General features: G+C 41.3%; 2 protein-coding genes and 2 pseudogenes across 5 annotated transcripts; 1 reads left to right on the top strand and 3 right to left on the bottom strand.

The window, feature by feature from the left end:
* The first annotated feature begins 7705 nt into the window (after positions 1-7705).
* Positions 7706-35265, top strand: MDM2 (MDM2 proto-oncogene). 4 transcript variants are annotated; one of them, XM_044228859.1, is made up of 12 exons: positions 7706-8025; positions 8544-8615; positions 8769-8853; positions 12056-12130; positions 14388-14521; positions 16416-16465; positions 20056-20123; positions 20249-20345; positions 25640-25800; positions 30657-30812; positions 31537-31614; positions 34208-35265. In XM_044228859.1, the coding sequence occupies exons 3-12, from the start codon at positions 8773-8775 to the stop codon at positions 34769-34771; spliced, it is 1464 nt and encodes a 487-aa protein (XP_044084794.1). In that variant the 5' UTR covers positions 7706-8025; positions 8544-8615; positions 8769-8772; the 3' UTR covers positions 34772-35265. The 4 variants fall into 4 exon arrangements, with proteins under 4 accessions (XP_044084794.1, XP_044084793.1, XP_044084792.1 ...); XM_044228858.1 differs by having other exon boundaries at positions 8513-8615; XM_044228857.1 differs by lacking the exon at positions 8544-8615.
* A 2091-nt stretch (positions 35266-37356) lies between these two features.
* Positions 37357-38771, bottom strand: LOC122892024 (annotated as a pseudogene).
* A 3856-nt stretch (positions 38772-42627) lies between these two features.
* Positions 42628-117191, bottom strand: CPM (carboxypeptidase M). Its single transcript, XM_044227578.1, has 9 exons — positions 117141-117191; positions 116694-116856; positions 72090-72187; positions 62586-62758; positions 60851-61035; positions 60017-60187; positions 57178-57330; positions 48604-48752; positions 42628-46290 (listed from the first exon to the last, which is right to left on the bottom strand). The coding sequence occupies exons 2-9, from the start codon at positions 116851-116853 to the stop codon at positions 46048-46050; spliced, it is 1332 nt and encodes a 443-aa protein (XP_044083513.1). The 5' UTR covers positions 116854-116856; positions 117141-117191; the 3' UTR covers positions 42628-46047.
* Positions 117192-129504: 12313 nt separating this feature from the next.
* LOC122892701 lies at positions 129505-129634 on the bottom strand (annotated as a pseudogene).
* Between the last annotated feature and the right edge of the window lie 14545 nt (positions 129635-144179).

Genomic DNA, 144179 nt, shown 5'->3' with positions numbered 1-144179 from the left:
GAGTTTTCCTATTAAAATCCAGGGATAGGGCGCCTGGGTGGCTCAGTGGGTTAAGCCGCTGCCTTCGGCTCAGGTCATGATCTCAGGGTCCTGGGATCGAGGCCCGCATCGGGCTCTCTGCTCAGCAGGGAGCCTGCTTCCTCCTCTCTCTCTGCCTGCCTCTCTGCCTGCTTGTGATCTCTCTCTGTCAAATAAATAAATAAAAAATCTTTAAAAAAAAAATAAATAAAATCCAGGGATAGCCTCAGCAATAATTGTAAGTAAAATTAAAACTTTTTTTTTTTTTTTTGACTGTCTGAGTTGTAGTGAGTTAAATGGGCCACTGCTCTACTTAATAAAAATCCATTACAATATGTATTGTTGATAGGTCTGTTTCCCTCCATGGTTTCAGTGCCTGTTTGTTCCAGCCAGGGAGTAAGTTCACTATGCTGCCAGGACTCCCATCAATGAGAGTATCCTGAGCTATTTTTGGTTGAGCAGGTACTACAAGGCCAGTCATTTGTACTTCTTTTTCTTAACTTTCTGTTCTTTATTTTGGGTTCTGTGGAACAGTTTGACCCCAAAAGTCTGACATAGTCTGTGTAAGTGATAGTGTTGGCTCACAATGAAGAAACAGACTATCATGACTTTAAAACCAAAACCAAGTGTTATGGTTACCTGAATTACAAGACTGACAAAGAGAAATTGGCTGTCCCTTTCTAGATCTAGCCATGTGAGAAAAAATGTGAAGACCCCCTAGGTCGATGAGGCCGCTACTCATCATGGAGGAGGCAGTGTCTTTTTTTTTTTTTAATTTTTATTTATTTTTAAAATTTCTTTTCAGTGCTCCAGAAGAAGCCTTTGTCTTTTTTAACCACTTTGAAGATCAGTAGCAGAAATATCCAGATCCAGTTGCAATTGTTAGTTTCAAACAACTCAGAGACCAGCAACAGCATAAAACTGAGTGTTCAGGTAGAGAACCTTGACCTCCAGGGCAGGAATTCTCTGACCCGCTCCAAGCATCCACTGAGGATAGCAACCACCACCCAACTTGCCTTGGGAGAAAAGCTTTAATGCCACCAAAGGTTGCTCTCCAAAGGTACACTCCTCTAGACAATACTTCTTTTGTGAGATTGTAATTTGAAGCTCATGCCAACATATCATTCAAAGACCCCACCTCTGCCTAAGCTGTCAGATTTGCCAGTTCTGGGTTATACCACAGTTATTTGCTCAATACAAATTTCTATCAGTCATGAGCTTGAAATGCACAATTTTTTTTAAAGAGTTTATTTATTTATTTGACAGAGAAAGAGAGCACAAGTAGGGGGAGCGGCAGGCAGAGGGAGAGGGGGGAAACAGGCTGAGCTGAAGGCAGACATTTAATTAACTGAGCCACCCATGTGCCCGAGAAATGCATAATTTTCTAGGAAATTTTATTTCCTAGAACAAAACTGACTTCAGGAGAAATGAGAAATCTAAACAGGAAAAAAAAAAAAGAAATTAAACAGTACTCATTAAAGAAATTGAAATTTCTTTAGTAGTCAAAAAATTTCCAATACCAAAAGACATCTCCAAGCCTTAATCATTTCATAGACCAGTTTTACTGAGCCTTTAATAAACAGGTAATTCCAGTCTTATATACAAGATGTTTCAGAGAATAGAAAAAACAACTCAACTCATAAAACCATTAAACCTTATATAAAAATAAGAATATATAAGGAAAGAAGAAAGACCTATCTCAAAAACCTGGACAAAAAAATCCCAAATTTAAAATATCAGTATAGGGGCACTTGGGTGACTCAGTTGTTTTTCGGCTCAGGTTATGATCCTGGGGTCCTGGGATCGAGCCCCAAGTTGGGCTCCCTGCTCAGTGGGGAGTCTGCTTCTCCCTCTTCCTCTGCCTCTCCCTTTGCTTGTGCGCTCTCACTTTCATGTTCTCTCTCTCTCAAAATAAATAAAATCTTGAAAAAAAAAAACGAGTTTCTTATGGGAGTTTCGCAGCAATCAAGTGTGTTTTGCTGAATGCACTATGTAATCCCTGTTTTTACTGGGAGGCAGTTTCCCTCAATGACATCTCAATCCAACTTCATCATTACTGAGTTCTTTTAGTTTATAAAACAGTCTCATTTCGGTTATTAAGGCTGACTTCTTCACTTTGAAACTTCAATTCATATTCGGTTGAAAGCTTTCCTTCCTCATGTCCCAGAGCAGGCTGAATTTGTGGCTCTGGTGACCTAGAATTGGAAATGCGACTGTGGGGCATGGCTCTGTCACATCCCACATCCTCTTTCCTGTTCTTACCCCTGGTTTGCAGAATTCCAGAATAGACCCTCATTGGTCCTCACCCTTTATAATCCTCTCCCCTTTGAGTCTGCATAAAGCCTGGCAAATGTAATGAGATATTATGCCCATGATTATGCTATATTACACAGCACAAAGGAGTTTATCTGAGTTGGTCAGTTCTAACCACAAGAGACTTTAAACTCAGAGTTTTCTTAGGCTGGTGGCAGAGGAGTAAGTCAGAGATTTGAAGTGTCGGGGGGAACCAACACACTATTGCTGGCTTGAAGATTAAGGGGCGCATGTGTTAAGGGATGTAGGTAGACTTTAGGAGCTGAGGGGGGTGCCCCTATTGACAGCAAGGAAATGGGGATCACAGTTCTACAACTACCAGGAACTGAAGGTGGACAACAATCTGAATGAGGTAGAAAGCAGGTTTTTCTCTCGAGCCTCCAGATAAGAACCCAGTTGGCCAATCTTCATTTTGACCTTATGAGAACTGGAGCAGAGAAACCCAGGCGAGCTTACTTGGACTTCTGACACACAGAGTTATGAGCCAATATATTTGTATTGCTTTAAGCCACTACGTTTATGGTAATTCATTACACAGCAATAGAAAACTATTACAAGACTCCTTTGGCATTGATGGGGGAAAAGAGGAGGAGGGGGAAGTGATCTTTCCTTGCACAATTGGCCTTACAATTTGTGGTACTTTTATTAGTTGGAAGTACTCATGTTTTCTTTACATGAAAAATACCAGCTAGATGATGGAGATGTTTCTGTCCCCTTTCTGTTGGTTGTCTTGTCCTCTCTGTTTAATGTAAATTGGTATCGGTTGCCTCCAGGTGGCAGTTATCTAAAAGCTAGTTCTCCAAAGGGGCTTAAGGCATGGTCCTGGCAGGAATTTGGGGTGTGTGTGTGGAAGCGTGGGTGGGGAGGGCTTCTGAATAAAGCTCAACTTTTTTTGCTCCAACTCAGCACATTCCACCAGTGGACATCGTATAGTGTTTCTTGCTGCCAGGGTTCTCTTACCATCGCAGTGGCCATCCTGAGAGCTACCAGCAAAACTCCTTATACCCCACCATCTTCTTCAGGGACCACTGACTTGTGAGAAACTCCAGAAACCCTTCCACACCAAAGCAGGGGGCGCTACACAACCTCATTACGTCTCTTCTGCTAGTTGAGTGGCTCAGCAACGTTCAGACGGGATGTAGTCACAAGTCTCAGAGAGGACCTGGGGGCCAGGTAGGGGAGTTATAACTCTTCATTCCTCCAGAAGGTAACCTGTTTTTCTCCTGGTCCGTCCTTAAAACTGTCAATGATAAAAGTCATCAAACTGGTTGAGCCTGTATTGCTCGGTGGGAACCAGAATCTCAGGTCAAGAACTACACCTTATCTGAACTTAGCCTTGGAAAATTGAGTAACTGTTCTCAACAGGACAGTATTTCCACTCAAATCCCTGAGATATGTGGTAACCTCTGAGGACAGGATAAGCTATCAGTTATGCTCCATATCATCCTGCTACACTATTCCTGTTGCAAACTCAGTCCATCAGTGTCCTTAAAAAAAAAAAAAAAAAAAAGACCCAGTATAACTAAGTAGAGTCTATACAAGGTTGGCTCAATATTAGAAAATCTATCACTGCAGTCTTAACGTATTAACAGATTAAGGAGAAAGGCCACATGATCATCTCCAGATACATAAAGAGGTATTATATGAAATTGAACACTCATTCATATTTTTAAAAAATTTCCAAAACATGAATGGAAGGAAACTTTTATAATGTATTAAAGGGCACCTACCTAAAACTTACAACAGACCTCAAACTTTAAAAGCATTTTTATTAAAGTCAGAAATAATATGCAGATGTCCACTTTTTTTTTTCAAGATTTTATTTATTTATTTGACAGAGAGAGATCACAAGTAGGCAGAGAGGAAAGCAGGGGGCGGGAGAAGCAGGCTCCCTGCTGAGCAGAGAGGCAGATGCAGGACTTGATCCCAGGACCCTGAGATCATACCTGAGCTGAAGGCAGAGGCTTAACCCACTGAGCCACCCAGGTGCCCCAGATGTCCACTATCTTTGCTACTATTCCATAAAAGAATACTTGTTCTAATGGTTATAAGACAAGAAAAGTAGATATAAGAAAGGAGGAGACAAATTGATGATTTTTCAGGTGATACTACTGTTTTCATAAAAAATTCAAGAGCATCTACTGAGAAACTAACAGTATTTATAAAACAGAATACAGCAGTTTTCTTTCTTTTTTTTTTTTTTTAAAGAATTTGTTTATTTGACAGACAGAGATAACAAACAGGCAGAGAGGCAGACAGAAGCAGGTTCCCCGCCGAGCAGAGAGCCCGACGGGGGGCTCTATCCCAGGACCCCGAGACCATGACCTGAGCCAAAGGCAGAGGCTCAACCCACTGAGCCACCCAGGCACCCCCAGAATACAGCAGTTTTAATGGCTATCAGATCAAAACACAAAAATCAATCATCACTGTCCTAAAGAGAAAATGATAAAACATTATTAAAGGATGTAAAGGGAGACCTGAAAAAAAGTGTCATATTCTTTAGGACAATGAAGAATCCAGACTGAAAAGACATCAAACTAATCTATTGATCCAAAGCACTTTGAATCAAAATTCCAATAGGATTCTTTTTTATGATTTAGACTAATTCTAAAAGTGACATCCAAGAACAGCCAAAACAATACTGAAAAAGATAATACAGCTTTTCTTGTTAGATTTCAAAACTCAGCATAAGGCTTACTACCCTATGGCACAGTAATTTCTTTTATATGTATGCATATACATACATATACAGTACTTCCTGTTTGCAGATTCATAAATTTATAGTCAGTGTTATAAAAACATGGACTCAATAGGTGTACACCAAGTTGATAGTTACAGAAGAATGGGAATGGGATCAAGAATAAAAATTGGTGAATTTCAACTTTTTTTAATATTCCATTTTTTAATACATCTGAAGCAGGAATGACAAATGTGAATTCTAGGCAGTGGTTACATTAGATATTAATTGTTCTGAGGATGGTTTCGGCATATTTTAACCTGACAAGTTCAAACAAACAAAAAAGTCAATTACTTCCCAAAATAGAAACAAAAATCTCACCATTTGGTGGGATTTTGCTTTTTAAATAACACTATTCATCTCCAGACATTTCCAGACATCAGAATTTGAACTACTTCTGTACTTTTAGACAGCCAAGTAAATATTAAGCTTTCAGCATTCTAAACATTCTGCACACCATTTCTGAGGTAAATCTTGTTTATTTTTCCTCATTCTTTAAGGATTAACCAGTTGTCATTAACAAATGCCAGTATGAAGTGGTCTGGGACCAGGACAAAAGTCTATTGTGAATGTGCTTGCAAAGTTTAGGTTCCAAAGAATTATTAAGATGCTCAAAGTGTCTCCATCTCTTGGAACAAAGGAGGGTATCAAGAGCAATGCTACTAAAAATTAAGCACATGTCTGCTCCTAGAAAAGTCTGGAGTAAGTATAAGGGCAGAATGACATAGGATAATAGTGGAATGCAGGGACAAAGCAGCAGCTAGTCTGCATTTTTTTAAAAGATTTATTTATTTGAAAGAGAGAGAGAGAAAAAAGTGAGTTGGTGGGGAGAGGGAGAGGGAGAAGGAGAAAATCTCAAGCAGACTCCCCCAAAAGTGTGGAGCCCAACTCAGGGCTCCCTCCCCTGACCCAAGTTCATGACCCAAGCCCAAACCAAGAGTAAGTTGCTCAACCTACTGAGCCACCCAGACGCCCTTGCTTTTTTTTTTTTTTTTTTTTTTTCTTAATGGTAAAGTCACAAACAATAGGAACAGATTTTCCAAGTGAGAAGATTCAGTGTGATTTCCCATTCCTCATTTCTTTGACTCCTGCAGTATTTGATATCATTACTTGACTTACCATTTTGGGACACCATTTCTGCGACACCATTATATGGTCTGTGTTTCTGGTCATTCCTCTCGTTCCTTTCTGTTTCTACCCCTGCTGCCTTATCCCAGTCTAATGTTTCCTTTGAAGAACTTACCATTTCTTACATGTTGAGCCAGTCATCCCCTCAAAAGCTCCATCTGTAGCCTGGGCTTCAGTTCCACATTTTCTACCACTGAACTCTTTGTTCTGTGGTGCATCATTCAAAACCCAACAATCAGCCAACTTTTCACTTCCTCCAGACTTTTTGTCAGTGGTATCCTCATTCACTTTGGGCGGAAATTCAGTCAGTTGGGTAAGTTCTGTGACAGCTGGGGTATGACTATCTTGTTCACTACCTGTGGCCTTGGGTAGTGCTTGTTACACATGGTAAGTTTTTAATACCAATTCCTTGAAAGATAGAATCCTTGCCTCTTCCACCTCTCTCCCCAACACCTTAAGTCCTATCACTTCTTCCCTCATTTCTGTTCTTCTCTTGTATTTTCTCCATCTCTTGAGATTTTCTTTTATCCTGTGTCAAGCACAGTTTCACAACTAGAAACCTCACTGTATTTGATACGATAAAGATGAGATTTTTAAATTTTAAAGCCAAACCAAATCCCTGAAGATAATAATGTTAACAATTAACTCAGCTGAGTAACCAGTATGTTTAAGACAGAGTCCTTTCTATAGGCTAGGGAGTGGGAGAAGGGAAAGTTATAACTTTATTAAAAAAAAAAAGTCCCTATAAAAAAGGAACTAATTGCTTGCTGGCCAAAGAACCGTGTTTTCTTTGTTGTTGTTGTTTGTTTCTTTTTACACAATGACTTTTTACAATGTTTTTGGGTTGAGCCATCTGATTCTTACAACCTTATTCATTTTTAAAATTGCCACGCCTATGTGCCAAAAGGGCAAGGCGAGTCTTTCAGTAGATTCCCTGATATATAAATATATATTCTCAATGAGAACGAATGTTATTTAAACAAACCCAAAGATTCTAAAAGTATAAAATATATAGTAACCGCTGTTCTTTGTCTCCCCCTGCTCCCCCCGTCACCGGAGCCACAAGTCTTCTGCTTCTCTAACTAGAACATTCGTATGCATCGTGTTACAAGTCTATATTGTAGTAGTTTTAATCATACTTTTTAAAAAGAAGTCTTGAAATAACTCATTTGTATAGAACTCCAGTAGCTGGCGGTGGGGGCTTAATATATCGCACAGCTGTTAATTTTGGTTTCGTTTCTGGTGCGGCACTTACATATGCCTGGTGCCTGCCGTTTCCACCACGGCCGGGAGTTGTAAACACATGACAGACAGAAATAGCACAACGGCTGAAGTCCCTAGGGTCGCGCGCCAAACGAGGCGCGGCGGGCTGGGCCGAACCCCACCCCAGCAGCACTGGCGGCCGACGCCGGGCTGTAGCGCGGGGGCTCCGTCGCCTGGGCGCGCGCGTAAACGCCCGGATGAGCCGCGGCTTCCGGCGCGCTCCCTTCGGGCAGTAGGGGGCGCGCATCGGGCGTATCTCGGCTGGCTCGGCTCCTTCTGGGGCCTCTGTGGCCCTGTGTGGCTGGAAGGAAAATGGAGCAAGAGCCACAGCCTCGGAGGCAGCCCTGCTCCCCGGACTGAGGTCCTGCCGCTTTCGCTGCCAGGGGCCTCCTTCTCTGGACCTGGTGCGAGGGAGCGCCCCGGGGGCCTGGGCCCCGCGAGTGGAATGGTCGCTGAGGCCCAGGGCGTCGGGCTTCTGCGCGCCCAGTGAAGGGAACTTGGGAGTCTCGAGGGTCTCCGCCACCCCCCTACTCCAGGCGCGGACAACGCCGCTTGGTGAAGAGCAGGTACCGGCCGGGAAGCGCGTGAGCAGTTCTGGGTTTGTTTTGTGACTTGGGTCTCCCTGCGCGCAGTCGTTTGCAGCCTCTATCCCGCTCGCAGCCTTTGTGCGTTTGGTGGTGGTGGTGGGGGGGGCGCGGGGCACGTGGGTTTGGGGAGGTTTTTGTTGGTAGGACGCGAGGTTGTCGCCGCCGGGGAGGAGGGCGGGGTTTGGGGCCCCGGGGCGGGCGGGCGGGGGCCCGGGGGCTCCGCGGGTGGTCGGGGTAAAGGTCACGTGGGCGGGGGGTGTGCTGCGCCGTGGTCTGCAGTCTCCCGGCTCCCGGTCCGGATAATGACAGGTGCCTGTTCGGTAACCTGCGTGAACCGGGAGCGGTGTCTGGGCGAGTTTGGGCCGGTTCTGTGGGCACGTTGACTCAGCGTTTCCCTTTGGGCTGGTCAAGTTCGGACACGTTCCTAAGACGCAGTCAAAGGAGCTAAGCCCTGACTTGTCTCCAGCTGGGGCTATTTAAACCAGGCTTTTCCCCAGCTGTGTTCGCCGGCGACTGCAGATAGGTACCCGGGGTCAGCGACGTAGAGCACTTACTCTACACTGATCCAGGTAAGGACCCGCTTGCTACTACTACTGGCTTTAGTTTTCATAAGTGCAATACTTAAGGGCATTATTTATATCCTTTCTGTAGGACTCTGGTTTTTTTCCACAGACGTTTCATTATTTCAAGTTTTTATCTTGTGTTCTTTTTCCCACTTGTAGGCAAATGTGCAATACCAACATGTCTGTGTCTACTGATGGTGCTGTAAGCACCTCACAGATTCCAGCTTCGGAACAAGAGACCCTGGTTGGTATCTTTGTCTCAAGTGTAACTTTTCAGAATATTTTATGAGGTCATCTACTAAATTCCATAGACCCCATTTACAGTATTGTCCTCTAAGGGATACTGTGTACACAGCTTAAATTCTGCCATTTATGCCGGGGACAAATGTAAAAGCTGATTTTGTAAGAATCGGTATTTATTTTCTTCGTCCTTTATTACCCTGGATTTAGAATTGAGTTCATTCAGCATGGATGCTGAAGTTATGTTTGTTACTGACTGATTTTTTTTTTTTCCTGTTTTGACTTGTCAGCATTTAACTTATTAGATGTCTAAAAGTCATAAAAGCAGTTCATGCTTGTAAAGATTTTAGGCATTACAGAAATGTAAAATGTGAAAGCTTTTGAAAATTCTAGTCTTTTTTTTTTTTTTTAAACCATGTCTTCTTTCAGATTTTTCCTGTGTCTCTATGTAAGGGCAAATTTTAATCTGTTATTGTCATGTTTTGTTAAGACAGGTGTGGTGCATATTCCATCCATGTCAATGAATCTATAGAATTCTGTTTAATGGCTCCCTAGTGTTCCAAAGCATTAGTGTACCTTTCTAAATATTTATGCCTCTGCTATAGGTTTTTTCAGATAGGTTTTTTTAAAAATTGCCTTTAGTTTTTGAGTATTACAAATAGTCCTACTTTGTATGTGTATCCTATGTTACGTGACTCCTGTAAGATTTTGTATACAGAAGTAAACTCCTGGGTCCTAAACTGTGCATATATTTGATTGCTATTCATAACTTGCTAACAAAAGATTGTGAAAGTTTACACCACTGCCAACACTGAATATTACCAGTTTTTAAATATTATCAATTTTTATTATTATTTTGCTGTTTTTGTGGTAAAAGATTCTATATCATTGTTTATATTTGTATTTCCCTGATCTCTCTTGAGATTGGGCATATTGTCATTTGTTAAATCATTTATTTCTTCTGGGATTTGCTTGGTCTTCTCCGTCCACTTTTCCTTTAGGTTTATTGTGTTTTTCTTAATTTCTAGTAGTTCTGTGTGTTTCAAATATTTGTAACTTTATTTTTTAAAGAAATTCATATTCAGACTTCTTTTATATTATTTTATTTTTAAAGATTTTATTTATTTTTTTGAGAGAGAGAATTGAGAGAGAGAGAGGGGAGGGTCAGAGGGAGAGGATGATTCCCCACTGAGCAGGGAGCCTGATGCGGTACTCGATCCTGGGACTCTAGGATCATGACCTGAGCTGAAGGCATTCGATTAACCAACTGAGCCACCCAGGCACCCAAATATATGTAACTTTTATCATTTAAAAAGGTTGCATTTAATTTTGTTGTGTTTTTCCTATTGAGAATGTTTTTATGAAGTTAAATTTATTGACTTGTTGGTTTTTGCGTTTCATATCAAGCTTTGGAAGACGTCTCCCATCCCAGGATTATACAGCTATAGTCCTGTATTTTCTGGTAGTATTTTTGATTTTCACATCTAGATCTTCATCTGGAATATATCTTTTTGTTGTTACATGTAAGATTAAGAATGGTATTTTCTTTTATGGTTTTCTTATTGCATGTCTTTTAGGTCTTAATAAAAAACTGATGGCTTTCCATTGCAGATTTTTACTTTGAGTTTTTCTGTGAAGTTTGAACTTAATATAACATACATAAAATTTTAAGAGGGGAAAAAAAGTAATTTTTTATCTCTCAAGTAAAGTGTATGTGTAAGGATACCCACAAAAAGGTGTGATCAGAACACGTTTGTAGTTAATGATTGAATACTGCACTTACTGTGTATTTTAAGATTTTTGGTTATTATTATTATTTTTAAAGATTTTATTTGTTTGAGAGAGAGAGAAAGTGAGTGTGAGCAGGAGAAGGGTGCTGAGGGAGAGGGAGAAGCAGTCTTCACCCTGAGCAGGGAGCTGGATTGGGACTGGATCTTAGGACCCCGGGATTATGACCTGAGCTGAAGGCAGATGACTGAGCTACCCACGTGCCCAGTTTTTTGGTTATTAAATAATAGTCTGTTAATTAGTTGGAAATAGGCAATTTTCTTAAATCTGGTTTTGAGAGTTAGATTCCAAACCGAGATGCTGTTAGATTTTAAAGTTAGGCAAAGGACAGGAGTATCTTGAAGAGAGGTACAAAGGCACCAGTCTGTGTGGTGGTGGCAAGCTATAAAGACACTTGAGCTTTAAAGATTTTGATGCAGCAACGGGGAGAAAGAATATCTTATATTCCTGCCTCCTTGACAGTTACTTTCTCAATACCACTTGCAAAACCTCTAGGGTCAGGCACACTATAGCCTGTGGGCCATATTTGGCCTTCCACCTATTTTTGTAAATACAGTTTTATTGAAATGTAGTCATGGCCTTTGGTTTACATATCTGTACTTCTGAGTTAGACCATCTGGGAGGAAAAGCTTAAAACTTACTATTTTGCTCTTTATAGAAAAAAATTGGCCCTTGATCTAGTTGGTAGGTTCCTTGAATACAACTCCTGTTGTATTTATCATCCCCCGCCTCCCCCCGCTTGATACCTAGCACTGTCTGGTGCATGGTAAAAGTTCAATAAGTGTTTGTCAGTAGATCTTTGGAAAAGTAGACCCACTAAGAGGCAGCATGATGTGGTAGGAAGAAAATGCTGGTTTGTAGTTGAGGGTTGTGAGTTGCAGCCTCAGATCTGCTCTTAATTATCCTTGTTAGTTATTTAAATCCTCCAGCTTTCAGGAGCCTGATGTGTGGAAAGAAAAGATTGGGAAACAGATTTACCCTGAAGACTTACCCTTTTCTCTTGGATTTTGCAGTTTAGTTTATGGTAATCTCATTGGAGAATTCCATTTATAGTTAAGTTTGTAAGGTATTAAGCAGATAATAGAAATGGCTGGAGGAAAGAGAATTAATTTTCATTGCCTTGGCATGCATACTGTGTTTGATTGCAACTAATGATACTTGAGGATTCTGTGATTATTTGCATAGTAATGAAATCTCAGCATTTTTTTTCCGAATTGCCTTGACAGTCTATGATACTCAGTTTCTGTAGACTGTTACATTTAGTGAAAACATTATGACTTAGATTTTGAGTTCTAACCTTGTGAGATGTTAAATATAACTCCTACTTTTACTGAAAATCTTCATGGAAATGCTTGCTGTGGGGCTTACAGTTGTGGAATAATTTTGGAAGTATAATAGCAGCTTTTTGTTCTTTGTAGGTTAGACCAAAGCCTTTGCTTTTGAAGTTGTTAAAGTCTGTTGGTGCACAAAAAGACACTTATACTATGAAAGAGGTAAGCTAAATTAAGAGTTAACAAGATAACTAATATCTTGCTAATAACATGTAGTCATGGGGAGAAGTTGGCTATATTGAGGGATTTTTTAGTAAGCAGAAATACGAAGTATTGTCATTTGGACTATAATTTAAAGCTGAAATTCTAATTATACTTGAATATCATTTCTCACTAGGAACTGTGAGACAGAGGGAGGCTCTGTAGGGGTTCTTAGCATTTTTGTGCTATGGACCCACTTGGCAGACTGGTAGAGTCTTCTCAGAATCCTGTTTCTAAATGCATGAACCAAAATGTATAGGATTACAAAGGAAACAAATTATGTAAAAGAGTTATCAAAATAGTAGACAATTTTGTGATATATATGCTCTTTTGAGTGTGTTTTTTTAATTAACACATTAAATAAAAAGATTTAGCAGCAGATATAATAAATGTAATTTCAAAGTAGTGAGGAGTATAGTTAGTATTTTCAGATGTTTACAGCAAGCATAGTATGTGAAAGCACTTGTGATTTGTATTGGTGACAGAAATCACAGGTATTACCAATACTTTGTGGTTTGTTGCCTATATTCATAATAGGAAAAGCTAAATTTCAGTTAAAAGTTAGTGAAAATATCGATAGAAATTTTTTTTCCATCCAAATTAATGGACCCCTTGAATTCTATCCAAGGACTTCTTGGGCATCCATGGATCCCAGGTTAAGAACTTCTGCACTAGAGATACATGATTACAGTATACTGATCTTTCTGGGATAGAGGTGAGCTGATTCATGAACATATGTTCTATTTAATGGATACATTTCAATGTAATGTTCTCTAGCTTTAAATTTGTGCACAGAAGCATGATTTTCAGTGAGAGATTGGGCCATCTTAGGCAAAATTTCATTGTGAATGAAATGTGCCTTTCCCCCCATCTCTCCCACTTAGTTTATGGGGCCCAGATTGCTTAAAACACTGAAGTAACTTACCTACATCAGGATAGTGGGTCAGGAAGAGACTCTGCACCATTTTCCTTTTCAGCCACACTTTTTGTGAAATTCCTTAAGGGATGTTTGGTAGGTCTGTAGGTTCTCTTCTTCCTTTCCCACTTATCAACTTATCTTCAATCCATAGTCACCAGGGAATATTCCTTTAAGTTTGAGGCCTGCTTAACCAGTTAAATCTACAGGTGGTAGGGGAGCTTGCAGGGAAGTGTCGAGATTAGGATATTTTCAAGGTTAAGGATGCATTTAGGGCTGATAACTTGGGTTTGACCTCATTATCATCATGTGATTAATTGGTTAAGGAAACAAAAGGCATGCATATAATAGTAGAAAGGAGGAGAAAATTGATTGGGCCATTATAAAGGTGTAGAATGCTTATGCAAAACCATCTAATAGTAATATATACATATTGTCTGAGTTTTCAGTTGCAGGATCTTTGTTCTGGGGCATATTGAAGAGTGATGACAGCTAGTATGGGTTAGTAGAAAAAAAACTGGACTAGTAGTCAGGAGACTGGGTCCCATTTCCTTATCTCTAATACAGTGAAAACAATTCTATGAAATATCAGAAGAATGAAACAGTACTTGTAGAAGTACGTCTAAACCGTAAAAAAAAAAAAAATTTGCATATTTAGGTGGTTAATAGGTTTGTATGTGGATGTCTTAAGATGTATCACTTCTTTGTCTTAGTGGAGCATACAGAATCTAACTGGATACGCATGATTCAGGGTTGTTATTTTGAATATTATTCCTAGATTATATTGACATCTTCAAGAGTGTATTTTATTCACAGAATTCTTCCAAACTGTTGTGTAGATATAATTGGTCACTTTTCTGTCGTTCTCATCCGCAATGACCTCAGAGGCTGTTGAGATGTATGGTGTTTGGGACTGTTTACTATTTGCTAAATGACTCCAGGTCACTGCTCTATTTTAGTTGATGTTTTGATTTTGCAGCTTTTTATTGCTCTCACTGGTTTTGCATTTTGCTGCCTTTTCCCTTCTTCCTGGTATGTACTACCTAGGTTTCTAGGCAGAGTTAAAGTCTATCATACACACACACTTGATTTAAGTGAGTTGGAGAAACAGTGTCTACTCCCATCAGATTAAAAGGAGAAGATTTAAGAGCTTTTTTAAGAGTACAAGAATGGTTATTATTTCAGACATTTATGGGTCTGGTTGCAGGTTGTTTAACCATTTTTAGATAAATGAGATACTGAATGTATTTGAAACTAACATTTAATTTTCTTTAATGCTCAGAAATCCCATTTCTATTTCAGGTTATATTTTATCTTGGCCAGTATATTATGTCTAAACGATTATATGATGAGAAGCAACAGCATATTGTGTATTGTTCCAATGATCTTCTAGGGGATTTGTTTGGAGTGCCAAGCTTCTCTGTGAAAGAGCACAGGTAAATTCTTCAGCTTAGTGCATTGTAAAAAGCCAGCTGGGCAAATATTTCAGTTTACCTCCATCTTCACTGCCTTTTGTCAGAGAAAAATTGTTGCTGTTTATATAAAAGGTGCTAAAATTTAATTTAGTAATATAGCATATTGCTTTAGAATCTCAGTTGTGGAATCTTATAAACCCAGGTTTGAGACCTAGCTCTCATTTACTAGCTGTGTCTAGGTAAACTGGTAACTCTCTCAAGCCGCAGTTTACCCTGCTTGTAGACATAATACAAATACCTCATGTCGAGGTTATAGAGAGACAATGTGTGTGTTTGACACATAGGAATCATTTAAATATTAGTCTCAGGGACATCTAGGTGACTCAGTTAAGTGTTTCACTTTGGCTCAGGTCATGATCTCAGGGTCCTGGGGTTGAGCCCTTAGTCAGGTTCCCTGCTTAGCAGGGAGCATGCTTCTTACTCTCCCTCTCCCCTGGCTCATGCATGCTCTCTCTCATATAAATAAATAAATAAAATCTTTTTTTTTTTTTTTTTAAGATTTTATATATTCACTTGACAGACAGAGATCACAAGTAGGCAGAGAGGCAGGCAGAGAGAAGAGGAAGCAGGCTTCCCGCTGAGCAGAGAGCCCGATGTGGGGGGCTTGATCCCAGACAGAGGCTTAACCCACTGAGCCACCCAGGCACTCCATAAATAAATAAAATCTTAAAAAAAAGAAATTGGGACGCCTTGGTGGCTCATGGTTGGTTAAGCATCTGCCTTTGGCTCAGGTCTTGATCCCAGGGTCCTGGAATTGGTCCCTCATCAGGCTCCTCGCTCATGGGGGAGCCTGGTTCTCCCTCTGCCTGCTGCTACCCACCCCCCACCCAGCTTGTGTGCACATGCGCACTCTCTGACAAGTAAATAAATAAAATCTTTAAAAGTAAATGTTAGTCACAGTTACTGTGTGTTAAAGAATATTATTATTGCAGTTACTGTCAAAAGACAGTCTTTAGACTACACTGTGGTAAAGGCTTAAGTTTGAGCCTTACTCTAGAGATTTTTTCATATAGCATTATAGCACTTAATCAGCTGAATTTAACCCAGATAACATTTCTAGAATTACTCTACTGGGAAATGAAGACTTTTTGCAGTCTTTCTTGCCTTACATTTGGAATTCCTTTTCCCATTTGGTTTAGTACGATCTGTGTGGAGCCTTAGCATGCATGTATATCTTAATAAATGGGATGAATACTTTTCACCTGAAACAATTTTATTCCTTTTTTCCCATTTCTAGAACAGTGGTTCATAGTAGCTTTTCAGTCTGTATTTATTAAATGAATGAAGGAAGCTTCATCTTTTAATAGATTTTAAGATCAGAAAAGAAAATCCATTAGGTGATTGGTCCATGGTTAATAGAAGTCAAAATCAAGTTCCCCTATAGTGGGTTTTGTGTGATGCACTGCCTTTTTAGGCAGTTTGCTTCTAAGCTTTAAGCACAGGGCTAAAAACTTTCTGTTTGAAAATACATGTGTCAACCTGCTTTCTGCATTCACACCCATTCCCTTGGGTCTTTTGGTAAAGTCCAAATAAGGCACATTTCAGGAAATGGAGATACTAAGTCTTTTCAGCTGGAGACACCTTCGTGATTAGTAAGAGTAAGTGTATATAATCGTTGTGCAGCTAATTATCATGAAAATGCTTCCAAGGGAATAACAAAGAGTATTTAATTATGACCTTTATCAATCATGATAATTAGCTAGAAGCTTGCCAGTGATATAGTTTGTATACAGTGATTTAAAATTTAGTTTGTGTACAGTATAGTTCATACTAATATGTATTTAAAAGTCTGGTCAAGTCCAGTTTAGTACATTTTTATTTTAAAATGTATATTTTTTCTTTTCCTCCCTACAAGGAAAATATATACAATGATCTACAGAAACTTGGTAGTAGTCAATCAACATGGTAAGTTAATTTTGAATACCATAAAAGTATTTTGAACACATCCTGTGTATGTGGAGTCATTTAACAGGAAGAAATGAACTACATGAACTAAAACAGCGTAATACTAAGGTTCTAAGGCATATTTGCGATATGTAAAGTTAAATACCTTATTCCATCAATTTAAGCCTTGGGATATCAGTATTAGAATTTGTTTTGAAAGATAATTTCTGTTTGGTTTTTCTGGCGGTGGGGGGAGGTTTCACAAATAAACACTTTATTTTTAAATTATATTTTTATTTTAATTTCAGTATAGTTACTATACTGTGTTACATTAGTTTCAGCTTTGCAATGCGGTGATTCAGCAATTCCGTATACATTAGCAGTTGCTTATCATGACAAGTGCTCTCCTTAATCCCCATCACCTGTTTAACCCATTCCCCTACACACCTACCGTCTGGTAACCATCATTTGTTCTCTATGGTTATGAATCTGGTTTTTGGTTTGTCTCTTTTTTCTTGGTTTTGTTTCTTAAATTTCATATATGAGTGAAATCATGTGATATTTGTCTTTCTCTGACTGATTTCACTTAACGTTGTTTTCTCTAGGTCCATCCATAATGTTGCAAATGGCAGGCTTTCTTTCTTTTTTTTTTTATGGCTGAATACTATTCTATTGTGTATTTTTATACCACATCTTTATCCATTTATTTATTGATGGACGGTTATGCTGCTTCCATAATTTGGCTATTGTAAATGATGCTGCATATATCTTTTCAAATTGGTGTTTTTGTATTCTTTGGGTAAATACTCAGTAGTGGAATTACCAGATCCTTGATGATTCTGTTTTTAATTTCTGAGAAACCTCCGTACTGTTTTTCACAGTGATTGTACCAGTTTGCATTCCCTCCAACAGTGCATGAGGGTTCCTTTTTCTCCATATCCTCACCAACATTTATTGTTTCTGAAAGATAATTTCAAGGCCATGCTTACTCAACGTATGATCAAACCTTGAAACACGTTTTGAAAGGCTTGGGAAGTAATACAGATACCTAAGTAGGACAGTTTGAATGGATGAGCCCTTTTTTGTTTGTTTTTTATAATAGACAAAACTTGTATCAATTTATTCCAGTAAGTGGCATTTAAGTTCCCTACCTGTAGACTTGCAGTTCTTAACTGGTTATTTTTGGGTTACATACTCCTTGGATACTCTGATGAAAGCATTGGATTCTTATTTCAGAGAGATAAACATATACATATACAGTGATATGCTGATAAATGTTTAGCAACCCACTTTTCAGGGGGAAAAGTCCTGATTTTTGGTGTTTGCTGAGTTCCATGGTGTAAGTAACTCCCACCTTGGCCATTTTCAGGCTATATATATGGAGTTGGTAAGAAAGGTACACGGTCTGCTTTGAGTAGCAGTAGGAGCTGGCTCCCAACACGCCATAGATCTTTTAAAGCCCAGTCTTGAATTACAATTAAAAACTGTTCTCAGAAGCTTGTTTACTTCCTGCAGTGAACTGGCCACTGTTTTGTCCTTCCATTAGTTTGTATTGAGACTTTATTGTTATGTTGTTTTATTGTACTTGTTTGTATTTCTTTTTCTTGTATCCTAATCAGGTTTGTATTATGCATCAGCACTACAGTATTTTATTAATAGGATGTTTAATAAATGTGTTGAGTTGAATCCTCTTCCACAGTTAGGACTTAAGACCCAGAAAAGGGCATCACTGTCTTATCCTAGAGTAAAAGTGATTGTTAGACTGGTGATATGTTTTAATGTTTTACAAAGCTCTTTATGAAATCAAATGAAGGCAAATAAGACAAACAACTATATTATTATAGTAGTATTTTCAGTTTTCTTAAATATTATCCCTGATGTGTTCATTCATTCACATAAAGAAACCTTGTTAGATTACTAGGAAAATTATATTAGTGAGATGGTAACCTGTAGATTACTTAGGTTATTTCCATTCTGGGTTTGTTTCAGGTTTTAGTTAGAAGAATTAACTTTAGAACTCCTGTAACTGTTCTCAACCCGTCACACCTAGTACTTCCTTTTTATTACATCTGAATTGTAACAGGTCTTCTATTAAAACAAAATATAACCTGTCTATATGTACAACTTAAAATCAGTATAATACATAACCCATAATGTAAAGAAACTATTATGATAATGTGAATAATTCCAAAATACTAATGCGTGGGCCTGACATACCTTTTAAAATGAAAATGCTTCCAAGGGAATAACAAAGAGTATTTAATTATGACCTTTGGCAACTGCATATTTCCTATCTGAAATTTTGTCTTGGGAGCTCTAGGTCTGTACATCCATCTATGAATTAAACCCATCTACCTGAATGAGTTTCATCCACTTAATTCATTATCTTTCCTTCTTAATCTGTTTACCTTCTGAAGTTTCTCTCTTGGTGAATGGTACCACCCATTTATCCATCCAGGGCAGAATCTTGGGAGTCCTTGACACCTTTCTCCCTTGCCTTTTATATCAGACACCAGGCCTTGTTGGTTTTAACCTTTTTAACTTCTCTGGAATTGATTTTTTTTCCATGCATTAGTTTAGGCTTTAATAATTTGACATTTGTATTACTGCTGTAACTGTTTAGTACTGGCTTCCCTGCTTCTGCTCTCTTTTTCTTCTATTTTGCCAAAGTAATTTGTTGCTCCTCTGCTTAAAATGACCAGTTAGGGGTTCCTTATTGTTCCCTGGATAAAAAATTTGCTGTGAGCTACCAAATCGGTTTTATCTATTGGATTAAACCTTTTTAATGGTGAGTGGCTGCAGCAGTGCCACAGGGCAGCTTCTGAAGTGTTGCTGGGAGGAATGCGATGATGCAGGCTTGAGGGCATGGGTGCAGCTTTGTTGCTGTCCTTGTGCAGTTTCACAAGACACACAGGGTCCTTTGTCATCCTGCTTGTATACCAGGAATAATTGACTCCCTGTAATTCCCCACAACAAAGCATTGGTAATTCACTTCTGGGTGCTTTTTTCACAGGGTGTTCCTCAGTCTGGAATAGCCTTTTTTAGTCCTGTTTCTTCAAATTCTACTATGTGAAACTTTCTGATTCTTTTTTCCTCAGACCCGGCCCTGTCCCTACCAAATAATCATTGCTCTGTGTTCTTCACTGATTTACCTTATAATACTTCTTTTATCCTGTTTATTATACTTTTGTTACTCTTAATGAAAACTACTCTGTATTAAAATTGAATTATCTTAGGACACCTGGGTGGCTCAGTGGGTTAAAGCCTCTGCCCGTAGCTTGGGTCATGGTCCTGGGGTCCTGGGATGGAGCCCGGCATCGGGCCCTCTGCTCAGCGGGGAGCCTGCTTCCCTTCCTTCCTCTCTGTCTCTCTGTCTACTTGTGATCTCTGTCAAATAGATGAATAAGGTCTTTAAAAAAATAAAATAAAATTGAATTATCTTATATACATCTCCAGTATCTAGCATGGGTTTGGCTCCTGGGAGATACACATTTACTGTTTGTTGAAAGGTTAAATTGTGTAAGGAGTTTGTCTTGGACTGACAGACTAATTTTTTTTTTCCTATTTTGTGATTCTCTGTTGTTATGTTGTTTATTCCCCCCCCCCATCAGAATCATCAGATTCAGGCACATCTGTGAGTGAAAATAGGTGTCACCTTGAAGGTGGGAGTGATCAAAAGGTAATCTTTGAAATGAACACATTTTTGTTTAATGTTTCTTGAAAGTTAGGTTATTTTTAATTATTTTTAGCTTCCTGGTGTTAAAAGTTCGTTTTTGTTTGTTTTTCCCCCTCTTGGATGCTTAGGACCCTGTGCAAGAGTTGCAGGAAGAGAAACCTTCATCTTCAGATTTGGTTTCTAGACCATCTACCTCATCTAGAAGGAGAACAATTAGTGAGACAGGTATATATGATTATTTAACACTTTAAAACAGCTTTTTACTCTTTATTCTCTAATAAAATTAATGCATTTAGACTTAATGAAATTGTGCTTTTTTTTTTTTTTGCTTTAGGTGAATTTCTGAGTTTCATTCTTAATTTTATGTGATTTATTTGGTTTAAAAATTGCTTTCTTAGCAACATTTTTCTGATTGACTATAGTAGGCACAATTTCCTGGGCTCCACTGGAATTCATAGTTAGCCAGCAGCCTCTTATTCAAGGTAATAGAGAACAAGTGTATAAACTCTTATTTTAGTCCTTAGTTACTTTACCAGTTAAAGTATTCGTTGTTTCTCATAAGTGACAAAACACACCACTGAGTTTAAAATAAGCAAAATGAGTAACCTTTAGATCTGAAGATGAGATAAAATAGCTAAAACATTTTTACAGAGAAAAGGTAGTGGAGGAGGCTGTTGCCTGGTCAAAAGTCATACTGACTAAAACTGTATGATTCAGATGAAAGAAGAGTTCAGCAGATCAGTGAGATAGAATAGACAAACCTGGACTAGAGTGTACATGAGGGCACAGGGCGGTAAGGACAGAGGATATTTTGTTAACTCCATGGGACTGGAACAAATGGTTAGTTATCTGGGGAAGAAAAAACAAGTTCTGTCTGTACCGTATGCCAAAATGAATTCCAAATAAGTTTTAAAGAGAAGTGAGATAATTATAATGTATTTGAAGGATATTCACCTTAAACTTGACAGTGCTATACCCTTATTACATAAAAAGTTCCCCCATGGGGCACCTGGGTGGCTCAGTGGGTTAAAGCCTCTGCCTTCGGTTCAGGTCATGATCCCAGGGTCCTGGAATCGAGCCCCGCATCGGGCTCTCTGCTCAGCAGGGAGCCTGCTTCCTCCTCTCTCTCTGTCTCCTTGTGATCTCTGTCTGTCAAATAAATAAATAAAATCTTTAAAAAAAAAAAAATCTACCTTTAACCTGGTTTTTGGCCTTTTCCCCCTACGTTTATTGTTTCCACTGTACTAATTAGTTGGTTCCTCAAGTCAAAAATTCTTCCTTCTTGGGACGCCTGGGTGGCTCAGTGGGTTAAGCCGCTGCCTTCGGCTCAGGTCATGATCTCAGGGTCCTGGGATCGAGTCCCGCATCGGGCTCTCTGCTCGGCAGGGAGCCTGCTTCCCTCTCTCTTTCTCTGCCTGCCTCTCCATCTGCTTGTGATTTATGTCAAATAAATAAATAAAATCTTTAAAAAAAAAAAAAATTCTTCCTTCTTTAAGGATGTTTGCAGACAGATTTTTTTTTTTCTGCCAGCAGTTCTTCCTGTCTCTGCTTATATGATCAGCTCCTCATTTTTCTGTTTTTGCTTAAGAGTGACCTTCTCAGAGAGGCTGTCTCTAACCAGCTGGAAAGGCTATTCTCTCTTCCTTTCCTTAGCTCCCTGCTAAGAAATAATTATGTTTCAGTTGCCTTGATATTTGAAATTAAACTGGTGGCAGGGATGATGGCTGGCTTCACTTTTGTATACCCATGGCCTAGCACTGTGCCAGACAGTAAGCAGGTGCTTTGTAGACTAAATTGTTGAATTACAATGAACAGTATAGGGGCATGTGAGTAGTTCAGATGGTTAAGCATCTGCCTTTGGCTCAGGTCATGATCTCCAGGTCCTAGGATCCAGCCCTGTGTCAGGCTTCTTGCACATTGGGGGTCTGCTTCTCCCTCTCCCTCTCCCTCCTGCTCATGCTCTATCAAATGAATAAATAAAATCTTTTTAAAAAAACAATAAGTTGTGTATGAACCTGTGTCACAGACACCATCTTCTGCAGCCATTAAAAGTAATGTAAAAGAAGATTTCAGAGACAGCCACTCCCAAATTGTACATTTTAGTGTGGTTCAGATACGTTTTTAAAAGGAAATTTTAAAAACTGGAAAATTATTACAGTAAAATTTTAATGGTAATCTCAGTGGTAGCACTACAGTTGATATACATTTAAAAATTTTCTATTTTTTTAAGATCTCTATAATGAGTAATACTTTAATAGTCACAAAAAAAGCCCCAAATGTTATTTATGGAGGTAAAAATTATGAATCAGCATGGTTTAGGCTTCAACCAAGATCACCTTTTGCACGGAATACAAACATGACTAAGAACTTTTATTAAGAACTTGTGATCTAGGGGTGCCTGGGTGGCTTAGTGGGTTAAAGCCTCTGCCTTCAGCTCAGGTCAGAATCCCAGGATTCTCCGATTGAGCCTCACATCGGGCTCTCTGCTCAGTGGGGAGCCTGCTTCCCTGCCTACTTGTGATCTCTGTCTGTCAAATAAATAAATAAAATCTTTAAAAAAAAAAAAAAACTTTTGATCTATTTATGGAGATCAACACAGAATTACTTAAAATATAGGATATAACAGTGGGGAATTGAGGAAAAAGAGGTCTTCTGGCTAGGAAGGTCAAGAGAAGGAAATGGAGTGAGCAGAGGTGTGTGAGTTGTACCCATTTCAGGCATATGGATTATAGTTTATTTAATCCCATAACCCTGTTTGGTACTTACGTACAAGGCTGCAGTGAACACCTTGCCACATACATCCTTGTGGTTATGCAGGTATTTCTCTTTCAATCTCTAGGATAGAGGTTGCCCACAAAATGTATTATTTTATATTTCTGCCAACAGTGTATAAAAATGTCCTCTCAAATCTTTTGAAACTCTCCCTCATTTTAACTTTCATAATTCTTATGGGTGAAAAATGGTATCTTGTTTTAATTTGCATGTCCTTGGTCAGTAAGAGATAGGAGATTTTTTCATATGTTTATTAGTTCTTTGTATTCTGTGAATTGCCTTTTCATATCTTAGATATATATTTTTTAATATTCATTTGAGACAGAGAGCATGTGTGAGTAGGGGGTGCAGAAGGATAGGGAGAAGCAGGTTCCTGCTTAGCAGAGAGCCCTGTAGGGGATCCCCAGGATCATGACCTGAGTCAAAGTAGACACTTAACTGACTGAGCCACCCAGTCTTCCCTTGACTTTTTATTTTTTAAATCAGGTTTTGTTTTTCTTAATTGGTGGGAGAACTTATATATAATGGATAGTAGCTGTTTTATGTATGTTGCAGATATTTTCTCACAGTTTGACATTTGCTTTTTAAGTTTTATTTTGCTGTGTAAACCTTAATCAACATAGTCTAATCTTGGTAAACTTTTTCTTGAGAGCTATACTTTCTTGAGTGTTATACTTCCTTACTCTGGTATTATAAGAAAATTGTCTTACAAGTATTTGGATGGTTTTATTCTTTGTGTTTGGCTCTTTAATTCACTTGGAAATTATTTTTATATTCAATATACTACATGGTAAGACTCATTTATGTTCCTGACAGATTTGGTAACATTCTAAGTCAGAGATAATTCATTATTTAAAATAAAAGAAACCATCACTGGTTTTGATTCCTATTGAAAATACAGGGTACTGAGGAAATTGTGGAATGTTAAGTATACCTTCTAAATAGGGGGTGCCAAGGTGGCTCAGTCAGTTGGGCATCTGACTTGTTTCAGCTCAGGTCATGGTCTTGGGGTCATGGGATTCAGCCCTGCTTCGGGCTCTGTGCTGAGGATGGAATCTGCTTAAGATTCTCTCCCTCTGTCCTTCCCATTCATGCTTGCTCAATCTCTCTCTAAAATAGGTGGATCATTAAAAAAAAAAAAAAACCATCTAAGTAAATTAAACATTTTTCGTTCTTTTCAGAAACAAATCTTAAATCCTACAGTATGCTTTTTAAAAAAAATTTTTGTTTTTTAAATTAACATATAATGTATTATTAGCCCCAGGTGTACAGGTCTGTGAATTGCCAGGTTTACACACTTCATAGCACTCCCCATAGCACATACCTTCCCCAGAGTCCATAACCCAACCACCCTCTCCCTACCCGCCCCCCAACCCCACCACAGCCCTCAGTTTGTTTTGTGAGATTAAGAGTCTCTTATGGTTTGTCTCCCTCCTGATCCCATCTTGTTTCACTTATTCCTTTCCTACCCCCCAAACCCCCCACGTTGCCTCTCAACTTCCTCATATCAGGGAGATCATACGATAATTGTCTTTCTCTGATTGACTTATTTTGCTAAGCGTAATACTACAGTATGCTTTTTTTTTTTTAAGATTTTATTTATTTATTTGTCAGGGATAGAGGGAGAGAGAACAAGCAAGCACAGGCAGACAGAGAGGCAGGCAGAGGCAGAGGGAGAAGCAGGCTCCCTGCTGAGCAAGGAGCCTGATGTGGGACTCGATCCCAGGACGCTGGGATCATGACCCAAGCCGAAGGCAGCTGCTTAACCAACTGAGCCACCCAGGTGTCCCTACAGTATGCTTTTAACAGAAATTTAGATTGGTTCATGAAAGCTCTACATGTGTTAAATTAGTTGTGATATGGGTGCCTGGGTGGCTCAGTGGGTTAGGCCTGTGCCTTCGGCTCAGGTCATGACCTCAGGGTCCTGGATGGAGCCCTGCATCAGGCTTTCTGCTCAGCAGGGAGCCTGCTTCCCCCCAACCCCTCGCCTGCCTCTCTGCCTACTTGTGATCTCTGTCAAATAAATGAAAAATCTTTGAAAAAAAGTGAATAAGTTGTGACGTAATGGAGATGACATTCTGAAAGAAGCTTAAAAAGTTTTTTTTTTTAAGTTTATTTACATATGTACATAGGTTATCTCTACACACAATGTGGGGCACAAACTCATGACCTCGAGATCAAGAGTCACATGTTCCTCCTACTGAGCTGGCCACATACCTCACAAGCTTGAAAAGATTTTTTAAAATGTAGTGTTCTGGGGGTACCTGGCTGGCTTAGTAGAGCATGTGATTCTTGATCTTGGGTCCGTGAGTTGAAGCCCCACATTTGGTGTAGTGCTTACTTAAAAAAAAAATACAGCATTCTTTTTTTTTTTTTTTTTTAAAGATTTTATTCATTTACTTGACAAACAAGAGATCTCAAGTAGGCAGAGAGAGAGAAAGAGAAGCAGGCTTCCCGCTGAGCAGGGAGCCCGATGCTGGGCTTGATCCTAGAACCCTGGGATCATGACCTGAGCCGAAGGCAGAGGCTTTAACCCACTGAGCCACTCAGGTGCCCCCCAAATACAGCATTCTGTCATAGCTCTTAGTTGGACAGAACCAGTAAAGCTGTTCGCCTTTGAAATAGTAGTAATTGACTCTTTCTGTTTAATTTCATTGTTTTGGTACAAGTAGGTACTTACGGTAGCTCATTTGCTAAATGAATCACATATAGGGTTTTAATTAACTTCTCTGTCTTTATGTATCCAGAAGAACATTCAGATGAATTACCTGGAGAATGGCAGAGAAAGCGCCACAAGTCTGATAGTATTTCCCTTTCCTTTGATGAAAGCCTTGCTCTGTGTGTAATAAGGGAGATATGTTGTGAAAGAAGCAGTAGCAGTGAATCAACAGGGACGCCATCAAATCCGGTAATCTTTTCATTTTAAATAAAACAAGACTCTTGAGGCACCTAGGTGGCTCAGTCAGTTAAATGTCTGCTTTCCGCTAGGGTTGTAGTCCTGGGGTCTTAGGATTGAGGCCTGCGTGGGGTTCCCTGCTCTGTGGGGTGCGTGCTTCTCCCTCCCTCTGCCTGCTGCTCCCCCCTGCTTGTGCTGTCAAATGAATAAATAAAATCTTTAAAGAAAAAAAAAATAAGACTCTTGTTTTTAAAATCTAGTTTTAGCAGTCCTAATAAGTGTTTGGATAAAATGCACATATATGCTATGCAATTGCTGTCATACACAGTGCTCAATTTTTCTGTCCCATAAAACTACTAGGGCTGGGGCACCTGGGTGGCTCAGTGGGTTAAAGCCTCTGCCTTCAGCTCAGGTCATGATCCCAGGATCCTGGGATCGAGGCCCGAATTGGACTCTGCTTGGCGTGGAGCCTGCTTCACTTCCTCTCTCTCTGCCTGCCTCTCTGCCTACTTGTGATCTCTGTCAAATAAATTAAAAAAAAAAAAAAATCTTAAAAAAAAAACCTACTAGGGCTGCCTGGGTGGCTCGATTGGTTTAAGTGGCTGTCTTCAACTCCGGTCATGATCCCTGGGTCCTTCGATCCCCTGCTCCCTGGGGAGCCTGCTTCTCACTCTGCTTGTGAATGCGTGCTTGTGCGCGCTCGCGCTCTCTCTTTCTCAAATAAATAAATAAATATTTAAAAATAAAACTACTGTATAGATCATCTCTACTCCCAACCCCAGGTTTGAGAGAAGGGTGGGAGATAGTTGTGGGTGTGTTGGTAAGATTAGTACTGATATTAATGTTGTTAATGTCATTCCAAATATTGGAGAATGTTTGTGAGCCACTGCATCAATAGTAAATTCAAATAAATTGGAGTATAGGGTAGTCTGAGGATTTGTTGTTTTACTTTTTAAAAAACAAGGGAACAAAAACAAATTTGATTCAGTTAGCTGTCTTAGAATTCTAAGGCAGGTTTGTTTCGAAGATTTAGAGTAACAGTATCTTTATTATTGTAACTACCAACAAATTAGTCACCATAGTCTAAGGTACACATTTGCCATACAAAGGCCTAGATATCAGGAAAGGTCTGTTTACTAAGGCTGTGGAATGTAGGTATGTTACTGCATGGATGGTGGGAGAGTTTTAGCACTTTCTGATTATTGATAACAAAATCCCAAAGCATTAGGAGTAATCTTCAGAGATGTTATTGAAAAAGTTTGGTTAAAAAATCTTTTTTGGGGGGCGCCTGGGTGGCTCAGTGGTTTAAGCCTCTGCCTTCAGCTCAGGTCAGCATCTCAGGGTCCTGGGATCGAGCCCCACATCGGGCTCTCTGCTCAGCAGGGAGCCTGCTTCCCCCTCTCTCTCTGCCTGCCTCTCTGCCTACTTGTGATCTCTCTCTGTCTATCAAATAAATAAATAAAAGTCTTTTAAAAAAAAATCTTTTTTTTTTTTTGCTAACAAGAATTCCTGACAAATGGAATATTATTTTTCTTGTCAGTAAACATTTGTCTTTACAATATGAAAAATGGAACTTTTATTTTTAATCTGGCAGTACTTCAGTGTCATTATTTTGGATATTCGTGATCCATTTTATAGTTCCTAGAAGGTGTAGGGGACTGAATCAGTTGTGATAGTAACCTTATTCTTACTTTTTCTGTATTGTTACTTTTTACACATATTATGTTACATTTTTCTCTTCCAAGCAATGATTTTAATGGATACAGGTGGAACCTCCAGAGTTGAGATTTACTAGAGCTGTTACTTCTGTAGGCCAGTAGATGTCACAGAGAGCAAGTTCTTCAGTCAGTGGGTCTGCCAGTGTTTTCTGTGCTAGGTTCTGTCTGGCGCTGGGGTGGAGTGGTAGTCAAGGTAGACACGGTCCTTACCCTCATCGGGAGACACATCATCAACAATGAAACAGGTAATTGAGACATTCAATAAATGTTATGGAAAAAAAAAAAAATACAGGATCTTGAGGGCAAACATGCCAGTCTGAAAATTGAATCCAATTAAAGAAAACTTTACATGTACACAAACCCCATGTTTGGATAATTCTTTTCCTTAGAAATGATTTAAATAGGACTCCTGTGCCCTGTTAAACTTACAGTCTTTATTAAAGTTGTTTCGGAATTCTAGTTAAATGATATTTAAAGTCCTTGTTTTTGCTTTTTACCTGGGACACTGCCTTGTTACCAAAGAAACAGAGGGTATTTCTTTTTCTCTTAGTCCCTCCTATATTGTCTTCTAAAAATTCTATTAAAAACTAAGTTTTTAGTTTTTCAGGCTTAGTTTCTAGTTGTGAAAGCTTTTGGTAGGGCAGGGTTTTTCCCCTTAATTTTGGTTTATCCGATATGAAAATGTTAGCTTCCTCATTTGGTGGTGGTGTTTGTCAGTTTGTGAAGGGGGTTAAAGAAAAGTACATTTGTCTTCCGTCTTTCTTACGGTTTTAGTAAATTGATTAAAATATAACTATATTCTAGGCTCTGTACTAGGCAGTTTATATATTTCAGTAGCCTCAAATTCCATTTACAAATGGGAAAGATAAACTTGAGGGTTTTAAATAACTTAAGATCCCATAACTGGGCGCCTGGGTGGCTCAGTGGGTTAAGCCGCTGCCTTCGGCTCAGGTCATGATCTCAGGGTCCTAGGATCGAGGCCCACATCGGGCTCTCTGCTCAGCAGGGAGCCTGCTTCCTCCTCTCTCTCTCTGCCTGCCTCTCTGCCTGCTTGTGATCTCTCTCTGTCAAATAAATAAATAAAATCTTTAAAAAAAAAAAAAAAAAAAAAGATCCCATAACTGCCACAGTTGAAATTGGGGCAAAAACCAGGGACTTCTGACTTCAAAAGTTAAGGTCTTTCTGATGCTTTTTACATGTACAATACTTTAAAGGTTTCTGGGTCATTCTGTTTTGAACATTAGCCAAAATGTTAAAAAACAGCTTTTAATTTACTTTCTTCATAGCACCCTAGAACAAGAGTTGGCAAATTTTCCTGTAAAGGACCAGCTAGAAACTTTTGGGCTTTGTGGGCCAGTGGTCTTTGTTGCAGCTACTCAGTGTGCTGTCAGGCTTAGAGCAGTTGTAGACAACAGGAAATGGCTGGGCTCAGTAAAACTGGATTTATAGAAGTAGATGGGCTGTCGGCTGTACTTTTGCCAACTTGTACCTCAGAAGATAATTGCTGAGACTTCAGTCTGTCTTGTGATTTATCCCCATATTCTAAACTTAGTGCACTAAATTCTAGTTAATTGACATATTCAATTTGTTAGGTTACTTTATTAGAGGTTGTATCCTAGCTTGGTGTATAATTTTAACCTGTTAATAGAATCTTTGTTAAGAATTAGAAATGCAGGGGTACCTGGGTGGCTCAGTAGGTTAAAGCCTCTGCCTTCGGCTCGGGTCATGATCCCAGGCACCTGGGATCGAGCCCCACATTGGGCTCTCCTCTCAGCAAGGAGCCTGCTTCCCCTCCTTCTCTCTCTGCCTGCCTCTCTGTCTGCTTGTGATCTCTGTCTGTCAAATAAATAAATAAAATCTTAAAAAAAAAAAAGAATTAGAAATGCAGCTTGTCATTTTTACTTTTACTACTGCTTTCCTAACTTCACTATAAAAAAGTCTTTTAACCTCAGTGTTTATAAGATATTTCATTTTTATAGATAATAGAAATATTAAAGATCATTTAATTTAAACTCCTCTCAGAGATGAAGTAGCTGTGGTCTTTACAGGTTAAATATGTCCAAGGTTAAATAGCTCCTTAGTGGCAAATCTAGAAGAATGTTTGTATCTTGATTCTTAGACCTTTCCGCTTTATATTCCTCTTTTTTTAGTTCTAGCTTTGAGCTTTGTATATGTTCCTCTTGTCAGTGACCGCAAATATTACGGGATTGATGGTCTTACTAGGGTTCTTAAACTATGAAATGAGGAACCACATGAGCTGATGCAGAATTTTAAAAATCTAAAAAAATTATGTCTGAAAGCTCTTCCAAAGAGATTATTCTCAAAGTTCATTATAAAATAAATCTCATGGGGTGCCTGGATGGCTCAGTCAGTTAAGCATCTGCCTTCAGGTTAGGCTCCCTGCTCAGTGAGGAGTCTGTTTCTCCCTGTGCCTCTGCCTTTCCCCCTTCTTCTCTCGCTTGCTTGCTCACTCTCTCAAATCATTAAAAAAATAAATCCCATAATTACTATGTGGATTGTAGCTACTAGCATTCTACCAATCTGAAGATATAGATTAAGACGTGTTTTTAACTCTTAAGGTGTGTATAACTCTGATATCTAAGACTCATGCAAGCAAAATTATGCATAATTTATGTTTAAAATTATAATTATGTATATAAATATATTTGATATGTAAATAGTAAAGATAATTAAAAGGAGAAGTGCTCTTTTAATTGTGGTATTGACAGAAGCTTTAGCAAAAAAGGATGAGTGGGACTTAAAAACTATTAAGTTACTCCAGTGAGAGAGGTAAAGTGTGCAAGTCGAAGTGCCAAGTTTGGTTGAGGGAAAAAAAAATGTAGATCTGGCTGATTGCTCATATTTGGGGGATTTGCAGGGGAGGGAGTGTCTGGTTGGAGAGAAGATGAAAATGTTAATATGGTCGTGTGTGAACCTTGACTGTCAAAGGGATTTAGCCTTTTGAACGGAGATTTTGAATGGGGAAGAAAATACTGATGTAATAGTAACCCAGAATCTTAATCTAGTGTCATTGTGCAGGGGGATCTACGGAGGAAATGGGACTGCAGGGATGAGCTAGGAAGCTAAGAGGCCAAGAGATAATGTACTTTAAGTAACTTTTTTTTTCCTCCCCCCCGCACCCGATTTTAGGATCTTGATGCTGGTGTAAGTGAACAATCAGGTGATTGGTTGGAGCAGGATTCGGTTTCAGATCAATTCAGTGTAGAATTTGAAGTTGAGTCTCTCGATTCAGAAGATTATAGTCTTAGTGAAGAAGGACAAGAACTCTCAGATGAAGATGATGAGGTAGTTTTATTTCTCTAATTATGTCTAAAGTCCTTCAATATTTTCTGTATTCATTGATAGTTGAAATAATAATGTACTCTGATTTCACTTAACTTTTGACTTTTGATTTGTTCAAACTAGAATATTTTGTCACTTGAAGCTTTTGTAGTTCCATGTTGTCTGATTTATATTCTTGTAACTATAAATGGCATAAAGTCAATGAACATTTTTGTAATAGTCTTATTTTAAGAAAAATTCCCCTCTTTGGGCCACCTAGCTGGCTCAGTAGGTGGAGCATGTTCTTGATCCTGGGGTCATGAGTTCAAGCCCCATATTGTGGAGTGGAGTTTATTTAAAAAAATAAATTTAAAAAATACCCTCTTTTAATATTAATTTCCTTTAAAAAATATTAATTTACTTTTTATAAGAGTGTGCACACGGTTAAAGTCACTGGAGGTGATTACCTTCAACATTGCTAGCTATTTCACAGTTACTTAATATCTCCATATTTATAAAATAAAAATGCTTATATTGAATTTTTTGCCTTACTCATTTTAAACATCCTATCTGTTGCCTATATGTTAACCATAGTGAGTCAGGATTTCATGGTTCTCCACTTTTCCACCCTTACACTTATTCCATTTGACCTCTGTCTCAGAATTTCTCATATATAGTAATACGTGCTTTTCATTCCTGGTTAAGGAAAAAAGATGATGAGTTGGTGCTAATAGATTTGTTTTATTAGGTATATCGAGTAACTGTGTATCAGGCAGAGGAGAGTGATACAGATTCATTTGAAGAAGATCCTGAAATTTCCTTAGCTGTAAGTATACATCTGCCTTTTTAAGAAATTAAGAAAACATAGAGGTTAAGGTTAGAAAAATATGCCTAGTCTGCTTCCTGACATGAGGTAATTTCTATAAAATTAAAATGTTTTCAGAAAGTTGTAAAGCGTTTTGTTCTTTCATTTGTTGTGTCGGAATCTGTTACTGAATTTTTTTTTTTTCTTAAGATTTTATTTATTTACAGGGGCACCTGGGTGGCTCAGTGGGTTAAAGCGTCTGCCTTCAGCTCAGGTCATGATCACAGGATCCTGGGATCGAGCCCTGCATTGGGTTCTCTGCTTAGCAGCGAGCCTGCTTCCTCCTCTCTCTCTGCCTGCCTCTCTGCCTACTTGTGATCTCTGTCTGTCAAATAAATAAATAAAATCTTAAAAAAAAAAAGATTTTATTTATTTGCAGAGAGGGAGCACAAGCAGGGGCAGCTGCAGGCAGAGGGAGAGGGAGAAGACTGCTCCCTGCTGAGCAGGGACCCTGATATGGGGCTCGATCCCAGGACCCTGAGATTATGATCTGAGCTGACCAGGCACCCATTACTGAATTTTTACGGTTTGTGTTGGGGGGCAGGGGACAGGCATTTGAATTTTGGAAAAAAAAATTTTTTTAAAGATTTGTTTATTTGACAGCAGAAGTAGGGGCCGGGGTCAGTTGGAGAGAGTGGGAAAAGCAGGCTCCACACTGAGCAGAAAGCCCAATGTGGGGCTCAAATCCCAGGACTCTGGGATCATGACCTGAGCTGAAGGCAGATGCTTAACCAACTGAGCCACCCAGGTGCCCCTGAACTTCGAAGTTTTTTAATCTAAAATTTCAAGTATATATGGCCTAGAGAGTAGGATTATGTATCTCTAGTGTATTTATCACCCAGTTTTAATAGTTATCAACATTTTGCCAATCTTGTTGATTTGTACTAGGCAATGTGGTAGGTAGGATTTGCTATTTAAGAGTTCAGGACGGGTGCCCCGAGGGCTCAGTCAGCTGAGTGTCCTGACTCTTGATTTTGGCTTAGGTCCATGACCTCAGGGTTATGAGATTGAGCCCTGCACCCGGCTCAGCGCTCAGGGCGGATTCTGCTTGTCCCTCTCCCTCTGCTCCCCGCCCCCCCCCCACATGCATGTGTGCCCTCTCTTTCACATAAATAGATAAAAATCTTAAAACAAAACAAAAAACCCAGGACCAAGGGGCGCCTGGGGGGCTCAGTCAGTTGTTGTCCAACTCTTGATGTTGGCTCAGGTCATGACCTCAGGGTTGTTGACGTGGATCCTTGCATTGACCCTGTGCCTACCATGAGCCTGCTTAAGTTTCTCTCTCTCCCTCTCTAAAAACAAAAGTAATAATAAAAGAATTCAGGACTTAAAAACATTTACATTATATGCTTCTTGGGGTTTCTGAGGTAAGTTGTGTTTTTTTAATTCAATATTAATGCTTTAATTTTTGCTCTTAATATTACCTTTAATTACATTTGAATGGGAAATCTCTTTTTTGGCTGAGTTGAAAAGTTATTATCAAAATGCAAAAAAGATGAAATTGTAAGAGTTTTGAAAAAAAATTTTTGCTGTGTTAGAAAATAATTCAAGTGACTGGTTGATTCATTTGATGTCAAACATAGATTCTAAAATTTATTAGACTCTTTGAAGCATTCTCTCTCCCATATCACAAAACTTTTGTCTTTGGTTTTATCAGTTAGGTAGCAACCTAGTTTGAAAACTTGAAAGAACTAATGTGGGAGAATGAAGTCATCTCCATCCTTGCTGCTAATTTGTGAGGCAATTTAGAAATGGTTGATCATGGCACGTTTTACATGGAAATTCTCCTTAGGCAAGAACCATGTTGTAGTTAAGAGAAGGGATAGGGATATGTTTGTTAAAGAGTCTGGGGATGGTAAGGGAGTTTATTATCCACATTGTGTGATGGTAGAAAGGTTTGGGAAGTAAGCTGAGGTATGGGAGAAGCAGTTAGCACTTACAGAGATGAGTACACAGGAAGTATAGATAAATAAGGGACATACATTTTGGGTAATGACAAGGATGACAGATTTTAGCTGACAGTGATTGCTAAAAAAAAGTTTTGTGTTTCCTTTGTGGATGAAGTTAGGGAACACTCAGTTGAGCCCAGGTTTTAGGGCACTTCTGAGGCAGTCTTTTTCACTGGCACATTGGGCAGTAGCTTCATCTAGATTGATTGGGTGGACGTTGGCTACAGTATCCAGGGTTTAGCCTTTAATTAAGGGAGTGAAGTGAGTACAGACCTCATTTCAGAATAAAAGACTACATCACACTTTTAGTAAAATGAACCAACTGTATCTGTGTCCTTAAACAGAAAACTTTATTGGGATGTGGCTAAGATCATGGTGAATACATTTTTTGTTTTAGGATTCTTTGGCATGGTTTGGTTAAAAAATTATGTACTTTATAATCTCATGCTTGAGGAAAAATTGCTACATGTCAGATGTTTTATGTAAGACATGAAGTGCTGAAAATTGAACTCTGTGCTAGATTGTACTTCAGACATATTGCAGTTGCTAGTGTTGGCTGTGACTAGTTGTTAAAGGGTTACAGAAACTGTCTTTTTTCATTGAAGGACTATTGGAAGTGTACTTCGTGCAGCGAAATGAATCCTCCTCTTCCACCTCATTGCAACAGATGTTGGGCCCTTCGTGAGAATTGGCTTCCTGAAGAAAAAGGGAAAATGCCTGAGAAAGCCAAACTAGAAAACTCAACACAAGTAGAAGAGGGCTTTGATGTCCCTGATTGTAAAAAATCTTCAGTGAGTGATTCCAGAGAACCGTGTGCTGAGGAAAATGATGATAAAATCACACAAGCCTCCCAATCCCAAGAAAGTGAGGACTTTTCTCAGCCATCAACTTCTAATAGCATCATTTATAGCAGCCAAGAAGATGTCAAAGAGTTTGAGAGGGAAGAAACACAAGACAAAGAAGAAGTTGTGGAATCTAGTTTTCCCCTTAATGCCATTGAACCTTGTGTGATTTGCCAAGGTCGACCTAAAAACGGTTGCATTGTTCATGGCAAAACAGGACATCTTATGGCATGCTTTACATGTGCAAAGAAGCTAAAGAAAAGGAATAAGCCCTGTCCAGTATGTAGACAACCAATTCAAATGATTGTGCTAACTTATTTCCCTTAATGGACATGCCTATAAAAGTAGAGCCTTATATTTCTAACTATATAACCCTAAAAATTTAGACAACATAAAATTATTTTTTTACACATAACCAATGGAAGAAATTATCTGTACATGTAGATTTCTTCTCTGTAGTGTAATTTACCTACTTTGGGAGGGGCAGTAGTAAGTACTTCTTTTAGAAAAATTTCACTTTTGTTTATATTTGGGTTTTAATGTAATTAAAATTGGACATATAGCTCATCCTTAACCCTTACTCTTCATATCTTAAATGATTTCCACTCCCTTAAAATTTAGAGAAGTACTTGATTTTAAAAAATACGACATTTGAATATAAGTTATGTACATTCAGGTTATGGTATGCAGTGATTATGCTACTTACAAAACATTCAAATCTGCAGATAGTTTCATTCACCATGCTTTGCATTAAATTGTCTAAATTTTTAGGTGTAGTATACATATTTATTGCCTTACAAATAAAAATATTAAATGATTAAGAATTGTTTCAAGAATGTGATTTTTGGGTGGCTCAGTGGGTTAAGCCGCTGCCTTCAGCTTGGGTCATGATCCCAGAGTTCTGGGATTGAGTCCTGCATCGGGCTCCTTGCTCAGCAGGGAGCCTGCTTCTCTCTCTGCCTCTGCCTGCCTCTCTGCCTGCTTGTGTGCTCACTCACTCTCTCTGACAAATAAATAAATAAAATCTTAAAAAAAAAAAAAAAATCAGGCAAGTAAAAATGGCCTGGAAAAAAAATGTGATTTTTGGATCTTACAAACTTTTTTTTGTAGTAATGAGTTTTGTTAAAATAGAAACTATACTTGAATATCATCTGCTTGGGTAATTAAAGGTAAGCCTGAATGTGTTTCTGTTTTTGGAATGCCTAAGACTGCCCAGTGTGGCAGTACACATACTAACGGACAGTTTGATGCAGTTGGGAGCCTCCAAGGCATTGAATAAGACTCAACTTGAGAGAATGATGTTTAAAAAGTTTAATACAGCTATGAAATGCTGTTTTCTCCCTCTCATTCACTTGTGTTTTCACATGGTAGGTTGGCTTAATTGGTTTTTCAACAAGTGATGGTGAATGTTTTGGAAGGAATGTAGGCAGGGAGGAAAGCTAGGAATAACCACCCTGCTAACTGTCAGCATGAAAAGCCCTGTTGTAATTTTCTGTAATTTCTCTGCATCATCTCTGAAGCTAAATTCATGAGGCCATGAACTTCTTGATTGTGACACTGATATATAGGTGATCAGTAAGAATTTCCTGAGTGAATCTCAAAGCATTGGGACATGTCTCAAAGCTGACTTCAAAGCAGGAGTCTGTGGGCTCCAAACTCAGACCGGGGTTAGCTATTTGCATCATTTTGTTCACCTTCATTTTTAATGAAGGTTTTATAAATTTTTTTTTTTAATTTTATTTATTTGAGAGAGAGAGACAGTGAGAGAGAGCATGAGCGAGGAGAAGGTCAGAGGGAGAAGCAGACTCCCCATGGAGCTGGGAGCCTGATGTGGGACTCGATCCCGGGACTCCAGGATCACGCCCTGAGCCGGAGGCAGTCGTTTAACCAACTGCGCCACCCAGGCGTCCCTAATGAAGGTTTTAAAGATACTGATTAGTGTGTAGTGTGTAGACATCTGTTGGTTTAGGGTGGTAACTGCAAGTTGTCATGGCATCGTGGAAAGTTCGTGGTTGTACTTGCTCGCTGTTTGGATTTTGTACTGGGGTTTGAGTTCATCTTTACAGAAAAGCGTTTCTTTATCTTAAGTCTGTGGCCATATTGCCTATCATACAGAGCCAGCTTTCACTTACATATGGTAGGGAGTTTTGGATATTTACAAGTACTGCTTTAAAAAGATAAATATATTAAAGCAGTAGCACATAAGGTGTTCAAAGTGTTCAATTACAAAATGGACTGTTAATAGGAACTAATAAAAAGCAACAGAACATAGAACAAGAGTAGTTTCAAGTGTAAGCAGATGGGGGATTCACATGTTCAGTAATTTATTATAGGTAATACATTTGAAATGATGTATTAAAATTGTTAAAATAATATTTTGGATAAGAAGACCGTAATTGGTTATTTTTAGGAGAGAGATGATCCTAAAACTAATTTTTATTCTTTTTTTTTTTTTGGGGAAATAATGCAAAACATTTATTTTCTATATCAGACAAGAACACAGCTAAGTAATCCAAGTCTACTGCAGCATTATAAAAGTCATCCCTTCACCACAGTGTAAGATTTAAATGCATCTGCACAAGGGTGTACACTATATAAAAGGAGTAAGGTTGTTGCTGCCCTGCCAAGCACTTCTGGTCCCTACCCAGGTCCGACTGCAATACTGGTGGTCCCAATGGTTCTATCAAAATAAATTGTGTTTAAAAAATAAAGTACTTAAAAAGACAAGTCAAAATGCCTCAGAAACTGTATCTCCAACTCAAACTTCATCTATTTTAATGTATTATTTGCCTCCCACTAATAAACCTTTATTTCACTTGTTATAACTGAGCAATGAATCTTCCACACTGAAATATCTTCCTTGCCCAATTAATCCAAAGGAAAAAAACTGAAATGATTAGTAAAGAAAAATGTAGGGACTAACACACCCTTTTAATATGTTTTTAAATATTTTTAAGGTTTAAAAAGTGTTTAAAGTTTGTAGTTCCTAGTAGGAAAACATTATCTGAATGAATACCCTAATGGCAAACCATTGTAGAATGTTTCAGTTGCATGGGGAGCAGAGGGGTAGGGACTCTCTTCACAGCACCCCAGCTTTCTTCATGAGAAGGTCGGAGGTACACTGGTTTGTATTATTGCGACATCCATTAGGTGATCGAAGTTGCTTTTCCTTCAGCAAGGGCTTTCTTTGTCAGAAGGGCATTATGCTTGACCTCCAAATTTGGCTGACAATTTACTGATGAGATTCATAACCTTTGGGTTGCTCTGATATTTTGACATATTCGCTGGGTTCTGGGCCACATCCTGGAAGGCCACCATAACTTCTGGATCCTGCATGGCTGCAAGAACTTCTGGATCACTAAGAATTTCATTGAGCCCAGGCATTCCTGCCATTCCAGGCATCCCCCCTGCCATTCCAGGCATTCCTCCCGGAAAATTACCAGGCATTCCCCCAGGAAAGCCACCTGGGAAAGAGCCATACTGAGCTCCTGATTGTCGTCTGGCTTCTTCCTCCCTCTGGGCTCTCTCGTGTTCTTCCCGAGCCTTCTTAACCCTTTCTGTTCTTTCTTTGATCTCTCGCTCTTCACATTTTCGCTCATATTTTCTCCAATGTTCAGCAATTTTCTGGGCCCTCGGCTGAACTTCTTTCAGCATCGCACTAGCATCTTCATCATAATCCAGTTTGCAAGCAAGGGCAAGATCATGCGCCGCTTCTTCCCAATGGCCCAGAAGTCTATGTGCTTTCCCGCGCCACTTATAAGGCTGAGCTGAATCAGGATTTATTTCAATAGCTCTGTCACAGTCTCGAATGGCAGCATTTGGCTTCTGTAATTTGATGAAGACACTGGCTCTCTTGGCATACAGAATGGCCAAGCGAGGATTTAGTTTGATGGCATCTGTGAACAAGTCAATGGCTTTCTGTAGTTCACCATCATTTAGGGCATCAATGGCAGCCACTTTTTTATCGTTTGCCTGATCCATCATTTCCTCGGTTATCTCTGCATTTTCATCTCCCATTTCTTGAGGGGCATCGGTATCTGGTTCAATCACACCTTCATTGTCAATTTCTAGATCACTCTCCTCACTTGATGGTTCATCTGTCTTTATGTTTTCCTCCGCTTTCTTACTATCTGGTTTTTCTTCCTTGATACTGTCTTCTGATTTAGTTTTATGAGTGGCAGGTGGTATTTTACCCCCCCATGCTCTCCACCCACTCCCGCAGGAAACGCATTTCCTTGGTGTGCAGAACGCTCGGATCCTGCTTACACATTTTCATGAAAGCCCGAAGCTCGCTCACTTTGCGGGGGTCCATGGTCGAGAGGCAGTGGCAGGCGGAAGGCGCGGCCAGGGTTGCGACCCAATTCCAGGCGCGGGTACTAGCTCAGCGTGATCGTGTAGAAGGGGGCGGCTCTTTTTATTCTCTTTTAAAGCTCTTCTTTAGGGGCGCCTGGGTGGCTCAGTGGGTTAAGCCGCTGCCTTCGGCTCAGGTCATGATCTCAGGGTCCTGGGATCGGGTCCCGGGATCGGGTCCCGCATCGGGCTCTCTGCTCTGCAGGGAGCCTGCTTCCTCCTCTCTCTCTCTCTGCCTGCCTCTCTGCCTACTTGTAATCTCTCTCTGTCAAATAAATAAATAAAATCTTTAAAAAAAAATAAAGCTCTTCTTTAAAGATGCATGTTTTTAAAAATTATGGACATTGGAGCACCTGGTGGCTCAGTTGGTTGGTTAAGCGGCTGTCTTTGGTTCAGGTCATGATCTGAGCCTCGGCCATCAAGCCCCATATAGAGTTCCCTGCTTGATGGGGAGTCTGCTTCTCCCTTGTCTCTGCTCCCTCCCCCGACTTGCTCATGCTCTCTCAATTCTTAAAAAAATTTTAAAAAAGACATTTTCCTCTCATCCTGTTTCAGTCCAACAGATCTACCTTGAAAATATAATTTAGATATCCTACTAACAAAGTCAACTTACTATGGTAACATCTTTCACATTCCAAATTGCAAAATTTGTCTTTTTCCCCCATTTTTGTTACTGTCATGTTAGATGAATTCCGTTTAAACATTTCTGTTAAGTTTTAGCACTTTTATGTGTTAATTTTCATACACCTTTCCAGGTTACACCCTGTATTAGGCCTTCTTCCAAGATCCCAGTAAAACCTACCTGAATTGACCTTACTGCCTTTGGTCTCTCCCATTTTTGGTTCATTTATAGGTAGTTTACATATAGCTTCATGTGGGTCCCCTGATTTAAATACAGAAAAAAACTTAAGTAATTCTATTTCTTGTTTAATATTATCGCAAATGTTCTGGGGTTCATTTTAGACCTGTAGACTTCTCTATGAAACAGCTACTTTTGTTTCACCACTGTACTCTTAAACCCTTTTACTGCAACAAAATTCATTTGCATTCTCTCTCATGAGTCATTTTCATCTTAAAGGAGTGGGAAGGGCTAAATTCAAAGAGCAGATCTGGTACTTGCTTTGAGACCTTAGAATTAGAGACAAATCTATAGAGCCTACAATAGGGTCTGGTAGATAGTAAAGACTTAAAAATAGTAGCTTTCAATTACTTTTCTTGTATCCATTTATAACCATTACCACTCCAAAACCCAGCTGGATTAGCCTTGAATTAATCCTATCTTTTCCCCTTCTACATTGTCTCAACTCTTAGGTACTTTGTTCACACTTAAATGTACTGATATGTTGCTTTGTATCTTCACTCCAAAAGCAGGTTGTAACATCTGTTTGTAACTCCCCCCTCCCCCAACACCCCCCTCCCCCCAGTACAATGCATTGTGTGCACAGGAGGCGTTCAGTAAAGCATGATTGTCAAGGAAAACAGTTGGGTGGTTTTCTCAAATTTATAAGAGGAAAAGACAATTTTTAAAAATACCCAGAAAAAAGTTTGCAGTGTTGCAATAATTGCAGTATAAATTACTTTAAAGGCAAAAGAGAAACAGTCTAACAAAACAGTGGTTTTCCAAAGTTGATACGGTATCAGAATTTAATAGAATTGGTAAGGCTTTGCTTAAAACATCCCTCTGTATTTTTTCCACCTTTTCTCACGTTTATTTTGTTCTTTTTTAAGAGGCAAGTGAGAAGACCAAATCTCTTTAATTAAACACTTTTTTGACCACAAGGTGGAAGCACTACTCTGGGAAGGCATCCTTTGATGGTAGGTAGACCCCTAAGGGGATAGAACACTCGGGACAACTTGCTGGGCTAGAGAGCAAAAACGTGGTGGAGTTCTGCTCTTGCTTGTTAAAATACAAACTTCCCACCCTGGTCCTTGAAATCCTTTGGTATTCATCCTTCAGAACTTCATGTCCGTAGTAAATAAGGGAAAATAATTTTTAAATTAACTTAGACTTAAGTAAGTGCTATTTCAGCATAAGCTCTGGAAATGTTTAATGAATGTGTTAAGAAGATGTAGCAATTACCTGTGTAAACTGGTGTCCCAAACTTTGAGGCTGCAGTCATTAAATCATTTGCTTTTCTTTCATTATAAAAAAAAGAAAAAAATTGTAAATAATAGAAAATTTCAAAAATGAAGTTGGAAAAACAAAAGCACATAATTCTGCTTATGAAACTGGATTAATCATTTGTTATACTTCTTTGCCCTATTCTAATGTTTTAAAATTAAGTCCATTTAAAAATTGCATCTTGCTTTCTGTGGGAGTGGGGAGTAATGGACCTTCTAAAGAACTGTAAATATTGAAGTCTAGCTAAAATGTTCCAGGGAACTTCCGCCAAAGGGGTTTCTATATATAATGAATTCTCTTGAAAAGAGAAAACCTTTTTTCCCCATTTAATAAGTTGAGGTATTCGTCATTTTTTAGAAATTGGTACCTCTAAATTAGCCATTTTGTACTCAGCCATGTCTCATTTAAACTGTTATACACGTTTCAGAGGGCAAACTTGTCTGTCCTTGGCCAGAAATTTGACATCAGGGGTTACAGTGAAGAGGGTTGGGGGCTGTTAATTTTCCAATTTCAAGTCTTTTTTAACTATACCCTGTGTTTCAAAAGCACTTTGAAATCAACAAAATTTATTACTTGGGACAAAGTCTTCTCCCTAGATCAGCATTTCTCAATATGTTTGGTAATCAAGGAATATAAGTTCAGAGGGATGGTACTAGGCTAAACTATTTAAGGAAATGGTTCTTTTGCTCAAGTATGTTTGGCAAATCCATTTCTTTTCTGCATGATTTCTTGGTGACTTTAATACATTAATGAGCATTCTGAAGTTTGCATTTTTTTTTATAAGAAGGCACATTTTTTCATCCATCATTTGCCCCATGGTACAAAATTTAGATTTAGAATATAACATATATAACAGGATGAGTGTTTTTATCATAACTGTCCTGGAGTGACTGGATTTTGAAGAGTTGTTGCATTATTACTGCCTAATAAAAAGATCATAAATTTGGTCTTGTTCAGGCTTAATTTGGTGGTCATCAGTTATGTCTAGTATGTGGGCTTCGTTACATTTGCAAATTTGTTTTTAAGGTAATGGTAATGGAAGGACACCATATTCATTGCTTATGTGAATATTCTTTATTAAGAATCAGGAGGGTCACCTGGGCAGCTCAGCTGGTTAATCGTCTGCCTTTAGCTCAGGTCATGATCTGGGGGTCCTGGGACTGAGCCCTGCATCAGGCTCCCTGCTGAGCAAGGAGCCTGCTTTCCCTCTCCATTTACTCCCCACCTCCACCCTGCTCATGTGCTTGCTCTCTCTCAAATAAATAAATAACATCTTAAAAAAAAGTAATATTCTGAATTTACTAATTTCAGAGGTAGTGATGGTCCCTTCCCAATAAACTTTCAGACAGTTTGTGCAAGTTCTTATAGTACAGAAAAAAGTGACTGAGAAAACTTATAAATCAGCTGTGAAGCATCTATAAAAGGCTGTGGAGTAGTTCATATGCTAAGGCAGGATAAGATGTTTTGTGGTGAGCAGATACTCTGCTCATTAGTGATAGAAGGTAAAGTCTCTAATGAAGTTAAACTCTTCCCCTAACCTTCTGTTTTAGGTATTGTGATGTGGTTTGTTTTTGTTGTTGTTGATTTTTTTTTTTTTTTGGTTCTTCAGTAATCATTTTCTCCTGCCTTCCCACATCTGAAGTCATGAGGAAGTTATAAGGGATCTGTCATAAAATAGACAACTGTATTGTCACTGTAGAATAAAAAGCAAACTTCTTAATAAGTAGTTTACCCTGTTGCAATGAGATAGTATCCTGTGCTCATTTTTTTGGATGCCCTAGGAAAAGGTATTTCCAATCCAGTATCAGATATTTTTACTTTCTAAAGCTGGAGGTAACTTCTTTTAACAGTTTTAAAAACATTACAAATGCAAATTCACTTCTGGAACAAAACACAACATTCATTTCTTAGACTTTCAAAAATGCTAAGAGGCTTTTAAAAATATTTCTGCTCTGGACGTGATAATTGAGCACCAAAATCAAAATGACACCTGTGGGGACTTAACATTTCTCCAAAATACTCCCTAGATATATGATAGTATCTCCTGTTAGTTCAGGAGATTCCTTAGCTATTATTAAGTGCTCATTCCAGCTAGTCAGTGTTTCAGTTTTTAGGTCAATTCTGATTGTATCTGAAACAAAAGACCTGGTCTTTAATGCCTTCAAAATATTTATGCCACCTAGTGTTAATTACCCTTTCTCTTCCTGGGCAAGTACCAGAAAGGACATCAGAATATGGCATCTTAAATGACAGCTTTTGATAGTCACAGAATCCATCAAACAGGGGCTTTCATTTAACAGGTAAGAAAACTGAATGCAGGGTGGGTTTGAACTCCGGGTCCTTGCCTTCTAATTAGAATTTTATTCTCATTCCATCTATATTCTCTATTTTATAAACATTTACCATGTTGTTTCCTCCATAAAAGGAATTGCACCTGAACTTACAACCTGAGGATCATAATAACCTCCAGTCTAAGAGGGTAAGAGGATAGTAGGAAAATGTCATGTGGGGAGATTTGGGGCTCTGGTCTGAGTGTAGTTGGAATTGCATGGTGGTTTCTCCCCTTGGACACTTGGTTAGTGGAGGTCCAATCATACTAGACCCTCACCACAAAGTTTACTTCTGAGCACTTTGCTGCAAAATAGGTGCCCTGAACATGCTCTGTATTAAGTTCAGGTTTGGTTTAGATTTGGTTTGGAGTTTGTTTTACTTGTCTCTAAATGATTTTGATAGAACTTCTGATTTTAAAAACATTATTTCCTTAAGGAATTTACATGAAGGCTTGTAAACCAGTTCAGGTTTTGGTTCATGTCCCTTTGAAAATTGGGATCTTAGAAAAGTTAGAACTCAGAATGTCTGACTGAAAAATAAGGCTTGATGGGAAATCGAGTTCTGTGTGCATTGTAGCATATCAAAATCATTTCTGTAATATTAATACATACTTTCAAGTATATAATAAATTAGTTTATTTAAATAAAAATTATCCAGATATTCAAATTATTACCAGATTTTATAAGAGATAAAAGGACTACAAATGCTGATTAGATAAACAAGTATGATTTTGTGCATGTGGATTAAGCTTGGCACAGGAATAGTTCCTACATGCCCGGGTGGCTTCCATTCATTTGTGGTTCTCACGCATTCATCATGTAGCAAGTGTAGTATAGTTTCATTTTCAGATCCTAGGGAACATTCAGTTTAGTATATGTGCTGCCGAAGCGAGCACGGAACATTCAGTTTAAAGAACCAAGGCAACTCACATTTCATGAGCAATACACAGCATTTTAAAATCTGCTTAGGAGTTGCTATTTTTTGGTTTGATGTTTCCCCCCTTAATTCTTACATAAAATATTTTAAGGTTAACTCCCCTGATAGTGGAGAATAGTTGCTTCAGTTGAGTACTGATGGTAAAAATTTTGTTTTTCAATATAAAAGTAGCTTATGTTTTTAACTGGTAACATAATAAATTTACTATGAACCTTAGGATAACTGCAAAGCATACTAAAAACACCATATTTGAATTTATTTGTTGATACATATTTGAAAACTCTTCTGTCAGTTGTTACTGAGCGGGAGATTGCCAAAGCATAGGACCTTGTCTGACAAAATGACTCAAAGCCCAACACGGTTTCTGGGAGAGACTGGGTATAGGTTCATGGAACTCTTTGTTCACTCATTCATTCAGTTTCTACTATGTACTGGGCTCTGAAGATAGAAAAATGAATTTTTCAAACTAATTGAACAGACAGACCCTCAAAGCTCACATTCTGTTAGGGAAAATCACAAATGAGAATAGATCATAATACAGTTGTAAATTCATAATAGAGGTAACCCATTTAATTTGAGCACCAAAGAGGAAAGGTCCCCAGACTGACTGGGAGGAAGTGGAAAGGATTGGGAGGGATCATGGTCAGCAAGGGCTTCCTGGAGGAGTTGACACCTGCACTGAGTTATAAAGGAGTGGGAAAGGAGCGGTGGTAGGTCAGAATGGTGCTAACACGCAGGACACAAACTGTTAGTTAATTGTTTTTTGTTTTGAGTAGACCTTCTTCCCCAGTGCTATGTGGAAGACAAATTTGAAGAGAAGGCTAGGCACAAGAGAGCAGTAAATTTGTTGAAATGGTACCAGTGAATCACGATGGCCTAAACTTGCCGTTGCCAGCCATGAGAGGAGAATAAACCAACATTTTATAATTCACATCAGTCTTTCGTGACTGACTGACTCTGGGCTGAGGGAAGAGGAGGAAATATCAAGGATGATACTCAGGTTTCAAGTTCAGTGATACCAGAGACAAGTACAGGGTCTAAGAGCAGCTCCAGGGAGAAAAATATGTTCAGTTTCAACATCATTGAGTATGAGGTACCTGTGGGTCAAACTCAGGTGGATATGTACAGTGGGAAGTTGGGACTTGAGTTTGAAGCTCAGGCAAGATGCTAGAATTACACATCTGGAGGTCATCAGCATGACAGAACTGTGGCATCTGAGTGCAGAATGGAGGGACTTAATTGAACTGTTGGTTTGGGGCTCTGTAGATAGAACCTTGTCATCCCATCAGGCCCATGGTTTTTCTCGAGCCACTGAGACATGGTTGCCTCTTTCCACTATTTCCTTAGAACATTTGTGAAATGAAATATGTCCCAGTCCTATCATCATTTCTCCCTGTGCTGAGAAGTAATTATATATGGCACGTAACTGTATCTTCCCATACAGCACTCATGGCCAGGTTCCGTGGATAGTTCATCTACTCCATGTAGACGTTCATCTTCATTGCTTATATTCACCTGGCTCTCTGTGTACAAAATTTGCTTTTTTTTTTTTTTTTCCTTTTTCTTGCAGGAACTTCTTTCTTGATTCTCAAGTTTTTCTTATAAATTCCTAAGACAACTTCAAGATTAAGTGTAAGTGACAGTACTTGAAAGGTGTCTTCCATTCGTCAAGGTTAAATCATTCCTTTTGTTATCACCACACATTGTTCGTTGTGGTTTGAAAACAACCATTTCTCTCCTTAGGGAAGGACCATGGTGTTTCTTCAGTCAAGGTCCCACAGAAGGAGTTCAAAGAGTTGCAGCAACCTGGCGTGAGTAATCCCTGATTCCAGGTAGTGATGGGGGTTGTGTTTCACATTTTGCTTTATTTGACAAACATGTGAAAGACGGTCACTAAAAATAAGAACAGACCAGGCTTTGTTGCAGCTGAGTGGCTTGGCAAATCACTATACAGAGGAATCTTAGGACATGAAGGATTTGATACTGGGATAGAATCCAGCTGTCCTCTGAAGGGAAGTAAAATATCCTTTTTAAGAGCACTGAAGTTCTGGGATTTTTCTGGAATAACCACCTTTGTGAGGTATGGATTGTGTCCAGGGACTGTAACCTGAGAGGAAACAAAAAACCAATCATCTGAGTGATTACAGATGTTTCGTGGTGCCAACACTAAAAACACTGACATCCACCACTAAAATGCAGCCTTTATGAAGTACACATAACCAGCTGCCAGGCCCCCCAGGCTAGGAACAGCTAGCTTCAGGCCGACTCACTGAATGATCTGTCCAGGGCCTGCTCCCTGGAGTTAGGAAGTGAAATAACGCAACCGGTCTTTTATCTGGAAATGTAAGCTAGGAGGGAGAAGGAAGCCACAGACTGTGCTCTCCCCATCATTTTTATGGAGAGCAAAGGTAAAGATTTGACTGTTACCCTTTGTTCCAACTCTGTACGTAATATCCTGATTGGGTATAGAGATTACTTATAAGTGGAATTCTGTTCTCAATTTATTCCACTTTCCTTGCAGCTGATCTAAGTGTACAAGTTTATTGCTTCCTCAAAAGGCTATGATTTTACCTGGCTTTCTCCCTGAGTCTGAATCTTCAGCTAGATTGATTGATTGATTTCAGTGGAGCAAATCAGGAAAAATAGGACAAATGCTAAACTAAATAGAGATGATATCTACTGAGAAAGACCTTTTTTAAGAGAGGCTTTATTTATGTATTTGACAGAGAGGAGGAGAGGGAGCAAGAGAGACCAAGGGAGTCAGCAGGTTGCGAGCCCCCCATTTGGGGTGGGGGGAGTGAGAGGGAGAAGAAGACTCTCCATGCAGTAGAGAGCCTGACTGGGGGCTCAATCCCAGGACCCTGGGATTATGACCTGAGCTGAAGGCAGACCCTTAACCTACTGGGCCACCCAGGTGCCCCTGAGAAATACTTTTATTATATATGGAGAAGGAAAAGAATGGGGGAAATCATTTACATAAGCACCAACTGGTATATATTTTAGTCATTCATTTCAGCTTCCAAAGTCTTGCCTTCTAGCCTTGTCCTAGAACTAGCAGCTAAAGCCAACAGGTACTACATTAGTCTAAAAGGAAATGAACAACTCATAACTTTATAAAGGTGTGACTTATTTTTGGGATTACATAAAAGTAACTTAGATTCATTATAAGGACCCCCCCCCCCACACACACACTTTTTTCATGGAATGGAAATGTCACTGTAACAGGAAAAGGCCTTTTTAGGCATAATTTATAGTGAATTGAGGTCTTTCCAGTTCTAGGAGAAATTCTTAGGATTAACAGCTGATGGGCCCCACTGGTGGGCTCTGTAGGAATAACCTGTGAAACAGAGAAGCTCTGAATCCTACAGTTTTATGAACTGCAAAACATGTCTTTCATTATTTCACCTTTAGGACATAACAAAATACAAAACCAGTTTTTACTACCAAGTAGATGACCACCTCTTCCCAGGAGCCACTCTGCACAGAGTAACTGCTTGTAGCTCACAACAGATCCACTAGGCAAAGCAGAAGAATCTTGAGAGTCTTAGAGAAAGTCATGTAAAGACGGAAGAGGCACAATCTGGCCTTATTAAATCAGGTATTTATTCATTTAGTGCTTTCACATACATCTAATTTGGGCTCAGCCTAGTCCCAGCCTCCCTCTAGGAATAAATGACTCAAACATCTTCATAGAACTAAACCTGGAACTTGCATTGATTAGGACTCACCATCATTTGCTTATGAAAGGGCTGCAAAATATGTCTGTCACTTGCTTTATATAGCGGTAAAATTTATGGATCAAAATTTTTTAATAATGAATTTTAGGAAACTTGTGTCTCAATCCCTTTTTTTAAAAAAGATTTTATTTATTTATTTGACAGAGATCACAAGTAGACAGAGGCAGGCAGAGGGGTGGGGGGAAGCAGGCTCCCTGCTGAGCAGAGAGCCCGACTGGGGGCTCGATCCCACGACCCTGGGATCATGACCTGAGCCGAAGGCAGAAGCTTTAACTCACTGAGCCACCCAAGTGCCGCCCCCATCCAATTTTAATAGCACAAATTATGTTTCATGAAATGGCATTGAAATGGTATTCTATGAAATTTGGAAGTACTTTGGCTACATTGTTTAATTATTCTTACTAATAATAAGGTTCATTCCATCTTTTATCATAGAACATATCCAATAGGTTTTTGGCTTCTATTTAAAATACTGCCAGTTGGGAAAAAACATGATTTGTTTTGTATGTTCCTATTATTCCCACCTCTCCCAGTCCCTGCCAAAGGCAAGTCTAATGACGTCCTTTCCTTCTGTCCTGATGTATCTACTTTTGGGACTTCCCAGACTTATTTCAGATTCCTTCTAGGCAAGTACTACAATTTCTGAAATGCTTTAGTAACAATAGTAAGGATTGTATACTTACATTTATTACATAGGACCCAGGCAAGAGAAGAAGATAATACTCTCCAAATTTGTTGGTTCTGTAAGGGCAGATATGTTTTCTGTCTTGGACTTCTACAATTACATTGGGTAATGGATTTCCATTCTGATCAAAAACTTGACCCTTTACACCTGCAAGATAAAAACAACATTAAATGTTAACACTACATTTACAACCTGTGAAAAAATATTCTTGTAGTTATTTAAGAGAAATACACCCAATATTTATTAAGCTGCTTGGATAATAAGTATTTAAGGCAAACGTTTCCAAAAAATTGAGATATAATTGTCATAAAACATTAGTGTCAGATGTACAACATAATGATTTGACATATGTATATTTGTGAAAAGATCATAATGTATCTAGTTAATATACTTCAATATTTTTTGTTTTGTTTTTATAAATGAATGCTAAATTTTGTTAAATTTTTTTTTCTGCATCTATTGGGATGATCATACTATTTTTATCTTTCATTTTGTTAATGCGGTATATCATGCTGATTGATTTTGCACATGTCAAGTCCTCCTTGCATCTCTGGAATAAATTCCACTTGATCAAGGTCTTTTTAATGTATTGCTGAAGTTGGTTTGCTAATACTTTGTTGGAGGATTTTTGCATCTATGTTCATCAGGGATATTGGCTTCTAATTTTGTTGTAGTGTCACTGGGTTTGCTACCAGGGTAATGCTGGTCTTGGAAAATGAGTTTGAGAGCACTCTCCTTTTTTTTCCCCCAAGAGTTTGAGGATTGATATTAAATCATCTTTAAATGGTGGACTTCACCAATGAAGCCATCTAGTCTTGGGTTTTTGTTTGAATTAGTAATAAAAAACATGCCAAAAATCTCCTTACTAGTAAAGGATCTGTTGAAATTTTCTATTTTTTCCTGATTCAGTCTTGGTAGGTACTTGCTTCTTTGGATTTCATTATCATCTACGTTGTCCAGTTTGGGGGTATATAACTGTTTAGTCTTTTATGATCCTTTTCATTTCTGGGGTATCAGTTGCAACATCTCTTTCATTTCTGATTTTGAGTTCTTGCTCTCTTTCTTGGTGAGTCTAAGCTAAAGATTTATCTTTTCAAAAAACCAGCTCTTAGTTTTATTGATTTTATTCTATTGTCTTTTTAGTTTCTATTTCATTTAATTCTGTTCGGGTCTTTGTTTCTTCATTCTCCTTTGAGCTTTTTTTCTTTCTTTTTTTAGTTCGTTGAGGTGTAAAGTTAGGTTGAGAATTTAAAAAATTTTTAAATCCAGTATAGTTAACATACAGTGTTATATTAGATTCAGGTGTACAATACAGTGATTCAGCAATTCTGTGAGATTTCTGTTTCTTAATGCAGGCATTTATCTTTCTGAACTCTCTTAGAACTGCTTTTGCTGCATCCCTTAAGTTTCGGTATGTTGTATTTTCATTTCATTCATTTCAAGATTTTTTTGTTAAAGATTTTATTTATTTATTTGACAGAGGGAGAGAGATTACAAGTAGGCAGAGAGAGAAGGGGAAGCAGGCTCCCCGCTGAGCAGAGAGCCCGACGTGGGGCTCGAACCCAGGACCCTGAGATCATGACCTGAGCTGAAGGCAGAGGCTTTAACCCACTGAGCCACCCAGGTGACCCTCATTTCAAGATTTTGATTTCTTTTTTGACCTACTGGTTGTGTGGTGGCACGATGTTTCATCTCTGGATATTTGTGAATTTTCCAGTTTTCTTCTAGAAATCGACTTCTAATTTTATATCACCGGGGTTGGAAAACATAGTTGATATGATTTCAGTCTTTGTAAATTTTTTTAAAAGATTTTATTTGAAAGAGAGCAAGAGTGAGAAAAGGCACCAGCAGGGAGAAGGGCAGAGGGACAGGGAAGAGTGCTCCCCACTGAGCGGAGAGCCTGATGCGGGGCTCTATCCAGGACCCTGGGATCATGACCTGAGCCAAAGGCAGATGCTTAACTAACTGAGCCACCCAGGTGCCCCAGTCTTTGCAAATTAAGACTTATTTTGTGGCAGGACATGAGATTAATTCTAGAGAATGTTCCATGTGCACTTAAAGAAAATGTGTATTCTGCTGCTGTTGGATGGAACGCTCTGTATATGTTAAGTATCATTTTCTGTCTGGATGACGTATCCACTGATGGAAAGTGGGATATTAAAGGCCTTGCTGTTACTATATTGCTGTCTATTTTATCCTTTAGGTCTGTTTTTTTTTTTTTTTAAAGATTTTATTTATTTATTTGACAGAGATCACAAGTAGGCAGAGAGAGAGGAGGAAGAGGGCTCCCCACTGAGCAGAGAGCCCGGTACGGGACTCGGTCCCAGGACTCTGGGATCATGACCTGAGCCGAAGGCAAAGGCTTTAATCCACTGAGCCACCCAGGTGCCCTCCTTTAGGTCTGTTAATGTTTGCTTTATATAGTTAAGTACTCCTATGTTATATCATTTTGTTGGATTGACTCCTTTAAAATTCTATAATAACCTTGTTTCTTATTGGTTTCTTAAAGTCTGTTTTGTCTGATATAAGTATAGCTATCCCAGCTTTCTTTTGGTTTCCATTTGTATGGAGTATCTTTTCCACCCCTTCACTTTGAGTCTACTGTGTCGTTATATCTGAGGTGAGTCTCCTATAAGCAACATATATAGATGGGTCTTATGGTTTTTTATTTTTTTAAATCTATCCAGTCCCTCTTTTGGTTGGAGAATTTTTTAAAAAGACTTCTTTAGGGACACCTGGGTGGCTCAGTGGGTTAAAGCCTCTGCCTTTGGCTCAGGTCATGATCCCAGGGTCCTGGGATCGAGCCCCATATCGGGCTCTCTGCTCCACGGGAAGCCTGCTTTCTCCTCTCTCTCTGCCTGCTTGTGATCTCTGTCTGTCAAATAAATGAATGAAATCTTAAAAAAAAAAAATCTATATACCTTTTAAAAAATAAATAAATAAAAGACTTTTTTATTTGACAGAGAAATCACAAGCAGGCATGGCAGAGAGGCAGGCAGAGAGAGAGGGGGAAGCAGGTTCCCCACTGAGCAGAGAGCCTGATGTGGGTGTCAATCCCAAAACCCTGAGATCATGATCTGAACCTAAGGCAGAGACCCAACTCTGGGGTCCTAAGGCCTGAGCCACCCAGGCACCCCTTGATTGGAGAATTTAGTCCTTAAAGCAATTACTGATAATTATGTACTTATTACCATTTGATCATTGTTTTCTGGCTGTTTTGTAATTCCTTTGCTCTTGTTCTCTTTCTTTGCAATCTGTTGGTTTTCTGTAGTGGTATGCTTAGATTCCTTCATCTTTTTTTACAAGTAGGTTTTAGCTTTGGTTACCTTGCCTTGACACTTACGTAAAACTGTAACAGTCTATTTTTAAGTTAATAATAACATGATTGCATTCTAAACCTTTCTATCTTTACTCCCTCCTGCCTACATTTTACATCTCATTACCTTATATATCCATTAACAAACTATTTTAGTTATTTTTCCTACTATGTCTTTTTAACCTTCATAGTAGTTTTATAAGTGATTAACCACTACATTTACAACATTAGATTGTTCTGAATTTTATTAAAGATTTACCTTTACCAGTGAGTTTTTGTGTTACTAATTAGTACCCTTCCATTTCAGCCTAAGAAAGTTTCCTTAACCTTTCTTGTAAGCCTGGTCTAGCGACGATGAACTCCTTAACTTTTGCTTGTCTAGAAAATCCTTTCTCTCTCCTTCAATTCTGAAGGACAGCTTTGCCAGATATTCTTGGTTGGCAGTTATTTTCTTTTAGTACTTTGAATATATTGTGACACTCCATTTTGGCTTGCAAAGCTTCTGCTGAGGGAAAAAACAAACAAACAAAAAAACCTTTCATAACATTATGGGGATTCCCTTGTATGTAACAAGCTGTTTTTCTCTTGCCACTTTTCAGATTTTCTAGCTTTAACATCTGATGCTTTGATTATAACATGTCTTGGTGTGGGTCTGAGTTCATCTTATTGGGAACTCTCCGGCTATCCTGGATCTGGAGGTCTGTTTCCTTCCCTAGGTTAGGAAACTCTTCAGCCATTCACACAAGTTTTCTGTCCCTTTCTCTCATTCTTCTCTTTCTGGGACCCCTGTAATGCAGATGTTGGTATGCTCGATGTTGTCTCATAAGTCCCTTAAGCTATCTCGACTCTATTTCCTTCTTCTCTTTTTGCTACTCTGACTGGATTAGTTCCATTGCCCTGTCTTCAAGTTCACTGATTTTTCCTTATCTAGTCTGATGTTGAATCTGTTGTACTCTTCACCTTTGTGACTTCTATTTGGTGGTGCCTTATAGTACCTCTTTGTTGAAATTCTCATTTCATTCATTAACTATTCTGAGTTCAATGAGCATATCTATGGTCCTTATTGGAACTTTAAAAAAATATATATATTTTTTATTTGACAGAAAAGGAGAGAAAGAGTGCATGCACATGAACAGGGGCAGAGGGAGAAGCAGGCTCCCTGCTGAGCAAGGAGCCTGATATGGGACTTGATCCCAGAATCCTGGATCATGACCCAAGCTGAAGGCAGCAGCTTAACCAGCTGAGCCACCCAGGGATCCCTATTGGAACTCTTTATCAGGTAAGTCACTTATCACCATTTCAGTAAGGTCTTTTTTTGAGACTTTATCTTGTTTTTTTTTGTTTGTTTGTTTGTTTGGAATATGGTCTTCCAGTCCTGGAGGAGTGGTCTTTTGTAGATGAACCTCCTCATTCAACTCTGTGCTAGTTCTTAGTTGTTTCTCAAACCTTTGTGATTGTCTTTATGCTTAGTAGTTCCCAGTAGTTGAGGTTGTGCCCAGACCTATCAGTACCTAGAGTCAGGCAGATTGTATGCCAGACCCTCAGACAGCTTTCGAAGTATGCAGATGAACCTCTTCCAGGGGAAGACAGGGATGGATGTGCCTCCGGTTCCCTTTACACCAAGCCCTGGGGTGAGAGCCAGTTAAGAACTGTTTGCTAGTGTCCTGTTGGAGCCATGAACACAAACACTGAACACCTGAACAGTGGCTACCAGAGCTACTGAGAGATATCCCCTGGGAGGTAACCCCAAAAGCTGGGGCACCAGATTCACGCACAGACTTCCTTCTGGGAGTGACTGGTGACCTGGATGGAGGGAGAGTGCAAACACGGTGTTTGCCGGCCTCCATCTTTGGAGACTATTTCAGTAGAGCCCTAGAAGTGTGTTAAATTGGATGCCTGCCCCTCAGGTCAAAGCTTTAAGACCAGCAAACAGGCCTTTTCCACAGAAAAGCCCTGGGCATCTTTCAGTTGGCTGGCTCTGCACTGGGCTCTGGCAGGCAGCCAGGTGCACCTTTGGGGCCCCTTTAAGAACTATTTCCCAGTTCGCTCTAGTCTTGAGGGTCTTGTGGATGCAAGCCCTGTGACTTTCAAAGATAGGGGTTTACAGGGATTGTTTGGGTGTGGCTTTTAAATCCGGCACAAAGGGGCTCAAACCTTTTGCTGCTTGGAGTTGTGAGCTCCTTCTACTTGGTTGCTGCAGCAGGGATGGGGCATACGGCAGACTGTGTCTCAGCCTCTCCTACCCATTGCAGTATAAATTTATGCTCATTTGCCCAGCCTGTAGGAATGGCTTAGGTAGTTTCTGGGTTTCTTTCAGAAGAAACTGTCCTATATGTAGCTATGGAGTGTGTCTGTGGGAGGAGATGAATTCAGGATCCTCCTACGTTGCCATCTTGAGCCAGAACTTGGTAAACTTATTTCTGAGGTAATTGAAAATACAGTCAAGCTAACAATCAGATTTATAGGCTAAATTTGTTTGTTGTCAAATATTCCATTTATAGAATGTGCTGAAAACCTAAATCCATGCCTGTCCTTTCCAAGTTGCTTACTCAGTCACCAAACTACTACAACATTGCCCTTGGTAGATTCCGCTAAATCCTAAATTAAAAATTGCCGGTGTATTTACAACAAATTGGGGAGGTGGTGGTTCCTGGCTGGCTCAGTCAGTGGATTATGTGATTCTTAATCTTGGGGTCCTGAATTTGACCCACATTGGCTGTAGAGATTACTTTAAAAAAAATGGCAGTGTAGTAACTTACAATAAGATACTTACCTATGTGGGACTCAGTAGTTTTGTCCCATGGTCAAACTATATGGGAAACAATTATAATCACAAGATTGCTTGGAAACATGGAATTGATTAATGGTGACTTATTACTAATAACAGGAGTGAACATTTATCGTTAGTGTATTTTAGGCTGTATGGAAAATGCTTAACATGCATGCTCTCATTGAATCCTCACATTAATTCTAGGATGTAGGCAATATCACACTTTCACAGATGAGGAAACTAAGGCTTTGGATTATTAAATAAACTTAAGCTCCCAGAGCCTAACTGTAAATCCACACTACTCTCCAGAGTCTGTACTGAACCCGACACCATACCCCTCACCTCAAAATTTCAGGAGTACAGCCAATAAAAGATCATTTTAAATGTTTTAACAGTTCACCTTCCACTGTGTTCACTTAGTGACATATCATCTTAATGACATGAGAAGAAGCCACAAGGAAAAAAATGACCCTGAACTAACCCCCAGACCAATTATTTACTGCAGCAGAAAAACATGAAGCATATATTAGTTTCCTTCAGAAAAGTTTAAAATGTTAAAGTTTTGACAGCAACAAAATCTTTGCCGTGAACAGCAAGCAAACTTCTGGTTGACCCCAAGCTGCCTTTTACTTTCCTAAATTCTTGACTCTTCATTCCTTCCATCTTAAACCACAAGGGGGCAGGGTTGATGTGCTTATATATTTTTTAATATATTAAAAATATATATATATTATATTATATATATTATAATATATATATAAGCATATACATAATATATGCTTATATGTTTTTAAGTTGGTTACAGGGACAGGCAGATAAATATTCTTTATAAAACCTCGTGTAAATGGACTTGTAAGCCCTCCAAATTAATGACAGTCATGCTACAACGTGCATGTTACTTCACCGTTTACAAAGCTCCTTCAGTGGCATTATTATGTCAGCACAATACTTTAGAGCCCACCTTAATTCAGTGCTTGGAAAATAACACTTATAGCTAGACTGAAATTCCAGAAAGACTAGTGAGGTTATGTGGAGCATATTTTTTGTTCAGCTGCACTCCCACGTCGATATTGATAAAGGAGAAATTTTAGAATAGGCAGAGGAACACCAAATAAGGGAATATAATATAAAGGCTAAATTACTATGTGCTCATGATGAAAATCTAGTAGCAAAATACCGGAATATTGATCAAGAGAGGACCCAGTAATCTTAATAAATGCTAAGAGGATGTTGATGAAAAATTACTTTTTAACAGCCCTTATCACAGGGTATCAGCCTACTTCATACATGTCTCACCCCTCTGAATTCACCAATAATCTTTGTGTACCTGTGCTGTGGGGGTGCTGGAGGCTAGGGAGAGAAAAGGAGGGTGGGGCATGTATGGGCCAAGGGACCTTCTTAATTATCCTTGCACTCAGCCCTGGACCCCGTGTGCTTCTGACTCTTCCCTCCATCTCTCCAGCAGGTAGAACGCTTTGCGGTGAAGCATGCAGATGGTTCTAGGTGTCGTGTGGTTATGCAACCCTCCTTGACTCAAACCCACACCCACTTTAGCCCTGCAGAGTAGCCTAACTACATGCCAATTTCTGAAGCCATTCTGAACGGAATAAAAGCACTTGCACCCTGGCCATGCAGAGATGCAGCCTGGCTAAAGAAGCTCAAACCGTACGACTCTACCACCATCACAAGCACTGTGTTTCTCTGGTGAGTGGTTTCCAAAGCGTAGTCCCTGGACCCACAGCACCAGCATGTCCTTGGGAAAGGTGCGCCATTCAAGACGCACTAAATCAAACTCCAGGGCTGGGCCTGGCAATCTGTGTTTTCACAAACCCTCCAGGGAGTCTGCTGTACAGGGCTGAGAACTACCACTCTTGCCCCGGTTGGTCTGTCCCCCATGATAAAAGCTAGACAGTTGTCACAGGACCAGGCTGGGAAGACGGCCAGCACCAGCTGGGTCATTGGGCAGTTCTAGGGTGTGAGCGCTTTGCAGCTAATGGTGCGAAGTCAGCACCCCGGTACTAGAAAAGGTAAAATGGCACGTCTAGTGTTCTCCGGATCTGCGATACTGTGTGACAAATGACAGGCAAACTGGGAATTTTCTAGATGGGTGATGACATAACAGAGTAATAACCTGTTTTCCTCGAGCTTTTGCGAGATTTCCCGGTCATTCAATGTGAAAAAATTTGAAGTACTCTGGATTTTTCACCCCCATATTAAAAGCCACACATCATGCTTTCTCTTCTATGAGCTGACGGGCATTGCATTTCTCACACGCTATAGATATTCATGCAGAGAAAATTCTTAATCATTAGTTCTGGTACTCAAATGAGGCTATACCAGGAAAACAAACAGGGGCTTGCATTTCCTCAACCCAAAGGTTTTTAGTATATGTGCTGCCGAAGCGAGCACTCCTCAACCCAAAGGTTTTGCCAGATGCTATGTCTTGTGTTAACAGGAATTAAAAAAAAAAAAAAAATCTTACAAACCTAGGTGCACCTGTTTTATATATTCAATCAGTGAGGCCTTGTTTTTATTCCAGAAGAATGGAAGCTTCTCCTCATGAGGATATTTACAGCATGACAGCTCCAACGTAATTTCAAAACACTGGGCCCAGATGTAGTTGTAATCTTGCATTCCACCTAAACACAAACATATTTAATTTTTTAAGGTCTAAAATTGGAATGTAGTCAAGTATCCTGTACCTTGGGCACAAGTGAATCAGACAGTTCCAAGGAAAGTACATGTGAACAGGAAAAGATGAATCTGACATATTCGCATGTAAACTCAGGACTTGACATTTTATTAGCCAGGCACGAACAGGCAATCCTAAATACTCCTATACGGGTAACTGGATCAGAGCTGACCCAAGTTCAACCATGTACCCACAGAGGGGGAGGGGGAGGGTCATATCTTTTTTGTCGATCACACAATACAAAAAGGATTCATCAGCATACATTTCTTCGTAAATTACATTCTAAAACACACATAGAATGATACTTTTTAAAAATTATTCACAAACCATTCATAAATACACTAGGTAAACTAAGTACACTCATCTGGAGAATAATGGTTAACATTTAGTGAGCATTCACTAGGCCTGGGTACCATCTGAAAAGTTTGTCATGGCAGTGACTCCCCATGTCTTAGAGACGAGAAGACAGTCCCTGAGGGTGAGTGACATGCCAGTGAGTACAGAGCCCAGCACAGGCCGCCATGCTCCAGGCCCTGTGCTCCTGCCCAGGACTCAGAGCTACTTCGGGGATAAAAGGAAGGGGGCCCGGCTGGCTCTCAGGAGAGAAGAAACGCATGCCCCCCTCCCAGTTCTCATCTCTGGAGACACTATTTTCAGAGGGTTATAAACTTATTTCATATTTCCCAGATGCAAAACTTTTCACATTTTAAAATCTGAATTATCGATCTTAAACTTGATGACTGAAAAACACCATTGTCATTAGATTGTCCAGAAACATTTTCTTTCCTTCCTTAGTGGTACAGTGTATTTTATAATCTGTGGCATCTTGGATTTGATGAAATATGGTAACTTTGAAGGAAGTTACTTTCTGCCAGATTTTAACTTGTTAAACTCGATATCTACCTAATATGTATTCTCAACTCCATCGAGAAGTAGTGAGTTGGGGAAAACAACCTCATGTTAAGAAAATAGTCAAAATATTGTATCAGAATTTTATATTAAGTAATATCTATGTAGGTCTAAATTCTAGCAGGAAGAATTCCTCTGTCCTTTGTATTTACTTACCTTCTAAGTTTTGTATTTCTGACCTTGTTTTCACCAAGAAACAAGAGAGAAAAGGAAGAAAGAAAGAAAACCGAAGTCCTTGGCTGGATGCTTCTCAGGTAGAAAGAATGTAAACAGCGGAATAGGTGTCCAAAGAGCGCAGGGGTGGGGCTGCTAAGTGTGGAGTGTGCACGGCTCTGGATAAAGGGGGTCAGGCTTGGGGTACAAAACCTCCAGACCCAGCCGGAATGCTCTAAGCTCCTCACAGTGACTGGCTCTGCCTGCTTTTCTTCTCTGGGTACACCGTGTCTACTCAGGTCCACTTGGGAACAGTTCCCGACAGCAACATTAGGTTCCTGGACAGCAACGTTAGGTTCCTGGCTCATTTCCCACACCTCTGGAGCTGCCCCAAGGGTTGTAGACTGCCCCCAAGGGACAGCTCTTTGGCTCTGCCCCGGGTGGGAGGGAGCCCTCTGCTGCCTGTAAAGAGTAAGGAGCAGGGACCAGGCCTGTGGCAGGAGACAGCAGTGTTTCAGGGACAGCAGGGAGAAGCATGGGCTGCTGCAGGGTCTCACTGGCCCCACTGCTTACACGGAGGTCTCTGCTAACTTACATTGCCTGGTGGAAGGCTGGCAGAGACATGAAAGTACCAGCTCGGGCAACGAAACAGCATTGCTGGCGCCTCCACAGTGACACCAGGAAAGGGGTCTGTGCGCCAGGACGCAGCCCACAGTGTGCTTCAGACAGGGACCCCTGACCCAGTTTCTAAGGGGGCATCGTCCACTGCGGCCATAGCCATGAGACCTGGTCCCCGCCTGCCCTCTCCCAGGCCCCTAACTAGCCCCAGTTCTCCTACACCCCTGGGCTCGCTTGCACGATTCTTTTCACAAGAACATCCTCCTCCCCGGCCCTCATCCCGTGATCCCTACATGGCAGACTCCTTATTCCCTCCCTCATGGGCCAGGCAGAAAACTAGAGCCCCCCTAACCCACCTCGTATCCAGCTGGAGAAGCATTTTTGTTCAGTTTCCAAAGTGGCTTTAAAAATCATGATAGCTCATGTACAAGTTCAGCTTATTTTACAAACCAGACGGCCTGGTAATATTTGGATCCCACTGGCGCGTGGTCATAGTAGCTGGATTAGCAGCTGCCCCTGGTTGATGTGACAGAGTGTTACACTTCTCCAGGGTCTCTCTATTCCTGATTGTATCCTGGCCTTCCACCTCCTTGGCACACTGTACCTTTTCTATAAATCTCTCCTTTTTATTCTAATTATACTGCCACCACAATTACTTAGTTGCACGCTGCTCTTTCCTATTAAGCCTGAGGGTAGGGGCTGCGTCCTGGCAACTTTCCTGGCGTAGTTCCCTGCTCACATAGGTAAACACTGAGCAAGTATCTGAGCAGCTCTTGGGCAGTCACCGTACCCCCCCCCATTCCCCTCCTTCTGCGATATTAGCTAACAGAGACATGACAGAAGGGACAGCATCATGTGTAACAAACTTTGACAACTGCTGGGGTCTACAAGAGCCAGCTGGCATCTCTGGAGGCAGGTGAGAAGGAGAATGCTAGAAGGGAAGAGACACTTACCTTTGAGTGGATACCAAGAGTAGCCATTTGTGATTCCATTAGGAAAGTTCATTTTGTTCTTACACCGGTCTCCTTTCTTCATGGTGGGATTTCTAGAAGCGTAGGTATGTGCAAGGTATTGGAAAACATCGTCATCAGGGGTTAGGCTACGGGAGTGTGATGTCCCTGTCGCTGTGTGTGAAAGACAAAGCAAGACTTTTCTGTTGGCATCAGAGTATGAGCACTTGGAAACGCATGGGGCGCCGTGTCAGCAAACACGCCATGGCTTCACCTGCAGAAACCCTGCTTTCCCTGAGGGCCCTCTACCACTCCCGAGTGCTCCTCGTGTGTCACGAACACAGAGTGGTACCACACAAAATAAACCAGATGCGTATTCCAACTCCTCCTGTATCAGCTTCCAAGTTACACATCCTCTCAGTCCCTCTCGCTAATTCCTCAAGGCTGGTGAACTCTCCTTGCATACTGTAGTGGTTAAATAAAGGCACTGCTCTCATTTTAAGTCCTCATCCCAGAGTTTTAAAAGGAGTCAAATGACTGCTCCTAGAATTAGCAAAGAAGGGTACGTTCTGGTTTTATTTTGTTTCTGGCCTTTTGCCTACGTGGGGTATTCCAACCCAATTTTACTATCTTCCCGGTGACCCCCCAGTAACCCTGTGGGTCGTCAGGTCGGCCACACTGCCCACCTGTGGTTTATAAACGGTAGGACGGGTGGCTCAGAGGTGAGCAAACGCCACCCCTGGCAGTGAAGACAAGAAGGCACACTCCTCCCCTCCAGAGGTCGGCTTTGCAGCCCACTTGGAACTCAGGAGGCCAGGCCGGCCATTGTCTGCTCACCTGGAACACCATTGTCAAACGGGTAGCTGGCCACCAGGGCACCGCCGTGGAGGTTTGCAGAGAGGACAAACGTTTCTGTCTTCAGCCACTCCATGATGGCCACAGTTTCAGGCTGCCTTGATACATTGTTAAATTCAAAAGCATCGGGGAAATTTCTGTTCAGGTCATAGAAGTTAGTATTCTCCCTTTAAAAGAAAGAATATTTTAGGGTTTCCTGATGGTATGTGAGGGAGTGGATTTGTGCCGCGTGTATCACTTTGGTTTGTGCCCCAAGTGTTCTTCCAGATGTGAACACAGGGAAGGTGGACACTGTCCCAGGAGCCTTGGGTGGGCCACACTTGGCATTCACGCACTCCGCAGCCCCTCTGTGTGACCTGCTTTCGCCAATGGGATAGTAGCCCCTGTGCGGTAAGCAGGGCTATGATAAGTGTTTGCATTTGGGGGCTTTTGCTCTTGAACACTCTCTTCGGGAAGCCTGAGCCTCTGGGCTAGCCCTGTGGAGAGTCTGCCTGGGGAAATGAGGAACCCAGGTGACAGCCAGAATTGAGACTCCAGCCATGTGCCAGGACCCAGCTGAGGCTCCAGACAGGATGGTACAGAGATTGGCCAGCCTTGCTCTGGCTTGTCTAAATTCCTAACTTACAGAATTGAGAGTAAATAAAAAGGATTTAATTCCCTCAATTTAGGGATGTTTTGTTGCATGGCAACTGGTGACAGAAACATGCTACTTTATACAAATGTATTTCTGGAAAATGGGCTGGCCATGTTTAAATACATTAGAAAAACCTAAAGTTGAAGGGAATCAAGTGGTGAGATTTTATATTTTTTTATAAAAGCAAACAAATGTTTGGACAAATATAAATGTATACTAGACATTTGAGAAATTCTAAACTTCCTGAGGCAGATTGCAACAACATAAACTGTTTAAATCAGAAACATTATAAGACTCCCTGTTCTTTTTCTAAAGACTTATTTACTTATTTTAGAGAGAGAGCGAGCATAAACAGGGGGAAGGGCAGAGAGAGAGAGAGAAACAGACTCCCCACTGAGCACAGAGCCCAACAGAGAGTTCGCAGAGCTCGATCTCACGACCCCGAGATCATGACCTGAACCAAAATCGAGTCAGGCACTTCACCGAATGAGCCAGCCAGGCGCCCTGATTCCCTCCTCCTTTTTCGGTTAGTTCTTGTACTGGCTTAACAAACCAACTGGTAATTACTGAGGGCTTAGCTAGGCGCTGGAGATTTCACAGTGAGCAACAGGAGCAACAGAATTCCTGCCCCCAGGTAGCGAACAGATTCATGTGGAGAGAGACATTGAACAAGAAATCAGACCTTAAAATTTGTGCTACGAGGGTGAAGTGGCAGGTGCTATGAACCAAGGGCCCAATATAGGACAGGTCAGGGAGGGAGTCTTTGAGCAAACACTGTTTAGCAGTGAAGGGGTGAGGAGTGGGAAAGGAGGTCGCGCCTGAGACGAGAAAGAACCAGGTCGGTCCAGGAGATGAAGGAGACTCCAAGCGGCCAGGGAGTGGTGAGCGAGGGCAAGCAGCAGGGTGGGCCCAGGAGTACAGCGTCTTCTTGGGGATTTTACTTTTCATCTTCAAAGCAGTGGCAGCCTGAAGTGTTTTCAGCATGGCAATGACATGACCCAGGCTGAGCTGGTTCACTGTCGAGGCCATGGGGTGCTGTCTGGCAGGGGCCTTGTTGTTCTAAATGGACCAGCCCAGCCTTACCTTCCATTACTGTAAAAACAGTCGGGCTTTATGACCGCTTCAAAGCCGTCTGGGTTCATGGAAGGCATGAAGTGTATCCGGGTGCTGTTGATTAAATTTGTGATTTCCAAGTCTTTTCCATCCTTGGTTACAAGATGTTCAATTAAATGGAGTAGCAGCTCCCGCCCCACGGTCTGTATGTGTTAAAGACAAAATGGGATAGTATTAGGTCAGAGGAAAATAGTCCCTAAAGCCCAAATTCCCCAGTGAGGGATTCTACTACAGTTTGGTATTTGAAACCAAGTCCAGCTGTGATACCATGTGGCGGCTCTGCAAGTGGCAGTTAGTCACAGGGGGTGCTAAAAACTGTTAGCAAATTAAAAAAAAAATAAAATAAAAAAAATATGTACCTGTCTGTAAAGAATTTACTTTTTACAAAATGAATTAGGTGGGATAAAGGTTATGCTTACTACGTTTCCAATTTGTTTCCCTTCCAAAACACTTCCTGGAGTGGAAGGGCAGAGGTGGTGTTGAGGAGGGCGGTGCGGACACACGCCGTGGTGTGTGTCTCGGCCAGCAGCAGGGTGACAACCGCTGCATCAGACACGGTAGACAAATGTAGATTTTAATAGGGAAGAATTCAGGTTTGTAACAAGCATAGCTTAAGTAGGTTTCAGACTTTAATATCCCCCTATTTCCAAACTCCCCTCTTGAACACTTGTGCAATGTTCGACGTATCTGCATATTTCTGATGGCCACATTCTTGTGTTACCGAAACTAGAGTCATTCGCACATCATCCTCATAATTTTTTTTTTTTGCCGTATCTTCTATACTGCTGCTTTGTTTATATTTTCTTTAAACTGGCACACTTCTTGCTTACAGAAGAAATGAAAAACCTTTGTGTCGTTACCATTTTGCTAGATAGGTTTCTGGAGTACACTGTTAAAAAAGCAGGACTATGAGGGGCGCCTGGGGGCTCTGTGGGTTAAAGCCTCTGCCTTCCGCTCAGGTCACGATCCCAGGGTCCTGAGATCGAGCCCCACATCCCCGTATCGCATCGAGCTCAGCAGGGGGCCTTCTTCCCTTCCTCTCTCTGCCTGACTCTCTGCCTAAATAAATAACATCTTAAAAAAAAAAAAAAAAGCAGGACTATGAAAATAAAAATGGTCATATGCACCTGATTATCTTATGTAGCACCAGTGACTAGGAAACTAGAGACCTACAGGAGATCTCGTTTTGTAATTCCCAATGGTGAGGACTATTTTATTATTATTTTAAAAAGTCATCCACATGTCAGCCTCATTACAAAAAGATTTGACTAGACTCGATCACGTGTCTCTATAATCCTGGGCTCAAGGAGTCTGCTTCTGAGAAAGGAATGCTGGCCTCTTACCTAGGATCAGCTGCTGCTGAGGGCTAGTCCCTGGGAAATGTGGGGCCGTGGTGATTAGGGGCTGGCTCTAGAAGCACTCATGGAGGCAGTGAGTAGGACAGGAGTTTCCAGTTACAACTCCAACCGTATGAACTCACTGCGGTGCAATGGATGAGTAATCCTCGAACGGTCATTCCTCCCGCTAGTCCCCCCACTGGCAAGGAGAGAACCTACATTTTATGACTTTGTTATCCTAATGAACATGGAATACTTAAAATCGGGACTCAGGAGATTTGGAAGATGTAAATTACATATTCACAGGTAGCCATCAATTTCAGAGTGGAAATATATTCAATTCTGACTTCACTTTTTTCCTACTTACTTCTATCTTCTTCTACTACCTTGATTTTTATTTTTAGAGTCAAAATTGTCAGCTTATGGGGCACCCAGGTGGCTCAGTGGGTTAAGCGTCTGTCTTCAACTCAGGTCACAATCCTGTGATCAGCCTTACAAATGCTTCTCCCTTCTGCCTCCACCCTTGCTCACTCTATCTCTCAAATAAAATCTTAAAAAACAAACAAACCCACCCACAAAAAACTGCCAGCTTGAAAAAGTCCTTACAAACTAATAACCAATAAAGTGAAGTAAGACACACACTAGGTTTCCAGTTGTCTGTTTTAGGAGCTCAAGCACTCTGGAAGCAACCTCATGAGCTCACTGCTGGCCAGTGGAAGGGCCTTGGTGAGTCTCGTCTGTGAAAAGCAGGTTTCCATGTGAAAAGCTGGTTTACATGTGGAAAGTTGGTTTACATGTGGCGATTTAAGGAGAGTTCTGCCCAGGTGTGGATGAGGAGGAGAAAGTTAGAGAAAGGGAGGAGGCCGTGACCAGGAGTCACTTGTAGCTCCTGAAATTTCTGAATGACAGTCGTGCCTGTCAGATAGTTGGTTCAGTTAGAGGGACGAATCAGGACCAACCCGAGGCCCATCTGAGTGCCCAGGCGAGGACAGAGGAGCCATGTCAGAGTCCCCATGTGGCTCAAGATGTGACTTTCCCTCAACTTTCTCAACTGACCAATCTCAAGCACGCCACAACTCAAGACGGGAGCTGGCCAAGACATTCGCCCAACTCAAAGCAAATGAGAACAAAGAGGAGTTGAGGAGCTCCGGGTAGGTCAAAGAACGAGACTGAGGCCCAGAGCAGAATTGGAAAAGTTAATGTTTATCATTAACAGAGGGCAGGGGCTCGGGGAGATCAGTGTTCCTACCAAGGGCTTAGAAGTAGAAGATTGTAGTAACAGCTAAAAACTATGTATTTTCAATGATCACGATTTCCAAATTTTCCCTCATTTTTTTCTTGACTTCGGAAGAATCTTCTGATAATTCCTTATTTTGAGAAAATATTTATCAAGTTCACTGGTTACTTGAGTTTCACTTCGGTTTTATCCTAAGTAAAATGAAATCTCATACGTATTTAAAGGGTAACATAGAATACGACACCCATTTTATTTTGTATCCTTTTAATCCTTCTCATTCTCTTACTACAGAAAATCCACAGATTTCTAGAATGATGTTTGGCAAATATTAATGATGGTTATTTCTGAGTGATAGTATTCTGAATGATTTTTACTCCTTTTATTTTTCTGGCATCACTTTTTAAAGAAGACCTTTATTATTTTTACAAAACCAATAAAATCATGATTCTTTCAAGTAAACAAATGTAAAGCTGAGGTATATTCTGTTTTGTCTCCATATTCCAAAACAAATCATTAAGTCCTTAACTACAGAGGATAAGTAAAAAAACTTTGGAAATACGGTAAAGAACCAATAAAGAGTCCAGTAACTTAAAAAATGCTGACGTTAAACAGCTAAAATTTCAGGGAGTTAAAGCCCTCTCTTTTTGTTGGGCTATATTTTGCTGCCTTCCTAACAGCAGATTTATGCCAAATATTATTCAAATTAATTCTTCCAAACCTTAATATAAATGTTTCAAGCACTCATTCATGTTTTATGCATAAACCTCCCTTCTTTAAAATTAAGTCTTTGAATCTGAAATCTTAGAGAGTCCAGATTTTAAAAAAAGAACACGGTCAAAGCAATGCCAATAGCTTAATCAGCTTTCCATTTAGCACGCTCACTTCCTCTCTGTGAGGGTGTAGACTTTATATGAGAATCCCTCATGAAGAGACTGAAAGACTGGATGAACGCACCAGTTTTGGGAAAATCTGCCAGTTAAAATGGCAAAACCCAGAAAGCAGAAAATAAATTCTCCATCAGTTTTGAGTTTGTATTCAAGGCGGAATTTGCTAAAGAGATAAAAATGAGTGTTCTAGCTCTTCAAAGAATGTTTTTTAACAGTGAAAAAAATTTTTTTGAAGAATCTACAGTCTAGGTAACTTAGAGAGAGAGAGAGAAAAAAAACCCCCAGCTATTCCAATGATGGAATCTGTTTCTAAAAATGCTACACTATAATGCAGCCTCTCAGTGAAAAAAATGCCTATGAGCTCTGGGACTCCCCAAATGGTTATCGATTTAATTCAAATGTCTGATTGCCTCGTTAAATCCTTCTTCAAATATCAGCCTAAATATTACATTATCTAGCAGACTTTTCCCTGGGTTCCCAAAGTCTGGATTCATGATCTGCACACGTGGCCCCAGAACTCTGCACGCTCGTGTTTCTCCTAATACCACTCACAAAAACTACAATGGCCTGACTAACCCTGACTGACCTTGACTGACCACCCCAACCCCCACTCCATCTTCTAAGCCTAGAGGGCAGGGATCCTAATAGGCTTTTTCTGTAGAGCTGGTATCTTGCCCTGCTCTGGAGATATAATGTACTCAATAAATGATTGCTCAATACTGCTGACAAATCCATCACAAGGTCAAGACTATTCTAAGGAAGAAATTTGGGGCACCTGGGTGGCTCAGTGGGTTAAAGCCTCTGCTTTTGGCTCAGGTCCTGATCCCAGAGTCTTGGGATCAAGTCCCGCATCAGGTTCTCTGCTCAGTGGAAAGCCTGCTTCCTCCTATCTCTCTCTGCCTCCCTCTCTGCCTACTTGTGATCTCTGTCAAATAAATTAAAAAAATCTTAAAAAAAAGAAAAACTTAAAAAAAAAAAAGAAGACATTTCTGAAAACAAGAGGACTTAAGGACATCTGCTTAATGAGGGCAGATGTACAAATGATCAAGTTATTTCCTTTGAACCATTTTCAACATTGAACCATTTTTCCAGGGCCAAGGACTCAGGATATCTGGTCACCCTAGCACAGCCTTTATCAAAAGTGGAGATGAAGAGAAAAAGCACAATTACAGGAGAAATAATACATGTTTAAAAAGAATCAGATATCTCTTCTGAAATAAAGATTAATTCTACCTCCAAAAGGGAAAAAAAAAATGCTTTAAAGCCATACTGCATGACTGAGGACATTTTGCTATCATCTTGTATAATGGTAGAAAAAAGAACTTGGCAAATGGCATCTGGAAGGACAAGCTTTAATTTTTTTTTTTTAGTACATTTGGAACCTGTACTGCATGTTGACTACACATCTCAGATTTTCCAACACAGGCAAAATTCAGATACTATGTCTTAGTGTTCATATAAACCATTAAAGTACCCTCTAAATACAAACATCTAAGCATACAAACTACATCTCATAAATTGTCTCTTATATGCCTAAGAAGGTGTGTGAAAATAATTATCCATTATCCTTTATTTTTAGGTTGAAAAATATGGTCACTATTATCCAGGGAGTCAGGATCAGTGCGGGGAGGGGATGGTAGGGAGCCTCATTCAGCGTGTGCTGGCATCACCCCTTCCATGCAGAAACCCTCACCAGATTTCAGCTATGTCTGTGCAGCTGACTAGGAGCCTGCATAAGTCAAAACTAGGGTCAGGGCTTCTACAAGGCAATGTGTCCCTGTTGCGCGCGCAGAGGGCTCAGATAAATGAGAAAAACACCTGCTAGTCTTAGAAAATGAGAAAGACAGAAACTCAGAAACACTTCTCTCACGTTCTGAAAAGAGCATAAACACCAGGTGGCAAAGGCTTGTCAAAGGGCGCTGTTAGCTACCCTGCCTGACTCCACAGCTATCAAGGAGGGGGAGGCAGGGAGCACAAAAAAGAAAGGGACCGAGAGGGATTAGGGTTTCTATACAGCATTACATAAGAGCTTGTCACTCTTACATGTTGAATGACACCAACTCTTCTCATCGAGGGGCACTGTAAGGTGTCCATTCAAACAGATCATAGATGTACACGTCAAAATATAAAGAGTGCAAACAGAACACTTAGAAGGCAGCAGAGAGAGTCAAGGAGGCAGACCCATAGCTGTGCTTGGGCTCGGACTCAGACAGCCTACCACAAAGCACACTCTCCACCAAGAACTTAGTGAAGCCCACGCTCATTAATGTTGGCTCGTGTTATCATGAGCTTGGAAAGCACAGTGGAGAAGGTAACTTGCCAGTCTGACCAACCAGGCACAGTGAGCCGGTGTTGCTGGAAGGATGTGAGCCAACAACAGGGTGATGGGAGACAAGAAAAATATTGTACAAGAGGAGGGGTAACATCACTTCTTTTATAACAATACTTGCCTGCAAAGGGGCCATTTTAAGTTGACTTTACTACCTGAAGTTTGCTTTTTTGCAACCCTTAGCATCAGCCAAATTAATCCATCTTCATGATTCCTAAGGGTTTATTAGCCAAAAAACGTTTCACCTAAATACAGCAAACCTTTACATTTCTCTTCCTTTTGGAAGGAAACAGGGACTAGAGGCACAAGTTCAATGATACCTTATGGGAGGAAACAAAAAATCCAGATTGTGGGACATTCTGCAGGACAGATAACTGATTAGGTTTCTATGAAGTCTAGAGTCATGAAAAGATCCTTAAATGCTAGAGTAAAAGATCCAGGCGAATGGACCACGTGTGTTGTGTGGTTCTGGACTGGATCCTGATGTAGACAGTCTGGGGGACATTGGAGAAACCAGAAAGTGGGGTAGAAATGTAAAGATAGGATAAACTCTTATTGAAAGCGTAGCTAATATTAACTTAATTAAATGTTACAAATAGCAAATCAGCATAGCTCATTTAATAGACGTGCACACATGCACACAAAAACATCTAGAAGGAGAAATAGTAAGAAATGAGCTACTTATTTTTGGAAAGTCAATATACAGTGTTGTTGGTGGTGGTGATTTATGTTTTTTCCTGAGATGCTCATGATTGATTTTATAATAACAACAGACCATTTTTAATTTAAAAAAGACTGGATTCTGAAACAAGGTATAAGAACATAAGGTAAAAAGCCATGGGGTTAAATAGCAGGTAGGATCAGCAGAACAGGGTCTTCCTAATGCGGCTGACGCTCACTGCCATCTAGCTGTATGCTAAGTGTGGGAAACACATACGCCTATGTGGGGTGGGGTCCAGGTATGAGGGGAAACATTCTAAAAAGAGTGTGATCACTTCTGTCTACCGGGCCACACTCTGTGCATATATGTCCCCTGGGGGATTCCCCACACGAGGCCCACAGACTCCTAGAAGATCCATACGTCCTGAGGTCAGCACCCAAAATCTGCAGTAGAATAACAAGGCATCCATCTAACGAAAGTGAAAACCAGTACCCTAAAATGTTAGCTGTATAGCCTTTTATAGTGAATTCTCAAAATGCTTTTTCAATTCCAAAAGATCTGAGAGCAGAAGGTGGCTAGGTAGTTGGACCCTCTACTCCAACAGACTCATCTGTGTGAAGCCATCACTGTCCCCAGCTTCTCGCGGCACCAGGAGGGCAGAAGGTACAAGATCTCACATTCAGGGCAAGTTCCTCAGTGGCCCATGAGCCCAGACTCTGCCATCAGCTGGGACACACGTGGGATCACAGGGTCTCACGTCCCTGCCCCAAGGCACACTGGGACTTTCTCCCTTCTCGACCTCAGTCCTGAGCATTCCTCAAAGACTCAGGGTGAACGACAGCCCCAGTTTGATGGGGATGCCTTAACTACCTGGACAGCAAGAGGCCAGAAGTCTGGGAAGGCACATGTTAGGAAGAAGCCAACTTGGAGGTGAGTGAGGGAAAGGACTCTGGCTTGTCCTTCAAAGTTTCAGCTTGGAGGACTATCTCTGAGCAGCACACTGGAACCTGTGAAGTGCCAGGCACTCAACAAATACACTCCTGCACTTAACACGTGCTCTCGGCCTCCTACTGAAGCTGGTCTCCGTAGGCCTGGATCCACAGACGACACAGCGAGGGGCACGTCCGGGCTGCCTTCCGTGGCCAACAGCTGTCTTACCACAACACCCGGCAGACTCGAGTCTGACAGTCACAGCCCGGCCACACTCAGGAAAGTCATGTGGGGACTGACCCTCCCTCCGTTCACAAATCAGGCCCCCCGACCTACACCTTCCTTAGAGGCGAGCGTCTGCATCCTCCTTCCACTGCAAGAAGCAGCCCCTGTCGGCAGGACAGGCCAGGCAGCGCATGTCCTGAGAAGAGGATCCTGCTCGCACAGAGCCTGGGTTTGGGGAGGCCGAAGCCAGGACAGGAAGGCCAGCACCGGAGAGAGCCTGCCACCACCTTTGTCAACTCCCCAGGGTCCTCAAAAGTCACAGAGTTGTACCGAGGGGGCTATGCCTTTATGTCGACATTCCTTGAAGGTACACATTAGAGGGCGCTATACACGTTGCCATGTGAATTTTCTCGACTGTGATGACTGGGAACTATCTTTCCCTTCCACTCAACTGCCCAGGCCCATGAGGTCCTGGGAACAGAAAATACCACAGCGGTCACATTGCCAGAATCCATTCTAACTGGTGTAAGGTGGTATCTCAATGTGGTTTTAATTTGAATCTCCCTGATGGCTAGTGATGATGAACATTTTTTCATGTGTCTGAGAGCCATTTGTATGTCTTCATTGGAGAAGTCTCTGTTCATATCTTCTGCCCATTTTTTGATATGATTATCTGTTTTGTGTGTGTTGAGTTTGAGAAGTTCTTTATAGATCCTGGATATCAACCTTTTGTCTGTACTGTCATTTGCAAATATCTTCTCCCATTCCGTGGGTTGCCTCTTTGTTTTGTTGACTGCTTCCTTTGCTGTGCAGAAGCTTTTGATTTTGATGAAGTCCCAAAAGTTCATTTTCGCTTTTGTTTCCTTTGCCTTTGGAGACATATCTTGAAAGAAGTTGCTGTGGCTGATATCGAAGAGGTTACTGCCTATATTCTCCTCTAGGATTCTGATGGATTCTTGTCTCACGTTGAGGTCTTTTATCCATTTTGAGTTTATCTTTGTGTACGGTGTAAGAGAATGCAGAATCTTCCGAGGGAGCGCGGTAAGAGCTAGAGACGTGCCCTCAAAGGACTGACAGGAATGACTGCCAAGCAGGAGGGGTTAAGGGGGTAATGCGCACAACAAAATAAATAACATGACATCAAACAAAATGAAACAAAATGAGAGATTATCTCTGAGAAGTTGGAAAAGAGGCGAGACGTTATTATAAAATTAAAGAGCATTTGTTGAGTAAGAGAACCTAAAGTTTGATTGCCCCAACTTCAATATTGAAAACACGGAGTAGAAGATTATGAGGAGGTGACAAAAGCTTTCAAAAAGCCAGCTATTAGCGACTGCCTCCGGCTCAGGGCGTGATCCTGGAGTCCCGGGATCAAGTCCCACATCAGGCTCCCAGCTCCATGGGGAGTCTGCTTCGCTCTCTGACCTTCTCCTCGCTCATTCTCTCTCTCACTGTCTCTCTCTCTCAAATAAATAAAATAAAATCTTAAAAAAAAAAAAAGCCAGCTATTAGGAATTCGGACAGCTCTCTGGGATCTTCTGACTGTTTTGAGTTCAAATATAACAGAGTTCCTTAGCCGGGTCACCTTGAGGCCCACCGGGAGGGGGGGACTGTCAACTTGGGGTGGGTTTCGGGGACTCAGCTGGTCGTGCAAGTCTAGGGTAGCTCCAGTGACCCCCTGGGGGGCACTGGCTGTGGTGGCTGCCAGGCCCGATTCCTTAAATTCTTCCAGAAGTCCTCACTGGAAGACCTTTCCAGATTTTTGGAACGATTTATATTGCTTCCTTCCTTAGCATTTATATGGAGCCCGAGAGACCTGAGGGGAAGTGTCCCTGCTGACATTTCAGATACTTGAGCCGCACACATACCTCGTCTCCGTGCATGTTGGCCACGTATTTGAACTCTGGAATCCCAATTCTGTGCTCCTTTGGGAAGCGCCCCACGACAAGAACCCACAGGTTTCTGCCTTTACAGGGAAGAAAGAGATAGCAAAGTAAGTCGTGTTTGCAAATGACAGACGAACTCTGGGAGAACGAGCAGAGAACGCAAACTGCTGCTTCTCCCACCTGACCCGCATCTCAAGACGCCCGAAGTGTACCAGACTTAACCCCTCGCACTCACAATGCTTAGTTCACTTCCAGCCCCAACCCCTCCGATTTAGCACAGATATTTCACTTACTATTTTAGAATGTGATTTTCAAAAATTGAAGACTGATTAGGCCACATGGGTCTGCTTTTTCCAAAACACGTGTATTTCTTGGCTCTGAGTTCCTAGTGCTTTATAGGAATGACCTTGCTCATTCACCCCATTATACATACTTAAGTTATAGCTGATTGTTGACTGGGAGGGTGCCGTAATTCTCAGTTCAAAGAAAGTGAAGAAGCAACAGGGAATAAAACACGGAACTCAGAAGGGAGATGGTTTTTAAAGTACCAAATCTGGAGTTTGGTGTCAAACACCGGTATGACACGGCTCCTTGAGTGTCCTTGATCTGCACGAGTCCTGTCAAGAAAACCGCAACCAGAATCCAACCTAAGGATGCTTCAAGGAATACTTCTAAGCCCTAATCCTGCCGTGAGGAGCATGATTTGGGCAAGGAAGGGCAGGGACCAAAGATCACCAAGGATTCGCTCTGTGTAGACATTACAGTCGGTACTCGGGTACACGTTATCTCGGTAATCCCTGGTCATGACCCACGGAGATGGATTTTCAACCAAACCTTACAAATGAGAAAACTGATCTTCCAAACACTTGAGCAAGCTGCTTGTGATTACACAGCCAGTAAGAGGCTGTGATCTGAGCCCCAGAGGCAAGACGTGACCTATTTGACTTCGATTTGAGGCCTCCTTCCACTAAAGAAAACAGTCCGTCTCTCAGGAGGCGTGGATTCCTAATCAATAAAGGTCCCTTTCAGTTCTAACATTGACTCTTTTAGTCATCAGCCTCTCTTAATACAAAGACTTGAAAATTAGAAATTGAGGAATATGTTCAAAATCTATCACACGCATATATGTTCAAATACCCGTGATACTGAGCCTTCTGTGGAATTCAAGAACCTGGGAGTGGGTATATCACAGCAGCTGATGGGCTTATGGGGAGCAGGTCACCCTGGAATTTCAGATCCAGTCCCTTAAATCAGGGGTCCCACAGGCTGAGGAACTCTCAGTTGCCATGAGGAATCCAGGAAGAAACAGATACTCAGCCTGCTTTTTCACCATCCATTCTCCATTTATTGTAACAGTATTTTAGGTACATGTTTCATGAGAGGGTGATGCTTTAAATTTTGTAAACGCAGGAGGTCTCAGAAACACCCACAAAATGCCGTTTATCTGACCGGACTAGATAGAGCAGAGTCTTCATTCACTCATATGTTCACCCAGTTAGTATGACTCCTTCCAGCCACTGAGACGTGTGATCAGACGACACAGGTATAAGTTATACTCTCCACACCCAGGTTCTGATCTAGTGAGAACAGCAATGTGCAAACATATAATTGCACTAGACCGTGACATACACGGCCACAGAAGTGTATATAAGGTACCGTTGTGCATGCAGAATAAAAGAAATGGTTCATTCTTTCCAAGGAGGGAGATCATGAAGAACTTTACAGATGACTTCTGAACAGAGTTTGGAAGAATGATTCTAAGTCTGCCATGTGGACAAGTATAATCCATCCCGTGATTTCCCATCAGAACCATTTCATTATCCAGAACTATCTGGAATTTCAATTCTACGAAGTTAACATTCTCATATGAGCAAAGTTTTGTTTTTGTTTTTTGTTTTTAAGGCTGGGTGTGGAGCCTACTTTAAAAAACAACAACAGGGGCACCTGCGTGGCTCAGTGGGTTAAGCATCTGCCTTTGGCTCAGGTCATGATCCCAGGGTCCTGGGATTTAGCCCCACATCAGGCTCACTGCTCAGCAGGAAGCCTATTTCTCCCTCTCCCACTCCCCCTGCTTGTGTTCCCTCTCTTGCCGTGTCTCTGTAAAATAAATAAATAAAATCTTAAAAGAAAAACCACCGCCACCACCACCAAAAACCACGGGGCTTGAACACAACACTGAGACCATGACCTGAGCTGAGATCAAGAGTCAGAAGCTTAACCAATGGAACCACCCCAGTGCCCCAAGGAAGAACTTTCTCTGAACAAGCTAAAAAACCTGGCTCTTTAGGTTTCCTTCTGCAGAATGCTTTTTTTGTAGCTCTTAATGCTTTTAAGGTAAAAATAATCACGGATGTGTACAGAATATGATTTAGTCCCCTCACAGGCAAGGGGGGAAATTCAATATCATCTGAACATAATACTTAACAATTGTTGTAACTGTATAACAACAGATTTGCAACAGCTGGCCTGTTACACAAGGCTAGGACCTAAGACAACAAAACCTGACATGGAGATCCGATCCTAATTGGCTTAATTAAGGAAAGAGGGAGACCAATAAAACCTAAGTAAAGAAGCACTTTATGTGCAACTCAGTCTCAATTTTAGCATGAATGGCCCCTAAAGGAACTGCAATGAGAAAATTTACCTTGAAATACCTCAATGGCATGAACTTTGAGAATGAAAACCAACCAATAATCCTAGAAGATATTCGTGCAATACTTCCGGAATGACAAGCTTCTTGAAGGCTTTTAACCTCCCTTTCCAACAAACACTGGCCATCTCTGGCTTAGACCAAAGTAAATGCAGAAAGGACAAAATTTACTTTCCACAGTATGATTGCCAAGGTCAGGGTATTTAAACAAGATTTTTTTTTTTCCTATCAAGGTTGGAAAGGCTACCCTTATTCCCCGCCCCCCCCTTTTTAAAGATTTTATTTGTTTATTTGACAGACAGAGATCACAAATAGGCAGAGAGGCAGGCAGAGAGAGAGGAGGAAGCAGGCCTCCGGCTGAGCAGAGAGCCCAATGTGGGGCTCGATCCCAGGACCTGGGATCATGACCTGAGCCGAAGGCAGAGGCCCTAACCCACTGAGCCACTCAGGCGCCCCCCTGCCCCCCTTTTTAAAGATTTTTATGTATTTATTTGACAGAGAGAGAGAGACCACAAGGCAGGCAGAGAGATGGGGGGAAGCAGGCTCCCTGCTGAGCAGAGAGCCCGATGTGGGGGTTGATTCCAGGACCCTGAGATCATGACCTGAGCTGAAGGCAGAGGCTTAACCCACTGAGCCACCCAGGCGCCCCATTCCCCCCTAATAGCAGGTGTGCTGAAGAGTTCTGAAATGCTTAGCCTCTTTCTCTTCACTACAAAGTAAATGAAACCTGGATTCCAAATATTTTAGTATCTATATTATGTTCAGGAACTTGGACTTTGACACAAATCCCAGGGATGTGACACAGGTGCCCAACTGGGTTTGCTCAGAAGATCAGGAAAAGCTTTACAAAATTCAGAAGGATTCACAAAAATCCAAACTCAAGAAAGCAGGCAAAACATGTCAGGAAATACTTTAGGAATTCAGGAAAAAGCTGATGGCAAAATGCAGAAAAGTAAGTAAAGCTTCAACAGGTAGGAATGGGAGGAGTGTTGTGCCCACATCAGAATCACCTGGATCCTTGGAAAAATGCCAACCCCTGAGCCCCAGCTGCTAAATCGAACTCTAGGGGTGAAGTTCAAAACTGCATTTATCAGGCGGCCTTGGTGATTCTGAGGCATATTAAACTTTGAAAGCTGGCTGAGGCTGAGGCGGTGAACATCCAGATAGATCTGGAAGGTCCTTGGTTTTTAAGTAAAATCGTCTCATTTTACATATAATCATGAGTACGTATCTATATTAACAAATATATCTTTATATCTTTTTAAACGGATGCTTATTTTTTTACTATTTGAATATATTACCACTGGTTCAACCACTGCTCTTTTGTTAGAGGTCCAAAACTAGTTTTATGTGAACTCCAGCGTACCCACCGAAATTACAGAATTTCAAAATCAGAAGACAAAATTAATTACAGCCATGTAAAAACAGACTGTTCATTTAAAGAGTACCACACAAGGAGACCGCCCCACGGCACATAAAGCCTGAAATCAACAGATGGGTCTTCAGGGGTCCACAGTGATGCACTTGGAGTGAGAAGTGTTTGATAGGGCAATGAAATCAAAACACTTTTTTCCCACTTCCCTATCTTTCCAGTTTTTCAAATCTACGCCACCAAACCCTATCATTCACCAAGTACAGGTCCTCTGCACCAGACCCCAGCCTCCACACATCTGTACGTGACCTGCACAACACCTCCACGGGACGGGCGCGACCCGCCACTCAGTGCTGCGGAAACCGATTTGAGCGGCAGACCCAGGGTCCGCACCCGGGTCTGTCTGATTTGAGAATTCGTATTCTTCTGATGATGCCAGGTTGCCTTTATCTCCCCGGAAGTACTAGGTGGGCCAGAGCCAGTGTCACCCTGGGGGAAATGTTCCCAGGCAGTCCTCTCAATGTTGTGTTGCCATGGTTCACACCAGGAACAGGATCCAGGTGCCAGCTGGCGAGGACCAGTGGAGCTAGGACGGGTGCCCCAACTCGAGGGCTAGTCTCCCTGTCAGGCTCTCTCTGCTGAGGGTTCCAGACTCTGCCTTGGTGGTCTGGTCACCGGAGCGCAGCTGCTTAATGATGAAGCACGTCCCAGTTTTCCATGAGGCTTGTTTGTACTGTATGATCCGCGAAGCTCTGGTATCCAGAGGGATGAATCAGCTGCTCATTTCCCAGACTCCACAGGGCTCTGCGTATCCCTACGATCACCCCCGGAGCTAAGGCAGAGCTTGAGAGAGCTTGCCCCAGCGTCCTCATATATAAGCGGGAATAACAGCTCCTAAGGCAAGGCTGTGGTAAGGCTGATGAGTTCCTTCCTCCTTCCCTGCGGATGAGTCAAAGATCTGACACCACACCTTCAATTTCACTTGTGCACGTTCCCATTACCACACACACACACACACACAGAACTCAGCATGCGGAGTTTAGCCCTACATTAAATAATGGGCGAATCAAACACGGCACAGCACTTGAGTCCACTTAAACACTCGGCCTCCAAGTTCACATGGCCTCTGGCTTTGAAGTGGAGGAAAAGAGGATCCTGAGGCATGGCTCATTACAAAAACCACACACACACATACACACACACACAGACACAAGTAGCAAACAAACACGTACAAAAAGCATGAGTAAGTTTCCTGACTGGCCATGCCCACATAGTAGCATCATTCAGAGCTCACAGCATCCCTGTGTACTCACTTAACCCCGACAACTGCCACTGGGAGGGAGGCATGAGGATGCCCCTTGCAGCCAGGTGGGCACAGTCTTAGGTAACCTCAGAAGGCCACGGTTCTTCAAGTGGGGTCTCGGGACCAGCAACATCAGCGTCACAAGTGAGCTCGTGAAATATGCACTTTCTCGGGCTCTACCCCAGATGTGCTGAATAGGGAACTGAATGAGGACCAGTGGTCTGTTTTAGTAAGAACCCAAGGGATCCTCACACGCACTGAAGTTTAAAAATTGCTGTAACAAGAGCTGGAGATTTGGGGTATTAAAATTTCTGTGGTAGAGTGTAGCTTCTCCTGTCTGATATGCTCTCCGTAACCCACCCACCCCAAACGATCCTTCCCTCCACTGACTCTTCATCATTCTTATTGTTGATAACCAATAATTTTTTTCCAGACAGGGGCTCCCAGAACCCTAAGATTTTGCGGGGATGACCCAGAGGTGAGGAGAGTTTAAACACTTTGCTTTAAAACTACTCAAGAGTCCGCTTCTCAATTTCTCCCTCTGCCCAATCCCCACCCTGGTTCATGCACATGCACTCTAAAACCAATCAATCAGGGGCACCTGAGTGGCTCAGTTGTTAAGCATCTGCCTTCAGCTCAGGGTTTTGGGATCAAGCCCCACCTCAGTCTCCCTGCTTAGCAGGGAGACTGCTTCTCCTTCTCCCTCTGCCTGCCGCTCCGCCTGCTTGGGCTCTCTCTCTGTTAAATAAAATAAATAAAACCTTTATTCTCTCTCCCTCTCAACCCCCACCCCCGCTCCCCAATGTGTGTGCTCGTAAAAAATAGTTATACCATAGTAAGACATCATCAGCAAAGCCTAGCTCTTCAAATTTTTCCCCTGGATACTCTCATTTTATCTGCCTGCATCATCAAATAGTATTTGTAGGTGCACAGATACGATTCCAGATCTGAAATAATACTTAGAGTTCTAGAAGTGCAGACTGGGGCATGAATGGAGAAAAATGGAACACAGAGGGACCTGAATACCTGTCCTGTGGAATCCGAGCGGGGCAGTCTCAAGCCAGGCGAACAGAGGAGGTGCTTTAGGGATGCAGTAAAACCCAGGCAGGAAGAGCGGTAGCCCAGTTACCTGCTGGAACACAAGCCTGCCTGACCTCGGGAGCCAGGAACGGGACAGCTGAGGCGTGGCTAGCCCACGGCCAGGAGACTAAGCGGAGAACAGCAGCCTGCACATAGCCAGCAGCCGCAGCCTGGACAGACCCTGTGCTCCCGGAGGCAACCGGACTCCTTTATAAATCCTGGTATGGACTTGACGAAAATCAGACTCCTCTTCACTGTGAAGGCTACTAGCCTGGACGGAGGCTTAGTCTTTCATTTGCCCATTTATTCACTCAATAAATAGGTATTGGATGCCTAGCCTGAGTCTGGCGTTTAGTCAGCTGAAACAGTTGTAAATCGCTGCTTATACTGGCCTGAAAAACACTAATTTCCTATTTTAAAAAATATTTTGGAATGTCATAGTTTATTTGTTTTATCTCTACTCCCCACATGGGGATCAAACGTACAACCCTGCGATCAAGAGTCTCAGGCTCTACTGACCGAGCCAGCCAGGTGTCCCCTGACTTTCTGGGTTTTGACATCACTTTCATTTGAGGGGGAAAAAAGTCCAAATGAAGCACAGTGTCTTATAAACCTTCCATTATTTGGGGGGTTAATCAATCATGAATCAAATCCCATGGCACCATGGCATATCCTGCAGTAGCTCTCTACGGCATTAAGGCAGAACCCAAGCTCTCGGCATGGCACAGCGGACCTCTCATGGTCTGTCCACTCCCTGCCTCAGCAGCCAGCCCCAGCCACAATCCCATACACCAGGCTCCAGCCATTCTTGATGATGTGTAGTTCCCGAAGGAGCCCACCATCCGCCTCTACCTTTACTGCATGCCATTCCTTCCGCACGGAGAGTTCTCTGTCCACTTGCACAAAACGGCCAACTTCCACTGGCCTTCTTGAGGCTCAGCCAAGAGCCTCCTTCCACCCAACACTTTTCTTACCCTTCTCTTCCCTTGGTGCCATCCCTTGCCAGCCTGAGTTACTCTCCCTCTGCAACCTTCAGAGTACTTCTTCAGCCCCTCTTCTAATACTTTGAAACCGCAGGTTTTCCTGCAAGCAAGGGATGGTGTATCACTGTGCTTACAGAATCTCTTATAGTGCCTGGCACAGACAGAGAAGATTGGCGAATGATGGATAATTAATAATTCAGGAAGTCCAGCTGGAGCTGGGGTCACCCCTGGTCCAGAGACTAGATGACGTTTTCCAGTATTATAGAAAAGTCTGCATCTAGTCTACAAAGTACTATGTGGGTAGGATCTGGAAAGGATCAAATTTTCTAGATTGCAATTCTAGAGTAGATGGACCTTCTTGGAGTATTACCATGGGGTGCAGATATCCAAACCAAATATCTGACTTTGTGTTGGATTATTCCAACATTATGGAGAGATGGGCTCTCATATGCGTACACATTTGTCCCCATACACAGCACTAGTGTTCTGAAATGATACTGGGGCAAGGTGGATATTAGGTTCCATTGTATATCTTCCTGAACAGGTGAGTGGGGTGGTAGAGGGGGTTGGAGATTCAGTTTCTAAATCAGGGATTCCTCTGATTGCTGAGAGACATTCCCTTTTTTTAATCAAAAAAACAGAAAGGAAAATTTTGAAGATGCATTGAGTTGGGATAAATTTATTTTTGAATTTTTTTTTCCATTATTTATTTTCAGAAAAACAGTATTCATTATTTTTTCACCACACCCAGTGCTCCATGCAAGCCGTGCCCTCTATAATATCCACCACCTGGTACCCCAACCTCCCACCCCCCACCACTTCAAACCCCTCAGATTATATGAGAGACTATGGACTCTGAAAAAAAAAAAAATTTTTTTTTTTTTTAAATTGCAAAACTAGTCACGACTCCCAGAGAAGCACAGCAGTTTGTCTCATTAATCATTAACCAGCAATCCAAACAAGAGGATCCTAGGAAATTCCTTTGCCTTTCTGCTCTGGCAAGTCTACCTTCTCTGATCTTCCCCCTCTATTCCCAGGTCAGAGGCTGATGAATCTGTTCCCCCTTTCTCTAAGAATTTTAGTTTTAAAGCTATAAATTATATGAAGTTTTAAAAAATTGAGTTTTAAGAACTAGCCATCATTCTCATATCCCAACCACCATAATTTCCCTATGTTCCTTTCTAGTCTTCCCTCCCCCCTTTAATATAGTGGGAGGAAACTTGTTTTTACATCCCCAAAGTGAAAATCTCCAGAGGCCTCATACTATAAAAAGCTGAGAACTTCCCTTTTTGGTCCCTTGGGAGAGAAGTCAAACATCACCCGATCATTCCTTCGAAGAGCGGTGCAGCAATCACGGGAGCGAAACTGAGTATTATCTTAAAATGCAAACAGCACTTAAAGAGGTTTCTTCAGTCTTGTTTGAAAAGATGCAATAGGGCGCCTGGGTGGCTCAGTTGGTTAAGTGACTGCCTTTGGCTCAGGTCATGATCCCGGACTTCCAGGATAGAGTCCCGCATGGGGTTCCCAGCTCCATGGGGAGTCTGCTTCTCCCTCTGACCTTCTCCTCTCTCATGCTCTCTCTCATTCATTCTCTCTCAAATAAATAAATAAAATCTTAAAAAAAAATGAGAAGATGCAATAATTACAGCTTGCACTACACATCGGTTGTGCATCTGAGAGCTCTTTTTCTCAAGCATTCACTTCAATGTCCATGTTCTAGTTCTTTCTCCCCAGTTGTTTTTATTTCTATGAGTTCCTGTAGGTGTCACAGAGCTGTGATTTGTGATGAGGTCAATTCAGATTCACTTGGCCCAGAAAAAGCCAAGGCTTTTCTGGGCTGGCTTATCCTTTGCTGGAGGCTGGCTTATCCTTACTGCATATTTGTTACCCTAGGAACTCATCTTTTAGTGGTAAGGAAGAATGGCAATTGATTTACTAGTTTCCTCATAAGATACTTGGGAGGACTGAACTTTTTCCTTCCATCATCCCCACTCCCTGCGCTTGTGCTCTGAAAGGCTTTCATCTGAGAGTGAAGCGGCTCAGAGTCCAGACAGAAGGCGATGGCACTCCTGACAACAGGAGGAGCCCTGAGGTTGTCCATGAGAGGAGGTTCCTTCTAGGACTAGGACTTCTAGTTCAAATAGACCAAAAACCAGGGCATCTGATGAACTGGCGGGATTAACAGAGGTACTGAGATTTAAATCTCACCAAGGATGATCAACAGTTTAGTAAGTACATCAAAACCAGTATTTTAGGGGCATACCACCTACCTCAAAAGAGCATCTTGGATTTTTTAAAGATTTCTATTTATTTACCTGAAAGAGAGAGCATGAGCAGAGGGGAGGGGCAGAGAGGGAGAGCCGACTCCCCAATAAGCAGGGAGCTCCACATAGCCCGGAACTTGATCCCAGAACCCCGGGGTCATAACCTGAGCTGAAGGCAGACACTTAACTGACAGAGCCACCCAGGTGCCCAGCATCTGGGATTTCTTAAAAGATACTCAGTATCCCTGCAACGGCACTTTATGTACTGATGCAGGTTCTAGAATCTTTAACCCCCGGTTCTGCCACTTACTAGCCATGTGGTATTGGGCAAGTTGCCTCATCTCTCAAGCTGAATCCATTCTGTCATCTTTGTTACGGGATGAAGAGTATCCACACCTCACGGGGCTGCTGTCTCATTTAACCCACCCTGGGCTTGACGAACAGTGCTGGAAACACGGTAAGCACACGTCTGTCTGAGGGCCTCAAGTGCACAGAACTGGCTGATGACAAACTTTAGGCTCTAACCGATGAGGCAGCAGTGGCACAATTAAAGAAAATGTTCAAATCAAAGTATCCATAACATACGGATAGAGACTTTCTGCCAAGAGTCAGCAGCAATGTATGTTCCAGAAGATCTGTGGATCAGATCAGCTCAGAAAGACCAACACCCACATAAGTTTAAAAAAAAAAAAAGAAAAAAGAAAAAGAAAAAAATAGAAGTATGGACCCAGAAAGTAGAAGGGCCTATCTTGAGAAAACATGTCTTTCAAAATCTGTTAGTAAAAAAACAGTCACAAACATTCCTATCACCAGACACCCAGCGAGTTTTTAAGTCCAGGCCCTGAATCTCATTCAGAATTCCCAGGACGAGAAGCTGGAGGATAGGGTTGAGCCTGGAGGCTGCAGGCACACAGGGCCAGAGGGCAGGGCAGGAAACCGGTCACCTCAGCTAACTGTGCAGAACCATTCACCATAAACACGTCTTCCACATTTTCTGACACCGCTTACTGTCAAAGTGACTGAAACCATAGCATAGACTTTACCCATCTGCAGTCTAATGAGGCTAGAAACCACATTAAGATTTCTAGTCTGGAGGGTCTCCAACTCACCCCTGAAAGAGCACAACCCAAGAGCTTATAGATAAGGAATTTCTTCATTAAGGCGTCAGTCAGTGACATAAACCTGGTTCGATATGAGCGAGGCAATGTCAACAAGAGGGCGGGGGACGGTCCCAGGTTATGAGACTAAAGAGACGTGAACACTAGATGCAACATGTGAGCCCTGACCGGATTCTAAGAAAAAACAAAAAAGATATAAAAAGGCATTCTTGGGATCACTGGGGAACTTTAAAATGGAATGGGTTGTTCACCGAGTAGTATTTTTCTTGCGTGCTGAGGCAAGGTGGGATGAGGTCAGTTTTAGGTGACACATGCTCAAGGATTCAGGGAGGATGCGGCAGGTCACTTAGCATCTCTAATAGTTCAGCAGCGGAGCTCAGAGAGACAAAGCAAATGTGGCAAAAGACTAACAACTGGGGTTCTACATGAAGACTGTGGGAATATTTCTTTTACTATTTCTGCAATTTTCCTATAAGTTTGAAATATTTCAAAATAAAAAGCTGGGGGAAGGGAGGTTTCAAAAAAGGCAAAGGTAAAAATCATGGCCTGATCCACTGGCTTCTGCAGCTTATAGACGTGAGACTCAGGACCATAAAAGGTCAGAGCTGTTCACCTGAAAGGGGAGGCCATGAGGAAGGGAATGGAGGCCTGGAGGTGAGAAATTCACTGGCTGCCTCTTCCCGGTGAAAACATGGGACTATCCTCCCAAGAAATTACTGTCAACTATCTCAGAGCAAAGCACATTCGCTTCTTACATCTCTATGGATAAAGAGAAAGAGAAATCATCCCAACATAAATGTAAATGTTAACTAAAGGACAAACATCTCTTTGTTTTTACTACAACCGGAAAATAAACCACAAAAATATTCTTAAATCATATGATTTATGTGACCATTGAGCCTTTGGATCACCAAGTCATTAAGCCAGCGAAGGCCAAGTGACTAACACAAGATAAAAATAAAGAATCAGTAACGCTTGGGTGTTGGGCAACTGGTTCCCCAAGATCGGACTTTGGATCAGGGGAAAATAGGAATGTAAACGATTGGAATTCTTCTCCGGGCCTCAATGTGATCACTATTCCCCTTCAGGCTTTAGTTGGAACAGAGCAGCAAAACTCTGGAGTGGGGGGCAGGGCAGGGCCAGGGGTGGCAAAGTGTGGGAAAGAAGGGGCCTGTCACCAAGCCCTACACAGACTCCGGAGGAGCCCTGCTTTACCCCATGCACATCAGTGCAGGACCACACATCTGTGACCTTCATGATCCTTTCAATTTAGCCTTAAAAAACAAACAAAAAAACACAGCATATATTTGCTGTCAACAAACTTGAGAAGCTAATGATAATCACTCAAACACTTTTATTTAAAAAATATATATATATATAAAATTTATTTATTTGACTTTAAAATAAATAAATAAATAAAGCAAATAAATAAAGAAATCCTATTTGCTTAAAATACTGATATATATGTATTATTTATTTATTTGATATATATATATATAAATATATATATAAAATTTATTTATTTGACACAGAGAGAGCTCAAGAAAGCACACAAACAGGGGGAGCCACAGAGGCAGAGGGAGAAGCAGGCTCCCCAATGAGCAGAGAGCCCAACACGGGGCGGGATCCCAGGACTCTGGGATCATGACCTGAGCTAAAGGCAGCTGCTTAACGAATGAGCCACCCAGGTGCCCCACTCAAGCATTTTCAAAGAAGTAGTGACTATGAGATTGATTTACATTGTTTCTGTTCATTTTTAATACAACCAAGAAGAATATGGGCATATTTGAACACTATAGTTGTTGCTAGCACCGTAAGCTGGTGCTAATTTCTTTTCTTTTTTTGAAGATTTTATTTTGGAGGTGCCTGGGTGGCACTTACCTTACTCAGTCAGGTAAGCATCTGATTTGGGGTCATGATGTTGAGGTCCTAAGATGAAGCCCCATATTGGGCTCCCCATTCAGCGAGGAGTCTGCTTGTCCCTCTCCTTCTGCTCCTCCCCCTGCTCAAACTCTCTCTCATTCTCTCTCAAATAAGTAAGTCTTTAAAAATAATAAAAATAAAGATTTCATTTTTAAGTAATCTCAACACCCAACACAGGGCTCAAACTCACAACCCCAGAAATGGAGAGTGACATGCTCCATGGACTGGGCCAGGGAGACAGCCCAGCTGGCGCTAATATATTTCTCTAACAAAGCAGCATGTTAAATTTGCTGTCCCTATTGTTGCAAAGTGGATACAAATATAAACATTGACTTAAAAAGAACCAGTGCCCAGGCATTCATACCGCTGTAACAGCCTACTTCCAGAAATTGTCAACACATTTCCCAAGCTCAAAGCAATCCCCAGTGGTGTTTTTAGCAGATCCACTCACGATGGTCACTCACTGAGAGGCATTATAGAGTGAGCCGCTTTAGTAGAATTTCCATTCATTTTGGGCTTTTCCTGGGTTTCACTGAAAATTTGATTAGGATTACAAAGGAAGTAGCATATTTAAATTACATAGTAACTATGGAGTCTGAGGAACAACTCAAAGATTTTAAGAAATCCTATTTGCTTAAAATACTGATATTTTAGCCAATATCCAAGGTGTTTTCATACACTTCATCATATTATTTAACCCTCAGCAGAAACCCCATGAGATATAGGTAAGGCAGGTATTATCCTCATTTTGCTAGTGAGGGAACAGGTGAGGATACCTTGGATTTGAAGTGTTTTTGTTTGTTTCACTCTGAGACAAATGTTTGTTCTACACTGCTCTTCCAATGTAAAACAGAACTTTCTCTGTTACCATCTTAGATGCCATACATGTTTACCTTCCTTAAGACGAAGAACTTGAGGCATCTAACTCCAAAACAAACAAGGGGTTCATCTTCCTCATCCCTCTCCCCACCCTAAAAAAGCAAGTTGTGTGTGTGTGTGTGGTGAGTATATATTGTATATGTGGTGTGAGTGTTGTGTGTGTGGTTTATGTTGCAAGTGCAGGGTACATGTGTGACATGTGTGAGGTGTGTGTGCTTGGTCTATGTGTGGGTTTTGTGTCGTATGTGTTATGTGTGTGATATACATGTGTGGGGTATGCATGTTGAGTGGGTTATATGTGTGGTGTGTACATGAGTGTTTTGTAGTTCTGTGTGTTGTATGTGTGATGTATATGTGTTAATTGTAGTGTAGGTAAATGTGTGGTTTACATGTGGTGTTAGGTAGGCATGGTGTGCGTCTGAGGAACATTATTGTGGTGTGTGTTTGGTGTATGTGGTATGTGCACTGATATACCACACACACAATTCACAATTCACACCACACATGCATTACATACACAACAAACACCATATACAGCACACCACAAAACACACACTGCAAATACATAACACACATGCACCACACATGCATGACATGGGAACACAATAACCACACACCTCACACATTTAACATGCTTCTATACCATACATACACCACACTCACTGCAAAGACTACACATGTAACACACAAAACACACATGATACACAGAAGACCAACAATACACACATACCCACACAAACCACAAATACACCACATACACACACAGAACATCTACTCCACACAAAACCACAAGGATACCGTACCCTCAGCACATATGAAACACATACACGTCACACTTACATCAACAGTACACTACACACAATACAAATATACCACACACACAAGCACACACCCCACTCATATGCCACACATACAGTACACATACACAAAAGCAACTCTCAAGTCACTTCTCCAATAGCGACATTCAACTCATCAGACTCATCAATGAGAGATGCCTTCTGGAATGTCATGTGTTTATTTTCAAAGTCTACAAAAGCTTTGAGAAACTAACTGCTTACCATTCAAAATCAATGTCATCTGGGGTATTTATCAAAAGAAAATATGCTAATTCAAAAAGATAAATGCAGCTTTATGTTTATTGCAGTACTATTTATAATAGTTAAGATACGGAAGCAACCCAAGCATCCATTAACAGATAAATGGATAAAGAAGATGTGGTATGTGGGGCACCTGGGTGGCTCAGTGGGCTAAGCCTCTGCCTTTGGCTCAGGTCATGATCTCAGGGTCCTGGGATCGAGCCCCGCATCCAGCTCTCTGCTCAGCGGGGAGCATGCTTTCCCCTCCCACTCTGCCTGCCTACATCTCTGCCTACTTGTGATCTCTCTGCCAAATAAATAAATAAAAATCTTAAAAAAAAAAAAAAAGATGTGGAGTGTGTGTGTGTGTGTGTGTGTGTGTGTGTGTTTTGCTTAGCCGTCAGAAACAATGTGATCTGGCCAATTGTGACAAACATAGATGGACCCAGAGAGTATTAAACTAAGTGAAATAAGTCAGAGAAAGAGAATTATCATATGATTTCACTTATATGTGGAATCTAAAAAAACAAAACAGGCGTGCCTGAGTGGTTCAGTCATAACCATCTGCCTTCGGTTTAGGTCATGATCCGGGGGTCCTAGGATCAAACCCCAAATCAGGCTCCCTGATTGGTGGGAGGCCTACTTCTCTCTCTCCCACTCCCTCTGCTTGTATTCCCTCTCTTGCTGTCTCTTTCTGTCAAATAGATAAATAAAATCTTTTAAAAAATTAAAAAATAATGAAATAAAATTAAAAAAACCTGATGATTAAACAAACAAAAAGCAGAAATAGACCTATAAATACAGAAAACTGATGGTTGCCAAGGTTGGGGGGATGGGGAAAATGGGCAAAGGGGGTGCTGATAAAGGCCACCAGCCATGGAGTGAACCGGGCATGGGGATGAAAGGCACAGCAGAGGGAATGCAGTCAATGGTACTGTGACAGCATCATATGGGGACAGACGGTGGCTGCACTTGGGTGAGCAGAACAGGCAGACTTGCTGAGTCAGTATATTGTGCACCTGACATCATGTCAGGCGACACTGTGCACCAAGTACACCTGACTTTAAAAAACAAAAAAACTTTTAAAAAAAGTTTATACCCCTTCCCCACTCCCCCCAAACCAAAGTCAATGTTATTTGCGAAGAAGGCCTATGCACACACAGTGAAACCAGCATTTCTATCGGAAGCTGATACGTTCCCCAGCTATTTCTCTGGCTGTGTATTTATCATCAGCGGATCCCAAGGCTTTGCCGGGCTGAAGAGCGTGGCCTCACGGACGCCACCCTGTGCTCGTAACTGCAGCGCGTACCCGATATGCCTACAGCAGCGCACGGAGGGTCCGGGCTCCCAGCGGCCTGCCGGAGTAGACCCGAGAGCGCGCGGACTATGGTAAGGTCGTACAAATCTCGCAGGCACACCTCTTCGGCTTTACCGAACTGTATAGTCAAGCTTCCATCTCACGTCAGCTCCCACCTTGAAATGCGAGCTAAGAACTGCCCATTTCTGAAGAGCGCGATGAGGAAATACCACTGCTAAGAAGCCATCCAAGTCTACTCGCCCATTTAAGCACACCTTCGGTGGATCCTTGGTAGTTTATAAAATATTTGACAATTCATGCCCCACCAGTTTCACAAGGATATGAGGCAGCTTGGCTGGAGAGCGCATTGCTCACTGGAAATCTATTCTCGAGAAAGAGTGGGCCTAATAGACTCAGGAAATAATGCTCCACATCACTGGGCATCATGGAAAGACAAATCAAAACCACAAAGAGACCCCACCTCACACTGATCAGAACGCCTAAAATGAACAAGTCAGGAAGGGATAGATGCTAGAGAAGATGCGGAGAAAGCGGAACCTTCCTACACTGTTGGTGGGAATGCAGGCCGGTGCAGCCACTGTGGAAAACAGCACGGAGGGGACGCCTGGGTGGCTCAGTTGGTTGAGCAGCTGCCTTCGGCTCAGGTCATGATCCCAGCGTCCTGGGATCGAGTCCCACATCGGGCTCCTTGCTCAGCAGGGAGCCTGCTTCTCCCTCTGCCTCTGCCTGCCATTCTGTCTGCCTGTGCTCGCTCTCTCTCCCTCTCTCTAATCAGTAAATAAAATCTTAAGATAAAAAAAGAAAACAGCACGGAGGTTCCTCAAAAAGTTAAAAAGAGAGTTACTCTACAACCCAGCAATTGCACTCCTGGGTATTTATCCCAAGGATACAAACACAGTGATACAATGGAATGTTACTCATTCATCAAAAAGAATGAAATCTTGCCTTTTGCAATGACATAGATGGAACTAGAGGGTATTATGTTGAGCGAAATAAGTTAGAGAAAGACAAATAGAGTATTTCACTCATTGGAATTTAAGAAACAAAACAGGGCGCCTAGGTGGCTCAGTGGGTTAAGCCGCTGCCTTCGGCTCAGGTCATGATCTCAGGGTCCTGGGATCGAGTCCTGCATCAGGCTCTCTGCTCAGCAGGGAGCCTGCTTCCTCCTCTCTCTCTCTCTGCCTGCCTCTCTGCCTACTTGTGATCTCTCTCTGTCAAATAAAATAAAATCTTAAAAAAAAAAAAATTTAAGAAACAAAACAGATGAATGTAGTGGAAGGGAAGAAAAAATAAAATAAGATGGAAACAGAGAGGAAGGAAAACCATAAGAGACTTAACTCTAGGAAACACACGGAGGGCTGCTGGAGGAAAGGTGGGGGGCCGGGGTAACTGGGTAGTAAGAGGGCATTTGATGTAATGGGACGAATCACTACTAATACACTGTATGTTAATTAACATACAGTGTTAATTAATGTTAATTAAACTGAATTTAAATAAAATTTAAATAAAAATTTTTGAATAATTTTTAAAATAATTTTTAAATAAAAATGTAAATAAATAAAATTTTAAAAATTATTAAAAAGGAGGGCACTTGTCATGATGAGCACTGGGTGATATACGGAAGTGATGAATCACTATACTGTATGCCTGAAACTAATATTACACTGTATGCTAACTAACTGGAATTAAAATAAAAACTTAAAAAAATAAACTTGCATGCACAAGCCCTATTAAAAAAAAGTCCCAGAGCTCCTCATGGTCCAAGAAAAAGTGGGCTACCTGCCATGTCCTAAGGCCTAGAATGGATTTCATGCCCATAAACGCACGATGCAAGTCAAGCCTCTCAAAAGGCACCTACAATTCCATGGGCTGTGACACAGGAGCCTGAGGGAAAGTCTCAGTAATTATAAAGCGCCTTTCCAGAGACCCTTTTTGACGACATTAGACATTCCCTCGCGATGGATCAACGTCGCCCTGGCTTCTCCCCCACCTGCTGCAACAGTCACAGCTCCGCACTCGTCATCTGCACCACGTGGTGGCCGGCCTTGATCTCTTCTGACATGTGCCTCTACTTTCCTTAACTGAGTCCAAAAAATTCGTGGACCGAGAGTGTATCTACACTGCGTGCCCAGCTCACTTCACCACGTTCGGTCCAGTGAATGGGCTGACAAAATGAGACGGACTCTTGAGAGGACGGGCAACGAGGGTCGCTAGGGTTTTCTCATCACTCAAAAGTCAGCAGTGCCCAGCCCCAGAATTACTAATAGGGCGCTACCCCGAGATGGGCCCAGCCGTTACTCAGCGTTAGATGCCCTCTGAAAGACAAACGAGGATACACCGTGCAAACCGCCCTCCACGTGTGCCACAGAGGTGGGTGAGTTGGGTATGAATGGTGTGACAGCACCTTCAGTGCTGGGGCAGGCTGGGGAGGCGCAGGTTTTACCATGGCTTCTGCATTTGGATGGGAGGGGAAGATGACAGGTGGAGGATGTGGACGGCGATAGTCATGTATGGATGACTTCCACCCAAGGGAGGTAAACTCTGGTGGAATCGAGCCAGGCCTGGCATTCATCCTCTTTCCACTACAATGCTGTAAACACCTCTCATATGGGCATGAGAGGGATTCAGAGAAATCTTGCTACGGTAATTTTATGTAGCACATTTTTGTGGATTTTTTTTTTTTTTAATCATGTAAGATACATCCTACAGTGTGAGTTCAGTCATTCCCAAATAATTCTTTTGCTCTGTTCACACAGTGCTGTTGACGGCCAGAGTTAAGCAGATCAAAAGCAGACTAGAGGGGGTTGGTAGCCCTGCTGTGTTTCTCATAAGCACATCTCTAGGGGCTCCTGGCTGGTTCAGTCGATAGAGCATGCGACTGTTGATCTCACGGTTGTGAGTTCAAGCTCCACACAGAGTGCAGCGATTACTTAAAAATAAATCTTAAAAAAAATCAAAAAGCCCAAGCATATCTCTAGACTACCTATAGTAGAATTATCTGGGGTTTTTGTTAGAACTGAAAATTCTTGGGCCTCACCCAGAATGGGAATCTCTAGATACAAGTTCAGGAGTTCGCATTTTCCACAATACCTCATAGCTAACAACAACAACAAAAATACACACCATTAGAGAAACCAAACCAACCAAACTTCTTAGTGAAATACAATATACATGTAGACAACTGGACCGTATAAGCTGAACCCATAGTTGTGTAGCTCGGGCCCTAGAAGCACGTCTGTGTCAACTTCCAGGCACTGTCCCCCCCCTTGTGGGTTCATGCATCTGTTGTGTATCCACGGAAACCATTCATTCACCGGGTGGCACAGTATTTCATCGCGATGCAAACCAAATGCAGAACTGCTGCCTTCCAAAAGAAAGCATAAAAGGAACTTCTCTCTGCACACATGGGCCACATCTTCTATCTGAGGGGCCTTGTCTCTGTTTTTTACCACGAGGCGGAAGTCTGCTGGGAACTACAGAACTCACCCAGTAACGGACGCTAGAGGGCTGCACCGGGGTGCAGGGGGGCTACAGGGCACACTGTTCCGCTGCAAGGGGGCTCCTTTCGGGGCAGCCTGAGAACACAGACACTTGGAACCCAGGTTTCTCAGCTCCGCTCCCACAGATCTCTCGGGACTGCTGCCTTTGCTCAAATGGCCCACGTGCAGGTGGCCCCAGCTGGGGTTATGCTCACCCAGTGGACACTACCTGGGTCCAGGCTGTGATTCTGCTCCTTCTTGGGGGACCCTGGGCACCCAATTTAAGTCCCTGGAGTCTCAATTTCCTCCTGTGTCCAAGAAGACTTATAACCGTACCTGGTCAGGTTGTTAGGAGTAACAACTAACAGAGCTAAGCTTCAAAAAGCACTTGGAACAGGGGCTGGCGCGCAGCCAGCAGCATGTTTGATGAATGGACGGGTCTCTCTCAGCTCGCTGGCGTAACACTCACGGGTGCAGGGCGGAGTGCTTCTAAAGGCCAAAAGAAGAAAGCTGCTGAGGTGATTCTGAGTGGATTGGCCCAGGCTGGTTCCCACTCCAGCCCTCTTTAAAGAAGCATCTGCTGAAGGCTTATTCAATCGTTACCTGTATTTCAGTCACACAACACTCTCAAGTTCTGAGGTGGAGATCTTTGTTAGGAAGTTGGGGGGTGTCCCTACGTGTCCGTCGTGGATCTGATCTGCCACCTAGAGAAAGCTGCCAAGTATGACGACCTCAAGAAGGTGGTGAAGCAGGCATCCACGGCCCCTCTCAAGGGCATCCTGGGGGTACACTGAGGACCAGGTTGTCTCCTGAGATTTTAACAGCGACACCCACTCTTCCACCTTCAGTGCTGGGGCTGGCATTGCTCTCAGTGACCATGGTGTCAAGCTCATTTCCTGGTTTAACAATGAATTTGGCTACAGTAATGGGGCGGTGGACCTTATGGTCCACATGACCTCCAAAGAGTAAGGGCTCCCTGGGCCACAAGCCCCAGTGAGGGCAAGAGAAGAGAGAGCCCCTCAGTGGCTGGGGAGTCCCTGCCCCAACTTATCCCCCCAAACACTGAGAATCTCCTGATCTCCACTGTTTCCATCTCAGAACCCCTGAAGAAGGGGAGGGGCTTGGGGAGCTCTACCTTGTCAAGTATTATCAGTAAAGTATACTGTACCCAGCCGAAAAAAGAAAGAAAAAAAAAGTTGGTGGGGTGGGGAGAGTGTTCAACAACATGGGGGCCAGTCAGGAATCTCCTTATTTCTGTTTTGCATTTGAGGAATCCTAGAGCAGCCAGCTGAGGCTCCCTAATTTTATAAAAGTCATGGAGAGAGTCTTATGAAGACTCTTTTTTTTTTTTTTAAAGATTTTATTTATTTATTTATTTGAGAGAGAGAGACAGTGAGAGAGAGCATGAGCGAGGAGAAGGTCAGAGAGCGAAGCAGACTCCCCATGGAGCTGGGAGCCTGATGTGGGACTCGATCCCGGGACTCCAGGATCACGCCCTGAGCCGAAGGCAGTCGTCCAACCAACTGAGCCACCCAGGCGTCCCCCTTATGAAGACTCTTAAATGTTAATGGGATTTTATCTGTTTATTTTGGTTGCAGTTTCAAATTTTTAAAAATTGGAAAGTTAGGTAATTTCTTCTACCTTCCCCAAATTCCAATTCTTTTTTTTTTATAAACACTTTTTTTTTAAAAGATATTTTATTTATTTATTTGACAGAGAGAGAGAAAGAGAGAGAGAGAGAGAGAGAGATCACAAGTAGGCAGAGAGGCAGGCAGAAAGAGTAGGGGAAGCAGGCCTCCCACTGAGCAGGGAGCCTGATGTGGGGCCTGATCTCAGGACCCCGAGACCATGACCTGAGCTGAAGGCAGAGGCTTAAACCACTGAGCTACCCAGCTGCCCCCCCCCAAATTCCAATTCTTCTAGATTCATTAATGTTGAACCAATGCTTTCTCATATCTCAAGTCTTTGTATATGCATTCTTTCCAGATATATTAAACAAAAAACCCTTAAAAAATAAACTCTCTGGAAGAAACTCTTTTTATTCTAAAAAGGGTTAATTAACATACCTACCAGTTAGTAGTCCACTTTGAACCTCTAATAGCCAGAATTAATGGAAATAAAGTTAATCATTAATCCAAACTGGGGTTATTTTTTTCCCTCAAGGTTGGGTTACTTTTAAATAGGATATTATCCCAAAGTCACTTTTGTCCCAGAAGATGGATTAATAATCCTATTACATTACAACTAGAAATACCAAAGAATCCAATCTCTGAACCATTCTGGCTTATCTTCGAAGCTGTGATGTTTCGTATATTTCCTAAGCAACCAGGACACAAGGTCAGCCAGTGGCTCATCCTTCTGCCTCTGTCCCTCCCTATACCCATGATGACCTAATTTATTCCACAGGCCAAAGCCTTCTTTCCCATCACTTTACCCTTTCTCTTCCAGACATCCACTCCCTAAGTGTCTTTTTTTTTTTCCCTTTTTTCCCCCTGTTTTTTCGATTTTTAAGTAATCTTTGATTCCAATGTGGGGCACGAACTCACAACCCCAAGACCCTGAGACCCCAAGATCAAGATCACATGCTCTACCAACCCAGTCAGCCAGGTGTCCCCTAAGCATCTTTTCAAAGTCTTCATATTTCTTTCATATTTCTTTCTTCATATTACAGAAATCATACACACTTTAAAAAAATTTGAACATTCAAAAATATACATACTGTATGTAGGATGTGAAATCTATCCACACACACTCCATTCACAAGAATAGATTCCAGATGGAGTCAGGTGCCGAATGTAAAACTAAAACTATAAAAATATTGAAAAAAGTATAGACTACTTTTATTACCTTAGGGTATATCTCATTTATATTTCATTTTAAAATCAGATATAAAACACAAAAGCATAAAGAAAAAGATGATGACTATGACTTCATAAAAATTAAAAACTTGCATAAGGCAAAAAATATTGAAAATATTTATTATTGTATACATATTAAACAAAAAAAGACAAGCCACATGGCTGAAAATATTGGCCACAGAGATCACAAAGAATGTCCAGAATATCTCAGGACTACAAATAAGCAGAAAAAGAGGCAAAGGGCATGAGAAATACAAACGGCCAGTAAACTTTGAACGTAAATTCAGGGGGGCAGAAGCTTCTGTTTGTTCACTGCTGACTCCAGCATCTACCGCAGGAGCTCAGTGTTCATTTAATGTTAAATAAATGTGAAAACGTGCTCATTCTCATTTTCAATCACGAAAATGCAATTTAAAATAGAAGAGGTTTTGTTGTTTTGTTTTTTTACTGACTTGGATTGGAAAAAATTTAAAGTGTTGGTTAGGATTGGGGAAATGAACATATTCATGGGGTGCTGGCATGTAAATCATCTGTCTTACTGAAGGGCAATTTGTCAGTATCTCCCAAGCACAAAAATGGACGTACCTTTTGACTCAGCAACGCCTACCTTGCGGAATAATGGAGTCCATGTGCTTGTTCAAGGCTATCAGTCATAACACTGTGAGATGTCTGAAAGTTGGGAATACCCTAAACACTCATTAATATGGAAATGGTAAATAAACTCAGAGGAAATCAATGACGCAGCTAAAGACAGTGAAGTACAATTACTCCCCACTTTTTCAAAGTTTGTATTATTCCACTCCGTTTTAATGAAAGACCCACATTGATACCTGTTTTTGCTAACTGAAAGAAATCTGAAGTAGCGTATTTGCTTTTATGAAAAAAGGTCAAAAAGAGAAAACAGTATCTGGCATTTCTTTTGCAGAGAGCTGTTAGAGGCAGGCTGCCAGAACAGCAGCGGGAGCCCCCCTCCCCCTTCTCTCACCCCTTCCACCCCCCACCCGCCCGCCAATCAACATCTCCGCATCAAGCCACCACAGAACTGTGACTGTTAGAAAGAGGTGTCCTAAGGTATTAGAAAACCCTAAGTGAAGGTATTTTCTGGTTCTGTGAATACTCAAAAAAATTTTCCACATAAATTAATGGTAAATGCTTCTTCTTTTTACCCCACTGGGCTAAGGAAAGGTGTCAAAGGAACGTCCTATTTTTGGATAGCAGGGGGAACCTAAAATAAATACTATGTGTACCAACTCCCAACACACATGAGTGAGAAAGGCAAGTTGCATAACAATACTTAGGGAGCGATACCCACAAAACTATGGGCATGTACATATATGTAAATGCATAGGAAAAAGATTGGACGTGAATTCTTTTTCCTTTACAAAATATTCTGGACATCTTCCCTATCAAAAACATAAACCCACTTCATTCTTTTTTATAAAGTTTATATAATATTTCATTGACTGAGTATACCATAATCTAATCAGTTCCCTATTGATAAACATATGGCTTTATTCTTCAATAGCTTTAGAGATAATTCACATTCAATTAACCCACATCATGTGTACAATCTGATGGTTTGGGCACATTACATTTTTTTTTAAATTGTGGTAAAACATAAAATTTGTCATTTTAATTATTTTATGCATATAATCCAATAAGCATTGGTTCAAGGACTCTCATTTTCATTTTTTACTGTTATAAATAATGCTGCAAATCTACATCCTTATACATACTCTGCCGATGTGTTTCTCTGTTGAACAGAAAGCTCTCATCAGCTGAGGGTCAATGATAAAAATATGGGTTGGTCTTCTCCTAAGATTACTACATTATTTGCATTATTGTGAAAAATGATTTTAAACCTCTTAAAGAGGCAAATTTTCAAAGCAAATATAAAAGTGGAAAAACAAAAAAAAATCCCTTATTATTCTATGTTCACTCATAACATCAAGTATAATACCAGCCAATTAAGCAAAAGATGGCTTGTAATCCAATATCTGAGCATGCATATGCTAAATCCCAATGCGATCAGCCTCCTGGTACCTGACAAAGTACCCTGACTCTTTTCTGCCAGACACATCATAAGCAACTGGGCCCTACATAGAGAGACACAGCCTTCATATGAAATCTGGTTTCCACATCTGGACTGCACAGTCTAATGAGAGGGGGACCTTTGGCAAATCACTTCATCCAACAGCCTCACGTTCCTCTTCTGTCAAAGGAGGGTCTGGCTTGGAGGCTGTAACTTGCAGGGCCCAGGTCACAAGGTGTGCTGGCAGGGGTGAGGCCAGCTGAAACCTGCAGGGCTGGGGGAAGCCAGGCTCTGATGAAGGAGAGGTCTGGTCTGCATCTGCCAGCTACTTACTTTGTGGCCCTGGGCAAGTTACTTAACCACTGGCAAGTCAGTCTCCAGTCAGCCAGTATAAACCTCAGAGCTACAAAAACCCAATGAGGGAAAGCACAAAGGCGCCCTCGGTGAATGGTGGCTTCACCTGCTCTCAACGCCAAAGCACGTGTCACTGCCGTGCTTCCCACTTGCCCAAGGTCTCAATTTCCGTAACAGCAATGGTGGCGAGTACTTCCACAGCATTTCTTAGCTGCCAGTCACATCCTGAGCCAATCACATTCCTATCTATTCATTCATTTACCCTCAACAACCCATAAGGTTAATACTATTATTTTCATGTTACAAAAGAGGAAATAGGCCCAAAGAGATTAAGAATCTTGCTCAAAATCACAATTACTGAAGAGCATAACAGAGGCTTAACTACTATTAAACTCTTATTGTCATTTTCAAATATCTGTGTATTTACAGATCTGGGTATAAAAATGATACTTCCCCCTACTCTGATAGCTCCCCAATTTTAATACCTGTTACCAAGATCTCTTTCTTATCAGATAAGATTTTTAAAATTAAGATTACTTTGCTAAATTCTTTATTTTTACCCTACCACTTACTTTAAGAATGTATTTTTTATAATGACTGCCAGATTGGAACTTGTTTTAAAGGTGACTCTATAAAGCAGAGTGAATGCGGGCGCCTGGGTGGCTCAGTTGTTAAGGCTCAGGACATAATCTCAGGGGCCTGGGATCGAATGCTGCATGAGGCTCCCTGCTGGGTGGGAAGCCTGCTCTTCCCTCTTTTAGTCCCCCTGTTTTTGTTACTTTTCTCGCTGTCTCTTTCTGTCAAATAAATAAATAAAATCTTAAAAAAAAAATAGTGAATGGGAGAAGAGGCATTTTTCAACTTCTCACTTATCACTTATGACCTAAGAGATCATGCCGTGGTGCCCAGGAGCCAAAGATCTTTGGGAATTCGGATGCCTGGACAGTTACTTTCTCCAACTGGACAACACTCCATTTCCCTAGCTTTTCCCCCTCAAAAATGAGGGATTTCTCACTAGACAGCACTGTACCTTTATGCTAGCTCACCAGACATCCCTTAGAGGACATCCAGTGTGGCCAGCCTACAGAGCAGGCAGCAGGGTGTGACTACCTCAGATTCTGTTTATTTCCCCAGTGTGAAAGGTTACTGTTTCCCTTCCTTAACTCACTTCCATCTCCAGCAAGCGGGGACCCCCAGTGACCAGCAATGACACGCTTCCTTGTCTGACCGGACTGTCTCATTTACAGACCATTCGGGAGGGGTGGAGGCTGACATCCTGCATGTCCATCTTCTCCCCCCAGACATGAGGATGCTAAGAGAACTCTGTTCTGTCCTGCCCATCAGGTGGCTTGATATCTTATGCCCAGTCCTTACCCAGGATCCCACAGCCTTAGCATCTAAGGTATCTTAGTCTGTGCTCACTAGAAGATTCAAAGTTCCTGATGGCCAGGTTCTATCCCCTGCTCTCTCCCCTCCCACCTTGTCCATCAGCTGAGCCCGTGTGAGTCTGAACGTCAGTTGTGAGGGGGAGATGCTGGATTCAGGCAAACCATGAGGGGTGTTTAAGTGTTTCCAAGCATTTTGAGATACTTAGACTGTGTCTCCCTAGAGCATAGCAAGGATTTGGGCATGGGGAGGGTCAAGATTGAGATCTTTTGCCTAAACCAAAGGTGATCAACCAAAACACTCTTATTTATACAACCTCTTGCATTTGGTTTGATATACAGAGTATATTCAGTATTCTCTATGGGATACAATCTTGTCTTGATCAGTTTCAGAAGCCTCTGAACACCCTTTGTAAGGCATCTCCGTTCCAGAGGGCAGGATTGATACATCGTCGCATGTACCACAGACCCTGGCACATTGCCTTGCTGATGGCACATCTTCAGTCTATCTTGGCAAAGGTATCATGGTTGATGCAGTAATTTTCATGCTACCCACCACTAGTCACGTGACCTTTATTCTAATTTTTTAAAAATCCAATATAAAAAGTTAAAGATGAGGGGCGCCTGGGTGGCTCAGTGGGTTAAGCTTCTGCCTTTGGCTCAGGTCATGATCTCAGGGTCCTGGGATTGAGCCCCACACCGGGCTCTTTGCTCAGCAGGGAGCCTGCCTCCCCACTCCACTCCACCCTGGCTTGCCTCTCTGCCTACTTGTTTTCTCTGTCAAATAAATAAATAAAATCTTTAAAAAGAAATAAAAATAAAATAAAAAGTTAAAGATGAGCTGCTCAGCATTAGGGAATGGCATCCCAAGCTGTCTTTGGTTTCCTTACCCACGGAAGTATTCCAAGTCACCTTGACAGGAGCCTCCAGGCTCTCCAGACCATGTGAAAACTGGAACAACTGGGTCTCTGAATTCTGACAGACCTGGGTATGAATTCCCAGCCCTGTCACATACTAGCTAAAGTGTCTTGGGCATGTCCTCTTTCTCAAAGCCTTAGTTTCCCATCTGTGAAATGCAGAGAACACCACTGAATTCCCATGTTGACATTAGGATTTAAAACAGTGCATACAGGGACGTCTGGGTGGCTCAGTTGGTTGGACGACTGCCTTCGGCTCAGGGCATGATCCTGGAGTCCCGGGATCGAGTCCCGCATCAGGCTCCCAGCTCCATGGGGAGTCTGCTTCGCTCTCTGACCTTCTCCTCGCTCGTGCTCTCTCTCACTGTCTCTCTCTCTCAAATAAATAAATAAAATCTTTAAAAAAAAAAATAAAAATAAAACAGTGCATACAAGTAAGTATCTAGCACATAGTAAGCATTCAGTAAAGTGTAGAACTTTATTACTAATCCTCAAATACCCTTTATCACTCCTTTTTAAACATTTTCCCAAGGACAGAGAACAGAATGTCCTATGGAAACATAATTCCCTCGGGGCTACAAATATTGCAATTTTAGTGAAGAGTTACGGGAGTCAAAATATTTTCCCTATTTATCACTGTTTCCAAAAAAAAAGGCCCCATGACGACAAAATCCTTCTAAGACTTTATTATCTTCCAGTGAGCACAAATTAAGACACCCTAGATGCTAAGATCCAGCAGAAACAGGCACCAGCAAGTCTTTATCCTTGATCACACACACCAGGGCACTGTCAGCACAAAGTGCTCCCACCCGCTTCCCAGAACAAATCCCACCAAGGCCCCTAGGCTGCGGTCTGTTTTTTCATTCACTTTACCTGGAATTCCTAGCCTCTCACCTGTTTACCTGGTAACACTCAGAGCTTTGTTTAAGTATCAGCTTCCCTGATAGCCTCCTGGAGGTCAGGCCTCTGAACTCCAGAGTCCTGCCATGGTGCTTTTCTCATTCAGTGATTGAAATTCAAGACCCCAGCCCCCAGCCCTAGCTCGGAAAGAGCAACGTCCAGGCCTTGTTCTTTGTAACTTTCTACAGATCCTGGTAGACAACAGGAGTTCCCTGAATATTTGAATAAATATATAAATGAATTACTAAGGCCCAAATGTGGGTTAATGACCCAAATCCACCAAGTTCCCAAGATAGAAACGTGGGTCATCAATTGCTTCATCTTTGAGCTCTATTTGTTCTCAGCTCTAAAACAGGAATGTAAAGAATTCAGAGTTTTTACACAGCTTAAATGAGGAAAATTTGTAAAGAGCCCAGCACAGTATGGGTACGGGACAGGCGCTCAATAAACAATGCTTGCATTTCTTTCATCTCCCATCCTCACGGCTCTTAGCTTCCCTAGAAAATGAGACCATGATTGAGTTCCCTCTCAGTGCTGCTACTACCACCTGGAAATACAAATGGTTGTATTTCATAAGAACAATATCCCAACATTATTTTTTAAAAGACTTTTTATTTATTTATTTGACAGACAGAGATCACAAGTGGCAGAGAGGCAGGCAGGGTGGGGGGGGGTGGGATGCAGGCTCCCCGCTGAGCAGAGAGCCTGATGTGGGGCTCGATCCCAGGACCCTGAGACCATGACCTGGGCTGAAGGCAGAGGCTTAACCCACTGAGCCATCCAGAAGCCCACCCACATTATTTTTCAATAGAAGGTATCTGCGCACTGTTGGTGGGGATGTAAAATGGTGCAGCCATTATGGGGAACAGTACGGCGCTTTCTCAAAAAAAATTAAAACCAGAGCCACTATATGATCCAGCAATCCCACTTCTGGATACAGATGTCCAAGGGAAATGAAATCACTCTCCCTAAGAGGTATCTGAACCCCTATGTTCATTGCAGAATTATTCACAATGGCCAGCACATGGAAACGACCTAAATGTCCAGAGATGGATGAATGGATAACCATATATATGTATATGAATATACGCACACACACATGCACACACACACTATATTACTATATATAACAAAGCCTATTATACATAATATATATTAAATTGCCTATTATATATATTAAATTTTCTGTGATACATAATGGAGTATTATTCAGCCACAAGAAAGGAAATACTGCCATTTGGGACAACATGGTTGAAACCTGAAAGCATCATGCTACGTAAAATAAGTCAGACACAGAAAGATAAATATTTTATAATCTCATTTTGATGTGGAATCTAAAAAAGCCAAAGTCATAGCAACAGAGGAGACTGGTGATTGCCAAGAACCAGGAAGTGTGGGAAATGGGGAGACATTGATTAAATGGTACAAACTTCCAGTTATAAGACAAGTAAGTTCTAAGAACTAATGTACAGCATGTCCCCATAGTTAATAATACTTTATTATACATTATATACTTTTCAAGTTGTTGAGAGTGGATCTTAACCACTCTTACCACCTCCACAAGAGTACTAATGTTAGGTCAAAGAGGTGTTAACTAATCTTATTATGGCAATCATTTTATAATATGCGCATATCAAATCATTTCTATACTTTAAGCTTACACAATGTTAGACGCCAATTATATCTCAATACGGCTGGGAAAAAAAAAGTATCTGTTTCTACATATTCTGGCATTTCTCTTTGAATTCTAGGTGTAACATTTATCCGTTTCTCTATAAGTTTAGCATACACAGAATTGCCTCCAAAACTCATTAAAAAAATCCTTCCCTCTTGGAGTGCCTGAACGGCTCAGTTGGATAAGCAACTGTCTTCGCTCAGGTCATGATCCTAAAGTCCCGGGATCGAGTCCCACATCGGGTTCCAGCTCCACGGGGCGTCTGCATCTCCCTCTGACCTTCTCCCCTCTCTCAAATAAATAAATAAATAAATAATCTTTAAAAAATAAAAAATAAAAATCCTTCCCTCTCCTGTGATTTGTGTTCTATGAGGGCAAAAAGATAGTATGTGTCATACACTGTGAAATGTTTCTAGTAAACTGTATTGTAAAATAATCTTTAAGTTTTAAATGAATAGTTCAGTCCAATTATGGGATTTAAATCAAAACTTTCCACACTGACAGTTGTTGGGAAGTGTTATGTTTATGCATTTGATATTACATGTTATTGGTGTCCTGATTTACTCAGGCTGGTGCGTTTGTATTTTCTCATTTTTTTTTCCTCCCAGATATAGCTGTTCCACCTTATCTCTTAAAGAGTATCTTTACTGTGATGCAAAATGAAATGCAAAGTTATCAGAAAGTTTCCAATCAAGAAAACAAATGTGTCATTTTCCAATCCCGCACGAATCCTTAGGATGATTATGGCTCCTTCCGGATGAAGCCAAAAGTCTTCAACAAAGTGTACAAGGCCCTCCTTGATCCTCCCACCCTCGCCCCCACTCTCCCCTCCAGCCACACTGAGCTTCGAACGTTCCTCAAGGTCAATAGGCTCCTTCACCACCAGGCCTTTTTTTTTTTTTTTAAATATTTTTATTTATTCATTTGACAGAGATCACAAGTAGGCAGAGAGGCAGGCAGAGAGAGAGAGAGAGAGAGGAGGAAGCAGGCTCCCCGTTGAGGAGAGAACCCGATGCGGGGCTCGATCCCAGGACCCTGAGATCATGGCCCGAGCTGAAGGCAGAGGCTTTAACCCACTGAGCCACCCAGGCACCCCACCACCAGGCCTTTGAACACACTACTTTACTGCCTCACTTTCCCCCTTCCACCCAGACGCCTGCAGGACTCAGCCAACATGCGTCTCCTTGCTGTGGCTCCCACAGGGCCACTCACACCTATACCTCCTGGGGGGATCTCTTCCTCCTACTCACTTCTCAGCCTGTCAACCCCACCAGGTCAGGGACCCACTCTAACTTCTTTACCTCTATATTCTTATGCTAGCACACACCACAAATTATATTAGGCATTCAATAAATGTCCTTGGAATAAATAGGTCTAGAGAAAAACAATTTATTTAATTCCACTTCCTGGCTCTGGCTTTTCAGTTACAGCAGCATTCCACATGGTTGGTTAACCAAGACCTCAGCAAGGAAAGAGTTAAAATGGCCTGTCTCTTTTAATCACCCCTTGCTTATCTCTGGGAACACTGGAGTGGCAGTAAGGACCCTTAACCAAACACCCAGCACTATATTCCTGAAATGTTCTCTAATTAATGATGTTATTTTGTACCCCCAAGTCAGTAGTAGGTCAGGATGAACCAAGCCAAATGCACTGTTTAAAGTAAATAATAAGATTCATGAGGTACACCGGTAGCCTGTAGGAGTCTGCCCTCTGGATGGCCCCACAGTGATGTGATCAGCGCCCTTGAAGGGCTCTGGACTGCCAAGACCTGAGTGGGCTTCCCTGGGTGGAGGTACAATTCACAGTTGGAGAGAAACACATAGCTTGGGATCCTCACAGAGAGATAGCGAAGTAGCTGCTGCCCTTTCAGGTCTTTGCCTACGTAGGTCACCATTATCCTGCTGTTCCTACACCATATCCTTTGTTTAATAAACCCTAGCTCTGGGGCATCTGGGTGGCTCAGTTGGTTGGGAATCTGTCTTTGGCTCAGGTCATGGTCCCGGGGTCCTAGGATCAAGCCCAGTGTAGGGCTCCCCGCTCAGTGGGGAGTCTGCTCCTCCTTCTCCCTCTGCTCATGCTTGTTTGCTCTCTCTCAAATAAATTAATTAAATCTTAAAAAAAACCCCAAACAACAAAAAACCCCTTAGCTCTGAATAGGACTTCATGTTGAGTTGTGAGTCTTTCTAGCAATTCACCAGTGGGTGGTCAAGGGACCCCAAAATAACCTCCTTCTTGAGTTGCTGACCTTCCTTGACGTCTATGATCCCAACTCTTCCTTTTCCTCCTAACTTATTGCTGATTTTCTTTTCATCTCCTTCACCAGCTTCTATCTTTAGCAGACTCTAAATGGCATAATGCCCTAGCACTCTATTCTGGCCTTTTAAAAATTTTTTTTTTTAGTATTTTTATTTATTTATTTGACAGACAGAGATCACAAGTAGGCAGAGAGGCAGACAGAGAGAGAAGGAAGCAGGCTCCCATCGAGGAGAGAGCCCGATGCGGGTCTCAATCCAAGGACCCTGGGATCATGACCTGAGCTGAAGGCAGAGGCTTTAACCCAATGAGCCACCCAGGCTCCCCTATTATTCTGGCCTTCTTTTAGCTTCACTTGCTTGTTAGATTATTTTCAGTTCCATGGGTTTTAATACCATCTATATACTCATAGCCCTCAAGTATATCTGTCTATTTCTCTAGCCAACCTCTCCCCTAAACTCCACACCCATACCCAACTATTGGACATCCCCACTGGATGCCTACTAAGGACTTCAAACTTATAATAAAAAGTTGTCTAGGGGCACCTGGGTGGCTCAGTCATTAAGTGTCAGCCTTTAGCTCAGGTCGTGGTCCCAGGGTCCTAGGATCGAGCCCCGCATTGGGCTCCCTCTTCAGCAGAAAGCCTGCTTCTCCATCTCCCACTCCCCCTGCTTCTGTACCCTCTCTCGCTGTCTCTCTCTGTCAAATAAATAAATAAAAATCTTTAAAAAAGAAAAAAGTGTCTAAATCAGAACTCTTGATTTCAGCCCAAACTTGCCTTTTTCTAGTTGTCTCTATGTTGGTCAATAATACCTCCCACACTCCGTTGGCCAAGCATAAAAGCTAAAGGTCATTCCTGGATTTTTTTTCTCCTGATATTCCTCTTCCCTTCCAATCTATTAGCAAGTATTGTTGGTTTTATTTCTGAGACAAATCTCTAATCCTTACACTTCCTTCCATTTTCTTTCCTTTTTTTTTTTTTAAAGATTTTATTTATTTATTTGAGAAAGAGACAATGAGAGAGAGCATGAGTGAGGAGAAGGTCAGAGGGAGAAGCAGACTCCCCGTGGAGCTGGGAGCCCGATGCAGGACTCAATCCGGGAACTCTGGGATCATGACCTGAGCCGAAGGCAGTCGTCCAACCAACTGAGCCACCCAGGCATCCCTTCCTTCCATTTTCTTAATCAAAATCACCACCATCACCATTTGCCTGACTATAATTGGATTATTCTCTCTGCTTCTATATTTGTGCCTTTTTAATTCTCTATTCAGCAGTCAAAGTTATTATCTTTTTTAAACCTACCTCAGTTTATATATTACGGTCCTTAAAACCCTCCAATGGTTCCCTATTATCCTCAGAACAGAAGCGAACATTCCATGCTTGAATTGACTTGCAAAGTACTCTATAGAGACCTGTCCCCCGCATACCTCTCCAACTTCACCCAGTACGATTCAATAGTCCTGTCGACCTCGAGGCCTTTGCAATTGTTGCCCACTTCTGCACCTGGAACTAGTGTGTGCTATAGATCCCATAAAAACATTCTGTGCACTTAAAAGTACATGTTCTTAAAACTTAAAAGATGACCAAGCCCAATAAACTGTTTGTTAAAGCCAGAATGTGGTATATCCCAATTTAGCTTCCTGTTTCTTAAAAAAAGAGAAAGGAACTTAACAGTAACGAATGACAAATCAGCTAGGCTTATCTCTAGGATGGTAAGATTATTCAACTGAGTTACTAAGGGTAATAGAAAAAAAATAGTCTCCAACTGAGTAGCCTTTAACTGAAATTTAACTCCATGTACATCTGGTATTATTAAGGTATATATAAATCTTTCTAATTAAAATGTAATGGGGAAACTATTGAATTGTTGCATGTTAAAATGATCTGTACAAGGGCGCCTGGGTGGCTCAGTCGTTTATATCTGCCTTCGGCTCAGGTTATGATCTCAGGTCCGGGGATGAAGCCGCACATAGGACTTTGTGCTCAGCAGGGAGTCTGCTTCTCTCCCTCTCCCTCTGCCCCTCCCCATTGCTTGTACCCTCTCTCTCAAATAAATTAATAAAATCTTTTAAAAAATGATCTGTGTCCTCTACTCATCTCCAGGTGTCTATACTCACAAGAGGGACTAACACCCCCTTGCCTTCAAGAGAATTTTAATAGGTGGCCTGACTGAGTTATCAACAGTGGACAAGGGAATGAGTATTTAGTACATCTAAAAATTAAAGTGAAGGTTCTTTGACAGTCTATCTACTTGTGAATTTCCAAAACCTGTGTCTTTCTGAACCACTTGAAGCAAGAATAATTAAACATGTCAGCTGCGTTCATCTTAAATCTGTACAACGTTCTGGAGTGTGGATGGAGAAAAGTCACTGAATCAAAGGGTTTCTGTATTCTGCTCAACTGTGTGGGGTAGAGGGCAGGTTTCATCACAGGATTCTTTTCTTCTCTTTTTAAATTCTCTAGACACTTAAGTTATCTTTGCACTGTTCAAATAAAGCAAGGCATATTTACTCAAACTCCTTACTGGAGCAGCATGCGTATCTCCTATATTTACTCGCTCTTAATGGATGTTTGATTGGGGGGACCCAAGGGCTAGGGGGACAGAACCACTCCAGGCTTGTGAGGGTAATTCAATCATGCCTTTCACCGCCTGAAAGACACAAAGGTCCCTGATGCCATCTCCAACGCTCTAGTGACTTCTCTGGAGCTATGGCAGCTACCTCTCCAATTTATATTATTCGCCATAAAATAGCAATTCAATAGTTTTCCCATTACTTTTTTTTTTTTAAAGATTATTATTTATTTGATAGACAGAGGTCACAAGTAGGTAGAGAGACAGGCAGAAAGAGAGAGGAGGAAGCAGGCTTCCCGTGGAGCAGAGAGCCCGATGCAGGGATCCATCCCAGCACCCTGGGATCATGACCTGAGCCGAAGGCAGAGGCTTTAACCCAGGGAGCCACCCAGGCGCCCCTTCCCATTACTTTTTAATTGGATTTATTTCCACCTTAATAATGCTAGATGCATATGGAGTCAAATTTCAGATAAATTTCGGACTTTCTATTACGCTTAGAAATTCAGTTGAATACCATAAAAATACCACAGAAATACTCGAGAGACTGCAGTACTTACTACATACAATTTATGTAGCAATATAAAGTTATATACCAAAGTTATAATATGATAAATGTGAATACATGAAAGCACATATAAAAATTTATATTCTATATACTCACACAGTATAATGACATGACTATATGCTATACATTCATGTCTCACTTATTATGCATGGAAAAACTTTCCAGCTTCGACCCTGAGAGTGCTTGGCCTTTAATAAGGACACATCTGGGCCTAGGATACGAAGATGAACACAGCCTGATCCCTGCCCCCAGGGGCAACATAGCTAAAGCCCCCAAAGTTGATCAGGAAAAGGGGTCCAGGGAGATGCTAAGTCCACCCAGGGGACTGGAGAAAGGCTTCCAGGAGGAATTAACATTTTGAACTAAGCTGTGAAGAACTGAATGAGGGATCACAGGGTCTGTGACATCCATTCCCACTCAAAAAATGGGACATTGTACTACATTTCCTCTGACTGTATTCATAACATCCTTGTGTACTTTGTCAGAAAGGTATCTGAGGCATGTATTTGGATAATTGTGCATGTGACTTCAGTTTTGCTCAAGTGTGGTTCTAGTTTCCTCAGAGATTCCTATCAGTGGAATTAAAAAACTGGGAAAGCAACAAATGGAAATTTCTTTACTTAAACAGAAGGGGGATCTCATTGGTTTCTTCTACTAGACTCTGTGGAAGGGTAAACCTTCCCAGTACATAAGCACAACTGTTACTGCCTTTACACCCCACCATAAAGGCTGTTATCTTCAGCTCTGGGTAAGTTCTTGATAAGTCTGTGGAGCAGTTTGAAGGCAATTTGTTTGAAGTTGGCAGCCTTTTTCTGATGCAGTGGAGACTAAGCCCTCCAGCTGAGCTTGCTGAAGCTACTATGCCAAGGGTCACAGACCAGAAAATTTGTACTTTAAAACATCTGACATGCAGCAGTCCTTGCAACACTGAGATGAGAAACATTCTCAATGTGCAACTCAAGTCTGCTTCCTTTTAACCAAACTCAAATTAGGACCGATGAACTCAGCAAACGACTATTCTCTGTTAACATTGAATCACTGTGGAGCCAGGAAGAAGACCAGTTGCTTCAAATCACTAAATAGGAAGATTTGCTTTAATGGCCCTTCTCCCAACCCAGGTGCCAGTTGATGTCTGAAATCATCTTTAAAAAAATTTTTTCTTTTTTTTTTTTTCTTTAGAGTTCTTTTTAATCTTACTAGGTACTCGTAAAGAAAGGGACATTCTAGATACACAAACTGAAAGCAGGAAACAGGATGAATGGCAGTTTTTATTGCTCAGCTCAGATACCACGGTCACCACCACAGTGCTTCCTCCAGACACGCATGCCTGTTCATTGATTATGAACAGAGATCAAACACCTTTTGGATGCTGGCTACATGAACTTGAATCTAGGTCTGTGATTTTATTTCAACAGCTCCCAGCCCCACCAGTTTATGCCTCTTTTTTTCATGCCCAATATTTTGCAACTCCTCCTTTACGATGCTGGCATACCACTCACAGAAAACACATTTATGTAGATAATTTCAAAACGATCAATATAGCATTCAGAGTATATAAAAGAGAAATAAAAGGGAAACAACTTATAATCAAACATGGTATCAGCAGGTAAAACCTGGGGCAGGAGCCACAAGAAGACATGAGAAAGTCAGATGCCTGTACCTATCCTTGAGAGTCACCAAGAACATATCTGTTACAAAGGCAGATGGATTCGGGCGGGAGGGCGGGTGGGTAGTCACTGAAGATTTTACGAATGTGAAATCCCTCTCAGTCAAGTTCAGAGCTATGGAAAAGAGAATTTTCCCTCAGTTTACATACAGTTATGTTCCTCGAAAGTTCAGTATATATTAAAACTGTGGGAAAAGTTTTATTTGCACATAAAACAGAGTTTGGTTTTAGGCTCTGTTGTTTCACCTAGAGGTCATTAGAAAATGTGGGTGCCAATTTTTTTTTTTTTTACTCTGCATAACTATTCATATACATTGCTGACGAAACCAGAAAAATGCATCAGTAGGGATCCCCCTCCCGAGACTTTTAAGTTACCACCTAAACCTCCCCCTCGCATTTCCAAAATTCCCCCTAGGGGGCGGTACTGCTCTTAATGAGAATCACTGTTCTCTAAAGAGATGGCATTTTGGTGGGTGGATGTCCCTCCCGTAAGCGTGCAAACCAGAATCTCAGACCTCTCCTTTGCCTCATACTCAGAGTTTTGGCATATAGAAAAAATTTACCTTTACAACAAAAGATGGAATCCAAACTGCTTTAGATGAAACTGAATACCTAAAAGGGGTCAAGGAATTCCACAGAATAGCACTTAACACATTAAAAAAAAATTTAATATAGGACTTTTCTTGGATGTTAGAGGATATGCGTCAACTTTTTCAGAATCAAGGGTCAGAGGCAAGATGGGGTGCGGGAAGTACAAGGTGGAGGAGGTAAGAAATGGGGACAGAGAAAAACGTAACTGGAGAAATTTCAGAGTGAAAAAGTTTCAAAATTTGGCACAAGACACACATTGGTTTCATTTACTGATAATTTGGTTCCTCTGTCATTTACTATATATAATTCACTTAATCTCAATTCTTCATATGTAAATTGGAGGATAATAACGGTATTTCATACCATTGTTAGAATGATCAGGTGATACATAATATGTAAAGTATCAGGCAAATAGTAAAAGTTGCTTGATGTTATTTTTTTAGTCCCTAGAGTATTGCTGTTTAGGGAGATTTGAGATCTGGAATCAAAACGGTTACTAGATAGAAGCAGAGTAAAATTCTATGTTACTTTTTGGATATTCTGTCTCAATTTCCTCTGTCCTCAATTTCCTCTTTCCTCATATCATACTACAAATGTAGGGTAAATCTAAATCCGTTTTGTATTTTATTTTATTTTATTTTTTCGTTCTGTATTTTAATAGGCAGTATCTTTAAGAAACCCTGAATGGTGAAAAACAAGGCTGACAGCTGTAAATGTTTCAGAAAAGGACTTTGCATTTCAGTCTTTTCAAGAGCCACAAAGGTTTGCCAAGCCATTGTAACTTTAAATCACAAATGTGTTTTACAGCTGAAATTCTTAGATTTTAATAGTTTTGGTATTTGGTCCTCAATGTCATATTTACATCATAATGACCATTTTAGGGGTGCCTGGGTAGCTCAGTTGGTTAAACATCAGACTTTTGATCTCAGTTCAGGTCGTGAAGAGCCATGAGTTCAAGCCCATGCTGGGCTTTGTGCTGGGTAGGGAGCCTGCTTAAGATTTCCTCTCTCCCTCTGCCCCTGCCCCTCTGTGCACATGCTCGCTCTCTCTCTCAAAAAATAAATAAAAATGAATAATAACAAAAGTGATAATAAAAATTAAAATGAGCATTTAATACAGGATCCCAAGCAAACTAGCTTTATGATCACACTTAAGAAATGAACAAAGTGTGACAGAAAACCAAATGTTGTGGCAAAGTTTTGCATACAATGTTCTTTTCTGAGGGCAAATCACCAGATAAAATCTACCCCACCAAGGGCAGTAAACAATGAGAGATGTGTGTGGGAGAACACTGTACATGCCTCTTCAGGGCAAGAGTCTAAACCATTTCTAGGTAGATTACTAGAATGGTAGCATCTGAAATGGTATTGCCCCTGGCAAGGTAATTACAATTAGTATCTGTTGAATACGGGAAGGTGAATGTTGTTGGGGAAAAAGCATGAGAAATAAATCTTCCCTTATACATTAAACAGTGAAAAATAGACACTTCAATAGTCTTTATTATTATGCTATTATTTTAAGAATGCAACCTAAGATCTACCATCTAGGCAAATTTTTAAGCATACAATACAGTATTGTTAACTGTAGGTTCGATGAAGTAGAGCAGATCTCCACGGATTCATCTTGTATGACCAACACATTGTGCTCTTTGACAAATACAATAATAATCTTTTAAACCCCTAATGCCAGTACTGATTTATGACTAATAGATATAAAGAAGTTGTTTTCTTCTTAGCTTACATTTCTTGTGAGATTATGAAAATCAATACAATCTTTTTGGGACAGCAATTTGGTTACATGTATCAAATATATAAAACTGCTTAAGACCTGGTAATTTTGAAATTTTTCCCTAATGAAGCTACTGTATCCTTAGCAGTGGCTTTTATGTAGCACTTTCTATGTACCAGGAATTATCCAACAACTCCAGGACACATTGCTATAGAGTAAAGGATTTAGAATTTGCACTTACTGTGGTTCCAAAGCCAGTGTTCCAACCATTTTCACCGTCTTCCCTATGATGAGGTCTACTCTGGCATTGTTTGTAATAGGAAGATTTTAGAAACGAACGTCCATCAGTGGGATAGAAGTTAAATAAAAACTAGAATATCCATTGGTAGGACACAAAGCAGGCATTAAAATCCAGGGTTTTTTTTTTAAGATTTTATTTATTTATTTGATAGAGATCACAAGGCAGAGAAAGACGGGGAAGCAGGCTCCCTGCTGAGCAGAGACACTCCCCCGCCCCCCCCATGCAGGCTTGGGGCTCCATCCCAGGACACTGGGACCATGACAGGAGCTAAAGGCAGAGGTTTAACCCACTGAGCCACACACATGCCCCTAAAATCAAGTTTTAGAAATAACATGTTTGCATGGACAAACAAGATAATTGGCTTACTGTGGGGGAGAAAGGCACAGAACAGTACACATAGTGATTTCAGTATACTAACTGTTTTCTTTGTATGGTGGTAAGATTTTAATTTTCTTCCTGGTGCTTTGCTCTATCTTCCAAATTTTCTAAATGAACTTAAATCCCTTTTGTACTAAGAAGAAAGTTACTACCAAACTTCTGTCTAGGTCAACAGAGCCCAATCTAAATGTATAATGCAAATCATATAATTTAAAATTTTCTAACCACACTAACAGAAGTGAAAAGTAGGTAAAATTTTTAAAATAATTTTAACCTATAGTTCTAAGTTGTCATTTCAACAGGTGATCAGCATAAAAACATTATTATTTTACTTTTTTGTATTAAGTCTACAAAAATCACTTTTAACACATCTCAGTTCTCTTTAGTCACATTCCGATTGCTCAATATCCAGGTGACTAATGACTACCGTCATGAACAACACAGCTATCAATCCATGGCAGAAGCTATGTTTTCAAATCACATGTGCCCCAAACAGGACTCTTAAACCCTCCACTAACAACCTCATTCTCCTTGTAATCATCTACATCTGTGCCAAACTGCTTCTTTAAATGTCAAAGAGATGGGTTTGGGGAATCATGGATCTGCATTTGAATCCTTTGACACTTAACTGGCTGTGTGAACTTCAGCAAGTTAATTAACTTCCCTGTGCTTCATTTGACCGGTTTTTGTTTTTTTTTTAAAGATTTTATTTATTTATTTGATAGTCAGGGATCAGAGGAGGCAGAGAGGCAGAGAGAGAGGAAGGAAGCAGGCTCCCTGCTTCGCAGAGAGCCCGATGCGGGGCTTGATTCCAAGACCCTGGAATCATGACCTGAGCCCAAGGCAGAGGCTTTAACCCACTGAGCCACCCAGGCGCCCCTTGACCTGTTTTGTAAACAAGGATAACAATACCTACTCAGAGTCACTGAGATTGAAATAATGTATTAAAACATAATATGGAGGGGTGCCTGGGTGGCTCAGTGGGTTGAAGCCTCTGCCTTCAGCTCAGGTCATGATCCCAGAGTCCTGGGATTGAGCCCCGCATCGGGCTCTCTGCTTGGCAGGGAGCCTGCTTCCCTTCCTCTCTCTCTGTCTGCCTCTCTGCCTGCTTGTGATCTCTGTCTGTTAAATAAATATTTAAAAAAAAAAAAAAACATAATATGGAAAGCACTTGATAACAAATTTTTATTATCTATTCCTTGCCCTTTGCAACCTTCTTTATTCAGATAAAGTAAAGGTTAGACTTAGGGGAAGTCTTAAAACGGAGAATTCGGAGATAGTAGAAAATCTCATTTTAAATGGTCCTAAAACTAGAAAAAGGAACACTCATTCACTTCTGGGAACACAGCCTGGCACAGTCACTCTGGAAAACAGTATGGAGGTTCCTCAAAAAGGTAAAAATAGGGGCACCTGGGTGGCTCAGTGGGTTAAAGCCTCTGCCTTCTGGTCGGGGACATGATCTCAGGGTCCTGAGATAGAGCCCCACATCGGGCTCTCTGCTCAGCAGGGAGCCTGCTTCCCCCTCTCTCTCTCTGCCTGCCTCTCTGCCTATGTGTGATATCTCTCTCTCTCTGTCAAATAAATAAATAAAATCTTAAAAAAAAAAAAGTTAAAAATAGAACTACTCTACCATCCAGTAACTTTGGGCATTTCCCCAAAGAATACTAAGGTATACGTGTACCCCTATATTTATAGCAGCACGATTCACAATAGTCAAGATATGGAAGCAGCCAAGTGTCCACTGATTGATGATTGGATAAAGAATATGTGGTATGTATATTTATACACACATACACAAACAACAAAATGAAGTACTATTCAGCCATAAAAAATAATGAAATCATGCCACTTACAACATGGACAAAGTATAATGGTAAGCAAAATGTCAAAGAAAGAGAAATACCCTATGATTTCACTCATATGTGGAATTTAAAAAACAAATGAACAAAATGAAGAAACAGACTCTTAATTATAGAAAACAAACTGACAGTTACCAGAGGAGCGGAGAAGGGAGTGCAGGATGGGTGAAATGGGCTGAGGGGAACTAAGGAGTGCACTTGTGATGAGCACTGGGTAATGTATGGAAGTGCTGAATCACTATATTGTACCTGAAACTAATATAACACCATATATTAACCAGAATTAAAAACTTAAAAAAGAAAGAAAAGAAGTGGCAGGAAAAAAAATACATACATACATACATACACATGCACAGTCCTAGAACTAACTCTGGGGGGTGTGAAGAGGCTTGTTGGGGAAATCCACAATACATATATTTGTCCTTTAAAGGGGGCTACCTAACAGTAGGCAATGAATGGCACACCACTTTGCTTACTTCACAAAGCTTTCACTCAGCAAACATTCAGTTCATTTAAAAAAAGGATAAAAATTACTGGATTGTGCCAGCATCATACTAGACAGAGGGGGTTAGGAGTGGAAAAAAAAGGGGGGTACATTTGCTTAACTAAATGGAGGAATGAATAAACCAATACATATTGTACCTTTTCTAAATTTTCTCAACTTGGTTGTCAGTTTTTGGAGTTGCTTCTCTCGTTTCATCTAAGATTTTACTAGGTCATTAGGTCATGGGGTTTCCTCCAAAAGGTTCAAACAAAATATAGTCAGTTTAGTATGGCTGAATCTGGGTGAAGGGTGTATGTGTGTTCAACTTTTGTGTGGGTTTCAAGCATTTCAAAATAAAAATCTTAAAAGAAAAGCACCAGTTATAATGGAAGGTAATCATCATGATGTTATCAATGCTTTTAAAGCATCGTTGTTTATACTAGATCATCAGAACCATATAGATGCCCCCAAAAGGCAAATGACCAAGACAATTCCTCTAACCAAGAGGATAAAACACTATACAGCAACCAATTTAACCTCTGCAGACCTTGTCAGTTCATAGAGATATGTAATGAAAAAATGTGAATGGAGGAAGAAAAGCAGAATGGGATTCATGATTAAAACAAAAATCCACTCGATGTACATTTACAAAAGCTAAAAATGCATTTGACTGGGTAGGAATATTCCTTTCTCTTCTAGGTAGACTGCCCAGGTTCATAATAAATTAAATAAATAACACATATCATAAAGGCTGTTTGCTAAGCAGATATCCTACACCAGAGGGTGGGACAGCCAGGGAAAACTGCCTATCTAGTGAAAAGAGGACCAACATGCAGTGAGTGATACAGTGTACAGTTTAACCCACCACCTAGAAACTTTTTCCTAATTGGGGTAGTTATGCAGAACAATATATTGAACACAAACATTTGATGACTAGTGTCAGATTTTATTTTTACAGGATAACGTCTCAGTCCTTTACCGATAAGAGTGCATACAAAGTTGGGGAGGGGGAGCCTAGCGGCTTTCACTCTTAGTCATCTGATATCATGCAAGACGGATCAGAGGAGCTGGTTCACATTATTAAAAGATTCTCCAATTTTCTTTCATAAGCACTTTGTGCTTGAAAACATAAAAACTTGCCAAATCATTTAGTACTTAAAATTAACAACACCCTCATCATCTTGTGGTTTAAATGATGGCAGAAGAATAACTCAAGGTATTTGCTTTATTAATATAATTAGTATTCTTAGATCTTTTAAAATTGGTCTTCTTGAGCCCTAGGGGGAAATGATTTCAAAAGGCTGAATACATATGCTCATTCAAGATACAATTTCTTACACATCCAACCTTTGTAATTTGGATTATAGAGCAGTACAGAGTAATTCTGGCACCAACTCTTTGGCAATGTTGTTTGAAAACAAAGATACCATTACACACATGACCCAGCATTTTTTAAGTTGCATTGGATGTAAGTAAATAGATATTAACATAAAAACCATGACTAATTTTTTTTTCTTGAAAATATGGTAATTAAGAGGCACTCCCTGGTTCAAAAGCTCAGAGCTGAAATCTAGGTAGTTTGAATACACCTTAGAAAGAGAGGAGCTCCAAATAGCATAAACTTAACAAAACTTTTGGTTTAAGCATTAAGTTTTCAGGTAATCTCTTCCAGGGTAGCAATATAAAAAGATTAAGAAATAACAATATTTGACACAGTATTTGACTTTCCCCAAAATATCTACGCCTTTAAGTAGAAGGATCTGAATGCCAGTCTGCTTATGAAATCTACCATCTGGTGATCCTGAGCAAAATACTTAATATCTCTGATTCAAATTCCTTGTCTATCAGAATGAGACTTAATATACAGTTATTTATATTTAATATATTAATTTCTAAATTAAAACAATAAAACAATTAAATGATAAATGTGAAAATGCTAGTCCCAATCATTGCTAACATATTTATTATCCAGCAATTGCCTTATCCAAATAGATAATCTTAAAAGAGCCTTTAATCAGTATCAGTCACTTCTTTACATAACTTTAAGCCAGAGGGCTAATTACGCATGACACAAATCTTACCAAGGGTACTATTTAACATAAACTTATAGAAACGATAGTTTTGCATCACTTTATGTCATAGGGCTGATTATACACAACAGAAATCTCGCCAACAGAACTGAACTATTTTAGCTTCAAGGAGACTTTGAAAAAACCGAAATGATACTAACAGTCCAAATCCTATTTAAAGAAGCCAACAAAAGGGGAAAGCTGCGATGGATAAAGGGACACCTTCTTGACATAAGTTTACCTACCAAGAAAAAAACAAAAATACACACCTCAAGCAACTAGTGCCTGCAAGAAGGAAAAAGAACAAGTCTCTATGACACTGAATGACAGCAGAGACGTCTCCTAAAATTCAGGTCTTCCTACTACTTCCCTTGCAAACTAAGACAACACAACACACAAAAGCAGAAACCCACCAACACGCAAGTCACCAGCTTGCCCTCTTGGAGCTCCTCCGAGTCGCCCCAAGGAAAGGGGACAGGCAGCTAGCTAAGGTGGATTTAATGAATGAAAGCGAGGACTGGGGGTTTGGGCAAGTGCACGAGACGGACCCTACCTTTCACAGACTTCCCAACACTGTGTAAGCGAGTGATAGAACTGTAGTTTCGGGCCACGTTCTTCAAAAACGCTTCCATCTCTTCCTGGTGGTGGTAGCCGAAGTCCAGCGCACCCCCCAAGGGCAGCAGCAGCCCTAGCCAGAGGCGGACGAAGTCCATGTTCTGGAGATGAATACAAATAACAAAGCTGAGAACAGAGGCGGGACGGGCTGCGGCGGTCCCCAGCTCGGCTCAGCGCTGTACCGTCAGGTCCCCTGGCACCACCGCTGGCCGCGCCCGAGGAAGTGAACGTGGGAAGCAGCACCTTCGGGAGTTGGTGTGAGTGGAGCCCGGGCAGCCCCGAGTGCCCTCCATCCCACCGCCCTCCCCGTCCTCCTTCCCTCCCTCCGGTCCGCGAGCCGCCGCCGCGGGCAGCTGCCAGGAGCTCCGCGCGCCCTCAGCCTCACCCTTGCCCGGGCGCGCACCTCCACCCGCCGCCCGCCGCCCGCCGGGGCCCGACATTATAGCCGGGCGGGGGGACGGGCGCTCCCGGACCCCGCCCCCGGCGCCTGACTGACGTGCCGCCGGCCCACTCGGGCGCCGCGCGGGTCCCTGGTGGGCGGGGCCGAGCGGCGCTGCCAGGGCGGCTCAGCGCCCTTCGCACCTGGGCAGACTGGAACCCGCGCGGCGCGGGCTTACCGGGGTACGGCGGCCCGTGCGGGTGCGCGGTCGAGGGTGACGGAGGGCGGTGTAATCTTTGAGTCGCCTGTCGCGGTCCCAGGCTTTGCCGGCGCCCCGGGTTGGAAGCGTGTCCTGCCCTCGGCCACGGCTCCGGCGAGGGGCATGCGGGCGTTTGGGTGTCTCCAGCTGCTGCGAGTGTGCAGCTGTGGAGCCGGGCCCTTGGCTCGGCTGCAGCCCCGGGACGCCGTGAGAGCTCTACGAGTCGGGGCGGCTGCGTCCCAGCTGTGCCAGGCTCCCTGGCCCTGCTCTGAAGACGCGTGGGATTCAAGAGAGAAGAACGCGTGTGTGTAGAAGTTTTCAATTGCCAACCGTGCAGTATAGGAGAATTTCTGACAAATTTACTTGGTGAGTGAGATTGGCTACATCAGTTAAATTTAAAACTTGGAAATCACATGGAAGAAACACAGCCACTATTTGTAAATCCAACACTCCCTCCACCAACACTCCCTAGGCCAATTTTACTTCTCTTGTTTCTTAAATGCTTCTTTCTGGAAGGATAGGGTGGTCTACATTTGCACCAGGAGAACAGATCTCACCAAAACCCAAGAGGCGGTTTATGGTGTGAGCCAAGACCTCACACACCTGTCACACATTACTGGTCAGAGAGATTGGAGATTTGTGCCAAGGGTCCAGGGAACCTAAAAAGCTTGGAAACCCCTGATTTGGAATAACATTCCTCTTTAACAGATTAAAAAATACTAGCGCACCACTGAAAACTAATTGAACAGATTTTCTCCCGGTGAGGTCCTGGAAAGGACATTTTTAAAAAGCTTCGAGTGAATCAAATATGCATCTGGAACTGAAAACCGCTATTGATTTGCCTGCCTCTTCTTTGTTGCAGACACAGATAACTATTGTAGAATTGAGTTCTCAGAACAATGAGGCCTCCTGTGATTCCCAAGCACCAGAGCGTGGAGGGATAAAGCCTAAGACTAGTGTCAAAAGATTTGAGTTCCAATCCTCACTCCTATACCTACTGAACTAAAGTTGGCAGGCACATTGTAAGAACTGTATGAGGTGTTTATTAAATAATCTAGTTTAATTCATAAGCCTTTAGACAGACTTTTCTAAGTGTTGGAAAATCTTGACGTTGTTGGGTTTTTGAGCAGATTTCTTTTTAAGCATGCACCAGCTACTATGCTGTGACTTCTACTAGGTGGCTTGAAGAGGTTCTTTTACTGCCATTCACTGACAAAGAGGCTTCAAAGGAGGTGGAGCGGGGTTGAGGAGTTAACATTTAGGCAAAGTTACTATGAAAATGGGAAAGGCAGCTGAGGAGGAACAAAGTGAAAGCTGGCTGATTGGACTTTAGAAATGATACATTTGTTATAGAAGAAAGTAGCAGTTACAGGACTTCCTGCAGTGGTACTGTGGCTGGAGACTGGAGATATGGTGGCTTTGTCAATATCGAAGTAGAGATTGCAAGGGTTGTTGTACCAAAAAAACAAAGGGGTGAAGTATAGTTGAAATTACTACCCTTGGGATTCACAGTAGGGAGGAAGGGAAACAAATTCAGAGGAGAACCAATCAGAGAACGGAGGGAGAGAGTACAGAGAATTGAGGGCTGAAGGTCTAAAACCTAGTGACTCAGGGCGCCTGGGTGGCTCAGTGGGTTAAAGCCTCTGCCTTCGGCTCAGGTCATGATCCAGGGCCCTGGGATCGAGCCCTGCATCGGGCTCTCTGCTCAGCAGGGAGCCTGCTTTCTCCTCTCTCTCTCTCTGCCTGCCTCTCTGCCTACTTGTGATCACTCTCTCTGTCAAATAAATAAATAAAATCTTAAAAAAAAATAAAACCTAGTGACTCAAAGTGTGGTCCAGGAAGATGCCCAACCAACTGAGCCACCCAGGTCTGCCTTCCTTTGGCTCAGGTCATGGTCTGGGGGTTCTGGGATGGAGCACCAGGTCCGGCTTCCTGCTCTGCGGGAGCCTGCTTCTCCCTCTCCCTGCTGCTCCTCCTGCTTGTGCTCTTGTCTCTCCCTGTGTCAAATAAATAAATAAAATTAGAAGAAAAAAAAGTGTGTTCCAGGAAGATCACTGACATCACCTGTAAACTTGTTGGAAAGGCAGGATCCCTTGTCCCATACAAACCTACTGAATCAGAATGTGAATTTTAATAAGATTCTAGTTAATCCATATGTGCATTCGAATTTGATCTGCACTGGTCTAGACATAGTAAAGGCTTAGTTAGGGTCTAGTGAGAAATAAAGAAAAATAGAAGGTTGGTCTAATGGAGTAAAACTCTGAAGTATAAGACTTCAGAGTTGATCTTTCTTTCTTTTTCTTTTTTTTTTTTTTTTAAAGATTTTATTTATTTATTTGACAGAGAGAAATCACAAGTAGATGGAGAGGCAGGCAGAGAGAGAGAGAGAGAAGCAGGCTCCCTGCTGAGCAGAGAGCCTGATGCGGGACTCGATCCCAGGACCCTGAGATCATGATCTGAGCCAAAGGCAGCGGCTTAACCCACTGAGCCACCCAGGCGCCCCAGAGTTGATCTTTCTAAGTATGATACCACTAACAGTAAAACCACAATAAAGAGGCTAATAATTTGATGACGCAAAAAATGTATAACTTCTATAAAGGAAAACTCAGCATAAATGTTACCAGAAAAATTACAAACTGGAAGAAAGAATTATGAGCTTTTGCAAAACCAAGAATCGACAAAAGATAATAATTAGCAACTCACAAAAGGAGTAATACAAATGACCAATAAACATAGTAAAAGCTACCAACCTGATTAGCAATCAAAGAGTTTATAAGTTTAAAGGGCAAAATAGTATTGTGTTTTGGATTTCACTAAGAAAGATTTAAAAGATGGACAGTACTTGGATAAGATCTGAGGAAATGGCATTTCTGCTGTTTAAATGGTACTATAAATTGATATAATACTATCTGGAGAACTATCTGGGAACAGACATCAACATTTAAAATATGTTCTTTTCTAGGAATTTAAGTTATGCAGGAACTCAAAGAAGTGCTAAGTTTGTATATGTTAGGATTGTTATTAGCACCACTGTTTTTAATTGTAAAAAAGATAGATAAGTGTAAATTTTAAGTAATAGTAGACTGATTATGTCAGTGGTTCTCAACTGGGATAAGACTGCCCACAGAAGCCATTTGGAATAGCTGGAAATATTTTTTTAAAAAAATATTTTATTTATTTATTTGAGAGCGGGAGGGAGTGCTCAAGCTCATGGGGCAGGTGGGGGAGGGGGGGAAGATCAGGGGGACAGGCAGAAGGGGAGGAGCAGAAGGGGAGGGAGAAGGACAGCGAGATTATTTTGCTGATCACAGGGCCTCATGCCCAGCTCTATCTCAGGATCCTGAGATTATGACCTAAGCAGAAATCAAGTCGGATTCTTAACTTACTGAACCATCCAGGGGCCCCTAGCTGGACGCGTATTTAATTGTCATGACCAGGAGGATGATCATACTGGCATGTAACTGGTAGATGGAAAGAATGCTACAGAACATCCTACAATGCACAGTCCAGGGCCTGCGATAAATTATCCAGCCCCAAATGTCAGTGTTGAGGTTGAGACACCCTGGGTTAGATAAAGAACATTACATCCATAAAATAAATTGTTTTTCAGCCATAATAATGATGATGTAGGTCTCTATTTATTGGCTGGGAAAGATAAATCATTCAGTGGCAAAAACCAAATTACAAAAGTAAAATGAATGGTAAGATCCCATTTTGGAAAGCAAACAAAAAGCTCCTCCTGACAGCAAGTTTAAAATGTTGCAAAATGCTGAGTGGTATGCTGTAGATGGCAACGTCTTGATTCTCTCTTTTGAATCTTTTTGTATTTTCTGAAAAAAAATTTCCAGGAAAGGGGTCCCTGAGTGGCTCAGTCGGTTAAGCATCTGCCTTCGGCTCGGGTCGTGGTCCCGGGGTCCTGGGATCGAGTGCCGCATCGGGAAGTCTGCTTCTTCCTCTTCCTGCTGCTCCCCCTGCTTGTGCTCTCTCCCTGTCAAATAAATAAATAAAATATTAAAAAAATTTTTTTCCAGGAAACATGTTACTTCTTTTAAGTGGAAAAATAAGGCATTTTCATCTAAAAGCAGTACAGAGCAAAAAGCACAGAAATATCTGAGATGAACGGTTCTGAAAGAATAGAGTATCTAAAATCCTTTGTACTGAGTTACAGAAGTGAAGAAGAGTGAAGAAGTGAATTATAGAACTGAGGAAGGACACTGGAAATGGGATAGGAGGGAACCAAAAAGGGAGAGGATGGATCGTCCTGCCCAAAGACACGAAGGTCTCCAAGTTAAGGGCAGGAATTGGAACAGAGGGAAAGACTATAACTCGGGGCTAGATACCTCAACAAAGGTCAACGAGAATGAGAACAGAAGTGTCACTAGATTTTGTGATTTTTTTTTTGAAAGATTTTATTTATTTGAGAGAGAGAGAGAGAGCAGGCGTAAGTTGGGGAGAGAGGGAGAGGGAGAAGCAGACTCCCCACTGAGCAGGGAGCCCAATTCGGGCCTCGATCTCAGGACCTTGAGATCATGACATGAGCTGAAGGCAGATGCTTAACCCACTGAGCTACCCAGGTGCCCAAGATTTTAAATATTTTAAATAGTACCAAGTTGTACTTCTATAAAATGTCAAAGTATAATTTCAAAATGTTATAAAATAATGCTCATACAAATACAGTTAAACACAGGTCAAGTTTTTAACTATTGAGAAAATCAGCAGTAAACAAAGATGATTTAAAGAAAGATAAGAGAAATAATGTGTATTTTCAGTATAAGAAAATACTGAAGTCATTCTATATTATTGCTAAATTAGATATAAATCTGATTAATGTCCCACAGGACAATAAACTATGACCTTTGGTGCTATCTTCTTTACAGAGCAGAAATTATGAGCATCTTACCAATTTTCTACAAGTTAACAACTAAATTTCCTTTTTTAAAGGATAAGTTTTAGTTTATACCTATTAAATAAATTGAATCAATAATGAATAACCTAACCAAACCAGAAGTGTCAGGCCCTGCTCAGTTTACTAGTGAATGCTACCAAACATTTAAAGAAGAATTTATACCAATCCTCTACAAACTCTTTTAGAGGATAGAACCAGAGGGAACACTTCCTAATTTGTTCTATGAGGTCAACATTACCCTAATACTAAAACTAGATAAAGGCATTATAAGAAAAGAAAACTATAGGCCAATATCTGTCATGAATACAGATGCAAAAATCCTTAACAAAATATTAGTAAATCAAATCAAATCCAAAGTATAAAAAGAATTATGTGTCATGACCAACTAGACTTTAGCCTAGCTATGCAAACCTAGTTGAACATTCAAAAATTAATTAATGTTGGGGCGCCTGGGTGGCTCAGTGGGTTAAATAAAGCCTCTGCCTTCAGCTCTGGTCATGGTCCCAGGGTCCTGGGATCAAGCCCCATATTGGGTTCTCTGCTCAGCCGGGAGGCTGCTTCCCTTCCTCTCTCTCTGCTTGACTCTCTGCCTACTTGTGATCTCTGTCAAATAAATAAATGAAATCTTAAAAAAAATTTAATTAATGTTATCCATCACATTCACAGATCAAAAAAGGAAAAATCACGTGAACATATCAATAGATGCAGAAAAAGCATTTAACAAAATCCAACACCCATTCATGATAAAAACTCTCAGTAAACTAGGAATAGAGGGTAATTTTCTCAACTTGATAAAGACTATCTACAAAAAAACTAAACTCACATCGTACTTAATGGTAAGAAACTCAAAGCTTTTCCAGTAAGCTCAAGAACAAGCCAAGGATGTGCCTCCCACTACTCATTTCAATTTTATACTGAAAGTCCTTCCTAATACAACAAGGAGAAAAAAAAAAAAAGGCATACAACTGGGAAGGAGATATAAAACTGTTTTTGTTCACAGGTGATATGATTGTGTAGAAAATCCAAAAGAATTGACAAACTCCTGGAACCAATAAGTGATTATAGTAAGACTGTGGGATACACAGTTACTATTACACAATCAATCGCTTTCCTATATACTAACAATGAATAAGTGGGATTTGAAGTTAAAAACATAATAGCATTACATTAGCACCCCCGCCAATGAAATACTTAGGTATAAAACCAACAAAATATGTACCAGATCTATATGAGGAATACCACAAAACTCTGGTGAATGATATCAAAGAAGCAAAACAAATGGGGGGATATTCCATGTGTATGAACCCCAGTAGTGTGAGCTTGTGTGCCATGCTGCCTCCCGCAACATCCCGAGACCAAAGACTTTGTCCCCTTCCCGGAAGCAGCGGCGGAGGATGGTGAGGGCAGGAGCGGAAACGAGAGGAGTGACATCAACGGCTCAAGTGTGGCATTCGAGATTTTTGGAGATGAACTTCTTCCACCTAAATAGAATCATGTTTATTTAAAAAAAAAAAAAGGATAGGAAGGATGGGATAGGAAGACTCAGTATTGTCAAGATGTCAGTTCTTCCCAACTTGCTGTATAGATTTGATGCAAACCCAATCAAAATCCCAACAAGTGATTTTGTTGGTATTAACAACCTGATTTTTTTTTTTTAAACCAGGGTTGAAACATCAGCCCTAAACTTTTTTAAGATTTTTTTATATTTATTTATTTGACAGAGAGAAATCACAAGTAGATGGAGAGGCAGGCAGAGAGAGAGAGAGAGAGAGAGGGAAGCAGGCTCCCCGCTGAGCAGAGAGCCCGATGCGGGACTCGATCCCAGGACCCTGAGATCATGACCAGAGCCGAAGGCAGTGGCTTAACCCACTGAGCCACCCAGGCGCCCCTAACAACCTGATTTTAAAGTTTATATGGAGGGGCACCCGGGTGGCTCAGTCAGTTAAAGCGTCTGCCTTCAGGAACTCGGGTCCTGATCCTGAGTCCTGGGATAGAGTCCCACATTGGGCTCCCTGCCCAGGGGGGAGACTGCTTCTCCCTCTGCCTGCCATTACCCTTACTTGTACTCTCTTGGTCTCTCTCTCTTTCACTCTCTCTGATAAACAAACAAAATCCTTAAAAAAAAAAAAAAGTTTATATGGAAAGGTAAAAGCTCCAGAATAGCTAACACAATGTTGAAAGAGAAAAACAAAGCTGGAGGACTGATACTTTCCAACTTCAAGACTTACTCTAGGGCACCTGGGTGGCTTAGTGGGTTAAGCCTCTGCCTGCCTTCCGCTAAGGTCATGATCTCAGGGTCCTGGGCTCAAGCCGCATATCAGGCTCTCTGCTCAGCGGGGAGCCTGCTTCCCCCTTTCTCTCTGCCTCTACCCACCTCTCTGCCTACTTGTGATCTCTTGCTCTTTGTCTAATAAATAAGTAAAAGCTTAAAAAAAAAAAAAAGATTTACTCTAAAGCTACAGTAATCAAAGTAGCGTGGTACCAGTAAAAGAAGAGATAAATAGGTCAATGGAACAGAATAGAGTCCAAAAATAGATCTCCATAAATACAGCCAACTGATCTTTGACAAAGGAGCTAAAGCAATACAACAAAGCAAAATAGTCTATTTAATAAATGGTACTGGGACAACTGCACAGCCATAGGCAAAACACCTGGATCTAGATGCTGTCCTTACACCCTTCACAAAAATTCATTCAAAATGGTTCATAAACCTAATGTAACACCTACAAAGCTATAAAACTCCTAGAAGATAACAGAAGAAAGCCCAGATGATCTTGGGTGTGGTGACACTTTTTGAGATATAATACCAAAGACAGGAATCATGAAAAAAAAAATTGATAAGGTGGACTTTATTAAAATGAAAAACTTTTGTTTGGCAAAAAGACAATATCGAGAGAATTAGAAGACAAGACACAGTTTGAAAGAAATTATTTGCAAATGCACATCCAATAAAGGACTATTAACCAAAATATACAAAGAACTCCGAAGACTCAAGAATAGGAAAATAACTTGATTGGAAATGGGCCTAAGACCTTAACAGACCCTTCTTCAAAGAAGATATACAGATGGCAAATAAGGGTATGAAATGATGCTCCCCATCATATGTTTTAATGAAAATTAAAATAACAGTAAGATACCACTATGCACCTGTCAGAAGAGCCAAAATCTAAAACATCAAATGCTGGTGAGGATATGGAACAGCAGAAACTCTAATATATTGCTGGTAGAAGTGCAAAGTGGTACAGTTGCTTTGGAAGACAGTTTGATGATTCCTTACAAAACCAAACAAATTCTTTCCATACAATCCAGTAACCCTGCTCCATGGTATTTAGCCAAATGAGATAAAAAAAAAAAAAAAAAGTATGTCCACACAAAAACCTGTACAAAAGGTTTATCGAAATTTTATTCATAATTACAAAACTTGAAAGCAACTAAGACGTTCTTCAGTAGACTGTGATCCAATCCAGTAATGGCATGTTGTCCACTGCTAAGAAGAAATGAGCTATCAACCCGTGATGAGATGGGGATGAACCTTGAGTGCATATTACAAAGAGAAAGAAGCCAATCTGAAAAGACTACGTATAGTATGAGTCCAACTATAGGACATTCTACCAAAGAAGGAATCATGAAAAAAAAATTGATAAGGTGGACTTTATTAAAATGAAAAACTTTTGTTTGGCAAAAAGTGGAAAAGGTGAAACTATGGAGACAATAAAAAAGATCAGTAGTTGTCAAGGTGAACAGGTTGTGAGCGGCCAAGAGCACAGAGGACTGTTAGGGCAGTGATGATGGCGGATGTATGTCATTATACATTGGTCCAAACTCATAGAACGTACAAAAATAAGAATGAACCCTAAGGTAAACAAGGGACTTTGGGTGATTACAATGCGTCAGCATAGGTTCATCCGCCATGAAAAATGTACCGTTCTAGCAAGTGAAGCTAATGACGTAAGAGGCCACACATATGTAGCTCAGGAATCCAGGGGTCTCCTGCTATCACGAAGGCGAGCGTTCCTATGAGAACCCTCATAAGTCCAAATGGCATAAAGCAAAGAAACAATCATCATTCACTTATATGGAAGATTTCTTGAGCATTCCCAGACCCCCCACAAATAACCTCTTTTGGGCTTTTCTGGTATCTTAGGATACATCCTGATAGTGGAGGCACAACCTACATCCAGATAAAGCACAGATGCTCACAGACACAGTTGTGAGCCACGGCGGCTTGATGCTGAGAAGCTGAGGGTAGTGAGTTGGGGCGTCACTCTTGCCCCTTGGGTTGCACACTGCCTCTCTGTTGGCTTGTGGCAAAGCAAACACTGAAGGCTAATTTTACTTTTCATCTTTTTCTGTAAAAGTGAAAATCAGAAACAGATACTGATGTAGGTCTTTTGTAAAAGCAAAGTGGTGTAATACGAACTCTTGAGAAGCAGAAGATACCTGTAAATGGGGAATCTCTGGACCTCTTCCTCAAATTTTTTATAAACCAAAAACTGCTCTAATACATTGCCTTAGAAAAGGCAAATTTTCTTGAAATTTCATATGTAAAATGATGTCCTAATGCCTCTCACTGATTCTTTCCACTGCCTGCCATTTCCTATATACCTAAGAGGGTATTTAAGTTAAGCCTGACTCTTCAGATACCTCTCACTCTGCACTATACCTACCTCTTGCCACCTGTCTCCAGCAAATCAGATCTATCCCCCCACCAGAACTGGATTTGTTATTATCTGATAAACACAAAAGAAGAAAGGGACTCTACAATGTTGCCAAATAGAAAGATTATAATATTTAGCAAAGGATTTGGAAGTTGTTAGTGAAAAGCTAGATGGTTTCCATGACGGTCCAGAATTTGATCCTTCCCCTTAACTACCAAGGAGTGATATCTAAACAGTGGGACCCAGAAATTTAAAGAACACAGCAAAAATAAAAGAACACACAAAAATAAAAGGACTGGAACGCCTGGGTGGCTCAGTTGGTTAAGTGTCTGCCTTCTGCTCAGGTCATGATCCCAGGGTCCTTAGAATTGAGTCTTGCATGAGGCTCCCTGTTCAGCGGGGAGCCTGCTTGTCCCTCTCCTTCTCCCTCTCCCTCTGCCCCTGCTCATGCTGTCTCTCTCTCTCAAATAAAATAAAATAAAATAAAAGGACTGAGAAATGCTATTTAAGTCATCAAAAAGCACAGCATATGGGCACCTGGGTGTCTCAGTTGGTTAATCATCTGGCTTGGGCTCAGGTCATGATCTCAGGGTTCTGGGGTCAAGTCACGCGTCGGGCTCTCTGCTGAGCCGAGAGCCTGCTTCTCCTTCTTCCTCTGCTTGTGCTCTCTCTCTCTGTGTCAAATAAATAAATAAAATCTTCAAAAGAAAAAAAAAAAAAAGGCACAGCCTAGTTCCTGGAAGAGTATGAGAAAACATACCATACCTGTAAAGGCATCCACCATCACCATTTTTCCCATGGTCCCTCTTCAGCACTGGGTCATTGTGGGAGCAGACCTATATGTGGCTCTGCCCCACTCTCTTATTTTCACTTACTCACTTTCACTTATTTATTGTTTACTCTGTGCCAGGCGCTAGCTAGGATGTTGCCTAAGGATTACAGCTGTGAACGAGACAGGCCAAATCCTGGCCCTCATGTAGCTTACGTTCTACAAGAGCCCAAATTCTCCAATAGAGAACAGCATATGTTCTCAGAAACCTGCGATCTTTTCTGGGGGCTGGCTTGACTTTCCTTTCTGCCTCTTACATCTTATCCTTAGTGGTGTGGACTACGTTCTTCACTGCACAGCATGGCCTTCTTGGCTTAATATTTTCTCTATCTACTGAGAGTGAAGCAGAATTGTAATTTAATCAGATCAAAATTTGATCCAATAGCCCAGTAGGTGCTAACGCACCACTTGAGAAATACTATCAGGAAACACTGAAACAAGTGGAAAATTTAATCTGGTCCAGTAAGCTACCTCTAGAGTAAGTGAAGCATTGTGTTATAATTTTTTGTTTCCCTCATGGCATCTAGGTCAGTGTGCAGTACATGCTTGCTGATTTATAAATGTTACTCTAGGAAGGATAGAACATCAACATGTAATACGTAATAAGCAACACAGTGACTTTTAGAAACTGTGTCTTTGGAGCCAGACTACCCAAATTTAAACCTTAGCTCTCTGTCACTTACTATGTGGCCTTGAGGGTGTCACTTAACCTCTGTTTTCACATTCTTAATCTATAAAATGGAGCAAATCATGGTATCGATCTTACAGGATGCTAGGGAATTTAAGGGATGCATATATTAAACGAGTTACTATAAGCTAAGAACTTATAACCAACAGTGGCATATTGGCAGTGCTTCATAAGCTCCAGACTAAACCTATTATTATTATTACCACTAGTGAACATGAACAAAACAGAAATAAAGGAATATAAGGCCTAGTATATGTTTGTTTCTCTTTTATTTCTATATGCTAGCCTCTTCCAGTGTACTCCCAGCAGTGGAATAGATCTTTACCAGTTGTGATAATTTACTATCAGGGAGCAATATATATATATATATAATATAATAGATTTGAAAGAAAGCTTCCTGGACCTAATAAGACAAATTTCCAAAGCCAAGATGGTAACATTTAACATTGAATCTGGTCATTAGATTATGTAGGTATCAAACCATTGGATGTAAGAGCAGATGATAAATGTACTCTTATCTCTTTAGGAAATGGTGTAATTACCAAATTCTGTTTTCTTCTGTGCTTTGTATTAAACGTTGAGAAGTAGTCATCTTTTGGCTCATTTTAAAAAATATATATATTTTTAAGATTTAATTTATATATTTTATATAATTTTATAATATAAAATATATTAATTTTATATATTTTATATAATTTTATAATATAAAATATATTAATTTTATATATTTTAAAAATATATATATTTTTAAAGATTTTATTTATTTATTTGACAGATGGATCACAGGTAGGCAGAGAGAACAGAAGGGAAGCAGACTCCCTGGTGAGCTCGAGATGCTGGGATCATGACCTGAGCAGCTAAAGGCAGAGGCTTTAACCCACTGAGACACCCAGGTGCCCCTTGGCTCATTAAAAAACCAAATAAAACAAAAAAACCTGTATATTTGAGAAACAAATATCCTGACTAGTTAATATTCCATACCTACCAGGAAAAGCGGTGGGGGTGGGGAGAAAGAAAGAAAAAGCTGTACATAAATTAGAATGACAAAGAGACTATTTGAATATAGTTGAAACTTGTAAGTTTCACCTATGTAGAGGCAGCTTTTAAACTGCTAAGAACTGATACTACACTTGATTTTAGCCAAAAGGCTGTGAAGTGATAATAGAGGATGCTTTAGACAACAGGCTTGAGCAATGGAAACCTGATCGAAGCAGAAGGGCCCCAAGTGGCCCTGAGCCCCTGACTGAATACAGGTGATCCACCTCAAAACGCCCTAGACCCTAACTAACCAATGGGCTACTTATAACCAGGAAGAGTCACCAGAAAAGAGAGCACTCCTGACGTCCTCCCCATACCCCCTCACCCTCCCTCTTTAAAGCAGCCCCCACCCACAGCCTTTTTGCAGTCAGACTCCCCCTCTCTGTCCTGCCCCCCCCCCAAGTATTCAGTACACTTATATCTCCTTTGTCCTGCCTCCAGGGAATCCTTTAATGGCCCACCCCATTAGCCCCCCCCCATTTGGAGGCCCTCCACCAATCAGGAGAGACACCTCATTTAGGCACCACAGTCTAATCATTTACTTTCCAGTCGATTGTTTTAAAAACAGTCTAAATCTTGTCCATTCAACAATGGGCTCCACAAAGTCAAATTATAAATACATTCAGATAACACTCAAAGCAAACTCTCTTGTCTTCTCATGCTTAATTGATTCATTCATTCATTCGGGGTGCCAGTGTTATGGGATTTTTTTCCTTGGTCGGTGCCCCTGGTTCTTGGTCTCACGGCTTGGAAGAATGGAGAGGCCCACCAGAGTGGTGAGCAGAGCAAGGAGATGGTATAAAGCTCCCAAAGAGGGAGGGGACCCGAGAGGGTTGCCGCAGGAGTTTCTGAGTCTAGGGGTTTTTATGGGCTCCTTGGAGGTCTGTTTTAATCTGATGAACCCTCCTGTGCCTGTCATCCAATCAGGTTTTTGTCACCTGTGTATGTATCTATGGGAAAGGCTGGAGGGCTCCTTCTGGGGGGTGTGTAAAATCCTTCTAAGGGTGGTTTTCTCTTAGTGTGGGGCACCTTGTCCTTGCCCACCTGCCTTCCAACTATCCTTCATCACCAGTAATTATTTATTGAGCATTTAATAATATGCTAAGCACTGGGAATGCCATGGATGATGGGAGAAACAGCGGTCACTTTAATAGAGCTCATATTCTATTGGGGAAAACTTCAACCACCACTCAATGACCATGTTGATCTGTGTTACAAACGGGAAATTGTAGATATTGTGACCCAGACTAACAGAAGGTTCTAACTGGATAGGGGTGCCCATGAGTGGAGGTCAAACAAGGCTTCTAGAAGGTGTGTCTAAGTCGAAGCCTGGAAGGAAAGAGAAACAGAGGGCCTGGGCAGAGACAATCATATGCTTTATTTTGCATGCTCATGTAATTTTTATTATATTTCTTCACACACATCAGAAACAATATTGAGATAATGATAAGCTGTTTTGTTTTGGGAGGCATATTAGGCTCGAAGACTGAGTTTGTCTTTGTCAGCACTTAACACAGTTTTGCTGTAGGAATCTCACAAGCCCAGAGCATACAGGATAAGTTCTCTTAATAAACTAATAAGAAATAACATACCCCAAACCAGTGATAGATTAGTTACATAATTCCAGGCAATGGGAAAAGAAAGGAATAAAGCCCAGATGTAGTTGGGGTAGTGCCTTCATATGAGTAGGTACTAAGGTTACAGGACTGCCTTCCACACTGCTGGAAAAGAGTGGCCTTTACCATGTAGAAGCTAATTGCTCCAAGGTCTTTGGAGAGCTATTTAGGTCAGCTACACCATGCCTTGTCCTAACCAAACATTTTTGGACAGGCCTCACAAACTTTTGGTATTTATAGTCAAAATGTCCCCTGGCCATTGTTGCTTCTCTGTGTGCTTTAATTGATATGCCCCTGGTGGGGTCCAGAGTTCCTAAAACCTTTGGAAATTCCTGAGGGATGAGAGTTTAAAGGTGTCTTGTTATGTTAATTAGGTGATTTTTGGGGGGCGGTGGGGGGGCAGACCACACCTAAGAAGGGGACTGGTTGCCAGGGGAACCAAACATGTGATTAGGTGGTTGGAACTTTCACCAGGGAAAAAAAGACAGTCTCTTCAACAAATGGTTTTGGGAAAATTGGACAGCCACATGCAGAAGAATGAAACTGGATCATTTTTTTTTTTAACACCATACACAAAAATAAACTCAAAATGGATGAAAGACCTAAATGTGAGGGGCTCCTGAGGGGCTCAGTCAGTTAAGCATCTGCCTTCGGCTCAGGTCATGATCCTCAGGTCCTGGGATTACCTGCATTGGGCTCTCCGCTCAGCGGGGAATCTGCCTCTCCTTCTCCATCTAACTGTTCCCCAGACCAGACTCTCTCTCCTGCTCTCTCTCACGAGCTCTCTCTCTCTCAAATAAATAGATAAATAAAATCTTTTTTTTTTTTTTTTTTTTTTAAAAAAGGGCCTAAATGTGAGATGGGAATTCATCAAAATCCTAGAGGAGAACACAGGCAGCAACCTCTTCGACCTCAGCTGCAGCAGCTTCTTGCTAGAAGGGTCTCCAAAGGCAAGGGAAACAAAGGCAAAAATGATTGGGACTTCATCAGGATAAAAAGCTTTTGTACTACAAAGGAAACAGTCAACAAAATCAAAAGACAGTCTACAGAGTGGGAGAAAATATTTGCAAATGTCTTATCAGATAAAGGGCTAGTATCTAAGAATCTATAAAGAACTTATCAAACGCAACACCCAAAGAACAAATAATCCAGTCAAGAAATGGGCAGAAGACATGAACAGACATTTTCTGCAGATAAGACATCCAGATGGCTAACAGACACAAGAAAAAGTGCTCCACATCACTCGGCATCAGGGAAATACAAATTGAAACCACAGTAAGATACCACTTCACACCAGTCAGAATGACTAAAATTAACAAGTCAGGAAACACTAGGTGTTGGTGAGGATGTGGAGAAAGGGGAGCCCTCCTCCACAGTTGGTGGGAATGCACGCTGGTGCAGCCAGTCTGGAAAACAGTATAGAGGTTCCTTAAAAACTTAAAAATAGAGCTATTCTATGATTCAGCAACTGAGCTACAAGGTATTAACCCAGAAGATATAAATGTAGTGATGCCAAGGGGCATGTGCACCCCAACGTTTATAGCAGCAATGTCCACAATAGCCAAACTATGGAAAGCCCAGATGTTCATCAACAGATGAATGGATAAAGATGTGGTGTGTATATAAAAAGGAATATTATTCCACCATCAAAAAAATAAAATCTTAACCATTTGCAATTATATGGATGGAACTAGAAGGTATTATGCCAGGCGAAATAAGTCAATCAGAGAAAGCCAATTATTATATGATTTCACTCATTGTGGAATTTAAGAAACAAAACAGGATCACAGGGGAAGGGAGGGAAAAATAAGATGAAATCAGAGAGGGAGACAAATGATAAGAAACTCTTAACTATAGGAAACAAACTGAAGGTTGCTGGAGGGGAGGGGGTGGGGGGATGGGGTAACTGGGTGGTGGGCATTAAGCAGGGCACTTGGTGTAATCAAGCACTGGGTGTTAAATACAACTGGTGATGAATCATTGAACTCTACTTCTGAAACTAATAATACATTATATGTTAATTAATTGAATTGAAGTTAAATGAAATTTTTTAAAAATATAGAAAGTTAGGACTTTCAATCTCACCCCCTTCGTCAAAGGGAGATGGGACTTGGAGGTTGACTCAATGACCAATGATTTAATCAACTGTGTCTCTGTAATGAATGTAAAACCCCAAAAGTGTTTGGAGAGGTTCCAGGTTGGTGAGCACGTGGAGATTCAAGGAGAGAGGCAAGCTTGGAGAACTGCTTTGGGAGAGCCCGTGCAGCCAGGACAGTCTCTCAAAGTATGGTTTTTTTGGGAAGTCCCAGAAAAACCAGACATGAGATCAGATAGCTGATGTAGGCCAGACCCCTCCCCTCCTCCACTTAAGAATTACAGGATGCAATTGGCATGGAAATAACCCCTGAAGTCATGAATATACCACATAATGCTATGTGATATATTCGTGTTATAAATATTGAATTTCAGGAGTGGAAGTCTTATTTTATCATTTGTAACAGTGAAGCGACCGGGAGAGGGAGTGAAGGCGGGTTTGTATGGGGCAGGGCAGGGCCCTGAGCACAAGCAGCCGCTCAGAGACCTTGTCACTCCCCTGCTGACTCATGCGGTTGGCATGGTACAGCAGCTGGGCCCTCTGCTCCTGAGGTCCTGCCAGATCTCCTCCTTCAGCCTTTGTGACCCCAGGGCCAGGTGTGGTGTGTTTATCCCAGACAAAGGTGCCTGCTACTCCTGGAAGTCATCCTCACGTGGATGGTGGTGGGGAGGCTTGGAGGCAGGGAGATCACATAATGTGGGCTCCAGCTGGGGTCCACAGGCTCGGAGTTTTCCTTGCTTTCTCCTACTTTCCTTCCCGACTATCTGTCCCGTAGACTGCAGGGCCAGCACTGGACGCAGAAGCAATAGCCTTCTGCAGACCATTTAATGAGCTCCAACAATGACTCTTTCAAGGTCTTAAAACAAATACCTCACTCTATCACTCCTGGTGCTTCTACTTCTCTGACTAAACTCTGACTGACATAGGGAGTTAAACGTACAGATTTCAAGGTCTGGCAACCTGATGGAACCACTTCCAGCTGTTCCACCTTAGGCAACTTACTCAACCTCTCGGAGCCTCCCTTTTCCCATCTGTTAAATGGGAACACTAATCCTTTCCTTCTAGAATTGTTGTGAGATTATAAATGAAAATCATTTAACGGTGCCTTGCCTTCAACAACATTCTACACTTTTCTTGTTGCTAGGTCTGGGGAATATAATGGAGAAGAAGGCTAGCAAGTCCCTTTTCTGGTCAGGCTGGGGGGCTAGTGAGGAATATGGGTAAGTTAGGAAGAATGTAGTAAGTACACTGTGTTAAGTATTCCTAGAAGGGGAAGAAAGAACAGTAAGAGAAGACTGGTTTAGTTTGGGTGGTGAGTGGGAGGTGGGGTGAGGTATGTCAAGAAAGGATTCCAGAGGAAGTAGCATTTAGACTGAGACCCAAGGACAAGTAGAAATCTTTTAAGCATTCTGAGAAGAGGGCACTGTGTGTTGCAGACCTGGGAGACAACCGAGAGGCAGTGACTGTTGGAGTTGGTTAGATATGCCCAGTGCTGGCTGTGCCAGCCCCCACTGCCAGTGGGTCTTGAGTCCAGAGCAGGGAAGAGGGGTGGACCTTGGGAAGTGAGTAGAACCCAGAACTGCAAAGCCTTGCTGGGAGTCAGGAGACCTAACCAGAGACAACTGACCAGGTTGTGAGGTGCCTCTAGACTGAGAGAGGAAATAGAAAGCACTTTTAGGGTTCGTTTCTAGTAAGCAATTGTTGTAAAGTTTTTTCCGGCGAGATAAACACAACACCAGGCAAAGTGGGTGCAAGGCAAGATTTATTAAAATCACTCTTTGGCGAAGTTTCAGGGCTCAGGAGAAGAGGAGCCAGGAAAGTTGCGCCGGGAGGAGGTGGGCACCCTCGGGCGAGGTTCCACGACTCTGGAAAGCAGAGTGGCGGAGGTTGCACCCAAGGCAGGGAGGAGGGGGCTTTTAAGGGGTCTCAAGGGGAGCTCAGGGATCTTTTGGCAAGTTTCCCTTATTCGGATATCTCGCCTGCTCGTCGGGGTCCCATTGGTCCACAGGAGCGGGGCGGGCAGGAGGGTCTTAGATTCCTGCTTGGGCCTTTGTTCTCCTGTCCGAGCTCAGGTCTTGTGGCGGGAACTTTCACCATCTTGGGCCTTTGTTCTCCTGTCTGAGTTCAGGTTTTGTGGCGGGAACTTTCGCCATCTTAAGTAGCCCTTTCTGCCAGCCCAACAATTGTGACTTTCTTTATAACAAGAGGAGAAGGAAGAAGAGCAGGAAAAAAGGAACCCAACACCATGAGTTACATAATGTGCCAGTGAAGGCCACGGGGAAGGTCATGTGGGGACGTAGAGGAAGTTGGAGTCCTGTGAAGCGTATTCGCTGAATTGGAACTTGGCAGAGGCTCTCCTTGACCTGTGTGCCCCCCACTGCTACAGCATGGGAAGTTACTTGGCAGGAAGGTGGCAGAAGGCCTTTATACACAACTGATAAAGAGGGTATATCTTCTTCAAGTGCCAGTCTTACTTGAAGATTATTTTGGGGGATATCTTATTTTAAAAATGTATACAACAGATACATATGTGGCAGAATGCAAATATCTTTTTTTTTTCTGTTTTTAGGATAAAATATAAGTCTTCAAAGAAATATAACAGTTGAGATCTGTTTCCTGCTCTTCTCTTAGATCTGGGTTAGTGAGTCCAAGGTGTCTCTGTTTTGACATTGGATGTCTTTGGGAGGAGAAAGAACTTGACCAGAAGCCAGTCAACAAGCACCAGGGTAAGACCCAGGACTTAGGAGAGTCAGGACTGAGTTTGCTTTTCCTGGCAGGCTAACCCACCTCTGGGACTGGGGGACCCAGTGCAAAATGAAGATGTGAGGTCCTTTATTCAAAGACTGGTAAGAATTTGAAGATGGTGAAGACAAGAATCCTGAGTAATGATGTAGGTCCCACACTCACGAAGCTGGTTCCATTTCTCTCTCCCCTCTACCAAACCCAAACCTGGAACACTTCGGAGACACCAGCTGAAAAGAGGGAGGGGTGCGAGAGAGAGAGAGAGAGAGAGAGAGAGAGAGGCACTTTCCCCCAGTTTTCCTATGTATAGCCTTTCACAGCTCCCAGGGTCTTTGCCTTCTCTAAATGGTTGAGAAGAGGGTGGACAGGGCAAGATTCCACGAGGTTCCATGTTGTCAGTTAGTCCTGCTGGTGTCTCTGATGCTGGCCTGTGTTTTCCCACGAAAGTAAGTAGGAAGGCAAACCGTTTGTGGCTACCTGTGCACACCTCCTCTGTGCTTACAGATGGATGGGTCAGGAGAACACGAGGCTTGAGCTCTGCTATCTGGATTATATTGTGGTCTAGTTGCATGATAGCTGAAGTTGGATGGCCGAGCATCTTCCTACAAAATTTATAGGTGACCTATTAAAAAAAAATTATAGGTGACCTAATCCAAACTGCTATTTCTCAAGATGATTAGGTCAGTCAGGGGAGGTAGGTACTAGTTCATAGAAAATGGCTTCCTCTGCAAGTTGTCACTGAGACCTAGCCCAGGACACTCACACACATTGTCACTATAGAATATTTAGCTTAATGTTAGGCAAGGAACTCAAGGCAGTATGGTTCATGGGACTGGGCCATGAAGAGCCTCCTTCAGCAGGTATATCTTTTCTTTTCCCTCTTTAAAGGGCTTCCTTATGGGGCACCTGGGTGGCTCAGTGGGTTGAGCCGCTGCCTTCGGCTCGGGTCATGATCTCAGGATCTTGGGATCGAGTCCCAGGATCAGGCTCTCTGCTCTGCAGGGAGCCTGCTTCCCTCTCTCTCTCTCTGCCTGCCTCTTTGCCTACTGTGATCTCGCTCTGTCAAATAAATAAATAAATCTTTTTTTTTTTTAAAGGGCTTCCTTATGTGGTTGAAAATCTTACATTTCTCACTACTGCTCCCCACCCCAGCCTCTTTTTAAAGTTTTGTTTATTTAAGTAATGTCTACACCCAACATGGGATTCAAACTCACAACCCCAAGATCAAGAGTCACATGCTCTTCTGAGCCAGCCAGGTGCCTCTTTTCAAGACCTATTTCAGGAGTCACAATCTTTTCAAAAATTTTTTCTGACAGTCCTAGTCCTATATCCCTTTATGTTTTTCTGACCTAGTTTGCTATTTGCCTAATAACTATTTCAACAAATACTTATTGAGCAACTGCTATGCACCAGATACATGTATCTTTCTATATTTAAAATTCACTCATTTATTCATTCATTTATTATCTTGAGTGATAAATATTATCATTTATTATGGCTTGTACATTTGTATCCTCCCCAAAATGCAAATGTTGAAAACCTAAGTCTAAAGTGAGAATATGAAGAGGTGGGGTCTTTGGGAGGGATGTAGGTCCTGAGGGTGGAACTCTCATGAGTGAAGTTAATGCTCTTATTAGAGACCCCACAATGCTCCATGGCTCCTTCCACCATAGGCAGATACAGCAAGAAGATGGCTGCCTTGGAACCAGGAAGCTCTTGCCAAACACCAAATCTGCTGACACCACATCCTTAACTTCTCATTCTCCAGAACTGTGAGAAATTTCTGTTATCACAGCCTGAACGGACAAGGACGAGGGCCTTCTATATCCAGGTGTTGGCTTCCAATGGTAATCCTGAGAGACTAACTAGTCCCTGCCCCTGCTGCGGCAGCAGCTTTTTGAAGGCAGGAACTACTTTTGACTCATCCTTGCATCTCCTTCAGCAGTAATCACAGCCCCTTCCCCTTACCATCTGTATCATCAACAAAAATAGTTGTTGCCTTCAAAGAAATAGATGCTATTTCGGTAGTACGTTGTGACAAGTAAAAAAAGTCTGTCACAACTCTAGACAAATATTTTGCTAGTTTGGGGATTAATTTTAATGTGAATGCCTTAAACCACAGAAGTCAATGCCATGTGTTTATGGTAGCTTTGTTAGTATTACAACATAGAAATTCATCAGGCGTAAGTTATTCCCAGTCAGGTTTTCTATTTTTGTTAGCCATTTTACAATTGCTTTTATTAGTTTTTCCTTCATGATGTCTTGGAGAGCTACCCCATAAAATTATTAATGTTGGCTATTTGGCAGCTCTTTCAGGACATCGCAGGATTTACGAGCTATGTAGGTGGCAATGAAAACTTCATAGCATTTTTTGTTGCATATTTTCTGTGTGCCACATAGTTTAGAAAAAAAGAAAAAACTTTTAAGCACATTAGATGTTCCTGGACCAGCACAGCTTTGTGCGGGTGCTGCCTAAGCTTGAGGAGTATGCATCTATATTTCTTCAATCCCCTCATTCTGTTCCTAGCACTCTGAAACTACCCTGTCAAGATTGCCCAAGACCCCCAATGGCCACTTCTCAATGGTTCCTTTGCTGACTTCTCTGCTTATCCTCTAAACGGTGGTGTTCTTGACTCATCTGCTCCATTTACCCTGTCTTTAATTAATCTCATCCAATCCCATGGTTTAGACTTCCATCTGTATGCCAATGACTCCCAAGTTTAAATTTTTATCCCTGACCTTTCCTCCGTGGTCTAGACTTACATAGCTAAATGCTCACATGACAGTTCTACCTTGATGTCTAATAAGCATCTGACTCTCAATATTTTGGGAGATGTGAGTCTTGATCTCCTCCTTACAACTTGTTCCACCGAACTACCCTCCCCAGCTTTTCCATCTCAGAAAATGACACTATACATTCAGCTACTCAAACTCAAACCCAGGAATCATCCTTGACTCCTCTCTTTCCTTTCCTCATGGCCATATGGAATATGTGGGCAAATTCTGTTGACTCTATCTCCAAGACTATCCTGACTTTGCTGCTGACACCTCTACAAGTGCCATCCTGATCCAAGCCAGCATCATCTTTGTCCTAATTGCCCTCTTTGCTCCCTCTCTGTCATTTGGAGTCAAGTTACAACCCAAATGCCAGAAGGTTATGTCAAACATAAGCAGAATATGTCATTCCCCTGCTTGAAACACTCCAGTGGCTTCTAGTCACACTTAGAAGCAAACCCAAAGGCTCCTCCTGACTCTAAGACTTCACATGGCCCTTGCCTACCTTTCCCCCCTCATCTCCCTTGGAAATCCTACACTTTAGCCACAGTACCCCGGAACACATAGAGCTACCTCTCACCTTAGTGCCTTTGCATTAGCTCTTCCCACATGCCAGACATGTTCTTTTTCTAGACCACCCCATGTCATCCTTCTTATCATTCAGTTCTCAACTTCAATGTCACTTCCTCAGAGAGACCATCTTTGACTATTCACCTCAGCCCCCACCCCAGTTCTGGTGGTCACTTCTCTTCACATCACCATGCTTTATTTTCACCATAGTGGTTATCATTACCAAATATTTCCTTACTATTGTTCATAGATTTATGTGGGGGACATGCCTAGAATGTAAGTTCCATGAGAATAGGGACCAGATCACCTTGTTCAATGATGTATGTCCTGGCACAGGCTAAGTTCTTAGTACATGTTTGATGACTGAATAAAGAAATGATAAAGTGCAAGGGGCGCCTGGGTGGCTCAGTGAGTTAAAGAAATGATAAAGTGTCTTTTACAGAGAGCCTGTCTTGTCCACAGGCTGTTATCTAAATTATGAGACTCCGAGGTATCTCAAACTCCTAGTTACATAGCCATAATTTCAACTCTTAACAGTCATTCCATTGCCACTGTCCTGAAATATTGTTATTGTAAAAATAAAACAAAACAAAACCCGAAAACAGACAGGAGAATAGAATGCTACCTTGTTAATACATTAATTCATCAAAACATCTAATTTCTGAGAAAGAAATTAGATTATTTTCACTTTGGAAAGCAGAAGAAGTGAGACCAAGAACAAGTAGATTATAATGGAAGAGGCAGAGAGACTATGAAAATTTGCTTACCTGGGGGTGCTGCCCAATAGGGACAGATAAGGGTGAAAAATTAGCTGGTGGGAGGAGATTGATCCCAGAGAGGCCATAACTGGAGAGAGAGTGAAGAGAGAGTTGGCTGAGTACTTTCCATATGCCAGCATTATTAGGTGACTTAAGGATAGGAAGAAGTAAAACACAGAGCTTGGACATCAGTGCCTTTGAGAAAGCTGACTTATGGTGATTTCTGATGTAGAAGGGTAATCATGCTTAATAAATAGGCACAAAGACTTCAGTTCTGTCATATCCCCAGTCTTTTCTCCTAATATCAGTTTATATCTCTACAAGCAAAAATCAGTTAGCTTTGGGGTTTATAAAATTCACTGAAACACAAATGTAAAAACAGATGTTACTTTGCTGATTTGGAATGGATTCTGGCAAGAATTCCCAGATAAACATACAAATACATTCTTTGTTCATTTCCAGGAACAGCCTTTTTACGACTTTTGAGACCTCGTCTAAATCAGTTACCGTAAGAATTAGTGTTTCTGATAGGTGTTAGCCTTGTAAAACTGGAAAAAAAAAGAATCATATTTTCTATAACATATGAATGCACAAGTGATTCATTCTTTGGCTCAGGATGGAAACTTTTTTTTTTTTTTTTTGGCATTCTTGATTCATCTTTCTGTATTAGCTTAACAGATTTTTCTCAATAAGATGTAGACACTGGGTAGACTTCATTCACCAGGAAACACCAAGATAAATGGAGTGACTGATATTCAGCAATTTGGAGCTTGTAAATATTTATGAGAAAATTACATCCGTCTTTGTGAGGATTTCTGTTTGGAACTTGTATATAACTATTATGTGCTCTATATTCTCTTTAATTTGTGGATTCTACGGTTATTATTGCCATGCTACATGACAAAATCACTATGAAAATTTTGTATAAAATAGCTACATTGAATCTTGACTAAAATGGACAATCTGGCTTCTTTACTCATTATAACCCTTCTCTCAACTGAGCCTAGAGCATCACATCTTGTAATCAGTAACCCAAGTTCTAGACCAGCTAGATAATTTCTTGGGCCCAGTACAATATGAAAATGTGGGGCCCTGGGTGGCACAGTGCTTTAAGCAGCTGCCTTTGGCTCAGATCATGATCCCAGAGTCCCAGGATCGAGTCCCACATTGGACTCCCTGCTCAGCATCGGAGGCGGGCGGGGTGTGTGTGTGTGTGTGTGTGTCTTCTTCTGCCTCTCCCTCTGCCCCGCCCCCTGCTCATGCTACCTCTTTGTGTGTGCTCTCTTTCAAATAAATAAATAAAATCTTAAAAAAAAAAAAAAGAAAAAAAAGAAAATGTGGGGCCCCTTGTTAAAAAATTGTTAAGAATTAAAAAAAAATTTCAAGATGGCAATCCAGCCATCACACTACTGGGTATTTACTCAAAGAATATAAAAATCAAAGGGATACATGCACCCTTGTTTATAGCGGCTTTATTTACAATAGCCAAGATTTGGAAGCAGCCCAAGTGTCCATTTATTGAAGACTGATAAAGAAGATGTAATATATATAATGAAATATTACTCAGCCCTAAAAATAATGAAATCTTGCCATTTGCAACAACATGGCTAGAGCCAGAGAATGTAATGCCAGGTGAAATGAGTCAGTTAGATAAAGACAAATAGCTATGATTTTACTCATATGTGGAATTTAGGAAGCAAAACAACTGAACAAAAGGAAAGAGAGAGAGAGAGGGAGAGAGAGAGAGAGAAACCAGAAACAGACTCTTAACTATAGAGAACAAACTGATGATCCTAGAGGGGAGGTTGGGTGGAGGATGGGTACAACAGGTGATGGGGATTAAGGAGGGCATTGTGAGGAGCACCAGGTGTCACATGGAATTGTTGAATCAATACCTGAAACGAACATAGCACTGTATGTTAATTAATTGGAATTAAAATTAAAACTTAAAACACAAAAACAGTCTCAAGATGGCAACAGCAGAGTATTGGGCCCAGCTTAGGACTTTCTAAGTATGGACCCTTCAGTGACCACATAGGTCTTGAGCCCAGGAAACTCTGAACCTACCTATCCCTGTGTGCAGCAGGGAAAGAATAACCCACTTTTGGTTAAGCATTCTAGGACCTATAAAAACTGAGGGAGGGAAATCACGTTGTTTATGTAATTGTGATGTTCAAGTAAGAGAAAACAGAATTTTACAACAGTTTGCTAGTGTAAGGGTTTCTCCTGACAAGTCTTCTAATTCAAACTTGGAACTTCAGTAAGAACTTCAAAATCACTTTGGAGTACTAGACCCAAATATTTACTTGTTCATGAAAATATTTTAATGCTTCCCCTCTAGTCTGGTGGCACCCAGACCAGGCTGACCATCATAAATACTTTGGGACCATTTAAAAAACACAGATTTCTAGGCCCACTGTGGACCTAGGTTGGCAATAAGAAAATACATAGAAAACCAATCAATCAATCAATCAATCAATTTTTTTTCCGCCTACTTATCTTAAGGAGAGGCTCTGCAACTCAGTATTGGGAACTATCATCCTCAGCAAAAATTAGGACAGATTGTTAATTTCGACTTACAGGATAGATCCAGCCATTCTTAAATAAAGTCCTGTGGGACAGTGGTCAAGAGGACAGGAAGAGTTATGAGAAAAAGAATGTAAATATAGTCTTTTAAAAATTTGTATTATATATTTTTATTTTAAAAACAACTGTATAAGTTAGAATGCCATCGTAAGTATACTTAAATCAGTAAACCTTTAAAATGTTCTATTATTTTCAGTATTGTGTCTCATGGTCTTTTTTAATAGGTTTTCAAGATTTTTTTAGTGGTGGTAAAATACATGTAACATAAAATTTACCATCATAACCATATTTAAGGCTACAGTTCAGTGGTGTCAACTGTATTTACATCATGGTGCAACGAATCTCCAGAACTTTCTCATCTTGCAAAATGGAAACTCTTTACCCCTAAGAATATCTCATTTCCCCCACTCCAGCCCTTGGCCACCTTCATTCTACTTTCTTTCTCAGTGAATATGATTACCCTAGATACCTTATATGAGTGGAACCATACAGTATTTATCTTTTTGTGACTGGTTTATTTAACCTAGCACAATGTCCTCAAAGTTCATCCATGTCATAACATGTGTTGGAATTGCCTTCCCTTTTCAAGGTTGAATAATATTTCATCCTATGTACATGCTACATTTAATTTACCCACTCATCCATTAATGGCTACTTGGGTTGCTAGTTTTTGCTTTATACTCCCAAAAGAGTTTACCAAGACATTGCTTCAAAACAAGTACAGTGTTCTCCCCAGAAAGAATTCTACTGAATAACATTTCTCCATTGTTACCAATAGCAAATTTGTAGTTTGGCTGCTACATTAAGAAAAAGTGAGTCCAGGGGCACCTGGGTGGCTCAGTGGGTTAAGCCTCTGCCTTTGGCTTAGGTCATGGTCTCAGGGTCCTGGGATCCAGCAGGGAGCCTGTTCCCCCACCCACCTCTGCCTGCCTCTCTGCCTACTTAGGATCTCTCTCTCTATCAGATAAATAAATAAAATCATTTTTTAAAAAGTGAGTCAAGCCATCATTAAGTAAAGTATCACTACGGTTTGAAAAAGTTAACATCATCTGAGAGTTTCAGGGTCGCCAATGATAAATGCTGACTAAATGGTGATCTTGACTTTTCTTTGCTCTCATTTGCACATGATAGCTTGGAAGCAGCAGAATTCACAGAGGGTTTAGCAAAGAAGGACTTGATTTTAAAGACCATTTTTCTTGCCAGTGTGACTTCATGGAAAAATGAAGTTCATCAAATTCATGTAAACTCAGCTGGAACATTTATATACATGTGGTAGAGTTAAGGAAATCATGAACTTTCCATAAACATCCTGAATGTGCTGTGTAAGGGAGCTCCTTGCCTTCCAGTCGGTTCCCTCGCTTCCCTTTCCTTCCACCTCATCCTCTTTGATCAGAAATATACGTGGCTTCAGTCCTGTATGAGGCTTCTGCTTGCTTTGTGTAAAGGAAATAAATAAAAAGGGAAGGTGTGACTCATGGGGGGGGTAAAAGAACAAGGAAGAATGAGCGAGGAAGTGTCAGATCAG

This window comes from Neovison vison, chromosome 12 (assembly GCF_020171115.1).
Source record: "Neovison vison isolate M4711 chromosome 12, ASM_NN_V1, whole genome shotgun sequence".
Classification (NCBI taxonomy): Eukaryota; Metazoa; Chordata; class Mammalia; order Carnivora; family Mustelidae; genus Neogale; species Neogale vison.
The sequence above is the reverse complement of the archived record's forward strand: the minus strand, read 5'-3'. Positions and strand labels throughout refer to the sequence as shown.

What these genes read in the sequence shown, in the direction of transcription:
- MDM2 (XM_044228857.1), top strand. Translation starts at nt 8,773, where the DNA reads ATGTGCAATACCAACATGTCTGTGTCTACTGATGGTGCTGTAAGCACC. An exon ending in CAGGGACGCCATCAAATCCG is followed by an intron (nt 25,801 to 30,656) that starts GTAATCTTTTCA and finishes ACCCGATTTTAG; the next exon opens with GATCTTGATGCTGGTGTAAG. An exon ending in TCTCAGATGAAGATGATGAG is followed by an intron (nt 30,813 to 31,536) that starts GTAGTTTTATTT and finishes TTGTTTTATTAG; the next exon opens with GTATATCGAGTAACTGTGTA.
- CPM (XM_044227578.1), bottom strand. Translation starts at nt 116,853, where the DNA reads ATGGACTTCGTCCGCCTCTGGCTAGGGCTGCTGCTGCCCTTGGGGGGT. An exon ending in CCAACATGCACGGAGACGAG is followed by an intron (nt 62,759 to 72,089) that starts GTATGTGTGCGG and finishes TAACACATACAG; the next exon opens with ACCGTGGGGCGGGAGCTGCT. An exon ending in TATAAAACAGGTGCACCTAG is followed by an intron (nt 48,753 to 57,177) that starts GTTTGTAAGATT and finishes TTTATCTTGCAG; the next exon opens with GTGTAAAGGGTCAAGTTTTT.